Raw genomic sequence first — 118,429 nt, forward strand, 5'->3', positions numbered from 1 at the left:
GAGAAAATATACAAATTGTTTGTTCAGTCAACTGATGAGCCTACAAGAAGTGGAAGAAATTAGGTACTGTGAGTACTAGAAGAACCCATACATAAGCGAACCAGAGACCTTCCTCGCACACCCTTGGCTCTCCAAATTATATTAGGCGCCCGGTGCACACTGCTGGAGGGATCAGCACCCTCCTAAAATCCAAACAGCAACAAATGCAATGGCACTCAGAGCTGAAAACGGGACAAGCCCTTTGATTCAAACTTTATTGCGTAGATGCATCGTTTCGGGGCAAAGTGACCCCTTGATAAGATGCAACATTTGCCCCGAAACGATGCATCTCCGCAATAAAGTTTGAATCAAAGGGCTTGTCACGTTTTCAGCTCTGAGTGCCATTGCATTTGTTGCTACTAGAAGAACCCACACATACTGTAGATGCCAGACTGCAGAGTAGAACTCAGCTTTTTTCCTGGCTGTTCTCTCCACACAATCTCTCTGTTTGTCCCCCTCACAATCTATTTCAGTACTCCACCCAGTGCTAAGCTATTAATGCATATTAAATGGGATGTTCAGATTTAAAACACTTTAAAGATGTAAACAGATTTGCCCATTTGAATAATATTGGCAGTTTCTGTTAACAAAAAAACACCATTTCCAGAACTGTCAACTTTCTTAAAGTGGGCACTGGGGACTCCCAAAAATGTTTACCTGCGACCGGAAGTGACGCTTGCATATCCTTGATCACATTTGGTATGGATTTGTGGGCAGGCCACGAAGGCCAGGGCCCAGGGCAGCAAAGATCTAGGTGTGGCATGCTGCCTGCTGGCTACAACCTCCCTACAGATTTTTGACAGCCACTTGAATCTCTCGCCTGCCTCAGTAATGAAGATTTGCAAATGAAGGAGGCATGTGCAGTAGACATTGACACCTGCACTTCCCAGGTAGCTCTTGCAACATCATTCCTCTGTAGGCAGGATCCTTCACAGCTAAGGTGTCGGTGATCCCCTTAGCTTGGGCAGACAGCAGGTTGTCTATGATTTAATCAGTGCAACCTTTTCAAGTAAATATCTTGTTAATAGAAACTAATTGCCAATTTTATTTAAATGAAAAATTCTGTTTCAAAGGTGAGCATTCTCTTTAAAATATACATTTAACATTTTTCTAGGAATGGATGTAACAACATTTTATAGGTTAGGCTGAAAATGGTCACAAATCCATAAAGTTAAATCTTTCCACAACTCTTAATTTAATTCAGGGGGAATCCCCTGCCCCCATTGGGCAAACTGGTGTTTTACTAGTCAGGGGGCAAATCATACTGGTCCCAGAATTGGCACATTGATAACTCTCGTCATGGCAAATTTGTGTAACAGATTGTTGAGGACACTACCAAAAATCATGCTATACTGTCATTTCAAAAGCTTGGTCTACCGAAGTAATAAAAAAGCTAGGGCTGAAAACATGCCTGAAATGCACTCAATTTAGTGTGGAGCTGCAGAGCTGCTTTTGCAGATCTAAAACTAGCTATGCATCCATATGGTGGAATCTAGTTGGAAATCTGTCACCTTCTTAAAGTTCCTGGTGGAAACTGCTTGTTTCAACCATTTCTGCAGGATATTTGATGCATATTTGACAAAAATAAGGTTTTCTAAAGTTAACCCTCCAAGCAAAGGTGTCTTTCCAATCCAGACAACCTACAACCTTTCCATTAGAAGTTTGTTCTGAGCTTCCAATGTGTGCCATTTGATAAGTTGCAGATTCCAGGCCTTATTCATGCCAAACATGCCAAGCAAAGATGGCTTTTCAATCTAAATAGTCCTCCACAACCTTTCCATTGTAAGTTTGTCCAAGTTCCCATTACCTGTTTAGGAAAGTAGTATTTTTTCTGACTATTCTAGAACATGGCCTGTGTAACATCAATATTTGTATAAGGAAGCTGTCCTTTGCCCCAAGTTTCAACCTTTGATGCTTTTATTAAAACCCCAGAGATGACAGGGATTGAACCCAGGGCCTCATCTATGTGAAGCATGGAGGCTTCCACTGAGTCACATCTCCTTTAGTCAATTGTAGTGCTAAATTAGCATTTCAGTATTTCAAAACCTGGTCTACCAAATGGTAACAAAAACAGCAATGGTTAACAATATATAGTTAGTTAAAAATGTCTCTTTAATTAAATGGTATGTATTGACCCAAACATCTAAAAGTGTACATTTCAGCAACAAAACAGGGCAATATGTTTCAATACAGGTACATCAATAAAAAACAAAACATCCAGTGTTTCGACACATCAAAAAACTTTTTTAGTTATAAAAAAAATTATCTAAAATAGGCGTTGTGTAACATGAGCAAGTGAATCAAAAATCAAAAGGAGTACCTGGCCCTTGATTATTAACCAAGCCTTATTATTTCCAATATCTTTTGTTATTTATCAGCTCAGTAAGTGATATTTTAATTGAATTTTTCATTAGTCACAAACGCAAAGTGGTGGTCTTTAATTTAGCTAGAACAGACTGGCAGATAACCACCAAAATATAGTTTATTTAAAAAAGTATTAGGGGAATTTTAAGAACGGAGAATATTTGCTAATAATTGCCAGACAAGATGGGCTTGATTTGCCACACATGCTATTTTAGACATACTTTGTTTTCTTCATTATATAAATGAACTACAAAGGCATTGAATGATATAGACCAGTGCTGTTTTGAACACTCCCCTTTTTTTAAACCACAACCATGTTACCACAAGAGCTTTTATGCCTATACCCATATTAATGGTGGTAGCACAGCAAAAACCCAAATGGTTGGTGCTCACTGCATATGTGAAAGAAGTTATGTCATATTAAGACATATCCTTAAATCCATATGCCTCCCCTGTAGATTGTGCTGCAACCCCCATCACATAACACACCTTCCATAAGGGTCCATAATAATTCACATGTTGTTGAACTCCCAGAACAAACCCCTACCATGTTCACCTCTCACAGGCACAAAGGGCAGGCAGAGTATGGCACACACAGGAAGCATAGACTAGACAGAGTATGACACACACAGGCATCATAGAGTATGGCACACTCAGGCAGTACAGGCCAGGCAGAGTAAGGCACACACAGGCAGCATATGGCACACAAAGGTAACATAAGGCAGGCAGAGTATGGCACACACAGGCAGTACAGGCCAGGCAGAGTAAGGCACACACAGGCAGCATATGTCACACAAAGGTAACATAAGGCAGGCAGAGTATGGCACACACAGGCACCATAGGGCAGACAGAATATGGCACACACAGGCAGCATAGGGTAGGCATAGTATGGCACACACAGGTAGCATAGGGCAGGCAGATAATGGCACACACAGGGAGCATAGGGAAGGCAGAATATGGCACACGCAGGGAGCATAGGGCAGGCAATACATACAGTGACACAATGCTGGTACTGCTCCTAAAGTTCGTCTTAGGTGAACAATATGGGCGCTTACAGTCTGAGTCTGAGGTGTGAACCATTTCAGTACTCATTCATAGCCGGATTTTTTTCATCCAAATACTCCTTTACACCTTATTTTTGGTTGGAAGTTTAAGCAGTACTTTTTTTGATTATTTTAGAACATGGCCTGTGTAAGTAACATCAATATTTGTACTCCTTGCTGCAACCTCTGGTGTATAGGCTCTTATCTAAAACCCTGGAGATGCCGGGGGTTGAACCCGGGGCCTCATACATGCAAAGCATGCGCTCTACCGCTGAGCTACATCCCCATTATCTGACACAAGGAGTGAGAATGGCGAGTGAGAAGACATCTATTAGCATATCAAAACCTGGGCTACCAAGGTTTTTTTTAAGTCAGAGGGACAGTATACACCCCATTGTTAACATGGGCTAAATACATAGGGCATGTGCTCAACATACCTTTGCCCTTAATTAAGAAATATCTTTAGTTTTTGTTATTTCTGGCACTAAAGAAAATGAAACCAGTATCATTTATAAAAAAAAAAAAACTAATAGGTTAGGCCCCCATTTAGTGCACTGAGAAACTCTAGGAAGGAACCACTGCTCTTAAACCTTTACACTTTCAGTAAGGCAGCCTTTTTCAAAGCATATTTGATAGCACTATATTCACACATGTTTGCTTCTGAACCCTAGAGAATACTTTAATGAAGTTCTTTTATCCAAAATCATGGAGGAGCCTGGGATTGAACCTAGGCCTCATACATGCAAAGCACACACTTGACCCCCAAGCTGCTGAAGGATAGTCTGATCACTTACTATTGTTGCCTTCTATTGGGTCTGAGGTACCAGTTTAAGACTAAAACCAATATTTCTAAGGAGAGCACCACCACAGTGGAATGCAGTGCAAAACTCAGGCGCTAAATGCAGGTGGAACACAGCATGTTGCGTTCCACCAGTGTACAGTGCTTACATGTGCCTCTGTGAGTACAGAGGGATAGCTACCAGCTCTTGGCTCTTTGTCAAGTGTCCCTTGACAAAGAGCCAGAAGGCTCAAAACATGTTGTGTGGACCTAACACTTTTTTTAAACAGTTTATCAGTCTCATATCCCTGTTGCCCTATTTTGTTCTTTCATTGGAAGCTGCACCTGTGGCGGAGGTGCATACAAGGATATGGATGAGCTGTGCTACTTTTTTGTTGTACCAATTAAAAACATTTTGTGGTCCCTACATATCTCTTGTTATTAATAATATATATGTCAAAGACAGCAGTATTAAATGCTTCACTAATTGAAAGAAACTATGTAAACTGTCATTATTGCTTATGTTTAATAAAAAAGAAGTTACAAAAAACATTTTGTGGTGTGGTTTAAAGTGAATGGGCCCTCCAACACAAAGACCAGAAAATTCTGCCCCTTGGAACTACAGAAGTTGGACAGCACTGCACTACACAATCCCTATAACACTAATAGTTGCGCCCCTCCCCAGAACACCCACCCACACGTGCATGACATAAGAGCACCACGGCATCTTACACAAGCATGCATATAGGGTTTAGGGAGGCATGTCAGCTGGCTCAAATTTATAAACAAAAGATTTGTGTGACCTTTCAGTCTTAGTGCAGAAAGTGAAATTTAGGTGTCCTGGCATTGTCTAATTCCAGGCAGTGTCATTCTGTGGCTACTAAAGCAAATAAAGTGCTGTCTTGTATAAAAAAGGGCATTGACTCAAGGGATGAGAACATAATTTTGCCCCTTTATAGGTCCCTGGTAAGGCCTCACCTTGAGTATGCAGGGCAGTTTTGGGATCCAGTCCTTAAGAAGGATATTAATGAGCTGGAGAGATTGCAGAGACTGCAACTAAACTGTTAAAGGGGATGGAAGATTTAAGCTATGAAGTTAGACTGTCAAGGTTGGGGTTGTTTTCTCTGGAAATGAGGTGCTTGCGAGGGGACATGATTACTCTGTACAAGTACATTAGAGGGGATTATAGGCAGATAGGGGATGTTCTTTTTTCCCATAAAAATGATCAACGCACCAGAGGTCACCCCTTTAGATTAGAGGAACGGAGCTTCCATTTGAAGCAGCATAGGGGGGTTTTCACGGTGAGGGCAGTGAGGTTGGGGAATGCCCTTCCTAGTGATGTGGTAATGGAAGATTCTATTAATGCCTTTAAGAGGGGCCTGGATAAGTTTTTGAACAAGCAGAATATCCAAGGCTATTGTGATACTAATATCTACAGTTAGTATTAGTGGTTGTATATATTGTGTATGTATGTGAGTGTATAGATTGGTAAGTATAGCTTGTGTGTGCTGGGTTTACTTGGATGGGTTGAACTTAATGAACCCTATGTAACTATGTTATCTGATGCTCCAGCAGCCATCCTAAAGCAGGTGAATAGCAATTTACAACATTACAAGATACAGTTACCTTGTTGATACTCCAGCTCACATTATATGGGGGCATATTTATTATAGTGTTTAAGGCAACATCAGATCTCTGCTTTGCTTTTTATTAACACAATATAATAAATATGCCCCATATTATATCTTAAACAGTATCATAGCTGATGTTGAGCATTTGGCTCGTGGACGCACAGGGTTGGGATTAAGATGGTTGAACGTGACAGGGTGAGCTAAAACCAATATTGACCAAGTTGATAAAAAAAACAAAAACTTATTGCTCATATCTTCTACTTGCATTTTACCACAAAGTAATTCCGTTTTATATTGTCTGCCCTTTTAAAAAGGAAATTATTTCCGAGTTATCTGAGGACTAACAGACAGGAAGAGATGTGGCTTAAGAATAAACCAACATTTACTTATTGTAAGAATTGTGTAGCATGTGAAACCACTAAAAAATACAGCAGTAAAAGTGTTCAGTGCATTCTCTAAGGGGAGAACATATACAGTAAAACAGCCATTGAACTGTAATATGAAGAATATTGGCTACCTCCTACAATGCCCCTGTGGAAAACAATATGTGGGAAGAACCACAAGAAAGCTAAAGATTATGCACTTTGGTAGAAATACTATAAACACGAGTTTTACACTTAATAGTAGTGTGTTGGGGGGATCCTTAATTGAGAAGGCTCTAGGGATTTTTGTAGATAACAAGTTGCCTAATTCCAGGCAGTGTCATTCTGTGGCTACTAAAGCAAATAAAGTGCTGTCTTGTATAAAAAAGGGCATTGACTCAAGGAATGAAAACATAATTTTGCCTCTTTATAGGTCCCTGGTAAGGCCTCACCTTGAGTATGCAGAGCAGTTTTGGGATCCAGTCCTTAAGAAGGATATTAATGAGCTGGAGAGAGTGCAGAGACTGTAACTAAACTGGTAAAGGGGATGGAAGATTTAAGCTATGAGGTTAGAATGTCGAGGTTGGGGTTGTTTTCTCTGGAAAAGAGGCGCTTGCGAGGGGACATGATTACTCTGTACAAGTACATTAGAGGGGAATATAGGCAGATGGGGGATGTTCTTTTTCCCCATAAAAACAATCAGTGCACCAGAGGTGAGGTTGGGGAATGCCCTTCCTAGTGATAATAGTTGTAATGGCAGATTCTGTTAATGCCTTTAAGAGGGGCCTGGATGAGTTCTTGAACAAGCAGAATATCCAAGGCTATTGTGATACTAAAGTCTACAGTTAGTATTAGTGGTTGTATATATAGTTTATGTATGTGAGTGTATAGATAGGTCAGTATAGGTTTGTGTGTGCCACGGGCAACTAATCTCCCCGCAATGCCATCCCACTGGCAAGAATGTAAATTGCCGGTAGGATGGCATATGCGTCGCTGCGATTTGCTGAAGTCACCTAAAGTTTCCTCTTAAGGCAACTGTGGGCGACTTCTCTAAATTGTAGCGTCGTGTATGCCATCCCACCGGTATTTACATTCTTGCCAGTGGGATGCCCGCGGCAACAAAGATTTGTCTGCCACAGCCCTTAGGATTTCTGTATTTAATATGTTTTATCTATTTATGCATTTATTTATGTATAGATATAAATTGGGCAATATAACAAGCCCCTATGACCTTTAACCTATAAATACTAGGGGTGGGACACAAGAAACCTCTGAGGAAGTGTATTGTATACACGAAACATGTTAAGCTAGGTTCAGGAATCCTATATATAAGTCTGGATTTTTGTTTTTCTATTTAATTGATTAAAATTCTTCTCAGTACATTCTGATTTTTGTTCTATTTGGAAAGGGCTGTCTGGGAGTGCTGGGAGTGGGAACTAGCTGAGAGCATTAGGACCCTGCAGGCACCCGGAGGAGAATCACATGGCAGGAAGGGAAGCAAGCTCTGAATTGGAGCAGGAAGGAGACTTCTACTGCTGGTAACTTATACAACGTGGGATTTTTCCAAACTCAAAGCAAGTTGCTTAATAGCATGCAGGGCTGTTTAGATAGTCTGCTACACTATGAACTCTGTCTGATTTTGTTTTGGGAGGAATGCAAGTGGAGGAGGGTGATTTACTTATACAGCACTGCATTTATACTATGTGGTAAAACCAACACACTGTTTATTCCACTGACACCTTAATGACAAGAGACTTGTGGGAACTTTAAACATGGAATAAGCAACTTGTATTTATGTGTGAAGTACTGAAAGGGTTTGGAAGGAGCGCTGTTTAACTCTCTTTTTCTCTTATATTCACTGCAGATCTTCTTCCTGGATGGGAGGGGCTTACTTGCCTATACTTTACTTCCTCCACAAGGTAAGTGTATGTAATAATGGATCATCTGTAGTGTAATTAGTACTGGAAGCTAGAAACACTAAATGAGTGGATATATGATAAACTTTATTTATAACAATGTTAAGTTTTTGTAGTTTAAAGGAGAACTATTCCCCTTTGAAAAGCTCCCTTAGGAGTGTTCATATACAGTTTTAAAGGAAGGAGAACTATACCCCCCACCAGGTCAAAAATCCCCCTTAACTGGCCTGCCTCGACTCCCCCACCTGGTCCTTATCGCATAGTCTGTAACTTAAAAAACATACTTCGGGTCTCGCCGCTGACACGGGCCCTGCTTGAGCATGTGCAGTTGGGGCTAGCAGGAAATTAGTGTAAACTGCGCATGCTCAAGCAGGGTCTGTGTCAGCGGCGAGACCCGAAGTATGTTCGACTGACCGGAAGATGGAGCCCAGGTGTGCTGCTGCCAACGCTCTGCTCTTTTAGGTTGGGGTTTTCTATAGGGCCATTTTTTTTAAGTTACAGACTATGCGATAAGGACCAGGTGGGGGAATCGAGGCAGGCCAGTTAAGGGGCTTTTTGACCTGGTGGGGGATATAGTTCTCCTTCCTTTAAGGCTGTATATGAACACTTCCTATAGAAATGATGAACTGCTAACAATGGTTCCAAAGTCCATCCGTATAGCATTGATTTACTATATCCTCACGTCAGTTTGTCTATAAATAGCAGGGTTACCTGTGTGGTTATAAAGCCATATACTTCCTACTGCTATTTGATTGAGACAGGTATGGTGCTTGCTGTAGTTTGGGGAAAGGGGGGGGGGGGTGATGACAAGAATAAGTAATAGAATCCGTTTAGTGCCACAAAGGTTGGTTCAGAATTAGTTCTGTGCAGCTCTTTATAGAAAGAAATGTCTTCAGAGGCTTTATGGCTACCCACCCTAAACACCACGAATCTATCCAAAACCTAATTTTTTTTTTTCAAAATAAAAGAAAAATTGATTATAAGCAATTAACCATTATATTGTAAAAGCCTAGATAACCTGTCAGTTAACATTTGGTATAATGTAGACAGTGATATTCTGAAACAGTTTGTAATTGGTCTTTATTTGTTTTGGGTTTTTGATATTTAGCTATTTATTTAGCAACTATCTCTTGCTAGGGTGTAGTTTACCCTAACAACCAGACAGTGGTTTGAATAAGGTGAATAGTTTTTACCTCTTTTATCAGTCATTGGTTGTTTTTGTATGTTCATTGTTTACACCATTTATTGTTCAGAGCTGCAGAATATGTTGGCACTTTATAAACCTGTGTTGATAATAATTGGAAAGGGGTTTTCACATGAAAACTGTCTGTGCTGTGTCACCATAGCTTTACAACATGGATTAGAAAGCTCCATGGGTGCAGGGAAGCTCCAGCTTCCTCCATGTTGCTGTATGCTGGCACTGACTGGCAGCCACTACTCCTTTCTCTGCAGCTGCCCTGGCAATAATAGTGACTTTTAGTGTGGCGTAAGTTACAAACTTGGGGCAGGAATATGAATAGGGCCCTTATTTGGCAGGTGGAATGATATATTTACTCTTAAAGTTACCAGGAGGTCAGGGTAAGGTCTCTTCTGACCCACTCTTCACTGTTCCATCTATATGTTTGCTCACTACTCTGTTTAGAACAACCTAGTTCCCACAGTCAACTAGGAATTTCCTTTTTTTATTGTGATGTGGGTTTTTTTTAGATGAAGTGACTGCACTTGAAATTAATAGAGTAAAGTCTGTTTTACTGTTAGTTCCCCCGCAAGTGAAATAGATAAGCTTTTCCTTGAGCCGGTGCTCCTTTTTAGAAAAAAAATGCAGTGGCCCATGGAAATACTACCCAAGCACTGTGCTGGCTTTTCCTTACTATATATCTCAATTTCTCTGGCATTTGGCTTTCTGAGCATGCGCAGTACAGTAAAGTAGATTGCACTGGGTTTACTCTACTGCTCGTGCATCAACAGGGATTTTCACAATTGGCGGCAGAAATTAAGTAAAATTACTGCACAGAGCAGATACTTTTTTTCCCACAGACTGGTGCTGTTCTCTCCTAACAAGGTCACTGGCCTGGGTGAAAAAACTAGCAATCTATTTCACTGGGGGGTGCCTTATAAAAATGAAATAGACTTTACATGTACTTTTAAAGATTCTCTCAAAGGTTTATGCTCTTGATTATAGACTGCAAGGTTATTATTTCTATGTAAAATATGTGACATGTAAATTATATATCCCTGCACCCCAGGCATAATATGGCATAGCTACACCCTGTACCTGTATGTAATGGGTACCATGATATTGAAATGCAAACGTAATTGGTTGATAAACCAGTGTATTATATCCAGTAAGACAAAAATGCTTTGTTTAAGACAGGATGGAGTTTTGTGTTGTGGTTAACACACGTTTAAACTTACACAACCAATCCTGCTTGAGCAGAACATGTTCTCAAAGTAGGTCATCAGTTTGACATAATTTAATGTATCCCAGAATAAAGATGTAGCACATATAATTTTGGAATCAATGCATTTACAGATAGATTGTTATGAGACACCTTTGGCAGGTCCATGGTTTGTTTGCTAAAGTTTTTCTTTAGCACAGAAAGTAAATATTTTTTATTTTTTTTTTTATTTTTCTAATGTTTATGCTTGCCATACCATGATAAATCTGACCTACAGCAATTTCAAGTCAAGTAGGAATTTATTACCATTTGTACATAGGAATTATTATGCAGCATAGGTCAATAAGACACATTTGTATTTTACAATGTAATACACAATTACACTACAATTACAACTGATACATAATAACAAGTGCAATGGTAAAGTGCTGTCAGTGCTGAGTGTGCTAAAAAGTTTGTGGATTTCCATTTATACATTAATAATCCTAGACTCCAGTAGTACAGATATATATATTAGAATATATGAACAGTGCAGAGAGTTTATGAGTGAAATGAGTGCTAATGGCTGTGTATGCTGTGTATTTCCTTACACCTGGGTTAATTTGCAATTTGTCTGACTGCTCTTGGAAAGAAGCTGTTAAATAGTTTTAGCTCCTAGCTTTTATGCTTTTAGGCCTTCGGTGTCTAAAAGAATAGGCTTATTCCAGATGAACAGTTGATTCCTTGGGTGACTTGGGTCGCTAGTAATGGCTTTGATTTTGTTCTTGCATCTGGCAGTATCTAGGTCAGATAATGATGGAAGTGTGGTGGTTATGATCCATTCAGCAGTTTTAACCACTCTTAGGAGAGAGGCTTTTTCCTGTTGTGTGATGCTGCCATACTACACTAGAATATTACCAGTTAGAATGCTTTCTGTAGTGGCTCTGTAGAAAGTAATTTGTGCCAACTTGACACCACATTGCTCCAGTCTTCTAAGGAAATGTAGATGTTGGTGAGCTTTTTGGATTAAGGCTTTAGTGTTGTTGGTCCACTTTAAAGAATTTGCGATATGTAAACCTAGAAATTTGATGCTCTCAACTTTTAAATCTTCAATTTGTAGTCGCACATGTTGATACAGTCTGAAATCTATGATCATCTCTTTTGTTTTTATTGTGTTGAGAACCAGGTCATTTTTCCCACTGTACTTTCATCTATCTATATCTATCTATAACCTGTTTCATCATTGTTCTGAATGAGACCAAGGACTTTGCAATTATCTGCAGTTAATGAACAGTCTGAAGTGTATAAGGAGAAGAGCTTGGGACTAAGACAGTATTCTTGTGGTGTGCCTGTACTGATTAAGATTGTAGTAGACATGCGGTTCCCAACCGTGACAAACTGTGGTCTGTTAGTGAGAAAATCATGAATCCAGTTATAGAAGTGCTGGGGCAGAGCGAGTGTTGCAAGTTTGTTAATTAGTTTGTGTGGATTTACAGGTATAGTGTTGAAAGCAGAACTGTAGTCTAGGAACAGCACGCGTATGTATGTGTTGGGTTTCTCCAGATGTTGCTTAGGCAACGGCATCTTTTGTAGATCTAGCAGTACACAAATTGGAGTGGATCCAGAGAGCTTGGAATAATGGAGTTTATACTTTTGAGAACCAGTTTTTCAAGGCACTTCATAGCAACTGATGGTGCTGTGATAAGTCTGTAATCGTTGAGGCTCTCAATTTTAGGCTTTTTTGGTTTTTCTCTGAAACCTGACCCATTGCCCTTCATAAAATTAGTAGTGGCATCATTATAAATCCGATGTCATGCAGCGGGAAGGTGACCTTAATAAGAGGTAAGAAATCATCTGAAAAATCATTTGCATTCGTTTTCAAGCATATGGTATATGGTGCATTATTATGTCTTCAATTATAAATGTATTTTTGGTTATGCACATAATATATATTAAAGGGGAACTGTCATATATATATATATATATATACACATACCCTAGCTGCAGTGAATACTTAATAGTTCTTAAAAAATAATTAGTGCTTTTTTTTAACCTTGTTATTCTTACCTAGTATTTTTTCCTACTTCCAAACATCTAAATCATGCTGTTTGACAACAGTACATTGCAAAGATTGTTCCTCCTCATGGAGATTTCTGTGCACTGCAAAAACCTAGAATAGTTAAATACATAAATATTGATATTTACAAATATTCATCTACACTGTTTCAAGATTTCCGGGTTGTCCCATCTTACACATATTCATATAGATACAATTATGATTTGCAGGACCATGGAGAAGAAAAGCTGGGACCCCGCAGTGGTATTGCCTGTGTGTATAACATCCATTCTTGTCTCTTCAGTGGCACTGGAGGTGGTTTATTTAATTCTGACTATCCCAGGAAATGGACAAGTAATGCTTTTTGTGCTGACATCTTATCTTTTATTTAATGTCATTGGTAACATGTTAAGATTCATTCAGAGCAATCCAACTATTAAAGGAGTCTTTCTGGAGCATGGCAGCATGGGACAAGGTTGGGAGTGAGTATTTTTAAAGTCTTGAATACTTCTCTACTCTTATAACTTATTTATCACTTTGTAGGTAAAATATAAATAATAAGCTAAGTCAGCTTTATATGAACAGGTTGTTGATTTGAGAATTGTGTGACCAGTGCTTTTTAGCAATAACATTATATTAGGGCTATACGTACAAAAAATGCAGTGGCTTGATCCCCCCCCCCCATCATCTTGTATGCCAGGATGGGTGGACAGCAAGCATTTCAGAATAGGGGCACATAAATCAGTAAAGAATGTATCCAAGGTGAGCATAGTGCACTCTTTATAATAGTTACATAGTTACATAGTTACATAGGGTTGAAAAAAGACCAGTGTCCATCAAGTTCAACCCCAGAACTCATCCATGCCCCTCTTAAAGGCATTAACAGAATCTGCCATTACCACATCACTAGGAAGGGCATTCCATAACCTCACTGCCCTCACCGTGAAAAACCACCTACGCTGCTTCAAATGGAAGCTCCTTTCCTCTAATAATAATGTCTCTGACAAAATCTAAAGTCTTATTTTGTGCTCCTGTTAGTAGAAAACTGCCCCGGCCCGGGTTTATTCTCAGTGAGCACCACAGAGTTATCCTCTTCTTGCGGATGTGCATGCACAGTAAAGTGAAAAGCCAAACTTTACCAAAAAAGCCTGCTTTTTCACAATACTGCACATGTATCAGCCTTGGCGTAGTGAAGAAAAGGGTGGCTCCGTGGTGCTCACTGAGGGGTTGATTGGGGGTGATTTCACATTTCCCTATTCTTTAAGAAAAAATATTGAATGAGAGCTTGAGACAATTTCCATTTTATAGAAACTTTGAAGCTTTTTCCATGTGAATTTTCACATATTTTTTCTCTAAGAAATCATGACTATTTGAGGCTTCAGAAATTGCTCTTGCATATTGTTCACAAGAAAAATGCAAGCTGGATTGTGATAAATCCTCCCCTTAGGATTAGGATAGATTTAAATGTTCTTTTAATCTTTTAAAATACGCTTCTGAACCATCCAACAATAATAATTCAATGTAAGGTCTGTATTTAATATCCCACATGAGCAACCGAACTCCATACCTGGTCTAAATATTTTTAAGGTGCTGAATGTGCCCTCTGTATTTAATTATATTGCTTCTGTATTGCTATTAACTTGGGATGCACAAAATCCACTTTTTTTGGATTCAGCCGAACCCAGAATCCTTTGTGAGAGATTCGGGTAAATACCGAACTGAATCCGAATCCTAATTTTCATATTCACGCTATTAACTAGCATCTCCATACAGGTACTTCTATAGTATAGCACAGCAGAATATTTTTGGCACTTTCTAGATACTAATGATATCTAAATGCTAATGATATTAACTATGTATTGGCTAATGGCAGACTAGGTATTTAGTTTAGTTATCATTAGCCTTGCCTCATATACTGTATCCTCTTGCCTTTGTAGGTATTGCTACTCCTGCCAAACTCATGTTCCACCAAGATGCCATCATTGCTTTGATTGCAACGTGTGTGTCCTTCGGAGAGATCATCATTGTACGCTACTCGGAAAGTGTGTTGGGCACTCCAATTACCGCTACTTCTTTTGTACCTTAGTTCATGGTTGGTTGGCACTTCTCCTCGCTACATTTCTCAACGCTGAGATTTTCATGGAGGTGCTACATGAGGGTTTTGGATTTCACAGCTTCTTTCTTCTTTTGATGCCTTGGATGATGCTGGTCACAGGTAAACATGAGGTTTATGTATTTCATTTTTCTGCATTTACACTGCAGTATTTTCTTTAGCAATATCTAATATTAATTAGCATTTTGTAAAATCAGCATCTATAGGGGTCATTTACTAAGATCCAAGGCAGATAGGTCAGGTGTTAAGGGCCCCACAGCATCCTCCTTCTGTCATCGCTTCATAGAGAGTATAGTAGAGTTTAGTATATTTACTATTGGGGTGTATAGAGTTATAATTCGATTATACACAAACTAAACAATTAAAGGGGCAGTCCTGTTTGGAATATTATTTAAAGGAGAAGGAAAGGCTAGTAAAGAGTTTATCTCAAGCTGCAGGCATACCTTCAATTGTCTCAATAGTGCCCTTAAGTCTCCCCAAATTGCAATCGTTCAGATGATCAGAAGCCAAACAGGAAAAAAACGCTGAGCTGAATAAAGAGGATTCCCATAATGCATTGCTCCTGCAATGACTTGGTGACCAGGACTGTAGGCGGCGCATGCGCAAATGACCCTATGCAGCACAAGCAGGCGCCCCCCTTTAGCCCCCGCTCCTCGCTCCTGCATAGATACCAACCGGCACAGTAACACCAACCCCCCCCACCACTCTCTTCCCGTCCCCGCACCTGCTTGCTGCATCCCCGCTACTGCACAGACTGAAGAAACTCAGGTGGGGAGTGGTGTGTGTGTGGGGGGGGGGGGGGGTTGGTGTGACTGTGCCGGTTGGTATCTGTGCAGGAGCGAGGAGAGGGGGCCTGGGGGGAAGGGGGGCGGCGTGGGATCACAAAGACACAGCCTGCAAGTGCTTCTGGAGGGGGGGGGGGGGGATTGCTGACAGACACAGCCTGGCTGGGGATGCATGTGCAGTAAAGGAAGTGGGCATCCCTATTAAAGATGGCGCTGTTCACTGAAAAGAGTCTGTATTATGTAGTAAGTGTATCTCAGTAAATCTTTCTCTAGGCAAGCCAGAAATATAGAAATATAGTGTTTCTACATAGCGATATTAGTACTATTGAATAGTGTTCTTAATTGATTTTGACTTTCCTTGTCCTTTAAATACATTTTTGAAAAATTGAACTATGCCTTTAATGAAATTGTCTTGTTTTGCAATGGTCTTTGCAACACAGCTTTGAGATTTTCTTTGTATGTAAAAGTGATGTAAGGTTATTATCACTTCTTCCAAAACTCTCTCTAAAATTCAGAATAAACTGGCTTTACAAGTTATAGCAGCTGCGCGCTGGGTTGCTGGGTGATAGCTATGAACTGGCCCCACATTTTGCAACGTCTCATTTAAAAACCCGGCTTGACTATATTTATACAATGCATCATATCTCTGTTATACTATCAGACACAGCTGAACAGCATAAGGAAATTTGGAAACCCTAAACCTCATTTTGAACTCAAGAACTTTAATTCCAAAGTCCACTTGATACCAATTTAGTTTTGCCAAACCCAACCATATAAATTCTCTTATAGATCAACCATTTTTCCCAACTCTTTTTATGTTCTGCCGTGTAATATTACTTTGTATTTCTATTTTTCTTTCACCTGTTTTTGCCGTGCTGAACTGAATACCTATATTACTGATGATATTAAGAATTTATGTATAAAACTTGTTAAATAGAAAGATTTAAAAAAAAAAAAAAAAAGTCATTCTAAGCAAATAACTTGTGATAAGATAACCGACATCGGACATGTGGTCCTTTTAAAGTGATAAAAATAAAAAATTTTTTGCCTTTTTCCCTATTTCCATACAGGGCAAGTGACTCTCTCAGCCTTCGTTTTCGCTTTTGTTGCTGACACGTGTGTCATAGGATTTCTTTTCTGCTTTGCTTTCTTCACCTTGCATTCTATTCTTCTGTGTCGTGGCTCCACTACCAAGGAGTGGTTTCGTGGATCCCCAAAGGAGGATTATGACCTTGGTTGGAAAAGGAATTTCATGGAATACCTTGGAGAACGATGGTACCTTGTCTTGTTGTCTCCATGGGTAGAGTCCAGGATTCCAGGAAATGGAATTAATTTCCAGACAGCACCCAACAGTAGAAAGTTTTCAAAGTCTACAGACCTTTGACCTTTCCATTTATTACAGCATATTTTGTGCTTATGAAAAATAGACTTGTCCTTGTTTATAGAAATTAAAAATTAGCATTTCTCTCTTTGGTTATTGTTTGCTAATCTGCAAATAGAAAATATATTGATAATGTCCATTATCCCAGTGTACATAGCATACATATGTATGGTAGAAGTATATGGTTTTTTTTGTGTGCACATAATTAGTACATGTTTGAGCATATCCATATACCTGAAACAGGTGAGGAGTTGCTATCTATGCATGGTTTGCTAGTCCTACAGGAATTTGCAAACGCTTATTTCTGAGTTTACATAAATTTAAGGTTAAAAACTCCTTATCTCTTTTACAACTCCAGTCATGTTTTATTTTACAAAAGCACCATGTGGTTGTGGGTGATACATTCTTTAAAAAGTGACAAAAGTGACAAAAGTGACTGCTACTTGTATCGCTATATAGCTATCCACAACCCTACGTCGTCAAATTAATGTAAGGAAAATATCATATGGCTAGGCCGTTGAGTGGGTAACAACCAGTGTATAACGCTTATACTTCTGTAAAAACAAATTCACATATGGTTTAATTACCTTCAAATTACGAAAGTGATTGCAGGTTCCAATAATAATATCTATGAAACCACAATCTTCGAATCACACAGTAAGATATTGTTCTAATCATTGTGTAGGTTCTTTGTATCCTAATTTCTGTTAAATGCTTTGAAGCTCAAAAAATGTAAGCACTTTTTACTGAAGCTGTAGCTCTTAAAATGCAGATTTCACTTGTAGCTTTTCTTTTCCTAATGTGTTGCCTGATCTTCATATGTCACACAATAAGTAATTAAAAGATGACTATAAAGGAAGTCAAAGACAATGGCACCATAAAGTATAGAATAAATGAAGGATATAATGAATTGCATATAAATACACTTTAGCAAAGACATATCCCTCAATATGTTATTAGTGAGACAGTGGCAGGTACGCTGCTGCCATGAGGTGAGTTGAGACACGCAGAAAGTAAGCCGAAACTCCATTTTTTAAAATCAGAATTTCAGCTCTTCTAGTGCAGAGAGCGCTATTGTGGCCCCCCTCACCCCCTCTGACGCGATAAAGCTATGCGTGGGGGGAGCAGCATCAACTTTCCTGCCTCAGGCGGCGCTGGACAGCGGGAATAGGTATAACAGATAAGTATATGAACCATACGTTCTAGTAACCTTTCAAGAAATATGAATATAAAAGTCTTTCCAAATGAAGGATCCTTCTTATAATGGATTAAAAGTGTTTATTAAAGTAACAAAGAAGCAAACAGTTTAGTTGGATTTTTTAAGCCCGGGGACCTTGCTAAAATGTTAGATGTAGTAAGTGACAATCAAACTAAAAACCAAATAGTGCTTCAACTGTGTTTGGTATAAATATACAGAGAGAGACAATAACATTCATGTTATGAATATTAGTGAAGTCCAGTAACTATCAAATGTGTGTCAATTGTACTAAGTCAGCCTTTGGGTTCATGGCCATTAGTGTTTTACCAAGAGGTGTAAAGGTGGATCCTCTTTAATAGAAAGCAAGAGTTGTCATTGGGGAATCTCTTTTAATACTGTGAGCTCATTCAGACTCATTAAGCCAAAGTCACAGCATATCTTTTAAATGTGACTAGTAGGAGGACTTGCAATTAGTGCTAATATGGGGGGGGGGGGGTGAGAAGAAAGGGGGCTCCATATGCCTAGTGTACAAAGTTGCCTAAGTCTGAAACTCATGGCGGCACAACACAGCAGAGTCACTTTCAGAGGATGTGATAATTATGAAATAGTTGGTAATTTCTGGGAGTCAACAGGGGCATTATTGTACCATTACACCATCAGTATCATTTTAAATTGAAATAATGTTTTTCAGTGCAACATGGATAAGAAACTGTTCTTCTCTCAGTTATTAGACCTCCTTATTACTATTTTTTTAGTAGGTTACCACCAATAGTTTGAGAAATACAGAGGCATTTGAAAATGGCAAGGACATTCTGGGGCTCATACACTAAGATAATTAAGTTTGATCAGTCTACTACAAGTTAGAAAGTAAAAGCAAATATCTACACTTGCTATGAGTTACTGCGCTCTTGTATTTAGCACTCATGTTAATTACTCCATGTCCCAACTTCCCAACACACATGTAAGATATGGTATGACATGATTGCATCCGAGATTTCCTTTGTCATATGCATGTTTAGTCATAAATAGTTCTTTTCACCATATTCATAGAGATTACCTAGCAGAAGGCATTTATGGCTGATCCTACTAAAAATTAAACTATACTTTGAGATAAAAATTGAGCACGTACAGTATCAATATAAAAGCTTTTCTGTTTTTCATAAAGTCATAAGAAAATGTGACATTTCTTGTTGCTGTCTGTGATTATCCTGTGTAAAATGCACCAAACAGATCCTGCACTGATTTGATCTAAAAAAAAAAAGAATTGAATACATTTACAGAAAAGCTGAATTAACTGTGGTAGTTAAATATGATATAGATTGCGGTATTCTTAAACAATTTGCAAATGGTAGTGGTGGATCAATTATTTCAGTTTTTGCACAGCAGGCCCTTAGACTTGAATTAAGGCCCAGAGCACAAAGGAAGGGGTTTGATTGTCGTGGCTAAACAGACAACCATCATACAAGAGGATATACATGGTCATCTTCTGACACAAACCATCAGGACCCCAGAAAGTGAAGAGAAGCCACAGCTCCTCTTTATTTGCTTATCTGCCGGTGCACAATGCACTGACCTATTTGATGCATCGGTAGATGAAATGTTAAAACCTGAACAAATAGAGAATCATAGTACATGGTTATTGGTTGGGATCAGTGGACCATGATACAGAAAGAGATTAGCTGCAGAAACTTGTTTCATACTTTCTTTAATCTGTGCGTGTATGCTCAACTCTAGAGGACCACAAACGCATTTAAAATACTGTAGAACACCAATTTTACATCCCCGGATTTTATATTTTTTTTGTTGCAGTGCCAGGCAAGCTGCGTTTTTTCTTTTCCTGATTTAATGTTTTCTAGAATTTATGCCTTTTTGACACGTTTACCTGGGAAATGGCAAAATGGGGGGTTCTACTGCAACAGTCAATAAAAAAAACTCTACAGAATAAACCAGTGTTAGCTGGACCTCACCTTTGAACATACAAAATAGAAACCTATTGCTTTAATTAACATGTGAAACTCAAGAATTGGAACTGTTTTATCTACCGATCTCTTCTTGCTGAAATAATTCTGTATTTTTTTCTTCTTTGTTTTGGTTTGTATTTGAAATACTGTGAAAAATGATTTTAATAAAACAACATGTATGAAAACATTTGTTTTTATTAAGTTATAAAGAAATGAATTTGCTCAACATTTATATGATTTATTCTTTTCATTGAGCTAATTAGCTGACTTAATTAACTATGCCATTTTTTAGAAGAAATTTTGCAGACGATTCAGTGTTGATACAAATGCCCCTATATCTAGTTTACTGAAAATATAGCAGGCAATGCGTCCTTCACTCACTCACTTGCTTGGTACTATGCACCCTACCAACTAAAGTACATAATACCCAGATTGGAAAAACACACTTATATTGTGTAAAACAATGTTTTACAGGCTGCCACATGTCCTGCATATATAATAGAATACAACCTACCTTCATTTAATCACGTGCTTTTTTTAATATGCACATGATAGCAGAATGTCTACAGTTTATAGAGATTTATTAAGATCACAACACTGTCAGTCAATTGCTCTATGATAGTCCTATTTAAAAACCAGTCGAAAAACAAGACCAACTGAGAACTACAAAATGTCTCTGGCACTCATGCAACAGAAGCGATAGGTCACATATCCAGCCTGTCACTCTGTTTCCCTAGCATAACCAGGGAAGAAGAAAGAACAGAAAAAGTGGAATTTATAGTAGCATATAATTGCAAATGGCTCAAGATTAAAGGTAGTCAAGAGTAAATTATAATATTCTTACATTTTTGTATATATTTATGAAAACAACATTTTTTTATCAAATATTTTTCTTTGCCTGCAGTTATTATGTATGCCCATCAGAGGGCGTCAGATTGCCAGGTTCCTGTTCCCACTGAATATCTAAAGGGTACAATACATGCTGCTGTTATGAGTTTAAATCAGTCTAAGAATCATGTCCCTTGTTCACAGGACTACTCCATGTATGGGACCTGTTATCCAGAATGCTCGAGACCTGGGGTTTTCCAGGTAAGGGGTCTTCCTGTAATGTGAACCACCATACCTAAATTCTGATTAAATCAAATAGGATTGTTTTGTTACCAATATGAATTAATGTTGCTTAGTTACTATTAAGTGAAAGGTACTGTTTTTTTTTATTATAGAAAAAATCATTTTTAAAATGTTGAATCATCTATTGTGATACTAAAATCTACAATTAGTACTGATGTTAGTATATATAGTTTATGTATGTGAGTGTATAGATAGGTCAGTATATGTTTGTGTGTTGCTGTTACTTGGAAGGGTTGAACTTGATGAACTCTGGTCTTTTTTCAACACTATGTAACTATATATGTAACTATCTGATTAAAATTGAGTCTATGGGAGATGGTATTTCTTTAATTCAGAGCTTTCTGTATAATGGATTTCTGGATAATGGATCCCATACCTGTACTCTGTGGAAAGACAAACATCTCAAAAGAACACCTTTGTACTATTCTATTTACACTGTTTGCATTTTATGGCATGACATTTATAGCCATTAAAAGAGACAGGATGTATTAACTCATTTAAATCTTTACAGGTTAGAATAATTGTTCTATTGATTCTCAATTGTTATTGTGTCTCCAGGTGTCAGTTTAAAAAAAAAAAATCACAGTTATTGTCACAAGGTGTTTGTATTTCACTTATGGGTGACTGGAGAAGAGTTTTGTATCATCATTGTACAGGTTAGGTCAGTACTGGAGCGTGAATCGGAGACACACTTATGTCTAGCAATGTAGCATTCACAAGCCGTAGAGAACTCACCAAAGTGAAATGAATAATCCAGCTACCCCAAACCCTCAGCTCAAGCGAGCAGACAAGCCATTAGCACAGAAACAAAAAAGGGGGGGGGGGGTGGCACTCTGGAAATCCAAAAGACAGGCCATTTGAAGGGTTAAAAAGAAACAATCTTTATTATACACTCATCTCATAAAGCCTATGAGACTTGATAAGGCTTTATGAGATGACTGTATAATAAAGATTTCTTTCTTTTTAGCTTTTCAAATGGCCTGTCTTTTGGATTTCCAGAGTGCCCCCTTTTTTCCTTTTTTTTTGTGCTTGGCTGACACACAATGCCACAATTGAGTGATGGTACAACTATTCCTTCCATTTTCTTTCTTATCTTCTCCTTCTTTCCTATTTCTGTTTATTTACCCTCCGTCAGCCTGAAAAAAGAGAAATGCAACTGTTGTTTAAAGATGCAATCTACACTTATGATATGGAATCATTTACATGTAAATCTGTGGGGCTTAAAATAGTCTCCCTCGTGTGGAAAGAATTTGTTTTTCAATAACTATCCAGCAAGTTTGAAAGAGCAGAAAAAAATTGCCATGGGTAAAATTGCTTATATGGATGCATAATAAATCTTTAGGTGAAAAGAAAAATATTAGGTGTGTCCATAAAAAGTCTCCATGAGGAAAAAGAAAATCAAAAACCCTAATAGCAATATTAAAATATTCTCTTGCTCAAATCATGCCTTTTCTCCCAATTTCTCAATGAAAAGCTTGTATAACCACAATTATGATTAATTTTGGAGACCCTGGGCTCCATGAGGAGTAGTTTCTGGATTTCTGGGTGTCTTTTGGGGGTTTTTCTCTCTCCAGAGCTCCTGGGTTTAGGAGCCTATTTTTTATTTTTCAGGGGAAGCTTCCCAGAGTAAGGGATTTTTGCCTAAGGGCTTTTCCCCAGCAGCTAACCTCATTTAGTTCTACGATTCATCCTTATGGCTTGTGTGCTGCTCTTCCTGTACCTAGCCTTACCAGCCTGCCTCTCCAAGGGTGTCCAGCAGCTTTGGGGCTACATCCTCTCAAGCCCATCTGGAACCTGCAGTCTGGTTGAGGTATTTTATATTTAAAAAAAAAAAAAAAACCTCTATTCTAATATTTGTATTTTTGGCTGGTTTAGCCTAATGAGGCCATCCAGATCAAGAGAGAGAGATCCAGAGATGACTTTGAATAGAAAGAGGATATTGGAATGTCTTCAGCTGTTATTGGATAAAGGAGGCTGTAGCTAATAAAGCCAGCCTAGCAACAGCTTCTGCATCTAGAGACTCAGGAATGAAGCTCCAGCTACATTTGTGGCTGGGACCTATGGGGGCCTATGACAATCAGGCATCTTCATCTTCAGATATGAAGAGCTCCATTCTGTGGATGCCCTGACACAAGCCTGGATATTCTGTTTAGGCTATATCTTACCTCCTCTTCCTCTGATTCCAAGGCTGATTCAAAAGACCAAGGAGGAGTTGTATAGTCTCAGTGTGGCTCGAAGGCCATGGTTCAAGGATCTGAATTAGTTGTCTACAAGCTTAGAAGCAGATGCTGTCTCAGGGTCCATTCCTTCACCCACAATCACTGGCCCTCACAGCCTGAAGACTGAGAGGCAGAATCTTGAGGCCCAGGGACTTTTCCTGTGGGGTTACTCAAATGCTACTTCAGTCCAGAAATTTTCAACTAACAATAGGTATGCTAAGATTTGGGATGGATTTTTGTCTAAACGGAAACCTAAGTCTTTGAAATCCATATTAGTTTCAGATATCCTTGAGTTTCTACAGTCGGGCCCAGAGAAAATTCTGGACTCAAGTCTTGACGATTTCTGCCATTTCAGAGGTCAGATGGTCTCATCATCTGCTGGTTAGCCATTTCTTTAAGGCAGCAGTTAGAATCTTTCCAGTTAGAAGAATGTTGTGTCCAAGTTGGGATTTGCAACTGATCCTATGCATGCTGTCATTAGGTCCTTTATCAACCTCGGCCTCTATGTCTCTTTGGTGTCTAACTGTTAAGGTGGTGTTCTAAGTGGCAGTCACCTCAACTTAATGATTTGGCAAATTACAGGCTCTGCTGCAGACGAAGAACAATCTGTTATATTTTCTGGATAGGGTGGTATTGAAATTCTGCCCTTCCTTCAAAGCGAAAGTGGTATCCTCCTCCCATCTGAAAGATAAAATTGTGTTGACGTAATTTGCCCTGGATGTGGAGAAACATATGAAAAGTACTGTGAAGTGACAATGTCCAGTTCTAGTAAAGGTGAAGCAGCCTCTAGCCCTACAATTTCCAGATGGATCATAGGCCGTCAATGATTAAGTGTCTGTGAACATGAAACACATCAGGCGGTATTCCAATAAAGTTACTTTCTAATTAAAAATTCTGCCTGAAGATTTGCTGAGTACCTGCTCTTCAAACAAATGGTGATATCAACTCCCCTAGCTAAAGGCTTGGGGCGGAGCACCTGAGCATCTTTCTCCCTGTGGTGAGTTGGTGGATATTTTTTTATAATCTAGGATTTGGTTAGTTTTCAAGAAAGCATATTTTCTGGCGAATCTCAGAAAACCAGCCTTGGTCAGAGCACACAAAACCAGGGGTCAGGCAGCCTCATGGCCAGCAGAAACAGGCCTTTCATTGGAGGTGATTTGCAGAGCAGCCTCCTGGTCTTCTTAAATCTTATTGAGAAGATGGATGATAGATCTTCCTATTACTCATAAGTTGGTTCAATCATTCTAATCTACCAGTTCTGTTAATAAAACTTAATTTTTCAATTATTGCATTTGCAATTGCATGATTAACCAACCCAGAGACAGTCAGCTTGCTAAATCCCCTTAAGTGTTGACATGAAGAGGGTCAGGAAAAAGGGAAAATTCTATTTTTCTACTGACAGGTTTGCTTGTGTCATTGGAGGATAAAGAGAAGAAATGGTAAGATCTTGCTCACAGCAGAGCTACCAGCTTTAGCTCCTGAGAAGAAGCAAGGGGTGTCCTCCACCGAAGGGCAAAATACATTATACCTACTCATCAAAATATATTATTATCCATAAATCCATTATCCAGACCTCTAAATTATGGAAAAGCCATCTTCCATACAGTCTATTATAAGCAAATAATTCTAATTTTTTTTAATTATTTCCCTTTTCTCTGTAATAATAAATCAGTACATTGTATAGGTATCCAGAAACTGGTTGTACTTGATGGCAACTAAACTACATGAATTCATATAAGTGGCAAAACAATCCCATTGGGTTTATTTAATGTTTAAATGATTTTTAGTAAGATGAAAATCCAAGGTCTGCATAATAGATTCAATACCATAGTAACAAGGCACAAGACTTAACATTGAATAATTCCCTACTTTTAAATGGTTATCATTTAATCATAACTCTACTATAAAATGCTAAATATGAATTCATATTTTTTTCATATTCCAGAAAAACACATGCAATAACTTAGTAGCTCTAGACTTTAAGCCTTAGTATTGAAGTTCAGTTAATACCATGTCTGGCTTCATACACTTGCTTCTTTCATGTCAACGTTACAATTGTAGCTAGGACTATTTATAACTGTGAAGCAGTTCATTAGTAGCAGACCGTGATAAAAGTATAGAAGCACAATAACTTACTCATCTTTGGGAGTTTTGAGCTTAAAAATGCTTATACTGAAAGCAGAATAAAAGGAATACACAGAAAAAACACATCAGAAGCATTTGTTGCATGCATCAGCTTAGGTCAGTAGGTCCTAAAATGTGTTGCTGGCTCCCCAGGAGGTCTAAGGGCTTATACGGGTATGGGACCCTTTTTCCTGAATGCTTAGGACCTGGGCTTTTCTGGGTAAGGGGTCTTTCCATAATTTGGATCTCTATACCTTAAGTCTGCTGAAAAATCATGTAAACATCCATTAAACTCAATAGAATTGGTTTGCCTCCAATACAAATAAATTATAGATTAGTTGGGATCAAGAACAAGGTACTGTTTTATTATTACAGAGAATAGGACGTTTTTTTTAAAGATCTGAATTATTAGATTAAAATGATCTATGAGAAATGCCTTAGTGCCTAATGCCCATAGTTTGGAGCTTTCTGGATAGCAGGTTTCAGAATAATGGATCCCATGCTTGTATATCTATATATGTCTATATATTTAATTCTGTTACTGTTGCCTGAGCCCATATGTGCAACTCGGACAACCCATTTGGCCCTATCTGATGGTAAATTAAACACCACACAAAAATCTCCCCTTTGGACAAAAGAGATTTCCTTAACAACCTTGTTTTCCAACTACATGAAAAGGTTGCTAGAAGGTAGATCAAGGTAAATCAAGAGGTAAATCAAACTGATTGTTGGGTTTGTTCTTGTATTCCAACAAGGGGAAATGGTCCAGCTATTATTTGCTTACAGGTTAATTATACTGAGAGTGAGAAAATTGTTGTTGAACCAATTGTATTGTATTGAAAATTATTCATCCATTTTTAGTTTTGATAGGATCTCTAAGCTACCACAAAGCTACTACTCAGGGATGCTGCTACCATGAGGCAATGTAAGAATCTTGCCTTAGTTGGCAACTCCTCATGGGTTACCAGGTGCAGCAGTAAGGCAATTTTAGTTATAAATTAATGTAAAGCGCTGAATAACTTGCTGGCGCTATAGAAAAAAAAGATGTTAACAACATGTATGTTGATGTATTGGAGTTTTGAAGATAATGTAAAAGAGTGTGTATGTCTATATGACTATGTGTGTAAATGCATGTATACAGAACTAAAAGAGGTATAGTTCTAAAGAGCAGTGTTTTTTTATTTGCTTGATGGGGTCATTGGCATTGAAGAACTGAACTTAATGAATAGTTCTCTTTTTAACCCAAACTATGTAACTATATGACTATGTATCCTAGGACAGCAGATGAATCCAATACCAGACTGGACAATATTAGTTAGTATAACTGTGATGGATGGGAAAATCATAATGCATACCAATATTGTATTATAATTATTACAGATGTGGGATCCATTATCTGGAAACCCATTATCCAAAATGCTCCAAATTACAGGAAGGCCATCTCCCATAGACTCCATTATAAGCAAATAATAAACATTTTCAAAAATGGATTCTTTTTTTTTTTGGTAATAATTAAACAGTTTAGCCTATATAAATAGGCATGGTGTTTTTAAGGAAATAAATAAAGGCTGAAGTTTTAGATATTATGGCTGTCCGGCGTGCTGACTAAAAGCTGTATTTTGTTTGAATTGGATTGCTCCTCTAGGCTAGGGGTTCGGGGCTTGAAGCACCCGGACCATACATCGACTTTGGTGAGAATTAACCCTTTATCTTACGTCTTGACTGTGTGCTTACTGGTGGTGGGCCCGGGGTTTGTACACCCGGGCCAACAAATTATTTAGGTACTGTTACCTTATGTATCTAATTTTGTATATTCAAGTGCCGCTTTGTTACTTATTAATTAATTAATTTACTAGTTTGGTTTGAGAATTTGTTTTCTTATTAAATAATTAAACAGTACCTTGTACTTGATCCCGACTAAAATATAAATAATCTTTATTGGTAGCAAAACAATCCTATTGGGTTTAATTAACTTTAAAATAATTTTTTAGAAGACAAAAAAAATCTCTTAACCGAAAACTCCCAGGTCTTGAGCATTCTGGATAACAGATCCCTTACCTGTACTAATATCTGTATAATCAGCCTGAGTATAAAATGATGTTTAATATGGAATAATGTACTTTCCAATATTTTATATTCAGTACCTGCTATTAGAAAAGTATCAGCACAGACATCTAATGTTATCTGTAACTGCAGACAATTTACCACACCAGTTATTGTAATGTAATGTATATGGCTCTATAGTTTCTAGAAATATCATCTATTCACAAAAGTTGAAAAGTGTTTTGTGTGCAATGGTTCCATGAACTATTTTCTTGGCCACTGACGTTACATAGGAGTGGCCTTCAAAGAATTCATAAACACTTTTGCATTGTGTGTGTAATTCTTTTTTGTAAATCCCTTCCTGTTTTTTGGGGCAGTGGTTTCCTTTTTCCTTGTTGAGGTTTTATTTATAGAGGGGGGGTGGGATCCTTGCTTTAAAAACTATGTAAATAATGAAGGTAGATGCAAGCTCATAAGAATGCTTCGTTTAGTATTTAAAAACCATAATTTATGTATGAATGTGAAATAGGGGTAAAGATATTTAGAATACTGAAGATTCGGTTCAGCAGAAGGGCTAAGGCTAATGGACAGAGAGATTAGTTGCCTGCTATAAATCTCAGCTACCGCAGTTGACTAATTTCTCCCAAATGCCTTTTCACCGGCAACAAAGCGAATTGCCCGTGGAAAGCCATATGCGTTGCTTAGTTGTGTAGAAAAGGCTGCTCTCCCTAAAAGGAGCAAAGTAATGGAAAAGAACGTCTTCAGAGTATTCCGAAGGTGCAGCATAATTAGCTTAGCTGAGAATGAAAACATGATTAGGCTAAGGTGTTAAACATTTAATATTGTATTGCTAAAGGCCACAAAAATATACATACAAAATGAGCTGAAATGATACAGGGTCTTCAAAATCAATTGTACTTAATGCATATGGAAAAAATATGTTTACAATATTTTTCTATATTCTAGAAATATGTAATGTATTTTAGGTATTTAGAGTCATATTTCTTTTTACAGAACAGTGAAACTACATAAACATTTAAGGGCTCATTTATGTCAGCAAGTGCAGTGGGCAACTCGTACTTTTCCCCACAGTGAGTTGCGCATAACACCTCTTCCATTATAGCTACTTGCATGAAAATGCGCTCCTTTCACTTCCATATAGTTGCACTCGGCACCACTGGGTCTAGATAAGTGTGCCATAAAGAAGCTAACAATAAAACAACAGATGGTTTGCCATGAAACTAAAAATCACCCCCATCAGGAAATGCCCCCCAAATTAAAGAATACAAAAGTACAAAAGCACCTTCTGACACTGCTCTCTGCACTCAGTGCTGAATTTTTGATCCAGTGCTCAATCCAGACAGCAGAAACTCTGGGGTGCAAGGGCTCTTAAACAAGCGCCATGGGATGCACTCTCTTGCCCCTTAGAGATCTTGCACTTGTACCCCTGGGAATTGCAATCAACCCCTTATATGTTCTTCCTGTAATAAAAATATTATATTGGTTAAAGAATTTTAAAAAATACTTTTATATATTTGTCAAATTCTAACAAGGATATCAATCCACAAAAGTAAACATTTTTCATATGGGCAAACTCAGGTGTGGTGCATTTTGTACTTAAATGTACTTTAATGAAAATTACAGAAGAATAAAGACAACAGATGGTTATAGTTTACAGAGAAGGAAAAGAAAGAAAAAAACTGAACTGGTCAACTCTAATTGCAGGGATTTCAGTTGAATTAACTAGTAATTATTAACAAGACATGACAAAGGGTATTAATGATAAATTAAGAGCATTGTAAATATCTGGGTACAGGAACAGATGCTTGCTGTTATGTTTTAACATGACCATGCTGATATGAGCATTAAATTTGCTAACATATGTTACTTGTCCCTTACTGGTCCTATACATACAGTACATACATCTTAGCAGAAAATAAACAACCCCAAAGGGATGTAGCCTTCAAAATGGCCCATCAACTTTAGTTTTAACATCATCAGACATGGATTCTATAAGAATCAATTTGTGAAGTGTAAAATTGGGTATAGCATTAATTGCATGTTTATAAAGCTGTTGCATTTCAAATAATTTGGGAATTTTAATTTGGTTTAAATTCTCTATGTAAAAGCTCTGAATGTATTATTGATAAAGATTTTTAGACTGTAAATTAAATTCAATTGTGAAGTTCTAGAGTCAATTTTTATTTGCAAATATAAGGTATTCAAATTTGATATACAGCACCACTCCTCCAGAAAAGTCCCAACTATGCTGAAAGTCCCAGCTGATTGTCTTTGCCCTTGTTTGGAAGCAGTTGTATCAGGTGACCCACCTTGCCTGGGGCAAGGGTACTTTGGCTAGGCAAGTGTCCAAGAGCGTGCCTGGGTGATTATGGAATTTTCATTAGCAGGAAAATTCCACTCACTTTCTGGCACCTGCAGTTTCACATATTTTAAATTTCACTTCTTACTAATCATTACAGCGTTAGGTCACAATAAATTTGCATTAGAGATTCTCCTTATCATATTCTGGTAAACAAAATGTATTCTATACAGATTATTGCAGTTAATTAGGCTATTCATGAAATGTTTACTTGAATGAAATTAAGGTACTGTTGGTGTGTTGAGAAGGATCAGCAGTTTTAAGTGGTCCTGGTAGTCAGTATGGTAAAGAACAGTGTCTAGATTAGAAGAAGGTCCAGCAAAGTAGGGGTGGACCAGGAGAGGTCCACAGAACTAAAGAAGGACCTAACTTGAGGGGAGCCACATGAATGGAGGCGGTACAGGCAGAAGTCAGAAGTTTATTTACTGGGGTCATTCACCAAAGCTTCTGGGGGAATAGCTAGGTCCAAAAGGCACCATGGAAAAAGGAGGCTCTCAGATTCAAAGTCACATTGTGGGATGGGGTTTTGCCCTGCACATATTCTATCCAGTCCCTCACTAGGAAGGGGCAACATGTTACATGTGAGAGTATAAATCACTGCCCTGAATTTTAGAGCTCGTTTTTCTTTAGAAAGAAATTAGGCACTCTGCACCAAACAATGCATTCTTCATGCATTCCTAGCACTATGCCAAACAGCACCAATAACCTTCAGTCAGTAGGTCACTCTGCATGATATAGAAACTATAGAACAATATTAGCAAGCTTTTACACTGTTTGCTTAGGAAAAGGAAATTCATTGGAAGGACTTGACAGGAACGTTACTGGAAAACACCAATATTGCGCATCCAGCCCTACCTGCAAAAAACATACATTTTTTAATAAAATCTGATATTTCAAAAAGATTAAATGTTTGTAACTACATGTAATTATCATGAGAACCACTTGCTCTATGGAGTGAGTAAACAATGCCTAATATTTTTTAAAATGTAAATGCAAAAGAACATTTTATACAACATAAGGCAGAATTCCCAAATCTAAACAAAAGGGCAGTCTACATTTAGCCACAGTGACCTATCAAGAACTCATTACACCTGCTACAAACCTAAATCTCTCCATGGTGTAGTAGGGAACCTGATACAGAAGAATACCTCCATGTAATATTAATCCCTTACTAATTTATATATATAGCTGTTATAAATATGTTAAATACTGGGAAAATGGCATATTTGAAATCAACCCTTCTGCCACTCTTGTTTCTCCCACTGGATGAATATAGTACAATTTGCCCTTATAGACGTCATAAGTCCAGAATCACAACTGAAGAAGTCTGTTACAGAGGAATCCAGGTATGTGAGAACTAGCCAATGTGTTTACAGACAGCTAGGTTACTGCCTTGGCCAAGCCTCCCCAAGCAAAAAAAACCAAAACAAAGCACATGTTTTTAATTAGAATGAAATATATGTATATAGTTACTGTTAATTAAAGGAAGCAACATACAAGCACTTAAAGGGAAGCCAACCCCCACTCCTTTTTAAAATGTTAACCACCCCTCTTCACTGGGCCCCTTGCCATGCCACCTACTGCATAGCTCCCACCTTGTAAAACCCCATGGGCCCACCATTCTTGCAGAATGCAGAATTAAATGCAGAATTGTGTAGCAGCCATGTTTGGCTACATCACATGCTGTGTCTGGCATCCTGCTCAGAAATGGAGAATGCGCACACATAAGTTATGCACTGGAGGCGAGGACCAGGCTTATGTTCACTGACACCTAGCTTTTTACACTATGGAAGCTATGCAACTGGGAGGGGCAGAGGTGGTTATAAATGCTCCGGATAAGGGGTCTTTCTGTATTTTGGACCCCCATATTCTAAAAAATTTCTTAAAGGGGGCCTCAGGCATTGAGGTGGGGCAGGCATTTACTTTCATTTTTCATTCAGCACTTTGTTGTCAGTGCATTTATGTATCCTGTACATGGGCATTAGGTGCCAGACTGTTGAGCATAAACAAGATTTTGGGATGACAAAAAGCTTGTCTTAATTACAGTGTTTACAAAATGACAGCTGCCTGCTTGCTGTGATTGTGTACTTGCAAGACTGAGGCAAACAAGATTCATATAATTTATATAGTATAAGTTAAGTTTATTTAGCTTAACTTACATGATGAAAAAGGATTTGAAAATATTTTTTCAGGTGACAGGTCCATTTTAAATTCAACAGGCTTGTGTTGCCACCAACAAGTAATTACAGTGTATATCCTAGCTAGCATCAAGAACAAGGTACTGTTTAATTATTTCAAAGAACAAGAAAAATCATTTTCTAAAAATGTGAATTATTTGATTAAAATGGAGTCTATGGAAGATGGCGTTCCTGTAATTCGAAGCTCTCTGGATAACGGGTTTCTGGATAATAGATCCTATACCTTATAATTATTTTTTGTAGCGCTTACCTATTTTGCAGTGCTATACCTAATCTAATCTAATGCAAGGGGACCAGATATGTAAAATCTGGAGACACCAATAAAAGTCTGCTGCTCCTACTTCTTGCCACACCTACTTTTTGACCATTGCCCCTTTGGCAGTGCCCACTCAAAGTGATGGCCTTAAAGTTCCATTAAAGGAGAAGGGAAGTCACTGGGGGTGCCAAAATGTTAGGCACCCCCAGTGACTTTAATCGCTTACCTTTTACCCCGGGCTGGTGCCCCAGTTAGGAGAAAACAGCACCAGCCCGGGGTACCTGCGAGCGAGTGTCTCCTCTGCCTTCTTCTGTCTTCACACACTTGCGCATGTGTAGTAGAGCAAAAAGCTGAACTTTAACAAAAAAGCTGTCTTTTTCACTCTACTGCACATGTGCCAGCTCCAGGAATGAGAAGGCAGAAGGAAGAGTAAACACTCGCTGCAGGTACCCGGGGCTGGTGCGGTTTTCTCCTAATAGGGGCACCAGCCCGGGGTAAAAAGTAAGCGATTAAAGTGACTTGGGGGTGCCTAACATTTGGCACCCCCCAGTGATTTTTATCTTTCCATCTTCTTTAAAGGAAAACTATACCCCCAAACAATGTAGGTCTCTACATCATCTCGTTGATGCGGTCCCCGGACCGACTGCGCTGATTATGTTGTTATAATTCAATTGTTTGGCCCCAGGGTCAAATGACGTGTTTTCCCCAGAATGCAAGTATCATTTAAGATGCAAGCAGGCATTGCACCTAATACAGTTCCCCTACATCGGTAGGGTGCAGCAGCATCTGATTTGAAACAGAAGGCAGGAAAGACTGAGTGATGCCAAACCCAAATATATGAAAGTCCAAAGAGCGTGTTTTCACACGATTGCCTTTAATGAAAGTAGTTTAATGCGCAACTCATTGTGGGGAAAAGCACAGATTGGCTACTGCATCTGCAGACCTAAATGAGCCCTAAGTATTCAAGGATGTCCTAAAATGCACACTGTAGTGCAAAGGATCCTTGAATGTCCACTAGGTTGTGCTGCCTTATGTAACATACTTATATTAGTCATTGGGTTGATTGTGGAAAGTTCACTTTGAGAAATATTTACCAGTGAACAGTAGAATTATTGGGCCCAAACCACATTTTTGTAGGTATACAAAATCCAAAAAAAACTCTGAATGGATGGAGTTAAAGCAAAAGAATGCATTAAAAAAGAACTAAAGAAAGGAAGCCTCTGATATACTTTTTTTCTGTTTTACTTAACAAACAGAACACACTGGAGACATTATTCTTAGTTGCCAACATCTGTAAATAATTTCCAGGGACATGTATGCATTACATGAGACTTGTCCTTTTATACAAGTGAGCAAGCCACTTATACGATAATGACAAGTCAAAGTGTATAATAAATACATTATTGTTTTAAAGACCCTTAAATACACAGTATTAAACAAAGATTTGGGAAAGGGAATAGCTTTTCAGCCAAAGCAATCTTGAACAACACTTCTTTGCAGTTGGTTAGTTTAAAAAAACTGAAGTATTTCTAATAGGGTTACCACAATTTCCACTTACAACTACCCCGACTGGCTATAAGTCACTAGGTTCTCCCTAAGCTCGCAATACGCATACTTCATTTTGTACAATTATTGGCCAACGTATGGTGGCCTGCCAATAAGGGTATGAGTCAGTTCTGGAACTCGGCTGGGTTACAATTGTCATACTGAGGCACCATGTTGTCCAGAGCTTTAAATAATCATGGTCTATGGATGAATGAAAAGAAAGAAGGAAATAACATTTGTGGCTTTTTGTACTCTCAGTTAGAGTATACCAGCCCATGTATAACATAACAACAAAAATGTTTGCCCCCGCTTGCTCATAACGCGCTGGTTTGTGACATAGGATAGGGAGAGATTTATCTTATGTCACATGCAATATGCAAGCAATGAGGGAGCAGGGACACATTCTCATTATGAGCATCATCTGCTCCAACATGGTCTCCCACTCTAGGAGCTATCTCTGTGTGCGTGGGAGTCACGTGTAGGATGACCCAAAACCAATGGTCATGGGTTTGATCGGTTGTGTGTTCAGGCTGGGTGCAAGTCAGACTGGGGAAGTACTCTCTTCCTCTTTTCCTGTAGCATCCCTGTCTTGAAAACAGAGGCGGACACAACGCAGTGTCCAGAGCAGTAACTAGGGTTGCCACCTGTTAAATCAACACCAGGGACAGCATTTACAAATTACAGTCAGACAGTGTTGGACGTGTTAGTGGGCCCTTCTGCTCCTGACCATTTGGCCTGTTACATGGTCATTTCCTATTTCTGAATAGGAAGAAAGGGGGGAAATAGATGGAGGAATACATGCTAGCATCTAAATAAAAAAGACTTTGAGAATAAAGAGGTTGGGTGAGGAAAGGGGACAAATTGTTTGGAAAGCAGGCCTAAGGTTTTCTGGTTGGCCCCTGGGATCCCAGTCCGACACTGCAGTCAGGGGGTAAATATGAATCCCCAGGACCAACATTGATGGGAGGGAACATTTTTCATCGTAGGTACCCTACAAATCGACACTAGGGACAGCATTTACAAATTACAATCAGGCGCTATCTATGAATTCCCAGGACCAAAATTTCCCAAAAAAAGAGAGGGACAAATGTTTGTGTCACAAAATTTGCAAACATACTTCCCCACCACAACACAGACGTGGGTGTTTTAAAGGCTGCAGAACCAAAAGTTGTCTGGCCCTTTCAACAGAAACGATATGGTTGTTCTATAGAATGACCTGGTCCCTACACCTCAGTGCCTCTCTTTTCTCTGCATGTAAGCGTGACAATGTGTGAAGGCAAGACACACAGTAGAGAAGCAGGGAGGCAGGGGGAGGGGCGGGCAGCGCTTCAGTTTCCTGTCTCTGAAAATAGTTCGTGCAGAAAGCCCGATAGAGATATGAGAGAAGTGAGGAAACTGTGAGAGGTCCGGTCGGGAGTGAGCAGGAAAGCGAAGGTGTCACTTTTAGAAGGTAAATAAGACCTGTCCTATGAGGTGTGAGGCTTAATACCCTCACAGCGCCAGTGGATTTTTCCTCTCACTGTCTCTCAGCTTTCTCGTCATTTTCCAAAACGAACCCGCATCTCTTTTAATGTGTCAGTCCCTTCCTTAAACTTTGTATCTGCTCTGACTTCTCTAATCTTGTGTATTGCAGTTCCCTTCCGATGTACCCAGCCCCTTTATTCAGACCTTATACTTATTCTTTCTCATTTTCCAATGTTCTTCATTTATTTCCTTTTTTCTCCCAGCCCTTCCTCCCTTTCATCACTTTCACTCTGTCACTTTCTGTAGGTGAAGATTTTTCTCATTAGTCTTGCGTCATCAATTTTACATTCATTTTTCTTCATCAATTTTACATTCAGAGATGCTGTATCTAATTTCTGACTTTTTTTGACCCTGCTTGTGTACCTGATTATCTATGGGTGCATTATCTATGGGTATACTAAATATACTATCAGGTAGCATCTTGATATAATGCATTCTTAAGGCTTCATATAGCCAAAACCAATTTTGGATAATGAAAGAATGTAATGTTAGGCAACTTTTTAATATCCATTTATTATACATTTTTAATTGTTTGAAAGTTATTGGTAAATGTAACTTCTATTGGAAGGAATATGTGTCTGTCAATTGATGCTCTCTTCACTAGCGGTTCTGACTTTGGAAAATATGTAGCAGAAGCCAGCTGGTTAACAGACCTGTCTTGGGTGGAAGAAAGCTGACTTCTGTTACATAGATTTAGGAGTCAGAACCAGGAGTGCAGAAAGGGAAAGACAGATACTGCTTTCAGGTGCAGATACTATTGCAGATACAATTGCAAACCCATTACAAAACCATTGAGCCTTTGTACTGACTGACTTGGAGAGCTGCTTAAAATTACATTTTTTCCTCTCATGTCATTGATAATATATGTTTTACAGGCGTATACACTCACACACATGTACACTATATTATATTTCCCAGAATGCTATTTCTTTCATTTTCTCCTGCTTTTGTATCATCATGTCCTTATATACCTTTTCTTCCTGCCTGCAGTGTTTGTTTTCTTTCTTCTTTGGATTTTTTTTCTGAGGTTTCACTTTTCCTAGCTTGAAAAGCACAACTTGCAGTTGTGGGTTGTTTCGTAAACTAGTATTAAAAAGCAACAAGAGATGCCCCCTTCTCATTTTTAAAGCTCTATATTTAAGCTTAGGGTGTTTATTCATGTTACTGTAATGAGCATTAATATCCACTCTTGTGGATTCTGACCCACAAGACACAGTAAAGCTGACACATGGCTAATATTCACTATGCCAGTAACCCATAGCAACCAAATGCATTTTTGCTTTTATTTCTTTACTTGCACCTCGGTGAACAAAGCTAAACAAAGCAAAGTAAATCAAATATTCTTAAAACTACAAACCCATGATTTGGTTGCCATAGGTTACTGCCCAGTTGCAAATTCACCCAGTTTTAGTAAATTAGCCCAAGAGTTAAAGGAACATTAACACCAATAAATGAAAGTTTTTTCAATTACTTAATAATGTACTGTTGCCCTGTGCAGGAAACTTTGGACGAATGCCTTCTTACCAGCGATTTACTTCATTTGGGAAGGCATTTCAGGGAGATTTAACCACAGGCGACTAATCTCCCTGTGTGCCATTGCCCTAAAGGTACAGGCACACAGGGAGATTGGGATACATCTTCACTACCGCAGGGGACTGGTCTCCTTGAGATGCTTTTCCACTGGCAATAAAGGAAATTGTTGCCGGTGGGAAGGCAACTTCGAGTGTCTTCAGAAAAACAAAGCTTTGTGTATATTTTCCCAACAGAGATTTATATTATTGCAGATGAGAAAGCATTTCAGGGAGAGTAGTTGCTCATTTATCACGGGCGACTGATCTCACAGTGTGCCAGTACCCTAAACTGGTGTGTAAGCTGCCATGTAGCCATGGGGGTATCTATTCAAATTGATATAAGGCTAAATGGAACAAATTACATAGTAGATGACAGATAGGCTTAGTAGAACACCATTGTAATCTACAGAGCTTATCTGTTATCTGCTATGGAAACTTGGTCTTTTCTACTTTTTTCCAGCTTTTTAATATATTGCATATATTAATATAAACTGTAGTGGTCTTTCTGAAGCAAACAAAGAACATTTACCAGTGCAGAACAACAGTACATTTTATTTTGATCACTATAAAACACTTTCATTTTTTGGTGTTTCTGTTCCTTTAACACTTGTGTTTTCCTGCATTGTAATAGGAAAATCCATTGCAATCAGGCTCGGACTGACAATCTATATATTGCCAGAGGGGCTGCACTATGCAGCCACAGACCTGCACTATTAATTGAGCCTGTGGGGCTGCTTGGGCTGCAGAGTACAGAAAAGTCTGCTTGCCAAACCCATGTATATACATCACATATCTTTTACTGTATTCAAAATTATTTCCTTTTCCTCTGTAATAATAAAAGAGTGCCTTGTACGTGATCCAAACTAAGGTGGCCATCCACTTGTTTGGTGATCGGATCACATTCATGCAAGCCTTCGGGACAAGGACTATATCAACAAGCTGATGAGCTCCTCCCCCACGTCAGGATATTTAAACCTCCCTGATCAGCAGACTGTCTGAGGGCTCCATACATGAATCAATAAGCTGCTGATTTAGATGGTTTGCAGCCTTTGTCGGCCCTTGTATGGCCACCTTAAGCTGCATGAATCCATATTGGTGGCAAGCAGCCATAATAATGTTTATTTAATGTTAAAATGTTTCTCAGTAGCCTTAAGGTATGGTGATCCAATTACAGAACAATCCAGAAAACCCCATGCATTCTGGATATTAGGTCCCATACCTGTGCTGCTTTTAACTGCAATTACATTTAGAATGATATTTAAAACTGTTGAACTTAAGGAAATCCATGTATATTGGAAAATTACATATTCATATTATTATATGTTTTTATAAAGCTCCAACATATTTCTAACAATTTTTCAACAATAAAACACATTCTATACAAATACTAATTGATACAGAAGGTAAAGAGGGCCCTACCAAATACGGCTTATAATCTTGGAGGAGAAAGGGAATAAGACACATGGTTTGGAGATGGGCAATGGGTCAGACTGGGCCAGCGGGACTCTGAGATAAAACTTGGTGAGCCCCACCTAAACTGTGGGTGCCCCCCCTGACATCTCTCTGTTCGCGGCCACAAGGGAAAAGTACAAGGAATTACAAGAGCGGGAGGGAAGGGGTTGGGCCCCAGATCCCCAAGTCTGTCGCTGATGAGCATTATCAGTCAGCAAAGTAAAAAATACGGCACTAAACTTTGCACTTTGCAGGTGGCAGTAGCATATAGTATATACTGAAGCAATGCTAGGCTAAGGGTAAGGGTAAGCTTCTCTATACAAATGTGTTTTAAGAGAATGCTTAGAGGCAGAAAGAAAGTCTGATGGAACATGGCAGGAAATGCCAGAGTAGGGGGGCAGCACTATCAGTGTCCTTAATGTGTGTTGATGGAGTAAAGAGTGATAAGTAGATCATTAGAAGCACATAACAAAAAGGGTGGGGCAGAGTTGTGAACCACTTTAAATGTTAGGGTGGGTAGTAAAAGCCAGTATAGGAATTTGCAGCGTTGCATGGCAAATGAAGGTGAGCCTGACACTTGTATTTATTATGGAACGAAGAGGTTAAAATGTCTCCAGAGGAAGGACAAATAATAGAGAGTTGCTTAGAATTACATTTTCTTCCATTATGCTAAAAACAGGTTTTTGGGCCTCATTTTTTTTCTTTTGTGTTTAATGATTATTTTTTTCTTTTATTTGATAATATCTCTTAAATGGCTATAAATATTGATAAAAGTGTCACCGTTTTTTCCGAGATTCTCCTTTGTATGCCACCCAGCTACAGCTTGTACCAAAGTACAAAGAGGAGTAAAATTAAGGCTGTTATACAGAAGCAGTTATAATACTATACTTACAGGCTGTAAGTTACAGCTATAAATGATATTGTAAGATGTTGGGGATGATTGGAGGCTTGGACACCTGAAGAGAACAGGGGGAAGGGGGACTGGTTTTAGGATTTGTACATGAAAGTGATAGGGGTGCCAGGGAAGGCTTGTTGGATTTGTGGTGGGACCCTAGGGCACTGAAACTTGTAGGAAAGCAGGAGAGGGGAGTCTGGTAATGTCAAAAGTGAAGGTGCATTGTACATGACTTACCCAGCATTGCCTGGGAAACCAATCAGGTTTTGCAGGCAAATCGACTGTACAAACAAGTTTAAAACCTTTGAAAACGCATTGTTACATGTATCATCGCCACAATGCTGAATAGTTCTGTGATACTATGGAATGACACAGTGTCAGGAGTAGGTGGGGGACAGACGATTTTTTGATAAATCATTGAATCTTATCCTGGATGAGAAAGTGGTTTGTTGCATTCTATTTCCAAATTAATGATATATGGTACATTAAAATACAATTATGATGGACATAGCCATTGTTACATAGGGTCCCAGTGTTTTTAGCACAAAAAGTATTTGTTTTTGACCTTCTCCTGAATAAGAGGACTGTCTATGAGAATTATTGTAGCATACGGAGATACCAAATAAACAAAGAAGGAGAATTTGATGTGAATATATAATTGTATATAAAATGTAATTAGTAGTAAAAGGTGTAGGGATATTACATGCCACCATAGTTTGTGGTGTACTTGTACGTTACAGGTGCTGCAGTAATCACTATAAACTATTTTAATATCGGTTTTCTGTTGTAAGATTCTTAATGCTGAGCAAAATGGTTGGCCTGTTCATTAAAAGAATTGTCCAATAGTCGCATGGTGTTTGGGACCCTCTACTGGCTGGTTAGAGGAACTTTATGACATTCCATTTAATTGCATGTTCCAAAATGAAATTCCTTCCTGCCAATGTCAGCTTTGGCAAGTTTGGAAAGTCATCTGTCAACAGGACAGTTGTTTTAACTTGCACATCCACATCCAACACCTAAGTGATCTGATCTGGCCAGTCTGGCCATACAAATTTTAAATACAGGTATGGGATCCCTTATCCGGAAACCTGTTATCCAGAAAGCTCCGAATTACAGAAAGTCTGTCTCCCATAGACTCCATTTTAATCAAATAATTCAGAATTTTAAAACTGATTTCCTTTTTCTCTGTAATAATAAAACATTACCTTGTACTTGATCCCAACTTAAAGATAAATAATTCTTATTGGATGCAAAATAATCCTATTTGGTTTAATTAATGTTTTATTAATTTTTTAGTAGACTTTAGGTCTGGAGATCCAAATTACGGAAAGACCCCTTATCCGGAATACTTTTGGTCCCGAGTATTCTGGATAATGGGTCCTATACCTCTACTTGGAAGACAAATTCAACTGCCATGTTTCTGCATGTTTGAAAAAAAAAAACATTTTGTCACCCCTCCAGTGATTGGACCCTTCCTTCTCCTTTAAAGGGGCCTTAACCTTTTTACTGCCAATGACGTATGGGATACGTGTCCCATACGTCGTCGGCATTTTATGGATTCTCTCTGCAGCGGCGGCATGTGCATTTTTAGCGATGACAGCCCCCTGGGCAACGAGCCAGGGGGGCTGTCATGTGGGTCCTGCGACGCGATCGTCGCAGGACCATCCTAGAAGCAGCGCATCTGCTGCTTCCTGCTTCCCCCCAACGCGGCCCACTGAGATCCTGCAGCCTGGAGGACAGAGGCAAGCGATTGGTGCTTCAGGACATGTAAGGTGTTGTGGGTTTTTTTGCACTTACTTACACACTTACACACACACTTATATACATTTATACACACTTACATACATTTACACACACTTACAGCACACAATTTAGGATGTTTTTTTTTTTCATTTTTCACACTTATATACACTCATATACACACTTACACACTGTCACACAACTTTTACACATGTACACACATGTATACACAAACACTTTGGTTTTTTGTTTTTTTTTAATTTTACCACTTTGTTTTTAGTTTCTTTTACCTAAAAACTGTTTATTTTGACAGCGTGACTATTGGATCAGATATTCTGACCACTAATTACATGTGACTTATTTTGTTGTTTTACTGATTTGCACAATTTTTGTGGTTTTATCGCATTTTTATCCCTGTATAAGTGTGTGTTCCTAATCTGTTTTTAGCGTAGCTTTGCCAGGTGTAACTTTGTTGTACAAAAATAACTTTACCTATTTTGAATTCATCAGAATATGTACTTTCCAAAAATATATGGTTTTCTGGGGTTCTCTGTATAGTTAGGGGGGGGGTGTTACGGCACATAATACGCTGTCAGGGGGCTCTGTGTGCAAAAGCTGAGATGGCAGGCGAGAAATCCATATGCGCTATTTTCATTTTGGGTTCAGTACATACCACATACTTTGGTATATCTATGCATATTGGGCATCAAACTGTTCAGTTGACCTCTGGTGTTCCTATTTGGGGTGATTTGCCCCAATTTGAAATTGTGAGGGATAAATGCGGCAAATTGCAACATTTTTATGCGATTTTCTAAATGTCATAAAAATCTGCAAACTTAGGAAAGCTTTCCAGCTTGGTACTTTGGAGCAAAAAGAAATGTTTACCCATTATAGATTCGGGGGGATGTGTACTTTCCAAAAATATATGGCTTTCTGGGGTGAGTGTACTTTTTTTGTAGCATTATCCCACATAAAGGATGTAAATGTGTTGATTTTGCAGGAGCTGAAATGATAGATCATATGGGAGTATGTTCCCATTGTCGCCCCTACATGCCACATACTTAGGTAAACCTATACATATTGGGCATCAAACTGTTCAGTGGACCCCTGGCGTTCATATTTAGGGTGTTTTATCTTGGTACCTAATGCTATGTGGAATATAAGATGCTGCAAAGTGGAAGCTTTTAGGGGATTTTTGGAAATGTCATCAAAATTGCTAACTTTAGAAAAGCTGTGCGGCTTGGTACTTTGGAGTAGAAAGACATGGGTACCCATTTTAGATTCGGGGGAATGTGTACTTTCCAAAAATATATGACTTTCTGGGGTGAGCGTACTTTTTACTAGCTTTATCCCACATATAATGATGTAAATGTGTTGATTTTGCTGGAGCTGAAATAACAGAAATGATAGAAATTTGGTAGTGTACTGCTGGGAGTTTTTGACCTATACAAGTGAGAAATCTCCATAAAACTATATATATTTGGTATTGGCACGTTCAGGAGACATGGGACTTTCCAAACCAGTTGTATATTCGTGCATAAAATAATTTTTGTTTCTAGTATGTGTGTTTATATTATGGAAAATTAGATTTTTTTTTCATTTTTAAACATTTAGAAGCCTATATCTTGTTACAGAATTGGAATTACACAAAAATTCTACCATATTTTGAAAGCTTACGTTGTTCTGAAAAAAACAATATATTGTTTTCCTGGGTAAACTAAAAGTCCTCCCGAGGAAAGGCCCCTAAAGTGAAACAGTGCAAAACGTTCAAAAACTGTCTGGCAATACAAGTTCCGCTTTGACCAAAGCGGCTGGCAGTAAAAGGGTTAAACATCCTTAGTCTTCCAAAGATTTATTTGAGAAAAATAAACTAATTGAAATGCAAATGAATTCAGCAAATCCTGTGAGTGCCATGCTTCTGCATTGTTTAAATATATACATAGATAAAAAATTTGTTACAAAATACATTTACATATATCTGTATACATATTTATATATATATGCAAGATTTATGTATGGTCCATAATAGTTTATTAGATAATTCTTACATCAGTTATAATTGTTAATCAACAACATTCTGTTATGATTATTAGTCAAAGTAATGAAACTATTTAAGAGCTAAAATTGCTTTTCAAATACAACTCTTTTTTTTCCACTTTAATCTTCTTATGTTTATAAAAAATGATGCTGAAAAGTGCTGAAAACATTGCCAGTGAGAAAATAAATAATAAACATGCATTTTCATCTGAGTTTAAGCACTAGCTATTGAAAGAAACAAGTGAGAGGAGGGCTTAACCCCTGACTTTTTACAATCTTAGCCTACAAATAGTTTATATATGTCAGTATGCACATTGTAATATTCATAGAAATCTTTTATGTTTCACATCCTCGTAATATAAGTAACCCAGACATCTGGAAATATTTGACACCACGGAGGGAACAATCCTAGCAAAAGAAGATCCTTTAACCACCAAAGACTGATAGGTATTATCGCAAACTGGTTTAAAAAATTGAGGGTGAAGACACACAGAGCTACTAGTAGCAGCTACTTTTTCACAGCTACTAAATGCCAGAAAATACCCTGCCATAGAAAATACTGAGAATTTCTTCTGCTAAAACACATGTAGAGACAATTATCACTAAGTGATCAGCATTGTCTATTTCAGTAACCATGACAAATAGCTGCTACTAAGTAGCTCCGTGTATCTTCACCCTAAAGAGTATAGTTATTACCTCACTGAACAAATTTTGAGGAAAAAAAAAACCATGGTTTAGGATAAAGGCTTATGTCACACACACATAACAATTTTCCTTTAGCATGTTATAGAAGACAACACCTGTGTGGCTAAAAAAGAAAAAATAGAACTGAACATCAGGTATAAAAGCCAAAACAGCAGACGGAACTGCATATGTGGAAGACCGAAACATTTGTATCGAAGCCTGACCAGTGCATTGAATGGCATATATAAGGGCGAAGACACAGAAGACGATTAGTTGGTGCGACTTTTTAAAAAGTTGTGGCAACTAATCCACGTGTCGAAAACCGCGCATAATTAGTTGCCACGATTTATACAGTAACCTAAGCGGGAAAGTTGCCGCAACTGACTTTTTAAAATGTTGTGGCGGCTAATTCATGTGTCGCAAATCGTGTGTGATTAGTCACCGCGACTTACACAGTAACCTAAGTGGAAAAGTCACCGCAATTAGTTGCCGCAACATAATTTTTAAAAAATGGTTGTGGCAACTAATCGCCCTGTGTGTCTTCAAATTAAAAGGGGAACTGTTGTTGATAAGCACATGCACAAAAATAGCTTTTTAAAAAAAATTATAGTTTTTAAAATATAAATGGTTTTTGTGTGCTCCTTTAAACTAACTATTTTTCTATTGGAAACCAGTCACCTATGCTGCTAATTGCTAACTCATGCTGCAGTGCAAATATGTCTGTGACTCACAGCATGGGTGCATTGGTATCAGCTTAAGGAACTCACATAGTATTCTTTGGCATAAAAACAACCATAAATTTTGCAATTATAAAAAGTGATGGTTCCCCTTTAATGTAAATTATTTTTTTAAACTACTTTACCAAGCATTACATTTTCTTTCATGCTAATATATAAGCTTTATTTTTTTCTTTAATCACTTTTCTTTCTTTAATCACTTGTTACTAAACTGCGTTATGCGTTTGCGGTTTCACAGAAAATCTGACCCCTTTATATGTATGCAATCATGAATAACTTAGGGCCTGTCCGATCAACATCTGGCTGATCCAATCTATTAAAGGTACTTGCGCTAAAAGGTTCTTCTAGCACCATATAGTTACACTGTGTCTTTCCTGTCTCCTATTCCAAATTAAGGGCAGTGTGCCCACAGGGGAATCCAGGAGCTACCAGTGTTCCAACAGCAGGCTTTGGCAGGGCGCTTGCACCTAAATTGATGGTTAACACAGGAAGTACCGGCAACCGGACAGAGCAATTATGTCCAGTTTGCGTCAAAGTGTGAACCCAACTGGGCAAAGTGTGAACCCAACTGGGCATCAGGCCTAAAGAATCTGGCAACCAAAATTACACTGGCATTATGAGGAAAAAAACGCTATATTATTCATAAAATAACATAGCAGTGTCATTCAAAATTGAACTTTGCACATTGCACTAGTGGGTCCTCCTTTATAATTTAATGTTAAGCAAGTACTTTTCCTCCAATTAAATTAATTAACTGTAAGTTATCATTTATTTTATTTACAGATTGTAGACCAGAAGAACCACCCTCATCTAGAACATTGAACCTTGGAACATTGAAACTTTTCTTAAGGTTATCTGGAACAGCCAATTGAAGATACATATCTGCACAGAAGAACCATCTAACCATTACAGACAAAAAATACAATAAATACAATAATGGCTAAAACATTATTAGTTGGACAAAGACACTATAATGGATTTGTTATATTAGAAGGTATATTCAATTGAAGAACGTTTGTATTTGTTAAAACTCCCTTCTGATGATGTAGAAGAATCTATTTCCAAACCCTGACATCTTAAAAGAAAAAAAACATTTGGATAACAGTTTGAATGGATTGAACAATGAGCAGTAATTAATTTTACTGTTTAAAAAACTACATCTGAAATAGAACATTCTATTTGGACTATTTATGATTTGCCAATCTAGGTAATCAAAATTTTGGTTCTTTGTTATTTCTGTCTTTACTCAAAGACCATCTCACAATAAGACCTGACTTTTGTGCTTCAGTTCCCCTTTCAAAATAAAAAATCTTCAGCAAATTGCTCAAGAACTTTACCACTGGATCACTGACGTATTCATCTGTCCATATTCGTCTCAAGCTTTAACTGCATAATCTTTACAATGACTTTAGAGAAGGAAAACCAGGGCAAAAAGTCCATCAGGCTTCAGATAGGCCTGTCCCGTGAGTTCTACCAGATTCAACCATGTGATGCCAACTATAACACTGTGAAAAAGTTGGCTATGGACCTTGTAGAAAAGCAGGTGAGTTTTGTTTAATTTTCATTAATTCTGCAACACTAAATACTTAGAATCAAGATTCTAGCACTTGATTTGCACAAGATAAAAAAAAAGTTCTCAAGCAGTTATAGGGTGGGTGCTTGCTTTATTGCTAAAAACAAAATATCTGTTTGTCTACTGATCTACGCACAGCTGTCAACTCCTCCTATTTTATCGGGAGTTACCCAGTTTTGTCCCCCTCCCCCTGTTCTCTTGTCAACATGCCTAATTCCTTTGGGATTTTACAGGTTCTCCAGAGATTCATTGCGCTAGGGTTGCCACCTTTCTGGTTTTGACCTGGTCAGTTTTCAGGCAGTTTGATTAAACAACAAGCAGTAATTTATTTTACTGTTTATAAATCTACATCTGAAAAAGAATATTCCTTTTGGACCTTTTATGATGTGCCTTCTAATAAACCAAAATTAGCATTTTGGTTCTTTGTTATTTCTGTGTTTACTAAAAGACCATCTCACCCCTCATTTCTCCAGGTTGACAGCTTTTTCATAGACCATGTGTCTTTGAACATGGAGCAACATGGCATTTGTATGGAACAATATGTTGGTTTTAGTCCAGCAGTTCAGTCCATAAACTGTACAGAATATTTACATTTTAATACTCAAAGAATGCATAGGAAGAGTAGTTGTAGGGAATGGCTACATTATGGGGCTGATTTAACAACGTTCAAATTATCACCTCGATTCAAAAATTTTTTTTTTTTTGCTCTGAAACTTACAAAATTCAAATTAGAGTTTTAGATTGATATTTTTTAATAGCAAAAAAAAAAAAAATTAAAAACTTTGGCATCTAAAAGCTTGTGTTCATGTAGTAAATTAGAGTTTTTTTAAACTGAGTTTTTCAGGGTCTTTAAAGTTTGTAGATCCATTGAAAATGATGAATATGATTGATGCTGTTAACCTCTTTTATTATTTATTCAATTGAGTTTATATCAGTTCAGTTTTTTAATAAATAAGCAAACTTTTGAGTTTTGTAAAATTATGAGTTTATTCCAATTGAAAAAAAAATTCACAAATTAGAATTTTGATCAGTAAGCCTCTAAATGTCTGTTAGACTCCTACACTCCGGTTGGGGTTTTTAAAAAAAGTTAGCCCCCTACAATGTTAGGCTGCCCGCACTGGGATGGAGCTGCTGGTTAGGGCAGCCATGTTGTGGCACTTGCATGCGCATAGGAAGTGAGTGCCACAACTCTATTAGCCCGCACCTCTGGTGAGGAAAGCAAATTTACGATGATAGGTGCCCTTTAAGGTATTTTTCAGTACCTGCTGTTTTGAGTTAGCGAACCAAGTACCCAAAACTACCCATGCTGCTTGTCATTGGTTTTAAATAAAATCCCTTTTCAGATGCACATATTAGCCTTTACAGATGGTTCCTATTATAGCTTATGACAGATAGTAAAAGAAAGTTAAGAAAACATATCAAATTCCAGACTGTAACACTAATTCAGCAGTTTAAGAAACCTTACAGGAATCTATATTGCTGCCCTGTTATGAGTAAATAACTATTAAACCCACAAAGTCAATGGTCCTTTTTTGTGATATACCACTGACATTCCTAATTTAAGAACTGGATATTTCTATCCCAAGAACATTATTCACCAGTGGGCTAAGCCACGTCCTTGATCTTCCCAGTCTTCACACAACTGCATTTATTTGTGAATATTTGGACTGTCCCAAAATACAGGACAGCTAACCAAGGTTTACATATTCCTATAACTACTATAACAACCCATATACATTTGTTGAGCTTAACTGCAAGGTCTGCAAGGTACCATTTCACTTTTATATTTTCAGCCTTGTTTAACAAGGGACACAAGCAAGCTATCATTTTTACAAAATGTAAAAATAATGTTTTTGTAGGGTAAGGGGAATATTGCCTTAGAGAAAGGAAACTGTCTTAGTCTGAAATGCTGGGACTCAGGGAGTTCAAGCTGCCCAGACTAATGCCCCAGGTGCAAGTGCTCTGTGCAGGAACTCTAAGGGGCTGATTTACTAATCCACAAATCCGAATCCGAATGAGAAAAATTTGGATTGGAAAACTAACATTTTGTGACTTTTTCGTATTTTTTGCGATTTTTTCGTCGCCATTACAACTTTTTCGTAAATTATTGCGACTTTTTCGTAACCCTTACGACTTGCGCGAATTGTCGCGCCTTTTTCATAGCCAATACAAATTTCGTTAATTTGTCGCGACTTTTTCATAGCCATTATGACTTTCGTGAATTGTCGCGTCTTTTTCATAGCCATTTTGACTTTCGTGAATTGTCGCAACTTTTTCATAGCCATTATGACTTTCGTGAATTGTCGCGACTTTTTCATAGCCATTATGACTTTTGTGAATTGTCGCGACTTTTTCATAGCCATTACGACTTTCGCGAATTGTCGCGACTTTTTCGTATTGCGCTCGAAAAATTCACGAAAAAGTCACAAAATACCGATCATTACGAAAAAAAACGCATTCGGACGCTTTTCGGACGTTCGTGGATTAGTAAATGTGCCCCTAAGTGGTGTGATTTTGTGTCCCTTGTTAAACAAGGCTGCAAATGTACAAGTGAAATGGAAACTTGCAATTAAGCTCAATAAATGTATATGGGTTGCTATAGTAGTTATAGCAATATGCATACCTTGGTTAGGGCTTTGGTTCTCTTTAGTGTTTTAGTACTTGCAATGTTGTTAGTAGTATAACTTGTATATGGTAATGCAGAAACCATTTAGACACAGTCTGAAATTATTGTGGATCATTTGACTTTCAGCATCTGTCAACAGTGGAACATGCACATTTTGTTAATGCCAAATGGAATGGAAAGCTATGCTTGTATATCTCTTGCACATATGGCCAAAAGTGTCATCATAAAACATCAGTCTCATTTGACATAATATTTAAATATGGGATGTAAGCTACTGAATATTTTTATACGTATTTATTGTTGATTTTCCATTCAATGCTGTTGTTGTTTTCCACTTCAGTTAAGGATTTTTTATGCACATATAGTAAAAAAAAATAGATTTGCATTAGCACATGTAGAGTTTTAAAGGAGACATATTGGATAAATGGGAAAAACCCTAGTTTTGTAGGCAATTATGAATAATATACGGTTCTGGTTTCACTTTGGGCTAAACATTAATTCTATTTGTAACAATGGCCCCTTTAGTGGAGCTCCCTATAGATCCTATCACTTCTCTGTCAGAGTTTCAAATGAGGGGTGGGCGTGTCCTAACGGTCCCTGCCAGAAGCACAGTAGGAGGGGGAGAGCCAATCACAGCCCTGCACTCACACAAGCAAAGACAGGCTTCAGTTCCCTATCAGGTCAGCCTAGCTGCTGATTGGTTCCTATCCTACAGTCCAGTGTACTGAGGGCCGCCGGCCCCCCAGCTCATCCAAAGAATTCAGCCAGCAGGAAGTGAAACGGATGGGCGGGGCTAGTGGGGTTTTGGGCGAATTTCTCAATAAATCAGTCCGAAACACAACTTTTTAAGAACAATCCTTCTATATCTAGTGGAGTACAATTCCCTGGTACATTGTTAATTTTTATAGGATATGTCTCCTTTAAGTTCACATAATGTGACTTCTGAATAAACCCAACTTTAAAGTTATTACTAATATAATTACACCTATAATTAGTTGTTGTAAATGAATAAAAGTGAGCTTCCACAATTTTGACTAAAGTGATCTAAACATACGGGTAATGTGTTCTGTTTTTAAATGTGTTCTTATTGTAAGGTAGTACAGGAAGTATGAAGAACTCCGTGGTTTAGGATGAAGCAAAAAGTATCATTGCAATTAAAGAGAAAAATAGAGAAAAAGCAAAGGAAATTATGTGCATATACAGTATATATACACACGGATACTTATGATGATGCAGACTGTTTAAATAGAGAACTAAAAAACTAACTGTAGAAGTAGGCTAGAAATGTTGTAGATTATAATTTTGGGCTTCTGGAATACATCTTTTTAGCAGTGAAGATCTGTGCCTCCAAAGATGCCTTTATTAGCTCCCCATTTTTTTCCCCCCCTGATTCACTACACATGTTCTGTGCTGTTGTCAGTAACCTGAGCTCAAGGACTGATTCAAAATATATAGTATACATCAGTGATTCCCAACAAGTGGCTGGCAAGCAAAAATTTGCTTACCAACCCCTGTAAAGGCACTGGACACAGGGATATTAGTCACCTGCGGTAAATCTTTGCTATCGCGGGCAACAAATCCCCCCGGAATGGCTTCCCACAGGCAAAAATGGAATCGGCGATGGGATGGCATACTTGTTGCTTTCAAAAGTTGCCCAAAGTTTCCTTGTAAGGCAACTTTGGAAAACCGAAACAATGCGTATGCCACCCCACTGGCAATTCGCATTCTTGCTGGTGAGAAGGAATTTTCAGGAGATTAAGCACCTGCGGTAGTGAAGAGCGACTAATCTCCCCGTGTGCCAGTGCACTGATGTTCCCAGTGGCCTCAAAGCAGGTGTTCATTTTTGAATTTTTGACTTGGAGGCAAGTTTTGGAGGCATAAAGCATGTGTGCTGCCAAAGAGAGCATCCTGTAGCCAGCCAGTCACATTTGACTCCCAAGTAACCAGCCACAGCCTTTATTATTTACCCCCTTTGAACTCTTTTTATGCTTGTGTTGCTCCCCAAAATTATTTTTATATTTAAACTTCACTCACAGGTAAAAAAGGTTGGGGGCCCCTGGTGTACAAAGAATATAAAAGTCATGATATAAGGCTGATTAATAATTTAGATTCTCATTATATGGCAGCTCGGAAACCACAGCAATTAGCATCAGAATTTAATAATTGGCCCCAAAGCATCAGCTTATATGACAGACCAGTCGGATTTTCTGCTTGATAATTTGCAACAGCCCCTAAGCTTAGATTCTCAAAAGGTGCCCAGAGCACACTGAGCGTTTGCGTACATAAGTAGCACTTTATAAATAAAGTTATACATACATACATACATACAGTGTTACTGACACTTCTAACAAAATCCAAGATGGGGGGCTCCTGTGACAACTATAAAGACTTGGATTATTACTATTAGAGAGATGCTGGACTTTTAGGCTGGTTGAGTATATACAGTATGGTATTTATATTAATTTTTAGGGTTTAGTTCTGCTTCTGGGTTTTGTACAGGTGTTCAAGAAATTTTATTTATACATGGATCAACATTTCAGTGGTTATTTATAACCTTTTTCTAGTTCTACATGTACATCATATTCTTCATGAAAAGAGTTTTTGTGGATAGACTGATGAGAGATAGGTGGCAGACATATAAATAGAAAGAAAGAAATCTTGCAGAGGTGGCTTCAGCATGTGAGCATGGCATTATACAGGTATCGGACCCCTTATCCGGAAACCCGTTATCCAGATAGCTCCGAATTACGGAAAGCCTGTCTCCCATAGACTCCATTTTAATCAAATAATTCAGAATTTTTAAACTGATTCCCTTTTTCTCTGTAATAATAAAACAGAACCTTGTAATTGATCCCAACTAAAGTATAAATAATCCTTATTGGATGCAAAACAATCCTATTGGGTTTAATTAATGTTTTATTGATTTTTTAGTAGACTTAAGGTATGGAGATCCAAATTACAGAAAGACCCCTTATCCGGAATACCCTTGGTCCCAAGCATTCTGGATAATGGGTCCTATACCTGTACTCTCATTTGTGTCAGTGGAGGTATACAAGATAAAAACATTTTAATTATGAATTTTTAAAGGGTGCATTTTGTGAGTGTATATTCATGGAGGAAATAGGCAGTCTCAGGTGCTTGTAGATGTTACAGACCAGAACAGCCTGAACAGACATCACAGAGCAGGGTTTGCAGTTTGTGAGGTTAACCAGAACCAAGCCAGTTTACTATCATAGAACAAAAGTAGCGTTCTTGCACAAGCTTCTAAAAGATGTGTGAACAAAAAAGAACAAATGCTGTCCATCAGGCTGTGTATTGCAGTGTTTTTTGTCTACATTATTTTTCTATTTGTGATTTCATGCGCTCTGAAACAGAGCATAGAGACCTGCATTTGCCCCATGAATACAGTACAGGCCAGGGTGTACCTTGAAATTAAGAAATGATTTCAGTGTTTGTTTTGCAGTTTTTTTGTGTTTTTTCTCTGCCTGCAAAGTTGCAGGACAGCTCAAAGCTTTAGGCTGCACACCCAAGTATTGCAATAATATCATTACAAAATAAGAAGTTCAGAGGAGAAAGACTATAATGAGTTAAAAGTATATTTATAGTTGCATAGCTGGTTTGGACTGAAAAAAATAACTGTCTATCAAGTTCACTTCTTCCACGTGACCCACAATGTATACATTCACACACATACACACATACTAATATATATAGTATATAGTATAGGTATAGTATATTGACATAAAAACTAAAACTTGAACACATTAATTCATGGAAAAAGTCTTGTGTGCAACAAAAATCACATTGTTACATTCATTTTTACAAATTAAAAAAAAAAAAACTTTGTAAACAAAATAGCTTGAATGTTGAAATTACACCTTACATTAACTTATATAGAAGCTCTTAAGGTTTTAGCTGCCAAATTTTTTCATTACAACTTTTTTTGATTTTTTAAAATGTTTCCGCCATGATTGTCCCGAATTAGGGGAAAAAGTGATCTAGAATTTTAGTAATAGTGCCCCCTAGGATCTAGTAGGCATATATTGATAGTAACTGGACTTCATCTGGAATTATTCATCCAAGTAACTACAACTGAAGAATCTACTTGGATGAGTGATTAAACTTCTTAAGATTACACAGTAAGTCCCAGTTACTTATTAGTACATTATACACAGGGCTGGAACTAGTGGTAGGTAGAAGAGGCAGCTGCCTAGGGCACAATTGTGTGGGGCGCCAAGCAGGTGCTCCTTCTTTCACCTACCCCTAGTTCTGGGCCCTTTCCCCACTCCGCATCACCCTCATCCAGTGGCCCCGGCAAAGCCAACCCTGCAGGGTGGGTGGGGGTCGCGGGCCAAGCCTCCCAGGTTTCCTAGAGCCTAGAATTGTTTATACTGCACTCTTTGTAATGTATTTTCTGCCAGTTCTCTGTCTAAATACAAATATAGGTTCAAGGCCAATATTTATTTAATCAGTAACATTTCCTCAGGTACTTTTCTCTATCAAAATCTATATCACATTCACTGTCATCACAAGGTCTTTCCATAGAAAGCAAATTTGTCTGCCAAGATTAATTATGCATAAAACCTAACCTATCATTATTAGTCTGAGAATGGGATTTTCTTTTGAATAATGGCACTGCATTAGCAATTCTTTAGGAAGGCTACGTGCAGTGTTTTGGAAACCAGAGAGCTGATGTCTCATGTCTTTATTTCCTTGTGGTTAATGCTTTCAGGTCCTGGTCCTTTGTTGCAAATATAGTGTGCAGTGCATTTACACTTACAAACCCTTTGCATGTCTTCCGATGGTAGGTTTGCAATTGTTTTAACCTATTTTTACATAAAGATTTACACCATCTTCAAGCAGGTGTTAAACATCCGCAATGTAATAAATGTTTAGTGAACAGTATTACATTGAAAGCAGAACTAAACATTTGCAAAAACATCATTTTACACAGTACTTGCATTTTTTATTTACTGTTTGTATCATTTGTGTGTTTTTGTAACATGTTTATCATTTTTAACATAGTTACATAGTTACATAGGGTTGAAAAAAACCATCCAAGTAAGTCCATCAAGTTTAACCCATCCAAGTAAACCCAGCACACACAACCCACACCTACCAATCTATACACTCACATACAACCACTAATACTAACTGTAGATATTAGTATCACAATAGCCTTGGATATTCTGCTTGTTCAAAAACTTATACAGGCCCCTCTTAAAGGCATTAACAGAATTTGCCATTACCACATCACTAGGAAGGGCATTCCACAACCTCACTGCCCTCACCGTGAAAAACCACCTACGCTGCTTCAAATGGAAGCTCCGGTCCTCTAATCTAAATGGGTGGCCTTTGGTGCATTGATTGTTTTTATAGGAAAAAAGAACATCCCCTATCTGCCTATAATCCCCTCTAATGTACTTGTACAGAGTAATCATGTCCCCTCGCAAGTGCCTCTTTTCCATAGAAAACAACCCCAACCTCGACAGTCTAACCTCATAGTTTAAATCTTCAATCCCCTTTACCAGTTTAAGTTGCACGTCTCTGCACTCTCTCCAGCTCATTAATATCCTTCTTAAGGACTGGAGCCCAAAACTGCACACATACTCAAGGTGAGGCCTTACCAGGGACCTATAAAGAGGTAAAATGATGTTTTCATCCCTTGAGTCAATGCCCTTTTTTATACAAGACAGCACTTTATTTGCTTTAGTAGCCACAGAATGACACTGGCTGGAATTAGGCAACTTGTTATCTACAAAAACCCCTAGATCCTTCTCCATTAAGGATACCCCCAACACACTACCATTCAGTAGATAGTTTGCGTTTATATTATTTCTACCAAAATGCATAACTTTGGACTTGTCAACATTGAGCCTCATTTTCCAGTTTGCTGCCCAGTTTTGCAAAGCGGCAGCATCCTGCATGGAACTTATAGTTTTGCACAATTTAGTGTCATCAGCAAAAATAGATACAGTACTGTCTATGCCCACCTCCAGGTCATTAATAAACAAGTTAAAAAGCAGAGGACCAAGGACTGACCCCTGCGGTACTTCACTAACCACACTGGTCCAATTAGAAAATGTTTAACAGCCTTGTTTAAGCTACAGTTCTTAGTGAGTTATTTTTAGACATGTTTCTTATATACTGTATAGGTGCTTTCAAGAAAGTTTTTTTTTACAATATATGAATTCTTCCTGCATAGAATTCAGAGTATTACAAATAAGGTCTCCACCTTTGTATCTGAAAGATTACCAGTGGCTAGGGTTGCCACCTTGCCGGTATTTTAAGAAATGAAAGAATGATAGGAAAATAACAGAAATAAATGAAGGCAGGTATTTTTTTTCAAGTGCCAGGCTGGTGCTATCAGGGGCAAGCAGTTTGGTAGAAACTAACAACAAAGGGGGTGAAGGTTGGCTTTTTTTGGTGTCGTGTATTTCAATCTATGTTATTTTTATTTAATAACTGTATGCACCCCACAGTTGCTCTTTTACAAACGTCTGTAGCTTGGTGGAGTTTACATAATCAACATAACTACAACTCAGCTTTAAAGGAACAGTAGCACCAAAAAATTAAAGTGTTTTAAAGTAATTAAAATATAATGTACTGTTGCCCTGCGCTGGTAAAACTGGTAAGTTTGCAACAGAAACGCTACTATAGTTTATATAAATGAGCTGCTATGTCAACACGGGGGCAGCCATTGAAGCTGGGAAAAAGGAGAAAAGACACAGGCACATAGCAGATAACAGATAAGCTTTGTAGAATATAATGGGGTTTTATCTGTTATCTGCTAAGTAACCTGTGCCTTTTCTCCAGTAAATGGCTGCCCCCGTGGCTACACAGCAGCTTTATTATATAAACTATAATAGGAAAACACACCAGTTGTACCAGTACAGGGCAGCATTACATTATATAGTAATTACTTTTATACACTTTCATTTTTTGGTGTTACTGTCCCTTTAAGGCAAGGCAACGTGGTCTGTTTTGTCAATGAAGGAAACATTTTCGAATAATTACAGGATTGGACTGGTTCAGAGCAGGCGATTACCCTGTTCAAAATGATCTGTGTGCTGTTGATTTTAGCATTATCTAAACCACCATTGTCTCACTTTCAATCTCTTTGTTGTGTATACTGGTCCCATTATAGGTGCCTGTTGTGTGGCATAACTGTCCAGGGGCTGTTTCACATCACTGGGGTGGTTCCCAACCAAATGAAGTTTGGTCTTTAAATACAACTTTTTGCACAACACCATAGGTGTTCTAAGAGATGGCATTAATCTGTGTCAGCTTAGGTATTCCCCTGCCTTAAGCAAATTCTGCTGAAAAATATTTGCCTATAATGGTCATTTATATCTGTATAAAATATCATAGGAATATATAGGAATGACATGCTAGCATTATCCCTAAAAAGCATAGTTTTCTAAACCGGGGGCATGATTCATTGTGAAAATAAGAAAAAACACCTATTTTGTTCCTGAAATAGTCTCTCAGCTATATAAAGAATACTGATATAACAGTAGCCTTGCTACAAGGTATGGGCAACCCCGACTATTGCATTAAACTAAAAGCTGATTAAAAGATAAACTGCCCTTTTGTCATCAGAACATAATTTGTAATAACTGGAGCATCGCAAATTAGCATTTGCCCACAAATACACTGAGATTCTGAGGAAAACACTGCATTGTGAGTAAACACGTAGCACTATGCATTCAAACATTGCAGTATAAACACTGTGCTGCATTCATAAACAAGTTCTTTTGGTGTTGTATTTGTTCCTAGTAGCAGTACAGACCAATCTCCTCAATATGGCAACGCAAATTTGTGAATTAGAAAGAGTTGTGTTTTTATTGAATATCTACAGTAAGAAACTGACACTCACTCTTTCCACTCCAGTGCTAGAAAGTGCCCTTTATGGTTGTTGACTGACAACTCCAATCACAGAGAAGGGCAATAGGGATGCTTTCAAAACCATTTTCCCAAAACAAAATGCTTAAAGGGATACTGTCGTGATTTTAATGGTGTACTTTTTATTTCTAAATTACACTGTTTACATAGCAAATAATTCACTCTACAATTTAACATTTTATTCTTGAACCAACAATATAGTTGTAATATTGGTGTGTAGGCGCCATCTCAGTGCATTGTGCCTGAGTCTGAGCTTTCAGAAGGAGCCAGCGCTACACATTAGAACTGCTTTCACTTAACCCAGTGCTGTCCAACTGGTGGCCCGCGACCCCCCTCTGTGTGTCCCCCAACCTGTCTGGCTGCTTTGATGGTTTACCTTTGAGTAAGCATTAAATGGTATCAGTACTGATCTTAACTGACCCCCCTGCATGGTTCTCACCTCAGATTCAGGCTGTAATCCCTCTGTATTGCTAAGTGCTATTCTGATATCTACTGGTTGCTACTATTTGCTCCCTTCCCATTGTTCTGCTGATCGGCTGCTGGGAGGGGGGGGGGTGATATCCCTCCAATTTGCAGTGCAGCAGTAAAGTATGACTGAAGTTTATCAGAGCACAGGTCACATGGCTGTGGCACGCTGGGAAATGAAGAATATGTCTAGCCCCATGTGAAATTTCCAAATTAAATATAAAAAAATCTGTTTGTGCTTTTGAAAAACAGATTTCAATGTAGGATTCTGCTAGAGAAGCTCTATTAACTAGTGCATTTTAAAATAAACATTTTATGTCATGACAGTATTCCTTTTGACTCCTGACTGAAGTCCCCTGATCTAGTTTTGTGCCATCAGCAAAAGAAGGAGGGATTTTTTTATGCTCTTTGAACATAGTAAAAAGTTAAAGGTGTGTACATGTGTGGCTTTGTTATACTACAAAGAAAACCACATGGTAATGGATCATGTAGAAACATTCAAGAAGAATATAAGAACATTCAAGGAAAATACAACTAGCCCAAGAACCTTTGTAAGTAACACAATGGGTCTAAAATTACACAAAGAAATGGAAAAAAGAGAAGTAAAATATGAACAACAACTAAAACATTTTAACCCAGTCAGAATTTTAGTTTCCACAATGAAAACATTTGTTGTTGAGAAATACAGAAAATAAGCTTAGTATGTATGTTATCAGACTGTAAGAAGAAGTTCCATAGTAGTCATTTAAGCAAAGCAATAGGCGTTTTTTTGTGTGGGAAGCGGAAATGGAAAGGATTTTTGCAAATGTAACTCTATATGTAGTTTAATAGCGATTATACAAACGGTGCTTTGGTTTGTGTAAATCAGAAGAAAAAACATGTTACATTTGCAAATGCAAAAGTTTATAAATACCGTGTTTCCCCGAAAATAAGACACTGTCTTATATTTTTTTAAGCTCCAAAATATGCACTAGGTCTTATTTTCAGGGGATGTCTTATTTTTCCATGAAGAAGAATACAGTACACATTTATTCCATCACTTGGGTGAGATTTATCGCCCAGCCCTAGGTGGGTGTCTTATTTTCAGGGGGTGCCTTAGTTTCCGAGGGGGGTGAAAAATCGGGGGGGTGTCTTACTTTCGGAGGATGTCCTATTTTCGGGGAAACGGTATGATTTTTTGTTTTTATGGCTAACTATATAGTAACATTACTAATCAGGAAACTGCGTCCCTTCTTCAGGATAATTTCTAACAAGTTAAAGGTGAAAGTACTCACTCTATATGGGTACTAGAGTATATATACAGTTCAGTGCAAAAGTTTGGACATATTACATATTTGGTAAATTTTGTAAGTGAAAACAATTACAGGTATTGCATCTATTATGCGGAAACCCGTTATCCAGAAAGCTTTACGGGAAGGCCATCTCCCATATGTAATAATATTTTATTATAATATTATAATTTAAAGTAATAATTATATTATTTTTACTAGTATTATTATTTGTATTATTTATACATTTTTACAAATGATTCCCTTTTTCTCTGTAATAATAAAATAGTACCTTGTACTTGATCCCAACTAAGATATAATTAATCCTTATTGGAGGAAAACATTTCTATTGGGTTTATTTAATTTTTAAATGAATTTTTTTAGTAGGCTTAAGGCTAATGCCAAACTTAGGGGGAGATTTATTAAGACACAAATGCTCGGAGCATTCATTTGTACGCTCCGAGCGTATTTTCACCGTTTTTTTCGCGCTTGCGCGACTTTTTCGTACGCTTGCGTGAAAAATTCTGAAAGGTTCTGCTGCTGTTTACAATAGTTCGGTATGAAAATTTCATGACTTTCGGATCACCAATACGATATTATCGTGACTGATATGATTTTTTCGTAAGCATTTTCGTAATATTTGCGATCTTCAGAAATTATCGTATCCAATCCGAATTTTTCTCATTCGGGATTCGAAATCGTGTTTTAATGAATCGGCTACATGTGTCTGCACCCGAGCGTATTCCATTCATTCGGGTGCAGGCACAGGTAGGTTCGTATGGCGCATATTTTTGGCAAGCATTTTTCAGCTTGCTGAAAATATACACCATGCCCTAAGTGTGGCATTAGCCTAAGGCATTGTGATCCAATTTACAGAAACCCAGGTCCCGAGCATTCTGGATAATAGGTCCCATACCTGTACTGCAGGAATCAACAAGATGTTTGCAAACTGTTAACACACAGTTACATTTCATTCAACCAACTTTAGATAATTTTGGAGACCCTTGAGAATGATAAACACTTTTTGTAAGGTCTCTGGTTAATTGGGTCTTAAGGCCGATGGCACACGTGGCGTTTTTACGCTGCGTATTTTCTAATTCTCTCTGCGGCTGAAAAACGTACAATATCATCATCCATAGAAATAACTTGAAAAGACTTGAAGGAAACCACACAATGTGTAAATACGCTAGAAAACGCCTTACCACGGATTTTACAAGCATTTGGCGAAATACGCCGTTATTTGCACATCAACCTATTCCTATGTATACACAAAGACAGATGCCAGACCTAGCGGAAATACGTAGCGTTTCTTACTATTTCGCACTATTAGCACCATGGGAAACGGGATAAAAAATACGCAGCGTAAAAACGCCACGTGTGGCATCAGCCTAATAGGCCTATTTAGGAGTTGTCACCTGTTGACAATTGCAGAATTGAATGCAATTTGTGACACCCCAAACTTTTGGCTGTCACTCAACAACCACGGACTGCACTGAGTGATCTGGAATTAAAGCTAATCAATACCTACAAAGCAGGGAAAGGCAATAAAGATTGCAAAACACATCCAATTCACAATTCAGGGATTATTTTCCTTATGATATATTAAGCAGTATTTGGGTGACAGTCTCCCTAAGTGGTGGTGATTCTGACTTAAGCCAACCATTCATTCTGTGTGGGTATGGATTTTACCACCAAACACACATTAGCAGTGCCAATGTTGAGAAGTCCTGTGATTTATACATCTTTATATTGGATAAAATGTTAACATTTTTTCTCTATCATGATAATTTGTCTACATCATGAGCATTGGGAAAAAAACAGTGCTGTGGGAACCCTGGAGCTACCATTACCTCTAAACCAGGTGGTAGTTCCAGGATTCCCTCAGCACACTGCGTCAATAGACGGAACATGCTTGTGGCTAAAGAATCAGGCACAGACATCATCAGAAATTAAGCCAGACAGACTGTGAAAATACATTTTGACGACTTGGGTGCAGTTGCTCCAGACACATTACAGTAGAGTCAGATGCAGCGTCCTATTCATTGTCTGCAATGAATGCTAGGAAAAAAAACATTGCATTGTAAGAAAAACACATGGCAATTGTGTCTGAAATTGCACTTTGCTTACTGCATGTGGGTAAGTAAATGCTCCCTTATATGTTATGATTTTTAGTGAGATGGGAGTTATAGTCCAGCAACATTTGGGGACGCAAGGTAAAAGTGATCTAAACCCAAAAAGAGAAAATTGGATCTTTGCTCTTTTGTGACATCTCATTTGAGAACTCATATATATAATATATAATCCCCTGTTCTAAACTAGTTTAGAGACATAGAATAATTATTTTGTTCTTGCAGAATGTTTGTTTTGCTATTGGGATAAGGTTAGTACTGAATGTAATGAAATCTAGGTTAAATAGCTGAGATATATAAATGATTAGTCAGGTGGTGTCCCCTCCCTTCTATGCATGTGCACCGGAGCTTGGAGGCTTGACTGCACCTGTAGAACCAGTCCCTCTGCATGCTGGAACACATTAATGATAAAAAGCCTGTATAAATGTAGTATAAGGTTGTATACAAACAAAATATAAGCTTTTATTGAGGGAATGTCCTAAAATTTGTTTGTCCTATAATACTCTGTTAATTTGCTTCTTATAATTACATACCATATACTTTAATGCAAGGATATTCTGGGTGAGGTGTCATATATATACATAGGCCAATGAATTATCTCTTATAATCAGTAGGGACTCCATCTGTATTGTAAACATAAGTACAGAGTTTCACATATACAGTCATTGTCATTATAATGAAACAAAATTGTAATTATTATTGAAGCTTAATTATAAGTAATTTAAAGGAAGACGGACACAATGTATAAACCAATTTTACACTGTAGAAAAAAAATTGCCAGTAGGCAAACTGTAGATTAGAGGAATAACTGTAACATGCTTCCTGTAACTCTTACAATTGATTGGTAATTTAAATTTCAATTGGTTTACTAAACACTGTACGTAACTGTATGTAGTCCCTATTTCAAATCCTAGCCTAAAGTTTAAAGGGATTCTGTCATGATTTTTATGGTGTACTTTTTATTTCTAAATTACACTGTTTACATAGCAAATAATTCACTGTACCATTTAAAATTTTATTCTTGAACCAACAAATGAATTTTTTAGCTGTAATGTTGGTGTGTAGGCGCCATCTCAGTGCATTGTGCCTGAGTCTGAGCTTTCAGAAGGAGCCAGCACTACACATTACAACTGCTTTCAGGTAACCTATTGTTTCTCCTACTCCCATGTAACTAGAGGTGTCCCAAGCCAGACTTGGATTTCTTACTATTGAGTGCTATTCAGATATCTACTGGGAGCGGCTATCTTGCTTCCTTCCCATTTTTCTGCTGATTGGCTTCTGGGTGGGGGTGATATCACTCCAACCTGCAGCTCAGCAGTAAAGTGTGACTGAAGTTTATCAGAGCAGAGGTCACATGGTGTGGCACCCTGGAAAATAAAGAATATGGCTAGCCCCATAGGAGATCTTAAAAAATCTGTTTGTTTTTGAAAAACAGATTTCAATACAGGATTCTGCTGGAGAAGTTCTATTAACTGATGGGTTTTGAAAAATTATGTTTTTCCATGACAGTATGCCTTTAAGACATTACAAGTAACTCTTTTTTTTGTTACTTTTCAGCACCCAGAATTTGGCTTCCTTGGTGTTTCTGAGAAAATTCAACTTTTTCGGCACAATTTGAGCTCACAAAATGTTCTTGAACGGCTTTTTCCCAACAATTTTATCCAGGAAGGGGACTTGATTGAAGTGGTGTTGCCTGGTGAGATCAAATAACAACATAGCAAGAATATTGACATTAAACAGGACAGGCTGATACTGATGGCTATTCTTTTTATAGTTATTGTACAACATTGCATATAGGTATTATATACAGGTATGGGGTTCATTATCCAGAAACCTGTTATCCAGAAATTTCAAAATTACAGGAAGTGTAAAATTACCTGTAGTGTAAAAATAAAAGAGTACCTTGTACATGATCCCAGCTATGATATAATTAATCCTTATTGGAGGCAAAACAATCCTACTGGTTTTTTATTACATTACATTAACATTTATTTATAAAGCGCCAACATATTCTGCAGCGCTGTACAATAAGTGGGTTACATACATTGGACATACAGAGTAACATATAAAGCAATCAGTTACCGATACAAGAGGTGAAGAGGGCCCTGCCCAAAAGAGCTTACAATCTACAAGATTTATTTAATGTTTATATGATTTTTTTTAGTAGACTCAAGGTATAGCAATCCAAATTACGGAAAGACCCATTATCCAAAAACCCTCAGGTTCTGAGCATTCTGGATAACAGGTCCCATACCTGTATAACAAATATTATATAAATATTTTTTTAGAGCTAAACATGGCCCCACTTAATAATTGCATGTATGTTTTTTATACTATGTACTAATAATATACAAACTCTTTAATGGGAATCTATAGTAAATTATTTTATGCTGTATAATATACAGAATGTAGCAGGAGTAATTTCTCCTCCAGGACTGGTAAACAGCTTTCTTTTGCTAGACTGTGTTAGGAGTCTAGTATAATATTATAATAGCAATTATAATTTTAAATCATTGAAGAATTCACTGGCAGAACTGTCGGGGGGTTGGGGGTGTGACTGAACCCCCTGTGGAGCCTAGTGGATTAGTATGATGTATACTGGAAGGTTCAGAATTGCTTTTTTATTGTGCAAGCAGATTTAGGGTGGACATTCTCTTTAAATATTCTCTCTAGTGAATGTGTGGTATGTGGGGAATGTTTTGCATTGCAGTGATATTAAGGTATGGTAGCATTCCTGAAATTACAATGGGGAACCTCAAGATTAGGATTAGAAAAAAAATAACTTTGTAGAAGGATGTCCCTTTAAAACATGAATCTCTAACTGTCTAACTTAAATTTCCACAGCATCTGTGTCCCTGGATTTCTCAATACGTCCTCACATTCTTTTAGTTCATTCCTACAAGTCTCCAGCCTTTTGTGACTACTGTGGAGAAATGTTGTGGGGACTGGTAAGACAGGGGTTAAAATGTCAAGGTAAGCAAACGTTCTCTGTTTGATCCTGATTTAATACATACTAAATGTCCTGTCAGTATTACAGGAATATGGCTTACTGCAAAGAAGGTACCAACAGCCCAAAATTAGGTTTTATACACACTAATGCTGGTCTCTGATATGCCCACCCAAGTGTGATATTGGGTTGATCTGATGTTTGGCCACAACAATGCGGATACGGACAACACCGAGCCAATGCGGTCCTCTGTCCGACAGGAAAAACATACCTGCCCAACTGAAATAATATTAGTCGGGTAGGCCCCTCAAGGCTCCATACACGGGTAGATAAGCTGCCAAACCAGTCTGAAGGGGCCAAATTGGCAGCTTAAATTTGCCCTGATACGGCCACCTTAACATAATTAATGGGTAAAGGCGGCCATATTTTAGCTGCCATTTCGGGTCCATTTGGCAGCTTATCTGCTCATGTATGGGCACCCCCGAAGGCCTACCCAACTGAGATCTCGCCTAAAATTGCCCAGGTCTCTATTGGCAGGTTTGATTTTCTATTGGATCGGGAACTGCATTGGCTTGTTGATGTCGCCTGTGCCCGCTGGTTTAAGTCAAATGTTTGGCCCTAGGGCATAAAGCTGCTCCTGGTAACTTGAAAAGCCAACATTCACATTTTTTAAATCAAAATTTCGGCTGCATAGAGCACTATGTAAATGTAAATTTTAGTAAGACATGTGATTAAGACACTTTAGTACACTGACAAAGATGATGGTAAACAATTTTGATAATATTTTTTCAATTTCCTTTTCCAGGATGTGGTCTGAATTATCATAAGAGATGTGCCTTTAAGATACCCAACAATTGCAGGGGTGTTAAAAGAGGTCAACTTTCCAGTCGCTCTTTCACTGGAAACCAAACAAACAAACCTAAAGCATCACCCATACCATCAGGCGTCAGTCTGGAGGACCTGGGGGCACATTACTCAGATTCCAGGGATATTTACCAGGTGATCACATAAGAAAACTAAACAGAAATGACACTGTGCTTCCATTGGTTAATCACCAGAAGAACAAGTCTGTTACCATGTGTTAACATAGGTAAAACCTCAGAAGAGAACCAGTACTATCACAATAGCATACTCTGCAATTCACTTCATTAACATTCTTAAACTTACATAAAACAAGAAAAGTATTGAAATGTGACAGCAAGTATAAGGGAAAGACACACTGGGTGATTAGTCACCACGACTTGTAAAAAAAAGTCAGTCAGTGTCCATAGGTTAAAATATAAATTGTTGCCCCATCTGCCTGTCAAATAAATAGCATGTGCTGGAAAGGAAATGCAATAGTAAAAAAGAAGCATGTGGTTATTAGTAAGTTGACACTTAACAGACACCACTATGTACAGACCTTCATTGAAGAAAACCTAGGGAGTTATTTCCAAGACATGGGAGAATTGCAAGAGCTTGCCCTTTAGTGCTTATGCAGACATTACTTTGGCCTGGGTTTAAATTGTTTTCCCACCAGAGGTTTGGGCTTATAGGGCCTGCATTCTGTTTTGGGAAACAGTACTATTTTGTGCAAAAACACTAGTAGCATGCCCTATATAGCCCTCACCAGGAGGAAGCTCCCGATGCATGCAGCCATATTTGATCACACTCATGCACTTAAATTATCTTTCAGTATGATGTAGACATTGATATTATGAGACAATTATTTGTATTTGTAAGTATGATTGGTATTTGCTATACTAACATAAAGGTAAAATTAAATCTTTGCTAAAGACCTTTATAAAACAGGCCCACGGCTACCAAAGTATGATAGAAAATTTTTTGTATTAACATTTTGTTTTTGCTCTTTATAACTGCTTGTTCAGTGAAAAGAATCAGCTGACTCTATTCTACATTAGCCTCTAGAAAGGCAAATAGTCTGAATAATAGTGACTTTGCATTTACTACAGTATATCACAATGCACACCACAGCCCTTACAATAAACAGTAACTAGTAAAGAGAAGCAATTTAGATCACTTCCTCTCCTAAAAGCACTCAACTTCTGTTAAGTTGGCAAGTATCCATCTCTGACTGAACTTCCTCACATGTGTTCACAAGCTGAGGGTTGATATTCTTATTAGGTGGCCTTTATACACAGTACAATATGTGTTATTTGCTGTTTTATTTAAAGATATTTGCATTTTAGGGTTAATGTTTCATTAAACTTTGGATCAAGCAAGTTTTGTAAGCACACCAGGTTGCTTACTATCTTTAAAGGGTTCCTCTAGCCAAAAGCTGTTTTTTGCATGACAGAGAAAGTAATTCTAAGCAACTAAATTACATAAATTAAAAAAATTTCAGTGGTTTTAACTTTATATTTAAATATAATTGCAGTTGACAGCAGTGTTTGTTTATCCTTTTCTCTTCTCTGGGTCTGACTTTAGAGCAAAATAAATAGAATGGGTGCTCAAAATATAATTCGACTATTATTTTAATTTACAAAAAGGCATATTTCATATTTATTTATTTTATTTTTAGTTAGCTGAGTTAGTTTAACTGGAGATACCGAGCTGTGTATACACCACCCCTCCCTTCACCCTTTGTTGTTACTGTTTTGGCTTACAGATAAGCATAAATCACAATAGTTTCTGTTGTTGCAGCTTATTCAAAAGAAGCCCCGGGTACCTTCCATCATCGGACGCCCTATATGGAAGGACTGCGAGGAAATAAACAAAGTTAAAGTCCCTCATACTTTCCAGGTCCATTCCTATACCCGGCCTACAATCTGTCAGCACTGCAGGCGCTTATTAAAGGGCCTCTTCAGACAGGGCATGCAGTGTAAAGGTAAAGCAAATAATTTAACCAAGCAACTTTTAAATTCATGGAGTATCAATGCATTTAATTTCTAATTCATTTTTCCATATTACACTTCAATGTATATATAACTCATGTAAAAATGTTTCCCTTTAAGATAAATACACCACTCTTTTCCAGACAATCTATTTTCATTGTCTGTTCCCCCTTCTCCTTTCTTTAACATTATAATTATCTAGAGACCAATCCTTCCTGGAAAACTTCTCTGGCATAGAAAGAGAAATTATCTAGGGCTCCATAATACCATGACCACAACAGAAATAATAACAAACACACAGCAATAAATACAGGATTGAAATGAGCACAGAACACTAGCGGCATTATTTTATAAAAGGTGCAGAGTTGCCACAGATCTAATGACCTAAAGAAGCCCATCAGCAAGTAGCACTTACTGGTCCCCTTTTAAGTTAAGTTAAGAAAACATCTGATTGGTTGCTATAGATTGGTGTACCTAGGTAGACTTGTACATTTGGGGGTAGAAATATTAGTATTTTAACTATGGAAGTTAGCTTCTTGACCTCTATTTGATTTGCATGTGCCCCTAGAGGATATATTAAAAAGCAGAGTGTGGGGGTAAAGCTGAAATGAACAGTGGTTCCTAGAACCCCAACTTGTACATGTAAAAGTTAAATTAAAAGGGTCCACTGGACAGCCCATTCCTCATACCCTGTGTACAGCTGTATATACACAGGTGCCTATTTTAGAATATATAAAATCAATCATAAAAGTAAATCCTACTCTCTGGGCGCTACCATCACACATTAGATGAGTTCCCTCATGAAACTAGGCCCCTTGTGGACCACCAGTTAGAAAACACAAATGGTTGACGTCACTCCTGTACTCACAGTACACAGGACAGCCTTCCTGTGGAAAGTGAGCTCCAATGTGTTAGCTGGTTTAGTGGAATGGATCACCTGATCTGCCTATTCGTTTCACACTATAGGTTCCCAGACCAGACTACAAAGTCCTTTAAACAGAGAAGGCATTCTATGTTTAGTAACATCTCCCACTATGGAGAACTTTAAGGGAAAACTCACATTTTTAGTTACTTCTTTGGCCACTCTACTACAGTACCTATATGTAAAGGAGGAACATAATTGTTTGTCTTGGTGGACCCCCAATAACTGCATTTTTGACAGTGTGTTTGGGTTTACTTTCTAAGGGTATATTCATACCAACTAAATAACTTTCTTGTGAAAGCTGAAATTAAAGTTATGGTCTATGAAAAATTAACATTTGATAATTCAATCTATAGATTGTCGTTTTAACTGTCACCGACGATGTGTGGAATATGTCCCTGATGAGTGCCTAGGTGAAATATCCCATCCTGATGAAGAAGGTAAATGTGAAATTACATATAGTTCTACATAGTTACATAGGGTTGAAAAAAGACTAGAGTCCATCAAGTTCAACCCATCCAAGTAAACCCAGCACACACAAACCTATACTTACCAATCTATACACTCACATACATAAACTATATATACAACCACTAATACTAACTGTAGATATTAGTATCACAATAGCCTTGGATATTCTGCTTGTTCAAAAACTTATCCAGGCCCCTCTTAAAGGCATTAACAGAATCTGCCATTACCACATCACTAGGAAGGGCATTCCCCAACCTCACTGCCCTCACTGTGAAAAACCACCTACGCTGCTTCAAATGGGAACTCTGTTCCTCTAATCTAAAGGGGTGGCCTCTGGTGCGTTGATCGTTTTTATGGGAAAAAAGTAAAAGCCTATAATCCCCTCTAATGTACTTGTACAGAGTAATCATGTCCTCTCGCAAGCGCCTCTTTTCCAGAGAAAACAACCCCAACCTCGACAGTCTCACCTCATAGCTTAAATCTTCCATCCCCTTTACCAGTTTAGTTGCACGTCTCTGCACTCTCTCCAGCTCATTAATATCCTTCTTAAGGACTGGAGCCCAAAACTGCACTGCATACTCAAGGTGAGGCCTTACCAGGGACCTATAAAGAGTCAATGCCCTTTTTTATACAAGACAGCACTTTATTTGCTTTAGTAGCCACAGAAAGACACTGCCTGGAATTAGACAACTTGTTATGTACAAAAACCCCTAGATAAGTTAAATTCAACTACAGAAGAGAAAAGATTTCCAAAATTGTTTAACTTAAGCATACTGCTCCTGCCCTTTCTTTCAGATAGCCAGTGAGCATACTTCTTGTGTGTTCCTTTAGAAATTATTTTATGCACTAAACAGGGTACGTTTAGAATCTGAAATAATTATAATAATAATAGAAAAAAGTAGCTTTTTATACAGAGGACTTCTCAGTGAAGTGCTGACTTGCTGTGATTGTGCTTGTACGTACAGGAAGTAGAATGCAGGCCTAGACTGGCAATCTGTGGATTCTGGTAAATGCCAGAGGTACTGCTGTAAGATGCCACAGACACTAATTATTGGGCTGGAGGGCGCTGTTTGGGCCTCTGTGTACTTGATATGCCAGGGCCTGTTTTGAGTAGAATGTGCCATTAGTTTCAGTTTCCGATATTCCCCTATTTCATTAAAGAAATGTCAACAACAAATGTAGATTTCAGCTTAAATCAATTAGCCAAAAGTATGTTCAGCACAAGCGCTATTTATTGAAACTGTGCTAAAAAATTGTTCTGTTTATATCCCTTATGTTCATCATTCTGTTTATGTTCCCAAAATGTTATGCTTCCTTCACTCCTATTATCCATTATTTTTTAAGTTCACACCTTTCCTGTTATATAATTTATTCTCCCCCTTTGTTTTCATCATTTTGTGTGGTACCCCCTATTGTCCCTATATGCCTTTCCTTGTCCATTAAGTATGTTTCCCACCCTCTGGTAACTACTCTTCTGTATGATCTCTTTCCAAGTGTGTTCACTGTTTTTCTAATTTCCCCTCCCACTTGTGTCATCATTTTATATGCTTCTCTCCCTACTAGTGCCCATCATGTTATTTGTTTCTTCAGTTTGTCATTCTTTTTATTGTTTGAATTTATTTTCTTTCTCTGCAGTACACTTAGGCAAAATTATATTTGCGTCTCATGAATCAAATCCCCATTTAATACATGCAAGCATTTTATTAGCATTTGGAGCCAAGTTTGTCACTGCAATTAATCTTAAATCCTCCTCTATCACTGATTTACCATAAGAGATTCACTTTAGATTATAATTAATGTACTTGTTTATACAGCCTAAGTGACATACATTTATTCACATTCATCCCCACTGTGCTACAGAGTGTAAGTAAAAAGTGTCATCTGTAAATATTGACACCTTACTTTTATACCATTTTAACATAAATACTGATTTTTTAAGCAAGAAGTGTGAGATCATAGTATTGTTAAAATATTCAGAAACAACAGGACTATCAAGTTGTGCAAACTGAGAGGCAATAAAGATTTGGCAATGAACCCACTTATAATTATATAGCATATAATAGGCATGCCACTCACACAATTAATGGCAGGTTTTTTCTCTGATGCCTAATGTGATTACTAGTTTGTGTTGCAACACAATTTACACTAATACAAAAATGTAAATTGGTGGCCAAAGTCTTTTTGTAGTATTTTTTGGGCCACCATCCCTCAGAAACATTTTAATTTAATCTTCAATAATTTTATTTTAGATGCAGAGGAAGATATTGATAGTGTGAGACAAACAAACCTTGGTACAAATCATCAGGATGAAGATGAAATGTCATTCAAGGGGTCTGAATCATCAGATCTTTCATGCAATATTGAAAACTCAATGTTTGACAGGTAACTTCTAATTTCTGAATATGGACAAATGACCACTTTTACTGAAGCAGGTAGGGACTAGGGGAGGTTGATGCTTTAAGGCTAATGCCATATGAGGCTTTTCCTCCATCTGTGTATAAACCCAGGTGGAGAAAAAGCCAAACCATTCCGTTCCACTTCGTGGTGTAAATGCACTGACAGGCACATCGTTGGCCTTTGTGCGCACACAAAGAGCAGAATTAGGCACAAAAATACATCATTTCATGTTTCTGTGCTGAAATGCACTCCATGTGCAAGCATGCATATATATTGAGGTGGAAAAACAGCCTGGTGTGGCATTAAGGGGGCACAAAGGCACAGTTATGGGGCCCCATTATTTTTGAAACTGGACAAGGAAAGTATAGCTCACTGTGGGATGTCAGTTAGTTTAGCATCCCCAAGTGATTACTGTCACTTAATTTTCACTGTTTTTTTGCAGTCTAAGACTGCTTACATGGCAATATAAAAAAAATGTCCCTATACTGCATAATTGCAGTTTCCTGGACAGGAGCAGTGCCTTATTAATTGTCACCCAACAGTGAAGTTCACTTTCCTTTATAAATCAAGAATGGTCACTAAATATTTGAGAGTCCCAATAGCCTTAGTTGCACTGAGCTCCAGAGAGGTGAATGGATTTCTGATGGCAGTCGTATGGGCCCTGATTAATGTTTTATGTACAAAGTTAAAAGTAAAACATTTTTAAAATACATTTCTGTATCCATTTTATTATATTTAAGTGCGATCTGCAAATTGCTAGCTGATAATTGATGCAACTAACATAATAATAATAATATAGTATGATTTATAAAGGTTTTGAGTTTAATGAAAGCAATTTCCTACAGTTAGAGAAATCTCGCTTCGAAACTTATTGTTCCTGTATTTTTGCTCCAATTAGTAACTTCATTCCACTCATGAGAGTTGTGCAGTCTGTGCGACATAATAAAAAGAAGAATAGTTATGTGTTAATGGAAGGCTGGCTGGTCCATTTTACCAGTAAGGACAGCATGGTGAGTTAGAACCTTAAATTAGACTCTTTTCTAGTAAGCATTATTGCCGAATTTTCTTTTGAATTATTTCCCCAGACTAAAAGGGGTGCTAGTATCAATCTCCTTATATGTATGGATTTATCCTATAGGCTACAGCTCACCCACTGGGTTTGAAGCTAAAGCCAGGACAATAGCTGATCAGATTCCCAACTACAGACCGGTTTCACCCTTCTTGGGGGCTCATCAGTGTAGTGTAGGGTTTTCTGATCAGCTTAGGTAGAGTCACCATGTGGTTCTACAAACAAATAAATTAGGTTGAGGAGACTGCCTCATACAGACAAAAGCAAACAAAAGGAATTCTGGGAGTGAATTCCAAACTCTTAAAAAAATCCCATTTACATGGGTTTATCCTATAGGCTACAGCTCACCCACTGGGTTTGAAGCTGAAGCCAGGACAATAGCTGATCAGATTCCCTTCAAACCCAGTGGGTGAGCTGTAGCCTATAGGATAAACCCATGTAAATGGGATTTTTTTAAGAGTTTGGAATTCACTCCCAGAATTCCTTTTGTTTGCTTATATGTATGTTTAGTGTTGGAAATACTAAAATATGTATCCTATTTTTTTAATTCTGAAGGTGGCCATACACATGCAGATTTAAACTGACGATTTGGCATCTTATCTGGCTGTGTATGGGGCCCCCCTGATGGGCCCCAGAAAATCAGGCAGGTGTTGATAGGGCAGGTTTTCCTGTGGGATTGGGGACTGCATTGGCTAATTTATGCAGTCTTTGGCTCCTATACCCATCACTGTAATTTAGTCGTTTGGCCCTAGGGCCAGATGACCGAATTAGCCTGATATCATCCACCTTAGGTGGCCATATCAGGAGAAGATGCTTGTTTGCCAACCTCACCAAATGAGTGGATCTTAATGTGTTTTGCCACCTTTACACCTTGTTTGGTGCTAAATGTAACTTTGCTTCATTTTGAGACAAAAAAATGTTTTTATTGACATTTTGATTCTTTAACGGTATTGGGTCCTTTAACCCTTTAGCCTTATATATGCCACATGCTATAGAATCTATGGTGCTGTGGGTCTGAGTTACCGTTGATCTGTGCAAGAATATAGGACCCATATATACATCATTCACATCACTACACTAATGAGCCCTGAAACCAGCCTGTGGTTTGATTCTGATAAGAACTTACTTTAGCTGTTTTAAAGCAAAAAATGACTTCTGTACTGTCCTCACTAGAAACGTGTGTATCTGGTATATATACCTGTGCAGTGTGTTTACTGTACCAGTAAAAGGCATTGTAAGCTATGTCAAAGAATTATAATGTTTGCTGTTCATGTAATATGTGTGATAACTGTTGTTTTTCTTTAAATTATACAGAGGAAAAAACATTACTGGCAGCTTGATAGCAAATGTATCACCTTATTCCATAACGAGAGTGGCGGCAAGTATTATAAGGTTAGCAAAATTTAATTTTTAATCACCTCCAAGGTTCTCCTTAGGATAACCTGCATTCACTTCCAGTAACCCAATGACCCATAGGGAAATGTAGGGAAGCCGGGGCATGACGTAGCCGTAGGGCAGACATAGCCACTCCCATTTATTATGTGATTGGTTGCTTTGTATTAGGGGTATAAATAATTGGAACCGGCAGCATAGTAAAACGCCCACCCTCCCTCCCTATAGAGGTGGAGGCAACGAGTGGTGTTGGCGGGGTGATTGAGTTGGGGGAAAACAATGGGTGGGTTAGGAAGGGAGTTTGATAATTGTTTGGGGCTGGCATGCCTGGAACCTCAGGGGTAAGTAAGTGGATCAGGAGGTGAGTTTTGTTGGGTAGGGGGTTCCGGGCTGGAAGGGCAGCTGGCAGCGCCAGTTATTTGGCTTGTTATGGTGTATGTTTATTCAAAGTTGGTTGTTTGTTATTACAAACATTTGTTTTGTGTTCATGAGATATTTTGTATCTTATTTGTTATTTATGATATGTTTTAAATTAAAACTTTGATTGTTGTTAATAAATGTTCTGCGGCCATTTTATCCCAAGAATTGGTGTCCTTGTGTTAATTGGGGTTGGTAAGTAAAAGAGGCAAAAGGGTTAAGGTTGGGAGAAAGGCGGGTCAAGATCCGGCGGTGCTCGCGTCAAGTCACATAGCCATTTACATCTTGCCACACAAAAATTTTCATCACAAGACAAAACCACCTAGCCAACAAAAGTCAGGAGTTTGGAAAACGCTGCTTTCAATAGCAAATACATTTACACATAACTTTTAAAGCACTAAAAATTTGTAATAAATCCACATTGAAGTTGCTTAGTATTATGTTTTCTTTTATTAGGCAAAAAAATTATATTTTTGGGGGTCGTACAAAGCTACATTTGGTTGGGCAGTTTGGCAAATTTCAACCATGCTGCCCAACCTGGTCATGTATAGCACGTCAGGGGGCCAGATGATAATCCTGCAATCCTGGTGGGTCACATATTATCAGTCCTGCTGGAAGATTTCCATCAGTCACCTTCTGTTCTGATCATTCAGGCAGTCATCCCAAACAAGGAGTTCATACGTATGTATGGCCCCTATTACTGTACTCATCAAAATGGCCCATAAATCAGTTGTAAAGAGTACAGTATGGACAGTAAAGGTGCCATAAAAGATCCTTGCATTGGACTAGATAGCCCCAAGCTGCCCTGATATACTTACATTTATGACAATATTTTACTATAGTTCAAACTTTTGACCTGGGACAACATTTGAATTATGAAACACACTTCTGTCTATGCCAGCAAACAGCATAATAGAGCTGTTTTATATATATATATATATATATATATATATATATATATATATATATATATATATATATATATTATATCTAATATACCATGGACATAGACCTGCAAATTTATGACAATGTGTCTTTTTATAAAAGGTTACTGATACATTACACATCTACTAAGACCGCTATGTATATTGAATATTTATTTTGTTTTTGTTTAGGAATTGCCATTGTCTGACATTCTTCACATTGAGGCTTATGATAAGAATACCAGTGGGCGACCATTAGGAGGAGAAACCCCTCATTGCTTTGAATTGCTTACTGACACTTTAGTTTATTATGTTGGAGAGAGAAGTTCCACTCATATAGACTCAGGAGAGAAATGGTATAGAATGATTCGGCAAGCCCTGTTCGCTGGCATGAATGACAACACATCCTCTAGGGCTTCTACAAAGGCAAACGTTCAAGGTAAATTATGCATCAGCTTTGAAATGGTCACATTTTAACACTTGAATCACTCTAATATAAGGTTACAATTTATGGTAGCAGACATGAGGGCTGATTCACTAAAGTGCGTTAAAACGAGCGCTATTTATAGCATGCGTTAAAAACTTTATTGCGTCTTATTTTTCGCGTCTTAACGCACGATTCACTAAAAGGATACTTGTGTTAATTTAGACGAAATGCTGTTTGTGTTATTTAAGTCGCAAAAACTATTTCCGTGCGGCATTTGACGCAATGCACGCTAATTAACGCAGCACCCACAAATTGTCACCGTGTGGGAAAAAACGCACGCCATATTAGCCATACACGCCATTACTTTCAGAAAACTACTGTTCTGAAAATGACCATTTATCTTTCATTTCAGGGGGACACAGGCACTGGAGGGTTAACTTCACCTTCCGGGAGGACAGGACACTAAAAGTACAAGAGTCTTGACAGCCCTCCCAGGGGGCCAGCCCATCTCTCTTCTGCAGGCTACACCCCCTCCGGGAGGCTGTCACCACCCAAACTCATATCCTTAGTTTTCTCCAACAGGGCCTTGAGAAGGGCCTCCGCCTGGCTTCTCTTAAATCCCGGATTTCTGCTCTCTCGGTTCTTTTCCAATGCCGGATTGCGCAGGATCCTAATATCAGGACCTTCCTCCAAGGGGTCACCCATGTGGCCCCTCCGCTGTGACAACCGGCCCCGGGCTGGGACCTCAACCTGGTACTCTCTGTTCTTTGAGCCCCTTACGCAGGCCTCTGACACCCTCCTCACGTGGAAAACAGTGTTTCTCCTGGCTATATCTTCAGCCAGGCGGGTGTTGGAACTTGCGGCCCTTTCCTATCATGCCCCTTTCCTTGTTTTCCATCAAGACAAGGCCGTGCTACGTAACCTGCCTACCTTTCTTCCCAAGGTCATCTCCGCCTTCCATCTAAACCAGGACATTGTGGTGCTTTCCTTTTGTCCTAACCCTAAGAATCTGAAGGAGAAATTGCTCCATTCCCTCGACGTTGTATGTGCATTAAGATACTATGTTCATCGGTCTGAGGCGTTTAGGAGGTCTGATGTTCTACTCATTCTTCCCGTGGGCCCATGGAAGGGCCTGCGAGCTTCCAAGGCCACACTTGCCAGGTGGATCAGAGGTACGATTTCCAGAGCCTATGAGATCGCTGGCAAGCCTTCCGCCCTCAGGGTTACGGCACACTCCACCAGATCTGTGGCTGCCTCTTGGGCAGCAAAGAATCTGGCCTCCGTGGAGCAAATTTGCAAGGCAGCCACATGGTCCTCCATTCACACCTTTACTCGTTTCTACCAAATGCATGTGGCTTCCTCGGCAGGAAGGTGCTCCAGCCTGCAGTGCAGACTCAAATGTAGTCCATCTTCCCACCCTATTCCTTAGGGACTGCTTTAGAATGACCCACCAGTGCATGTGTCCCCCTGAAATGAAAGAGAAAGAGGGATTTTTGTTACTTACCAGTAAAATCCCTTTCTCTCTTCCTTGAAAGGGGGACACAGGCACACCCTCCCTGTTCATAACCTTAGTGGGGAATGCTCCTTGGAGTGTTCTCTGCGTTGGAGCCCCTTCGTGGACACTCCCCGGTGGGAGCCCCTTCCAGCTCCTGCTGGACAATGGGTCATGCATTTTTCCTGGACACAACTGAATATTGAGGTAGCCCAATAGCTCAGTTTCCAGTTAACCGTTCATTATTTTTTTCTGGTTTCCTGGTTGATTTATCTATTTTATACGTTCTGGGTGGTGACAGCCTCCCGGAGGGGGTGTAGCCTGCGGAGGAGAGATGGGCTGGCCCCCTGGGAGGGCTGTCAAGACTCTTGTACTTTTAGTGGCCTGTCCTCCCGAAAGGTGAAGTTACTCCTCCAGTGCCTGTGTCCCCCTTTCAATGATGAGAGAAAAGGATTTTACTGGTAAGTAACAAAAATCCCTCTTTCCCTGCAACCTGGAGGCTACTTCACTCTAGGGCCAACACATACTTGAATAAATCACACTGCAAAGTCCATATTGTGTTGCCAAAAGCTCATGAACTGTACGTTTCTATAATTACCGTCTGCACCAAGTAGGTGTTAATTTTCGCACAGACAAATGCGATATTTAGCGCATGCGATATGCGACTTAACGTACGCGATAATACTTTTTTGCGTCAATTTTAGCTCAAAAAAGCATGCGATACCGCTTATCGCACTTTAGTGAATCAACCCTATGGTACTCAATATAATGAGTGTAATCCTCTGTGAAAACAACACCTTCCACACTTTCCCAAAGTTCAATAGAGCTTTCTTAGGCTCTTTTGAGAGGTTGTTTTATTTCTTGAAAAAAAAGAATCTCAGTGTTATAAACAACTACCAGCTAATTAAAACTGGGTCCTGTCATTTTAGGGTGAAGACACACGGGCTACTAGTAGCAGCTACTTGTCACTGCTACTAAAATAGACAATGCTGATCATTTATTGATAACTGTCTCTTTGTGTACTATGAGTATTTTCTAGGGTTTAGTAATTGTGACAGGTAGCTGCCGCTAATATGCTCTGTATGTCTTCGCCCTAAGAGGTATGCTTTAAGAGTTATTGCTTTTCTCCCTTGTAATATGCAGTAAATTAGAGCACAACTTTTCAAGAGTTTTGGCCAAGACATTTTATTTTAATAAGGAATTCTCCATAGTATATTGCCAGAAAAGGGCATAATTCGACTAAACTGTTGTTTGAGATGTAGAAGGCATCTCAAAGAAATGGCAGTTTCCTTTAAATCTCTATAATATATATATATTGTTAAATAAAGAGTGAAGCAACAAGGAAGATTTAGTGAGGTAATAGTGAGGGATTCTGATTCCAAGAAGTTGCACTATAAAAATTATAGTACCCCTTTTTAACTTTTTTTTCCCCTGATGAAGACCCTCTTGTAGGGTTGAAACGCGTTGGGCTGTAATTTTTATGTTTTGTATTCAATAAAAAAATTTTCCTTTTTGTATTTTCTTTTGAATTTTTTGAGTGTGCAGACGCTTTTTTTGTTTTTGTGAACTATAAAAATTGCACTGAGCTGAGCATATTTTCTTATCATAATTGGCAATGATTGCTTATTACAGAAATATACCAAAGGTTCCACCCTTGAGAGTATATGATAAATATTTAGCTTCCTTGTGACTTTGTGGAAAATATTGTGCTACACAAGCTATTTGTTGAATGTTTATTTTTTTAATGGATCAAGTCTGCATTAAGCCTATTTAATATAATTGTCTTTATTTAGGTGAAAATGGTGAATACCAGCAAAATTTGGTAAGTATGAAATAACTACCATTCAAAATCAGTTGTTATGTGTAAAGGAGAAATGCACAGTAGTGGTAGTGCAGGTATGGGATCGGAAAACCCATTATCCAGAAAGCTCCAAATTACGGAAAGGCCATCTACTACAGATGCCATATTAATAAAATAATTAAAAATATCCTTTTTCTTTGTAATAATAAAAAAGAGAGTATTGTACTTGATCCCAACTAAGCCAACTAAGGTATAACAAATTCTTATTGGAGACAAGACAATCCTATTGAACTTATTTAATGTGTTCATGATTTTTAGTAGACAAGGTATGGAGATCCAAATTATATAAAGGCCCCTTATTCAGAAAACTCCAGATCCCAAGCACTCTGCATAACAGATCCCATACCTGTAGATGTTTAGCATTATGAGTCAGTGCTTACATTTTGCCTAGAACATACAGGGCCAGATACAGTTTCACAAGAAAATGTTGTTTTATATCTTCTTATGTGTGTGTTTTAGCAAAGGCAATTCTCAGTATTGTCTATGGCAGGGTATTTTCTGATGTTTATTAGCCATGACAAGTAGCTGCTACCCTTATGGTTAATCACGTGAAAAAACTTTTTCTCCTTATTTACTTCCAATTTTTCCCATAGAGTTTAATAGAGTTTTCATGTGATAAACAGTGAGATAAGTGTTTCTCAGCTAATTGCATCTGCATATGGAAAAATCTGGAATTTAATTTGGAGATAATCTTGTCTCATCAAATTGAATCTGATCTCTTGGGGAGATTTAATGCAATTTATGAAACTAAATATAGTCACAAAAATGGAAAACAAATATAAAAACCTGTATACAGTGAGTAGGACAGTCAGCAAACACTTTGTTAATTGTCTGTGGTAAATGAAATATCCAAAATTGTTGTGTTATTTTTTAGAGGCAGATGAAGCAATTTCAACAGAACTTACATGCTTAAAATTACATTCTTGTTTTCCAGGACATCAGTCACATGTATCAAATTTTTCCAGATGAAGTCTTGGGATCTGGACAGTTTGGAATTGTTTATGGAGGTAAGGTTTATACTCATAGATATATTCAGGGTGAGAACCTTGCCTCAGGTAGTAGTGTACGGCAGGTTACCAGGAAACTAGTTCTTTAAGAGCCAAATTTCCTTTTTTTAAAATGGAAATTTGTCTCTTCTATTGCAGAAAATGAACTAGGGACCTGGGGCAATTCTGAAATAGTGAAAGGCACTGTGCTAAGTGCAAAAAACACACATTGCACGTTATACACTGCATCAGAGGTCACAAATTACCCCATTGGGGTGTTTAGTGGTGTTTTGGCATACAAAGAGTTAATAAAATATCCAAAGCGTGAATAATAAATAAGGCAAAGAAGGATATATATATATGGACAGCACTCATTATTTTCTGTATTGTCCTAATGTACAAAATAAGTATTTTTTGTGTTTATTATTTGTCTGTTACTATAGGAAAGCACCGAAAAACTGGGAGAGACGTTGCAATCAAGGTTATTGATAAACTTAGATTTCCCAGCAGGCAAGAAAGTCAGCTTAGAAATGAAGTGGCCATTCTGCAGGTAACAAATGAACATAGTAAAAACTGTACATTAACCCTACAAGATAACTGGTTTCATTCTGACATGGTGATTTAGACTGGGTTGATTTCACACTTTCATTTAATGTATAATGGCAATTACCTCTAACCCAACTGCTTATCTTTTAAGCAAAAATTGGAAATATATATATATATAAATTATGAGCTATTGTCTTTTATATGTATGCTTTTACGAAAACCAAGATAAGAAGAGTCTTTATATGATACATTAATGTGTCAGCTTTTTATACAGAACAGCCTATAACTATTATGGCCCCTTTTTCCATAGAATCTACGCTTTCATGGCGTGGTTGACCTTGAGGCTATGTGTGAGACCCCAGAGCGCATTTTTGTAGTAATGGAGAAGCTACATGGAGACATGTTGGAGATGATTCTTTCCAGTGATAAGGGGAAACTTCCAGAGCGAATAACACGATTCCTTGTTACCCAGGTACGAGTCTAATTATAAGACATTAAGTTTTGGTTGGAGTTAAGGGGGTTCATGTCAACCAAGTTGCCCACAGTTTTGGGGTCTCATTATTTTCTGAGCAGATTTAATAAATAGCATCCTAACTATCAAGCTCTGAAGGCACACTCTTTGCCCCATTTTATTCTCTCCCCCAACCATAATGAGGTGAGGAGTGGGGGGGGGGGCAGATGCAGCATGGGGAGGGTTTGATGAGGGGAGTGGTAATGTGATGTGCGATAGTGACAAGCAGGGACCATATTGCATTCTGATCTTTCAGCTGGCCGGAACTAGTGGTAGGAAGGTGGCTGAGGCAAATGGCTACTGCCCCCCTCTGTTGCACCCTAGGCATCTGCCTATTCTATGATTTTAGAAGCAATTAATTCCTGGGTCGAATAGACCTGAAAAATGTTCATTATTTGTTGGAGTGTTGGTCAAGATTCTTTTAGGTCCACTAAAAAAATGTGACAGTGATCTGCAAAAAGTTAAATTTTTTAGGCATTGGTCAGACTTCTCTGATTTAAGGAAAGTTGGATATTTGATGGTCAGCAGCTGTATTGCATTGTGGGTAAAAAACTTGGTGACTTGCGTCCAAAATTGCACTTGGCACACTGCCCTTGCATCTGGTAAGGAGCCCTAATATCTTTGATCACATCTTTGAGGTGTGAATGTTCCAAAGAAACTGCGGCTTTGAAGATTCTTATTTAACAAGGATGCAGTGTTTTATCTGTTTTCAAGTATTTTACCAGCACATTTTTATTCCTATAGATTCTAACAGCCCTGCAGCATCTTCATTCCAAAAATATTGTTCACTGCGACCTCAAACCAGAAAATGTCCTCCTTGCTACAGAAGATCCGTTCCCACAAGTAAGCATCACTTTTCTTGTTCTTACACTTTTATTTCCTTCTAATTTCTGTATTGATTATGCAAATCTTGCCTAAAAGCAGATACATGGTCAGTAATCCTGTTATTTTATCATTCTTTGTATAGATTCCACACATTGACACATTGCATTACATCTTCATGATATCAGTCTCTACCTCAGTGTGGTTACAGTCTAAGTTCACAAACGCAGTTGATCTCAAGGAGTAACATAAATATAGATTTTTCATAATTAAAACAATGAACAAAAAATACAGGTATGGGATCCCTTATCTGGAAACCCGTAATTCTGAATTTTAAAACTGATTTCCTTTTTCTCTGTAATAATAAAACAATACCTTGTAATTGATCCCAACTAAGATATAAATAATCCTCATTTGATGCAAAACATTCCTATTGGGTTTAATTAATCTTTTATTGATTTTTTAGTAGACTTAAGGTATGGAGATCCAAATTACGGAAATACCCCTTATCTGGAATACCCTTGGTCCCGAGCATTCTGGCTAACGGGTCCTATACCTGTAATGATAAAAAAAATGTGTTGAACAAGGGGGGTATACTGCCTCTTTTAAGAGTAAATTTACCTTTAATTGAACTATTTGTATGTTTGTAGATGGATGTATTTTTGTTTCAGTTGATGTTTATTTTATTTTGTCTTGCTTTCTTTTTTATTTTTTTAACGTTCCTCAGACTTCCAATATTGGTTCATTTCAGCTTGCTATTAAAATTGCTCGCAGGTGGTCAAGGTCACTGACTCTGGCAACCAAGAATTCAAATCAGTTTTTATTTGCTTATCTTTTAAGTGCCAGCTTGTATTATTTTTTTTCATTCATCTTTCAAGCTGCCGCCTGGTTGCCATGGTTATTATACCCAAGCTACTAGATAGCAAGCACCATACTGAAAGTTAATTTTAAGGTCAACAGCCCCTTCAATTTTTTCAAATATACTTTCAGATAAAGCTCTGTGACTTTGGCTTTGCTCGTATAATTGGTGAGAAGTCCTTCCGTCGATCTGTTGTTGGAACTCCAGCATACCTGGCCCCCGAGGTTCTGCGAAACAGTGGTTACAATCGCTCCTTAGACATGTGGTCTGTAGGTGTTATCATTTACGTCAGCCTTAGTGGCACATTCCCGTTTAATGAAGATGAGGATATAAATGACCAAATCCAGAATGCAGCATTTATGTATCCAAAGAACCCCTGGAACGAAATTTCAAATGACGGTAAGACATCTTTGCATGGTTTCTGTGTACAACAAGGGTTTTCACAATAACACACAAACTGACCATATTGGCTTGCTGCTATGCCTAATGTCATACTGTATCAACCACAGATGGACATAAAAGCATTTAGTAGTCATGGGTTCTTCAGTATTGGAATTGTTGTCATCTTTAGTATATACTGGATGTACAGCAGTCTTGTTTTAGAGATAAAAATGTACCTTCTGCAGCTTTCATCTTTTTGTTTTAACTCCTACAGCTATCGATCTTATCAACAGTTTGCTCCAAGTCAAAATTAGGAAACGGTTCAGTGTTCACAAAGCTTTGAGTCATCCTTGGATGCAGGTACTTTCCTTTATTATTCTCTCACCATTAATCCAAAAGCAATGGATAGCCTTAAGTTCATTGAATAGTTAGGCTAGGGGTGGCTGATCTGCAAAAAGAGTGGATTTGTTCCCTTCTGATCCCTTTCGGGCAAAAAATTCTGTGTAGTTGCATATAGTCTTTTGGAGGAGCTACCAGGTTGGCTGTGGATCCTCTTTTCTCCGCCTACAAAAGCGGATCATTCACCCCATATGCTCCTAGCATTACATCTGAAACCAGCATGTAATGTAAATGAGGGCAGTAATGCAGGGTTATTTTGGAAGACTTTGACCCCAACATTTATTAATAGCCATTGTGGGCAAAAGTGTCTTATTTGCGTATGTTTGCATCTTCTGCTTGTTGCTTGCTGCTTCCAGTGAAGGTGGAACTATAAAACTTAATGATATGATTTCTGTGCTTGATTATTTTCCTATAAACATAAACGATATAGGTTATTAACTCGTATTACTATTAATGTAACTTAAATAATTGCAATAGATGATAACTAGTTGTCGTGATTTGTACAATTTTCATACTGTTCTATACAAGTATTATTGGCATATACTCCCTCCCTTCCCCCTGCTTTCTGTACCCACTTCATTTTTTTGTTTATAATCTTAAGGTAAAGAATACATAATATACATGATATACTAGTAAATAAGGGCTTCATAGATGCCAAAGAAGTTAAGATTTTCTCTTAAAGGAGAAGGAAAGTCATTTTGGCATTTTACTGCCAATAGATTTGCCACGTTAGTGCCACCTAGAACACTATATTTATTCTGCAGAAAGCTTTACCATACCTGTGAAAAGAGCCATTGCAGCTGTCATTTTTAGCTTGGTCTTCATAGCTTCCTGCTCTAGACTGATAGCCCAGATTACACATTCCTATGGGTGGGGGGAGTGAGTTTTATGAATTCTTTTGGGAGTGGGGAGCAGGAGAAGGGAGAGAGGAGAGAGCTGCGCACTGGAATGAAGAATTTTTCTGAGAGAGGAAGTCAACTACCATAAGAACATGTTTACAGAAAAGGAGACAAGACATTCTGTGTTTCTTTTGATAGAGGACTCAGTGAGTGCTTATGGCTGTATTTACATAGACCTTTCTGATAAAGCTTGCTTAGTTTTTACATTTCCTTCTCCTTTAAAATGTTTAATCATTTATCTGCATGCATATTTTGTAAAGTCTGCCTCCAGTGATCCATTTTAAGCTTGGAATTTGGAATTTAGCTGTTTGACTACAGCTCATGAATGATAAATATTGCAAGTATACATACATATTTTAATACTGATTTAATTAAATCTCATACTAATCTTTTAAAGGACTTTAACACGTGGCTGGATCTTCGGGAACTAGAAACCAGAGTTGGGCAGAGGTACATTACCCACGAGAGTGATGATGCCCGTTGGCAGAAATACGCTAAGGAATGTGATATTTTGTACCCGCAACACTTTGTCATGGGGCCACAATATGATGAAACTGAAGAGGACGACATTCAGGAATAAAGAGACCAGATTTACAACATTTTATATTTATTAGGTCCAAGTCTAAATTGAATGAAAATGTTTTTATGTGCTTGGGAAATTTTAAGCTGATTAGAATGAAACGAGTATGGCCCCCGAGTGTTTGCATTAGTGAAAGTGGTGAGATTTGAATCCTTTCAAGCTTGTATGTGGCTAATAATGCAGGACCTTTTTATAAAGATACCTACTGTTTTTCTGGAAACAAAATATTCCTCTGATTAATCTTGTTGATCTAAATTAAGGTTCTGTCAGTTTTGAAAGGAGTTTTATTCAAATATTTCAGTTTTTTTTTATATGTCAGGGGCTATGGAAATGATTTTCCTTCCCCTAAAAATGGCAAGAAGAGGCACTGCATGTGACAATGCTATCAGTACATATGACAAAGCTACAATACAGTCTGCCAAGCCTTTTAAATGTTGTACCTCTAAAGAATAGCAGCTCCATTGTTTTCTCAGCAGGACGAGTAATACTATCCCTGCAGTGGAGAATAATCAGATTTGCTGTTACATGAAAATTGTTTATGTCATGCTATAAAATGTATGTTTTTTTATTGTATATTTCAAAGAGGCTGTTCTTTCTGGATTTGATTATCTGATAGTAAGTTGGAACTACTTTAGGGTAGGAGTAGTAGTTATTTATCTGTGTATTCATGTATATAATTGAAATATTTCAATATTTTTCAGAAAATGTTTTGAGATTTTTATGTTTATATCTTGAAATTAAAATTATTTATCTCACATAGTTTTTATTGGCTCAAGTGACGTTATTCTGGTTTTCTGCTGGTGAAGAATATATATATATACAGGTATGGGACCTGTTATCCAGAATGATCAGGACTTGGGGATTTCCAGATAATCCATCTATCTGTCATTTGGATCTCGATACTTTAAGTCTATTGAAAAATCATTTAAACATTAAATAAACCCAATAGGATTGTTTTGCCTCAAGTACAGAGTAATTATATCTTAGGTAGGATCAGGTACAAGGTACTGTTTTGTTATTTGTTAAAAAGGGAATTTATTTTTAAAAAATAAAATTATTTGCTTATAATGTAAATATATTATAATTTATATATATGTCTGAAAACCACCTATTTTTAATAGCCTATGAATATGTTATACCAGTCTACTCAGTAGGTCTCAGCCATATACATTCCGGAATTTTCTGGATAATGGGTTTTCAGATAAGGGGTCTGATACCTATTTTCTTTCAGTCCTGAACATTTCCTTGAACCACAGCAACCATGGCCTAAGGCCTCTGGGATTTCGCCAAGCTTTAGAGTGACTCTATTTACACTTCTCATTGGTAAACTAAAGTTAGGGGTGCACACTTTTGTATACTTTCTTGCACAAGGACAACCTTGGAGCAGTTATAGTTATTAAATAAAAAGATTAGTGCACAGCATTTATAAGTCATAATGTAGGACATTTTATAGTGGATGTACATTGTTAAATTGTGGTCACAATCAAGTCACAGATCACTTCTAGTAGCCATATGTAAAACTGCTACTTAGGGGTAAAATAGGGACATAGTTACCCATTTTGGATTTGGCAGAATGTGTACTTTTCAAAAATATAGGGTTTCCTGGGGTAAATGTCCCAGGATTTTTGGCTTTGGAATCTAAAGTATGCCGTATTCTGCTTTAATGCTTTGAAAATTCGGTAATTTACTGCTGGAGGTTTTTTTTTATCTATAAAAGTCAGAAAACTCCATAAAACTATACATATCAGGTATTGGCACATTAGAGAGACATGAGGCTTTTTAAATTAGTTCATTTAGGAAATCCCCCTACAATGAGAGAGATCAAAATGTTTGAAAAAGTCTGTCATTTTGTGTAACTGAAAGGTGACATTCTGCTGGGACTTAAAGGGTTATGGCTACAGGGAGGTTTTTCTGTGTTTTGCCTATATAGTAATCATACAAAAGCCTAATATATAAGGAGACTAAACAGAAGCAACATTCTTTTCAGACATTATACAACCTTTTAGTAGGCTCTTACTATCCATTCAGGATTTGAACATCATGGAACCTACCATTACAATACATATATATTCAGCACCGGATTCGTGTTCCGGGCGCCCCTAGGCCACCCCCGCTGGTCGCCCCCCCAGTCGCCTAGTGCGCATGCGTGAACTGCCCCCGTGGCAGAGAGCGCGAGCCCGCATACCATACATTTAAATTCCCATAGGGACCAGTGGGGAGAGGACCCCATTGCTCCGTATGGGAGCAAAATACAAAAATGTTGTTGCGGCATGCCGCCCTTAAATTTCTGCCGCCCTAGGCCCGGCCCTTTGTGGCCTCTCCACAAATCCGGGCCTGTAGAGCAGGGCACCGCATTACAGAAAGGCCCCTTATCTCATGCCCCAAGCATTCCAGACCAAACCTGTACTTAAATTTTTTCCGATTTTTTCGGTGTCTTTACGATTTTTGCGTAAAAACGCGAGTTTTTCGTAGCCATTACGAAAGTTGCGCAAAGTCGCGATTTTTTCGTAGCGTTAAAACGTGTGCAAAACGTTGCGCCTTTTAAGTTTTAATGCTATGAAAAAGGCGCGACTTTGCGCGCAAGTGTTAACGCTACGAAAAAATCGCGACTTTCGTAATGGCTACGAAAAACTCGCGTTTTTACGCAAAAATCGTAAAGACGCCGAAAAAATTGCAAAAAATACGAAAAAGTCGCAAAATGTTCGTTTCCAATCGGAATTTTTCCAATTCGGATTCGAAATCGTGTCTTAGTAAATCAGCCCCTTAGTATGATGCATATAAGGGGGTAAAGTGAAGAATTTATTTTGTGTAATAACTAGCTAGCTATGTGCAGGGCCACTTCCTTCTTCAGCCTGATAAGATCTTCAGACAGATGCTACTGATTTAAACCAGGTGGGCAACCCAGCACAGGGCAGACAGACTATGGCACATACAGGCAGCATGGGGCAGGCAGAGTATGGCACACACAGGCAGCATAGGGCAGGCATAGTATGGCACACACAGGCAGCATAGGGCAGGCAGAGTATGGCACACAGGCAGCATAGGGCAGGCAGACTATGGCACATACAGGGAGCATAGGGTAGGCAGAGTATGGCACACAGGCAGCATAGGGCAGGCAGACTATGGCACATACAGGGAGCATAGGGTAGGCAGAGTATGGCACACACAGCCAGCATAGGGCAGACAGAGTATGGCGCACACAGCCAGCATAGGGCAGGCAGAGTATGGCACACACAGGCAGAGTATGGAAGGAGACAGGGAACCTTTCGTGACTATGGAAGTAACTGATCATGACCACTCCATGATGACCAGTTTGTTCTGTTCTGTACAATGGCACAATGCCAGTGCTGCTTTTAAAGTCTGAGGTGTGAACAGGTGAATAAAGCGTGTGTCTATAGTGTGAGTCTAAGGTATGAGCAATACAAGGGTTTACATGCAGGGGCCATTTAATTTCAGTACTGATACCATTTAAAGCTTCACAGCAGCCAGACATATGGAGGGCCACACAAGGGTAGGAAGGGGCGTGGGCCGCCAGTTGGACAGCACTGCTGTAGATTATATCATTATAAAGAGTGATGTTGCAAGTATGGGATGTTACACTGTGGTAAGCATCACTTGTCTATAGGCCTCCCAGTCAGTCGTTCTGCTGCCTTATCTTGCCATCTAGTGGAATGTTTTAGGTAACACAGTGCATGGTAACAATTTTAAATCACCACAAGTGGGAATAGAAGGGGGCTCCTTACCTATGCCTAAGCTTAGGCCTGTCATCAATAAGTCGGCCCTGTAAGGCCTGATGGAAAATCTCTTTGTAATCCATCCCTCACTTGGAAGTTCCCTATGATGCAGAGAATCCAGACTATGTCTGGAGGATGTTTTCACAGGGACACTGACCTTTGCTATGGTTAGTAAATAGGCCCCATAATGTTGGTAAGAGCAAATAATGAAAGAGTGCCAGTGCTGCTACTATAAGTTACTGTATCACACAAAATGTTCCATGTGTGTCAGTAAGGACTCTCACAAGGCCCTCTGTCCTTTTAGGTCAGGAGTCAGAGCTAGTAGTGCAGCTAGACAGATACTGATTTCATTACAAATAACTTTTAAGCCAGTTATTAAGAATTCAATTTTTCGTTCATTATGCACACAAACAGCATGAATGAGGTAATAGAAGGTGATGAGTAGCAACTAAATTAGAACACTCTAGTAATGTATAATAGATATAGCTAACAAGAGCAGTACTGAGCTCCGGCTAAGGACTGAGTAGAGTGGAGGCCACTCTCCCTAGGCAATACTGGCGTTATAATGGAAGGACACCAGTTTGGAGAGGGAATCAGGTGAGAATCATTTCCTAAGACAGTGATTCCCAACCAGTGGCTCGGGGACAACATGTTGCTCACCAACCCCTTGGATGTTGCTCTCAGTGCCCCCAAACCAGGGAGTTATTTTTGAATTCTTGACTTGGTGGCAAATTTTGGTTGAATAAAAACAAGGTTTACTACCAAATAAATCCACTTTAAGCTGATAGTGTTCATAGAGGTTGCCTAATAGCCAATCTTAGCCCTTATTTGGCACCTCCATGAACTTTTATGATGCTTTTTACATTTGACTGTGGCTCAAGAGTAAGAAAGGTTGGGGACCCCTGCCCTTAAGGTTTCTGCTGGAGGGGATCCAGACAACTAGCAGGTATTCCAATAGGTAAATTAAATCTACTAACTCTCCACTATGGTGCCAGTATACATCTGCTCTGCTTATGATAATCACTACTTAAAGCTACTAAAACTAATACACTGTGCTATTCCATGTATGTCAAACATCTGTTACTTGCTTAAAGGACATGTCAACCTGAAAATATTTTTTTTTGCCTAATAAAAGAAAACATAATATCAAGCAACTTTCCAAAGTGAATTTATTGAATATTTTTGTGCTTTAAAAGTTATTTGTAAATGTAATTGCTATTGAAAGCAGCATTTGCTGAACTCCTGGTTGTTACTTTTTAAACAATGTTGCAAAGGTCAGTCTCCTCCAGCAACACAGGTCTGTCAGTCTGCTGCCTTGTGTTGAATTGTTTCAAATGCCAGAGCCCCCAGGGCAGAGAACAAAAAAAGGACTGGCAAACACTACTATTACTAGCATTTATATATACAAATAAGTCAGAAACCATTGCAAATTTGTAGTGAATGTATATTGCAAAGTTGCTTACAATTATGTTTCTTTTATTAGTCAAAAAGTTATATTTTAGGTTGACTTGTGCTTTAAGAACCTCTGGTGTCCTAATATCCTGATTTCACAGTGTGAGAGGTAGGGTTGCCACCTTTGGAAGAAGGGAAACCCAGGCAGGGCATTGACATCACAGAGGTGTGACGGATAATGTCAGGGGTGTGGTCTATTATGTCCAGGCGGGGTTATAACGCGACAATCTGAGAGTCCTGCCCAGTTTTCCTAATTTAGAGAACAGGTGGCAATCCTAGTGAGAGATATAGTTTAACCACATTGGTCCCTTCCTCCACACAGCATTGCGAGGGCCGAGACAGGCTCACAGTGTAACCATGCTCTACCTTAGGAGGAGCCAAAGCATCAGTTAAGGCCAAAAAAGGGTTACACACTTTATTAGAGTCTGTTCATCATTTTTTTAATTGCGGATGCCCTTTTAAATGAATTCACACTGTACTTACATATTTTTCAGATTGTTATTTGTATGGGAATCCTATAAATGTCCCTGGTAACAGCTGCGTGGAACAGTGTCATTTTGATACTACTGCTTGTGCTATTTCTGTATGGCAGCTATCATTTAAGTGCTCTGGATTTAGTAACCTAGAAGCCTATTCTGGTTGTAGGCCAAAGACTCCTCTCACTTTGTGTTTGCAAGGCTGCATTAGCCAGTCCGACCATGAGTTCAACAGGGCTTTGGTCTGTGGATTACGAGATTTATGGGGATGTTCAAGGTAAGAATGGGCTTTATTTCATACACAACAGTTGTGGGAATATAGTGTTTTCAGGCTTAATATGAAAATCCATAAAGGTCATTTAATTTTGAGGTTGAAAATATGAACAGTAAACCCTATAAACTACTGACATTATAAATGATTCAATATGGGGTAGGTTATACTGTAAAACTCTACAGTATCCAGAATGGAAACATGAGAATAAATCTGTTATAAAGAAATATTTGAACAAAGATAATGATAAATGTTATGTACATCTGATGTAATGTTTCTTCATTATTATTATTAGTGGGACATGATTTGCAGTGATGTCCCTGCAACCAGACCTCAGACCTTTTATACTTGTGTTTATAGGGAAAGAAAGGAATTTAATCTCAGTATACAATGATATAAACACATAAAAATAGAATATTTTCCCTTCTACTTACTACCATGGCTGTAGAGTGTTCATGTTAGACAGCAGAGTTTGGAAACATAAGCCCCTCCAGATGTTCTAAACTACAACTTCCAGAATCCCTCTCACTGCGAAAGGCTTATGTAGGGTACTGGAAGTTGCAGTTCTGTGACATCCCTAGATCGGCAGGCTGCCGGCCATCATATAGAGTAGAGTACTGGAGGGTCATTAATCAACACTGGGCAAATTTGCACCTAGGTAATAACCCTAAGCAACCAGTCAGTGATTTGCCTTTTTCAACCAGCTGGGGGAAGAACTAAAATGAGATTTATTGTTATGGGTTTGCCCAGTGTTGATAAATGAGCCCCAGTTATCTTTTAACTCTTGTAGTGCTTTATATTATATATGAATAATTATGTAACTATATGAAAGAAGTCTTGAGAATATTTGAATATACAATATTGGACACAGAATAACATGTCAATGATAGGGAGGGGTTATCAGTGGGAAGGACAATGTCTACCAATGCAAGGGCTGGATTGAAAACATTAAACCTACACTATTCAGACTGACACTTACCTTTATTACTAACTTTGCATCAGTGTTGGACTGGGACACCAGGATACCAGCATATTCCCTGTGGGCCCAGGTGTTAGTGGGCCTTCCTGCTGCTAACCATTTGGCCTTTTGTATTCAGTCCCTATTTCTGTGTGGAAACAAAAAGGCTGACTAGATGTAAGAATATCAGGAGTATAGTTTGTAAAGAAAAGAGGCTATGAGATAAAGAGGTTGAGTGAGAAGAGGATGAAAAATAAAGTTTTAAAGTGGCCCATGGTCTAAGGTTTTCTGGTGGGCTCCCAGTATCTGCATCCAACACGGGTTTTTATATTGGGTATTTAATGGTATATTACCTAAAGCCCCTGGTAATCAGGTCAAGGACTCCAATTTCTTCCCACAATTTAAAAATTTGCAGTCATTTTATTGAGTCCTGATAAATTAACCATAATGTTTGGGACCTTAGTTTGCAACCCTAGGCCTGAAAATTACCCAAAATCCCACCCTGCTGCCCCCTTTACAGGCTGTCAGCCATTCCCTCTTTAGGTCAGTGGGCAGCTACAGGGATGGATCTGTGGTGCATTGCAGATGAAGGAAGAACAGGCTAGAAGGTGCCTCATGTTGGAACTTAGCACTGAGACTTGATTGGTGAGGCAATAGAGGATGACGAACTGCAGTACTGAGCATGTGCAGGTAAAGTCTTTGCTGGGGTACCGTCTAGTTGCTATAGGCAGCTCCTGTATCCCTGGTGGCTTAATTAGTTCTCCCCTGCCCCTAGGCTAGTACAGGTATCAGACCCCTTATCCGGAAACCCATTATCCGGAAATTTCCAAATTACGGAAAGGCCGTCTCCCATAGACTCCATTGTAATTAAATAATTCACATTTTTAAAAATGATTTCCTTTTTCTCTGTAATAATAAAACAACTAAGATATAATGAACCCTTATTGGAGGCAAAACAAACCTATTGGGTTTAATCACTGTTTAAATATTTTTTTAGTAGACTTAAGGTAGGAGATCCAAATTACGGAAAGACCCCTTATCTGGAAAACCCCAGGTCCCGAAAATTCTGGATAACGGCTCCCATACCTGTACCTTATCATCTATCATCACTATGTGGAAGAGGAAGATTATGAGAATTTTAATCAACAGATACGTTTAAAGAAATGGACAAGTATTTTTGGTTTATTAATCTACAATGTGAACAATATAAAGCTGTTCTTTAAGGGGTTGTTCACCTTTGAGTTAACTTTTGGTATGATGTAGAGAGTAATGGTCTGAGACAATTTGTTACTGGTCTTCATTTTTTATTATTTATGGGGTTTTTTATTTTACTTTTTGTTCAGAAGCTCTTCAGTTTTGGAATATTTTTAAAACTATAGAAAATAAATAATGAAGACCAGTTGAAAAGTTGCTTAGAACTCTATGACATATTGAAAGCTAATTTAAAGGTGAAGCACTCCTTTAAGACACGTTGATCAGATCACTTGAAAATTCAGGTACAAGTCTAATACATGTTGCAGGGCTACATTAATTGCATTTACATTTAATTGCAATCAGTGCAGCCCTTCTAGCTGGGTTTTCTAGATGTCTCCCTGAATTTTCAAGCGATCGGGTCACCCTGTCTTAAGATATAATAAAATAGCCACGTGTATAATGTGTTAACCTTGGAATTTATTCTCTCTTGCAGGAGTCTTCTTCAGAAAGGTACAATTTTATTGCAAAATTGCATGACTGCCATGGATGTTTAGCTTATGATTCTCACACCTTGCAAGGGCAAGTGTTGCGCAGAGAATCTGCCCTTAGATTATATGAGTCAGATACATGTATGTATGTATGTATGTATGAATATCTTTATTTATAAATACATAAAACAGGCAGCAGAGTGAATACAGAATCTCCTATTTCACCCCCTGGAAAATACCTAACAATCATCTAAAGCAGAAAGATATACAAAGTTTTTTTTTGTTTTTTTTCAAAACAAGAACAAACATAGAAGTAAAAATAAATATTATAAATAAAAGAATAAATAAGCAGGTAAGCAAAACAAAGTGCTACATTGTAGATACATTCTTGAATCAAGGTACATATAAAATTATAGCTATAACATATAATAGTGATAATTATAATCTCATTTATGTCTGCAAGCGCAGTGAGTTAAGCATAAAACCAGCTTCATTAAAGGTACATGCTTCAAAATGTGCTTCTTGCAGTTCCACATAGTTCTTCTCAGCATCTTGCCTTCTCTTATGGATCAGACGCTGCAGCACCTACTGATGCAGAGAAACCCTGGAGCTACTGACACCTTCGGACCAAGTGGTAGCACCAGGGTTTCCTTCGTGCCCTGCATTAGTCACTGTAGTGTAGTTGCACCACAAGCTCACACATCAATCACACACCACACCAGAAATAATGCCAGGCAGACTTAGAAAATATCCAGCACAATTGCGCCCAATTTGCGACAAAACACATGTGCAGTTGTGTCTATTTTTGCCCATTTTTGTCCCCAATAATATTGGAAATCAGGGAGAAAATGGTGCATTGAGGGAAAAAACATGGAGATTTCTCTCAAAATGAACCTTTGCTCACTGCACTTGAGAACATAAATGATCCCTAGTGATATCCCCAGATTCATTCAAAAAATCTGAACAATATTAAGAAACACAACTAAATCTTTCTGGAATACCCCTTCGAATATAGACCAATTGGGCAGCTCCACATAAGGTGTAAAATATCTGCACCAGCCGATTGGCACTGGTATTAGAACATAATCTAACTCTAAAGATTATAACATGGGTAATGTATGCTTGAAGCCTACAAGGGCTTCTAATATTAAAGGATACCAATCAAGGGGCTTCTAGACCCATTCCACACCAGATGTGGAATACATTGCTCCCATTTACTTCTAAAATTACTTGCAGTTTGTTTTTTTTATTTTTAAGTAGTGTGAAATAGGTCTATGAAGAAAAATGGACCTAAATATTTGTGTTTTTCTCCACAAAGCACTGTTTTTTTCTAGAACTCACTACAGACACAACGGATGAGTGTCTTGACGCAATTGCACTGCGCTGACTGCAGTTTTGTCTGATTCGTCAAAATGGATGCATCACAGTTGCACCAATTATTTTCTGTCTGCCTGGCATCATTTCCAGTGTTTAGTGCGCAAATGACATCTGCACTGGATTTTTTAGGTGCGAGTGTGCTGTGCCTATTGACGCAGGGTACTAAGCACAGGAGGTGGCAGTAGAACAATATATGCCCTATGGTTGTGTAATCATATAGTTGCTGTAAGGAGAGGCGCAGCAAGGAGTCAATTTTTGCATTACACAGAAAAGTTTTGCAATTGGCTACTGTTAAGTCATGATATGTTTATGTGCTATTTGTATTTTGGGGTCTTTGCATACAGTTTCGTAATTCCAATTATATGTGATATCAATGTTATCAGAAGACCCTTAATATTTTTATTTATTACATTTTCTCTTTGTACCCAGTAATTCAAGGTAAAAAACATTTATCCTAATTCAATTCTCAATTTCCCCAGAGACTTCTATTGAGTTTCATCACCAACAAGTTAAGTTTCTCGTTAAATTGAATCTGGCCCAATATTTGTAAACGGAAATGATGTAAAATGCAACTTTTGAGTCAATTTTCAGAGAATTTTTGTATAGATTTGTGACAATTTAGTGACAGATTTAGAATCTGTATTTTTTAGAGATTTCAATATACGGCATTATTACTGTTCTGCTGTTGTGAGTGACAGAATGCAGCTGTATAATAAAGAATGTAGATGCCAGCAACAAAAGACTACACTATTATTATTTTGGGATCCACATATAAGCCACAGATTTTCAGTCCCCTGTGAATATGTGATATTACTATAATTCTTTCTTTGCTTTTATATTCTGGAATTTTATCTCTTTGTACTCAAGGGGCATTTGGAGCATATTTTACAAATTTATAATATGTTTTTTGGCCCAAAGCCCTAATGTACTTGACAAACTATGTCTGTCCATTTGGAAAATTGGCTGGAAACAAAAGGGTTAACAGTAGACACAGTGTTGGACCGGGGTGTCAGGGGCCTACCAGGGCTGCCACCTCAGGGGCCTCCCACCTCACCCACAAATTCCTACACCTTCAACACCTCCCTCCATGTGCCACATTCTTTTTACTTTCAGCTGCTGTAGACTTAAGTCTTGAAATTGATCCCTATTCAAAGTGAAAAGGAAATGCTTGTATATGTGGGGTCCCACTTAGTGACGGGTGCATTTTCAAGCAAGATTTTTTCTTATCCATTGCCCTTAAAGTGCCACATATCATAGAATCTATGACCTGTGAATAAAGGGAACAATTCTCCACACATCACAGATCTCATGATCTATGGGGTCTGTCTATGCCACATATGTTGGTAGTACTATACCTACTGGGCATATAACTGTTCATGTGACCACTGGAATTCATGTTATGATGCTTTATCCTAGAACCTAAGAATATGTGGTAGATGAGATACAGTAAACATTTTTCTGCCAAAGTTTGCAGAATTTTTATAAAGCATTTCAAAAGTTTTACTGACCCATTCCTGTAAAAATCTGGAACAGGTGACACGTGTACTTATTGCAAAACCTGGTCTATTGTAGGGTTACCAGATCACTTGAAAATTCAGGGGCATGTCTAAAAAATCCAGCCGGTAGGGCTAAACTGATTGCAGTTCAATTGCAACATGTATTTATTACGTATCTCTGAATTATCAAGTGATCTTGGTCACCCTACTCTGTTGTTTGCTAATGATTTGTATATGTACTCTGTATCCGACTTCTCTTTTCCATCTAGTATACAGAAGATCAAGCAAAACGTGTTAGTGCTGTTGGATGGGTTAAAAATGCCCCCCATGGAACAGTAATAGGTCAAGTCCAGGGGTCAAAGAGCATAGTGGAAATAATGTAAGTACCTAATATACACACACATATATATACACGTGTTATGATACATTAAACTGACCTACCTGAAAGACCTGCCAACTTTGTGTCAAAAAGGTCCAGTCAAAAGTTCTGTCCTAGAAGGACAACCCTTCTAGAGAAAGTCAGGGAACAAGGACCCTGTGAATGAGGTTTAGTTAGATGGCAGGACTTGTTTTGTCAGAGTATGTTATAGGATGCAAGATAGTAAGGCAAGCTAGAAAGAGCAGCTTTGTTCTCCACCTATAGCTTGATTGCTGTAGGTAGCTCCCCCTTAGGTGGACAACAAAGCTGCTCTTTCTAGCTTGCCTTACTATCTTACATCCTATAACGTACACTGACAAAAATAGTCCTCCAGTCTGTCAAAGTTTCCTTCACAGGGTCCTTGTTCCTCTAGAAGGGCTGTCCTTCTAGGGCAGAACTTTTGACTGGGCCTTGTTGGCAACAGCCTCATACATGGAGTTTTTTTGCACGACTTCGGAAAAACGAAGCAATGTGTATGCCTTTCCACCAGCAATTTACTTTGTTGCCAGTGGAAAGGCATCTGCAAATCTAGAGCTAAATATTGTTATTTCTGTAGCTTGAAATTTGAAGGGTTAACCCCTACCCTAATTACACTTTATTTGTGTCTTTACTCTATGGCTACTCCCATCCTTAGTTCCTGTGGTTTTTACCCTCAGGGGCAGGCCGAGCCGACCGGGCGCCCTAAGCAACCCGGTCGGCCACCTCGCCCCTGCACCTGCGCTATCACATCGCACCACCCCCCCCCCCGAATTAGCGCGCATGCGCAGCTCGGCGCAGGGTGGGGGGGGGGAGATGCGAACCGATAATTCATTACCCCCTGCCTAGGGGTAGGCAGGAGAGGCTCCTGCCTGGCGCCCCCCAATCGTTGCGCCCTAGGCAGCTGCCTCTTCTGCCTACCCCTAGGGGCTGATTTACTTACCCACGAACGGGTCGAATGGAGTCCGATTGCGTTTTTTTCGTAATGATCGGTACTTTGCGATTTTTTCGTTTGTTTTGCGATTTTTTCGGATTCTTTACGAATTTTTCGGATCCAATACGATTTTTGCGTAAAAACGCGAGTTTTCCTATCCATTACGAAAGTTGCGTAAAAAGTTGCGCATTTTGCGTATCGTTAAAACTTACGCGAAAAGTTGCACATTTATCTAAATGCGCAACTTTTCGCGTAAGTTTTAACGCTACGAAAAATGCGCAACTTTTTACGCAACTTTCGTAATGGATACGAAAAACTCGCGTTTTTACGCAAAAATCGTATTGGTAACGAAAAATTCGTACAGAATCCGAAAAAATCGCAAAACATACGAAAAAGTCGCAAAATGTTCGTTTTCAAGTCGGAACTTTTCCAATTCGGGTCGGATTCGTGGGTTAGTAAATCAGCCCCCTAGTTACGGCCCTGTTTACCCTATAACCATAAAGTATTATACCTTCCAATATCTGAAAACCAAACGTAGGGCCAAAATAGAAATTCTTCTAAAACCATTGTACATCTCTGCAATTTGAGAGATTCTATAGGGGATGTTATGCTTATGCAGGAGCCAGTGTCTTTGTTTATCCTATAATCCACCCTCCGCTGGGGGCCTTAGTTGCCATTTAAGTGCCATTTTTTCAGTTTTTTTCAATAGTATACATTTAAGTCACATTAAGGCCAGGGCTTTACGTTACACTTTCAATGATACGGGACTGAAAAAGGGATTTTCATTTTTTAAAAAGAGAAGCATCACTGATCTTACTGGGTAGATAACCAGTTCTGAGTATTTTGAAATTATACGAAAATAAAATGAAGTCTTATTTTATATTTCTCTTAGGAAAAACTGGCTACAGAATGTCGGAAGCCCAATGTCTCGCATCGACAAGGCAGTTTTCTCCAACGAACATGAAATTCAGGCATTAGAATATACCAGTTTTAAAACAAAATATTAATAGTCTGTCCACATGCAATTAAACTGAAAACCAACTTTGTTTCTCCATGCTTTCATTTTCCTCACCTTTTTTCTGCATTTATAATTCTAGCAATTAAAATAACTACTCTCAGATCTCATTTGTAATTTCATTCCTGTGAAGCTGACTGCCCTACAGAGGCCTCAGTATCCCATCACCTCAATGTACTATTACTACCCCAGGGGCTACTGTCATTCGTACTTATAAAAGACCCTAAAGCTTGCACAAGGTAAAGTCTGGTGTACTTGATCCACTTGCCCACTGTGGAAAAATATATCCCTCACTTTTCTTCTGTCCCTGAGATCAGTAAAGTGGCCACTGGGAGAATTAAAACACTGCAAAACATTGTTACAAATGGAGAACTCAAGCAATTTTTAACCTCAAAAAACAATGTCACCTCCCCTCAGACTTGCTTTTCAAACCTTATTTCCACCAAGGCCAATAAAACTAGTTGTGGCCAGTGGAGTAACAATAAAGAAAGCAAACCCGCTTCCTCTATAGTTATAGAGCCCCTCTACTACCTGAGATTGGGGGAAGAACAGGTAGCAGGGGGAGTGCAGGAAGGGGTTGCTGGGTGGGGGGGGGGGCATGTAGTTAAGCCACTGGTTTAGACCACTCTAGAGGTATATTTACATATATAAAACCTTGATAAGATACTCTCTTATGGCCATACACGTACCAGAGATCAAAAGGTAACCTTGCACTTTAGAATAATTGGTATTGGCACGGTGGTATTTAATGGCACATGACCCATTAGGGATGTAAAGAGTGGGGAAACTATAAATATCTGATACAGGAAAATACAATTACACATTTGAGTACAATAAAAGAAAAAAAAGGCTTCTCACATCAATGTACATGTACCCACAGGATGTTTAACAATATAATAAAAATCTTATTTAGATAATGTAGCGTGGTCTTGTGCCAGTGAATATATGCCAGAGGCCTCTGGATACATGTTATGAGCATGTGGGTATTATTGGTTTTCCGGAATGTGCAGAAATTGTTCTGTTGGTAAGAACACATTGTATTCTATTGTAGGTGTAAATAAAAGGAGCTCTGTATCAGAATCTGAAACTATAGGGTGCTCTACTGCTCTAATAGTAATCCGACACAGCTAAATAGAATTTACAAAATAATCAGAGAACTCTTTCACCTGTTGTGACTTTGGACTTTGGAGCCAAAAACCAGGGGTGGGGCCGGCAGGTTATAAAGGGACCCCCGCTGCAGTGCCAGCCAGTAGGGTTGCCAGGTTTGTGGTTTTTCTGCCAAATTGGGCTACTAATTTAAAGCTCAGGCGGGTTTTCAAAGTACAAACCTGCCAAGGTATAGATTTGGGCTAGTTTTTGAGCCTTGGCGGGTTTGTAGTTTGGAAACTAGCCACAGTTTTTTCCCTAGTGTACCTGACATGCCTGTCCCAGTGCATGCTATGTAATGTAGTTTGTATCTAACAATTAGCCTACAGCTAAGATTGATATAAAACTACAATACCCAGCATGAAATTTTTAGAATTTTTTTTTACATTGCACATATTGGGCTATTTTTGGGCTACTTTTGAAGTGGTTTTTGGCTAGTTTAAGGCTGGTTTTAGAACTGACTTTGGCTGGTTTGAAAAAATAAATCTGCAACCCTGCCAGCCAGAATGAGAGAGACCATACGGAGAGCAGTGAGACTGTAAATGGCCGAGGGGTGCTTTGCTTAACATTTCGAGCTCCAGTCTATAAAGAGAAATATGCATAGCTGCTGTTGGATGCCTTTACCTCCATGTGAGTCTCCAGTGTGTCCCTCCTGTGTGAGGACAGGTAGTGCTACCTGGGGGAACTAATGAGCTCTTGGGGAAGGGACTGAACAGAGAACGGGTCTTTCCTCATGGAATCCCCCTGAGGTGTTCTTTTTGAGTTGTCCTCATTGCCCACTAGGTGGAGGCATTGCACTGTAAATCCCAGTTCCCAGTATCTTTATATGCATAGACCAGTGCTGTCCAACTTCTACGGTGCCGAGGGCCGGAATTTCTCTAGCATACATGGTGGAGTGCCGCTAATGGAAGCCAGTTTTGACCACTCCCCCTTTTTAAACTACACCCACTTCAAACCACACCCATATTATCACAATGGTGGTAGCACAGCAAAATCCCAAATGCTTGGTCCTTACTGTGGGGATATCAACCATCATTCATATGTGAAAGAATTATGTCGTATTAAGATATACCCTTAAATTCCATATGCCTCCTCCTCCCCTGTGGATAACAGAGCAACCCCCAGTACATAATTACACACCGTTGGGACCATTTAATGGCTATTTCCAACTGCTAACAAACTCCCACAACAAACCCCTGCCAGGTTCACCTCCCACAAGCAGCATAGGGCAAGCAGAGTATGGCACACACAGGCAGCACTCTGCCTGTCCTATGTGTGTGCCATACTCTGCCTGTCCTATGCTGTCTGTGTGTGCCATACTCTGCCTGTCCTACCCTGCCTGTGTGTGCCATACTCTGCCTGCCCTATGCTGACTGTGTGTGCCATACTCTGCCTGCCCTACCCTGACTGTGTGTGCCATACTCTGCCTGACCTATGCTGCCTGTGTGTGCCATACTCTGCCTGCCCTATGCTGACTGTGTGTGCCATACTCTGCCTGCCCTACCCTGACTGTGTGTGCCATACTCTGCCTGCCCTATCCTGACTGTGTGTGCCATACTCTGCCTGCCCTACCCTGACTGTGTGTGCCATACTCTGCCTGCCCTACCCTGACTGTGTGTGCCATACTCTGCCCTACCCTTCCTGTGTGTGCCATACCCTCCCTGACCTACACAGGGGATTACATATTTAAACAATACAGGGGGGGTTACAGCCTGAATCTGAGGTGAGAACCATGCAGGGGGGCAGTTAATCTCAGTACTGATACCATTTAATGCTTACTCAAAGGTAAGCCATCAAAGCAGCCAGACAGGTGGGGGGCCACACAGAGGGGGGTCGGGGGCAGCACTGGCATAGACTATTTGGGGTATGCTGATTGCAAGAAAAGAGTGAGTGTAATCCAAATTCTGCCGACTGTGTCAAGAAAGGGTTACAAAAAAAAAAAGGAACAAACTTAAATGTAGAGAAAAGATAAGGGGCATGGGAAGGGAGAGAAAAGTGCCTCTTTATATACAGTTATTGGATCCTTTAGGCAGGAAGCTGAATTTAAAGCTATTTAAGTAAGCAATTCTTATTTTTTTACTTACTTTTCGAATACTTATCAAATGGTCGCTTATTTATTAATCAGGAAAACCCTGTCCCCAATTTAAATAGACATAACACACTACTACCAGGCATCCACCTAAAGAGAGTTACAGACAGTCCGGTTATGCAGCGTCGGACTGGCCCACTGAGATACCAGGAAAACTCCCGGTGGACCCTCCTGCCTCTAACCATTTAGCCTATTTCATGGCTATTCCCTTTTTTTTTTATTTTCTGGAAACAAAGAGACTGAAGAATAGATTATAGTGTGTAAAGAAAATAGACTAGTAGAACAAAGAGGTTAAATGAGAAGAGGAAGAAAAATAGTTTGGAGAGTGGCCTCATGGTTTGAGGTTTTCTGGTGGGCCCCTGGCATCCCGGTCCGACACTGGGTTAGTTTTGGTTTGACCCAGCTCAGTCATGCAAGGGAGCTAAGGAGTTAGATGAAGACAGGTGGCACTGTGGATCAAATCCCACCTCTTGGTGTGACACTCACATGGGAAGGTAACCAAGTCCCACCATCCATTCTCATTGACACAAGTTATAAGCAGGAAATAAAATAATTTTTAGTCAATAACTCTAGGGGGCTGATTTACTAACCCACGAATCCGACCCGAATTGGAAAAGTTCCGACTTGAAAACGAACATTTTGCGACTTTTTCGTATGTTTTGCGATTTTTTCGGATTCTTTACGAATTTTTCGTTACCAATACGATTTTTGCGTAAAAACGCGAGTTTTTCGTATCCATTACGAAAGTTGCGTAAAAAGTTGCGCATTTTTCGTAGCGTTAAAACTTACGCGAAAAATGCGCAACTTTTCGCGTAAGTTTTAACGCTACGAAAAATGCGCAACTTTTTACGCAACTTTCGTAATGGATACGAAAACTCGCGTTTTTACGCAAAAATCGTATTGGTAACGAAAAATTCGTAAAGAATCCGAAAAAATCGCAAAACATACGAAAAAATCGCAAAATACCGATCATTACGAAAAAAACGCAATCGGACTCCATTCGACCCGTTCGTGGGTAAGTAAATCAGCCCCTAGGTGTTTCCCATGCCATGTTACACTGGTGTGTTTTATTGCCTGCTCTCTGCACTTACAATATGAAGTGATAACCTTCATATTTATATATTTATATATCTGCAAAATATGTTAAGTTAATGTTAGTTTAACTATTACTAAGTGTAAACTCTAGGTTTACAAACACACGTCTCTGAGAAACATATGAAATATATTATTCCTTAACTTTAAATTATTAGCAGTTATATATGGCATATATACAAATACAGGTATGGGATCTATTATCTGGAATGCCTGGGACCTGGGGCTTTCTGGATAAGGGGGTCTTTCTGTAATATGTACCACCATACCTAATGTCTGTTTATTTCACCAGATATAAAAAGCTGAATAATAAAAGTTGTTTTCAAAATAAACATGAAACTTATTGTTTTTATTAAAACATTCATATCTGTTACAAACTCTATTAAAAATCTCAGTTGTCAATCATATTTTGCTTTTCCACCTCTATGCCTGATATTAAAAATCATTTTTAAAAATTAGAATTATTCATCCCTTATAAATCCCTAAAACCTGACAATGTGTGCTTGGAAACGTACATTTATTTTAAACAAAGCCAACATTTTATGTTTTCGCTCCATGATGGATATTGGAAAAAAAAGTAAAAAAGCAGTATCATATTCTTAGCTGTTTAATTGCTGCTATGTGTAATAAGAAAAGAGAATATTCAGGTCATTAATAAAAAGCAAAATCTAATTAAATTAAAAACAGCAATGTGGGATTTGCCAGCCACAAACACAGACTAAAACATATTTTACAACCCCCCTTCCCCTCTTTGGTTCCAAAAAATATAGGAACTATTTTGCAAGCAGTGTGCAAAAATAACAATATGCAATATTTAAAATTAAAAAATTTGGTTTGGAAGTACCATCTGGAAGTACCATCTGGTTTCCACTAATGCATTGTTCTATTACAGGAAAACTATACCCCCCATGTTTTTTACATGAGCTCATTTAGTTAGGCGTATGTTAAACCGTTACATACAGTATATGCTATATGAACTTTCATGAATATATATATATATATATTTACACAGACATACCTGAATTATCCAGTGCCAGGCCAAGTTCTACTGGCACCAATGCCCAATGTGCAACCACAGCCCACCCCTCCTGCTGCCAGTTGCTCACCCCCTCACCCCTGCGCCACTTGTTACCCACAAGCCCCCCTGCCACTCAACTTGCTCATGTGTCCTGCATTGTTGAGTAAATTACTGGCCTCCAAGAGGGGCTGAGATGAGATAGACTATCATGGTATCCTTTCAATGTCTAAGTTAAAAAAAACACATTTATGTTTATTTGTGGTTTATTCATCTATTTTTTTTTTCTTATTATTATTTAGCTATTTAGAAAGCTAAAACGCTATTCCCAGGAGCTGTATAATTACACTGCATCCATGTTGCTCCAGTAGGGTTTCGCACAAATCTAAAATCAGGTAACATTTTGGGTGTCCCTTGTTACCTTGTTACTGCTCAATATGCTTCTATATTTGGGATGATAAACATTAATAACAACAGGATTTGAATTTATTGTCTTCTTTGGAAATATTTAGAACTATTTTTTACTATTAAACACTGGAGATCATTTGTTTGGATTCGCTTCCTGGTCTCACACTCTGCGGATCTCAATATTTAGGGAGATTCAACATAAGTGGATTAAATGGATCTGCAGAAGCGGTAAAATCCTCACTGTAAAATGACTATCTGGCAGAAAGGCAAATACAAGGATAAATATCAGTATAGACATTTCACAGTTTAGTGCTTCTGTTTAAAGAGCAGGCCAAGGCTGCATGCCTTTCATATCCTGTGTTGTTTTATACTGGTTTACTGGTTTTGTTATAATGCTTGCTACAAGTCCCCACCACATATTAACTATGGGCTACCTGTCATTGCGGATGGTGGTGCAATTAGTTGTCTGGAAGAGTGGATGGAAGATGGTTCTACTCTGCCCCTCCCTTTGATTCAAAGGTTGACCAATAGAGTCATTCCTTCAATAGCCTCTCATATATCCCTTTCTCTATGTCTTGTACCTCTGGTCCAGGCGCTTCAATTCATCAAAACTATACCCCTAACAATGTAATTCTTTATAAAAATATATTGCATGAAACAGCTTATATGTAAAATGCTGCCTTAATAAACCATTTTCATACATTTTCATGGTGGCAACAAGCAGGGTCGGACTGGGCCGGAGCTCCCCTGGGTCACTTATCTCCCCCCCCACCCCATGGGCTGCAGGTAAGTTTAATTAGTGTGGGGAGGGGGGGAGGGCCAACAAGTTAAGGGCACACGTACATGTTAAGTCACAACAGCCAATTAATGGACAAAGTTCTATTTTTTAGTCCCATACTTCTTCCTGTTTGATAAGATTTTTTAATAGGCCACTTAAAGGAGAAGGAAAGGCTAGTAAAGAGTTAATCTCAAGTTGCAGGCATACCTTCAGTTCTCTCAAGAGTGCCCTTAAGTCTCCCCATATTTCACCTGTTGAGATGATCAGAAGCCTTATAGGAAAAAACCGCTGAGCTCTGTAAAGAAATTTCCCAAAATGCCTCGCTCCTGCACCAAGACCATTGTACATGCTCAGTTAGTAAGACTATTAGTCAGCTTCCTGCTGATTGGCTCAGATTCACATTCCTAAGGGGAGGGAGTTCTTAGCATTCTTGAGGGAGGGGGGAGCAGGAGAGAGCTGAGTGTCTCTGGCAACTTCCTTCTAATTTAATATGATATAAAAACTATCTGTTGGTTACGTATTCATTCTGAGGCTTTTTCTTGAAGGAAAAAAAACACAAGACCTATACTGCTCTACAAAACATCACCAGAAAGTATGATTAAGTTTGACTAATAATTTATGTTGCATCTTTTTTTGCTTCAAGGAGAGCTGTCACTAAAAAAAATACACTGAAGTGTAGGGATGCATACTAAATCTTTTTGACATATACTGTTTATTTTTCTTACAGTTGCTATATATTATATTATTTTTGTGTGAGTTGGGCAGCCTGACATTTTTTTGCAGCTGCAACCAACTATCAGGACACCTACTTGTCTGCTTGATCTTTGGCTAATGTGCCTCTGCAGAGGCTTGTCATTGTGCACAGAGAGGCACGCATTTGTTTACATTGCCTTGTGCGCCTTGTCACTCATATTGGCGTTTTCGGCATGCATGTACCTTAAAGGAGAAGGAAAGGCTAAGTCACTTGGGGGTGCCAAAATGTTAGGCACCCCCAAGTGACTTTAATCGCTTACCTTGTACCCCGGGCTGGTGCCACGTTAGGAGAAAACTGCACCAGCCTGGGGTAGCTGGAGCGAGCGTTTCCTTCTTCCGCGTTTCTTCCGCCGGCAAAATCCCTGGGCCAGTGCATGCGCAGTAGAGTGAAACGCCGACTTTGTAGTTAAAGTTCGCCTTGTCACTCTACTGCACATGCGCAGCGCGCCAACACGGAAGAAGGAGACGTTCACAGCTACCCCGGGCTGGTGCTGTTCTCTCCTAACAGGGGTACCAGCCCAGGGTACAAGGTAAGCGATTAAAGTCACTTGGGGGTGCCTAACATTTTTGCACCCCCAAGTGACTTAGCCTTTCCTTCTCCTTTAATGCCAAGTATTTTGGAATTCAGTGCTAGGTGTTCTTCAGCCTTTGGTGAATCTAGCTCTGCTGTTGTGTTTCTGTGTTCCTGATCCACCACTCCTGTAGATTTCCCTGTCCCAACTTGTTCTTAGACCTCTATCATTGACCTGTCCCATCTTCAACATTCTAACCGTTCTTTATTTTTTGTACTCTGATGCAGTGACCTAACTAGCTATTGCTCGGCCCCACAGCAAACTAAACTTAGGACCCCAAAATATTGGTAAGTTGACCTAATCTACCAATGTATTGAAATTTCTCATTAATTAGGACCTTACAGGGCCTCCTACACTCCTGGGCCCCCCTGCAATAACAGGGTCTGCTTCCTCTGTAGTTATGTCCCTGCCCTGAACTTGTATCCTCAGCACTTAGTCTGCTTAGTCACACTATGCAAACCCCTGTCTCTGGCCCCAGGTGTTTTGGAATTCAAATGTGCAGCCATTAACAACTGCTCAGAACTCTGCTTCACTTCCTAAAGCCAACACTGGAAAACAGCGAGTCACTGACAGATTTCAACTGGTCTGTTTCCAGCTTAATCAGCAACTTGCAATGCTCTACTGACATGCAGCATGGTCGGTTTATTTGCTGTAAAAAATTGTGTGAGGTTGAACACACCAATTCATTGTTTGTATCTCGAAAACTCAAAAGACTTGAAAATATTATGTTTTAACCCCACTACAGTTTATTGCTTTTGCTTTAATAGTAACAGTTCCCCTTTAACCCTTAGACTTTTACACAACCCTTGGAGTGTCAGTCTTACTTTGCAAAGCAACTGACACGTGGCTTAGTGCATATAGCCATAAATGTGAGTTTATTTAAAGATCATGTCTGGCAAAGATAGCACAAACACAGGGGCATCTCAGCATGGTATTCTGCTTATAGAAGTCCCCTTTAAAGGACAATGAAAGGTTAATAGAAATTAAAAGTAAGTCTAAAGGCATTCTTTTTAAGTACTTACTGCATATCTAAATTCCCAGATCCCTGCTTGCTTCTCTGAGATATGGTGCTGGCAGCCTACAGCAGTGTGAAGACTACAGTGACATCACTGAAATCTCTCTGCCCTTCCTATTCTCTGAGCATGTGTGTAACTTGATCCTGTCTGCTGTTCTGAGCTACACATACCCATCAGCCAATCAGAAGCAGATCTGCCAGAGGGGAGGGGGGGGGAGGGAATGAAACACATGTGCAGTATGAAGCAAGGAGGGAAAGGAAGGGAGAATACCTTTTTAGAGATGGCTGCCTGTTCTAGAAAATGTGAAGTAAGTGTGACTGAGTAAATATTTGATTAGGTGAGCCAAAAGTGTGGTGTTTTTACTAAACAATAGGAGGACTATTGGGCAGTATGCTTTTTAAATTTTTACTTGCATTCTCCTTTAAACCTTCTGAGAAATAGGGATAAGGTTTAGCCTTATTTACTCTTTGGGGGATGAGCTGTTGTTGCAAAAACATGAGCAAATTTAGATTTAGCATTACAATGCCATAACCACCAGCACTTTGTTTATGCCGTCTATGCAATCAGTTACATTCAGTTTGCAGATTTGTAAGGCACAAGACAACCCTATGTTTTACTCTTTCCATTGAGTCTCTGGACTTTCCTTTGTGTGATGCACTAACATTTTCTTTCTCTGTGTACAAAACTGGGCACAATTAGAGGGTAACTAATAGAATGGCCATGCCCACAAAGATGCAGACACAACTTATGACATATTTGCAAACGTGTGTAAAGTTTTGCCACTTTATAATGTGGTGTCCCTTGCCTTCCTGGGATATTTAACCAAGTAACACACTCCATAGTCACAGTTTAGGGAACTTGCAATATCCACTTAGGAATGAATAAACTGGAGATTCACACACACACCACTACTGAACTCATGAACAGTTTAATTCACCGGCACAGTTCCATATTACCCTTTCCACACACCTGACTGTTAAGGTTCCCTAGGCCACTGGGCCCCAGCCTGATGCCTACTTCCCTGCTTCTTCCCTCTCGTCAGGGATACTGTACCTTCTTACAGACTTTCAGCATATGTGTCAGCCTTGCGTTCAAGGCACACTAAGCCCTATCTTACCTAGTTCCTATTCCACTGGGTCCCTAACTAGGCGAGGTACCGCCGGATCACTGGTCCCTCTCTCTCTCTCTCCTTGTTGGAGCCTCAACTGCTCATCTACCTAACCTACCACCTATAATGGGCTCTGGCAAATATACCCTATGACTATCTAACCTAACTATACTTACCTCTCGGAGGTGGCCTACTTCAGACTCCCTGGCATCATACACAATCACCTTCTCATTGGCCAAAGAGATAGAGGTTCCCTTCCTTCCCCCTTATATAGCTTCTCCAGCTAAACAGCACCACCTAGTGGCACAACTAACAAACAACATTTGTTTATACAGTATAATTTACCCTACTCCTTACAATCTGCATAGGGTTGCCACCTTTGTCTGAAGCAAAATCTGAAAAAAACTGGTCCCAAGTCCCAAGACCAAGTCATTAGGTGGGTTGGTGATGCTGGAAGAATGGGCCACTGATGTTTGTGGGTGGGCTGGTGGTGTTGGGATAGGGCTATGATGCCTTGCAACTCAAGGTTTGGGGGAATTCACTTATTTTTTTAACCAGCTGAAACCCGGGCAGGAGGCTTTTCAATGGGGAACCCTTAGGTGGCAACCCTACAATGATTCACAGTGATGCCAGAATCCTAAGGAGGAAAAAACATGTTGGTTTGTGCAAATTTTTGCACTTTACACATGATACACATAGTAAATACACATAGTAAATGAACCCACAAAATATTAGTTGAGCACCACAAAACATTTCAAGGTGTTCAAGGTATACTCAGTGCAGCACAAACATGTGAAAAACAACTTGTGTGTGTAGCCAACTGACAGCCCATGTGGGGGAGATTCTGTCATGATTTTAATGGTGTACTTTCTATTTCTAAATTACATTGTTTACATAGCAAATAATTCATTCTACCATTTACAATGTTTTTCTTGAACCAACAAATGTATGTTTTTAGCCATAATATTGGTGTGTAGGCAGCCATCTCAGTGCATTGTGCCTGAGTCTGAGCTTTCAGAAGGAGCCAGTGCTACACATAAGAACTGCTTTCAGGTAACCTATTGTTTCTCTTACTCCCATGTAACTGGAGGAGTCCCAAGCTGGACTTTCTTACTATTGGTTGAAATCAGAATAAATGTTCTTGACTGACATCCCTGGATTCTAAATTACTTGATAAGACTATTGGGTCATCTGAGCCACCACACACCAAACTTGCACTACTAGGGACACTGTTTCTGCTTTTTGACACCAAATTCTGTTTGCAAACTCAGCTATTCATTTTCAGTTGTTAATGAACTATGGAGCATTTTTACTAAGATTGGAAATAAATATCTCCTGTGGTGTTGCCCATAGCAACCAATCAGCAATAAGATTTGAACAGTCACCTACAAGTTAGAAATCAATGTAAAAACCTAATTGGTTGCTACAGGCAACGTCACCGGTGATATTATCTCCATTCTTAGTAAACATACCCCTATGTCCCATACATTCCTGCCTGGGGAATTTTTAAACATTATGTATGAATGACAGCTTGTGGACCTAAGGCAATCTCTAATTTTTGCACCTGCCCCTACACAGGCAAACAGTCACTTGAAAAAGTTCCCAAATATGCACTTAAATATACCTAAAGTTAATTCCCATGACCCTTTTAAAGATGAACATAGATAAGTTACAGGCCACTGTATTCTGCTTCCCCACCAGCATGCATGTTAATGATGTAACAGAATATATATTTTGGAATATGCATTCCTACATCTAGCAGCCTGAAAAGATGATTCCACTGGCTGGGTACAGGGAGTTGCTGTACCAACCAAAAGTGGTTACTCATCTGTATTAGTCACTGCTATCGGTAAAGTTGGTGACTTTACTTTCCACACAGCAGTTTGAAAAGTGCCATTTTGGACATAATTACCTATTCTTTCTTGATAATTCCAGTGTCGTTGTATTTGCCAGGGGGTGTTGCAACTGCTGAGATGCATCAAAATTGTCACAGCGGTGCTTGCACTTTTAGCTGAATGCAATTGCTGAAAATGTTCTACAGCCTGGTTTGGAGGAGACAGTGACTCCAGGGCTTCCCAGCATCATCAGGTGCATCTGCACTTACTTCGGAACATGAGGGAGGCGGCAGTGCCAAGCACAACTATATGGAGGTGCAAGGAGTGCGATATGGGTTAAAAAACATGTTTTTTGTCTGAAAATTACCATTTCACACCTTACCATTGGGTGGTTTAATTCTTAATAAAAAAAACTTACAACACATTAATGAATGAATGAATGAATGAAGCTTTTCATTTATATAAAAATAAATATTTAATGTTAAGAAACAAAAATTTGGTACACTTAAAAAAATGTCAAAAAAATCTTTTTTTCAGTAGGATAATTTTTTTCCCGTTAAACAATTTTCAAGTAAACAAAGTGCAAAAAAAGGATTTAGTTAACACCAAAACTGAAATATCAACAGCATTTAACTGCAAGCTAACATCATCCAGCCACATAAAATTAGCCCCCCTTCCTGATTGCCTCCATGTACCTGTGCCAGCAGCCATCATATTGCCCCATGTACTAGTTCCAGCAGCCATCATATTGCCCCATTTACTTGTCAGCAGCCATCATACTGCCCCATGTACCAGTGTCATCAGCCATCATATTGCCCCATGTACCAGTGTCATCAGCCATCATATTGCCCCATGTACCAGTGTCATCAGCCATCATATTGCCCCATGTACCAGTGTCATCAGCCATCATATTGCCCCATGTACCAGTGTCATCAGCCATCATATTGCCCGATGTACTAGTGTCATCAGCCATCATATTGCCCCATGTACCAGTGTCATCAGCCATCATATTGCCCGATGTACTAGTGTCATCAGCCATCATATTGCCCCCTGTACTAGTGCCAGCAGCCATCATATTGCCCCCTGTACTAGTGCCAGCAGCCATCATATTGCCCCATGGACTTGTCAGCAGCCATCATACTGCCCCATGTACCAGTGTCATCAGCCATCATATTGCCCCATGTACCAGTGTCATCAGCCATCATATTGCCCCATGTACTAGTGCCAGCAGCCATCATATTGCTCTATGTACTTGTCAGCAGCCATCAGATTGCCTCATGTACCAGTGCCAGCAGCCATCATTTTGCTCCTATGTACCAGTGCCAGCAGCCATCATATTGCCTCATATACCAGTGCCAGCAGCCATCATGCTGCCCCATGTACCAGTGTCATCAGCTATCATATTGGCCCATGTACTTGTGAGTAGCCATCTTATTGACCCATGTACCTGTGCCAGCAACCATCATGCTTGAGCTATACAGATGCATAGACATGAACCAGCTGCATTTATTATCTGTCATGTATCACTGTTCTTTTTAATGGAAGACCATCTTAAAATTCCTGGACAATGAGTCTTGTTGCACAGGTAAAACAGAGTTAGCCTCTTCTGTTGCTCAGAATTCCTTTTAGCTATCCCCTTTGAGTTGTGAATATAAAACTCATATTTCTCTTACATCCTTCACTATAACTTCTTATATTGACCTTTAAAACAAACCGTATAATTTTTACAATGTAAACCCCATATTGTTACAGGTGCCTGGAACTTGTCACTTGTTTCAATTCTGCGTGAGAACTTGTAAACATTTCTGAGATTTTTCTTACTGGAGTTTATCCCAAAGGGACTTATAACAAGTGTGTTTTATGTTATAAAAACGCAGAGTCCCTACAGTATATATGCATCAACACTAAATTATTTTAACCATATATTGTAAAGACTATGGTGCACTATATAAATATGCAAAGAATTCAAACACTTAGGACAAATGTTTTTTATTGGTGAGTATTATGGGCATTCCTATTACATCTCTGAAGGAATAATACAATGACTACTGTCAGAAAAACCATGTGAGGGAGAAAGAAGCTGAACTCTCTAAATTGCGCTTCTAAATATTCTAGCACTACAGGGCATGAAAGGTACTAGACCTGGCACTGCACAAACCTCTATCTGACTAAGATTATGCATATTACACTAAAGGTGGCCATACACGGGCTGACTCTAGCTGCTGATTTCGGTCCCTTAGACTCGATCGAGCAAGTTTGAAAATTAGTCGGATCTGGGACCGCATCAGCTTGTTGACGCGATCCCCAAACTGACGGACGCCTATAACCGTTGTTCTAATTCGATTGTTGCTGGGGATATCGGGAGAAGATCCGCTCGCTTGGTGACCTCCCAAGTGAGTGGATCTTAGCGTGTACGGCGACCTTTAGGAACATGTAGAAGACCATCCGTATGGTATTTACTTTTACCAATATCATTGTGTAGTTGTCTGTGTTACCAACATGTTTGTTTCAGGTGAAGGTTGTGATATATGGTTCATATTTTTTTTAAAAAAAAACCTGGGGTAGCAAAAAAAGACTGGCAGCAGAAATGCCACCTAGTTGTGCCACCTAGGTGAGAAAATAAGAGTAAGTGAGTATGAGTAGCTATCTGAGCAATGAGAGACATAGGGAAGGGAACTCATTAGACAGAGAAGCACTTAGTGCTGAGTGGGAAACACATGTTAGGTCTTCTGATTGGTCCAACCCAGAGAGATAAGAGAGAGCAATTGGTGGATTATACCAAAGATTAAATGGGGTATCAGGGAGAAAACAATTACATTCTCATAGAAGCTGACTAGATGTTATATTGAATAATATTGCATCAAATAAGCAAGAAAAAGATGAATGACACATATATTTTTTGTACAGTATATACCGAATGTTATTTTGAACCCCCATCAATCACACGTATAACTAGAATGAATTAGACCCCATTTAAGCTATACAGGGATATGAGCACTGGATGTGCTGCAGGCAGTATGTTATGTTTGTGTTATTTTTATAATTTTTTTTCTACTTTATGATCATTTTGGTATCTGGCAGATGGTCTTGTACCCTATGTCCACATAATGGTGTTTAAAGGAACGGTGACACCAAAATATGAAAGTGTGTTAAAGAAATTAAAATATATAAATGTAGTGTTGCCCTGCACTGGTAAACCGGTGTGTTTTCTTCGGGAACTCTACTACAGTTTATATAAATAAGCTGCTGTGTAACCAAGCTGGAAAAAAGGAGAAAAGGCACAGGTTACAAAGCAGATAAACTCTATTGAACACAATGGTGTTTTATCTGTTACCTGCTATGTAACCTGTGCCTTTTCTCCTATTTTAAACTATAGTAGTTTTTTCTAAAGCAAACACAAAACTTTTACCAGGGCAGTGCAGCAGTACATTTTAGTTTAATTTGTTTTGAAGCATTTTCATTTTTTGGTGTTACTGTTCCTTTAAGAGCTGAGTAACAGCTGATTCTGTGTATCTCTCCTTATAACAGTGCAGGGTCTTTCTGCCAGCTGCTGCCTTATACCATTTATTCATTTTCAGCGACAGAGCCTCAGGTAAAGGTGATAATATATTTTATGCTAGTTTGCTGTATTACAGGTTCCAGCCACTAGATGACAACGTGGAACATGGAATTCCCTTTAAAAGGTATTGCTAGGAGGTGGTCTCTCAATGGCAATCAGGAGGGAGTGGATTACCCTGGAAAGTCCTTATAAGGGAGTGTGTAGACAGTGTGTGTGGCTAATGAGAAAGAAGGCATGCTAATGACACAAAGGGAGTAGAGTAGAGGGGTGACCAAATTGAGACTGTTTTTTAGCACGCCATTAAATAGGCCAGGTCCTATGGCGCTCTCCTCAGCTGTTGAGAAATAGAAGTTGAGCAGCTGGGGCTCCATGGAGGAGGAAAGAAGGGGTCAAAACCCCAGTGGTTCAGGGACACAGCGACAGGGGCAAAGGGCTAGGGATGTGGCATGACCAACATAGAGTGTTACACCCTGATGTGTACTTCATTCTTGGCCAGACACTTGTGTGGCAAGAGGGCCCCTGACAATAAGAGAGTATCAGGAAGGAAGAGCTTAACACCTTATGGACCCCTGTACTCTTCACATAGAGTGACTTTGTATTTAAAAATAGTTCTGCTTGTATCTGTATGTGATTGTGCTGTTGTATGTAGAGTGTCTGATCATGTGTGTGTGTCAGGGATGCTATAATTAACTATTGGACCCTTTCTGCCATGACCATGAGTTATGTTGATTCTTTCTTGTGAAGTTTTTAATAAAAAAAACCCTGTTCCACCCAACCCGGCCCTCTTACTGAGCTACTGACAGGACTTATGTATGAGTGTGTGACTGTGTGACAGTGTACTACTAAGCAGGTAAAGGGAGAATGATGATCATAGGTGTGGGGACGGCTGTATGATAGTAACGCTGCTGCTTAGCATGTTACTGCTGCTGTTACTGTGCATATAACAATCTATAAGTAAAAGTAATAAATGCAATACGCTAATTACAACAACCAAAATAAAGAATAGGCACAATACTTACCATATAAATAAATGACCACATCCCATTTATTGGGCTTCACATTTATTATATTCTGGTTTCATATGGGAAAATAAATACACACTTATTTTATGGTAGGTGTGTCAGAAACATATAAAAAAAAACCCAGTGCTATCTGAATGGCATTGCTCCACTTAGCTTATATAAATTATTTTGGCAGTTGGACTGAAGCAGGTGCAGTTTATTGGCTTTACACAAGGATCCTTTGGAGATCATACAAAGCCAGGTGCTCAGTGTGCTGTACGACTTTGCACCATTATTTAAAATTAGACAGTCTGGCAGTATATGGGATTAATGTCCTACTTTTACTCATATTTCCCATTTATAATCAAGATATACAGAAATGATATCTCTTTCCGGAAACCCATTATCCAGAAAGCTCTGAGTTACAGGAAGGCCATCTCCCATAGACTCCATCTACCATAGACCCCATTTTAATGAAATAATTTCCTTTCTCTGTAATAATAAATCACTAGTACTTGATCCTAAGCTGTACAGATACATTTTGGTGGGAAAACAATCCTATAGCGGTTCATTAATGTTTATATAATTTTTAGCAGACTTATGGGATGAAGATACAAATTATGGGAAGATTTATCCCGAAAACCCCAGCATTTCGGATAACATATGCTATACATTTATAGAGGATGGCATTTCTCTTATCAAGTTACTTTTTAAAATGATAGGTTAAAATAATTAGGTTGACTTCACCCTCTCTGGCAGGCCTCTAGCTGTCTGTCCAGTCTGCCCGGTTCCTGTTTGCTGCTCCTTTTAACTGTTGACATCATCAGACAGTAACAGGTAGAAGCAACCCAATTAGTCAGTGGGTGTTTGCCTTGCAGAGAATGTACAGGACATGGCTGAAACTAGGAGTTTGGCAGGGTAGCCACATGCCTTGGGTGCAGTTGGGGTGCCTGAATGAAGTAGGAGGCAGTCAGACCAGAGGAAGTGAGGAAGCATGTGAGTGACAGCCAAGAATGGAGGGTAGTAGCGACAATGGTAGCAATGACAATGGTAGTAGGGGGTTGTGAGTGCTACTGGCTAGGAGGGGCACAAGGACAAGTAGTATTGCCTTGGGTGGAAATACTACATGGTCCAGCACTGGTCTAAAACAGCAGGTAGGAAGTTGTCAGCACAAAAATGTGGCAGAATAACTGGTTTCTGAGACTTGGGTGAGGTGTTATGCTGCTGCCATATCTGGATTGAGATTCAAGATAGCTCTGACATTCAAGTACAAAAAGTACCAAGTAGCCCACACACGCCCACAATAACAACACCCAAGAACAATGACTTGCAGAAGGGTGCTACCTGGGATTTATGTGCTAACAATTGAGATCTGACATTAAATATTTCATTCTGAGCCATTTATGGGGACTATGTTAGTATTAGTTTGTCAGATAGTCTCTTTGCTAGTTAGCCAGATATACCCCATGTTTCACCCATGTGCAGGCATTGATTTGTGTATTAAAAGCCTATTACATAATAACAAATATTAATGCATATATAAAGACACTCATCAACCTATTTGTTGCAATATCTGTTTGCAAGTATTTTGTTCCATCAAAGACTTCCTGAGGTGTATTTCTTGGTTTATGCTATTTATTTCATGCTGGTTAAGAAGGCTGTGCCATAAAAATGTAACAACTTAAACAATAAAGTAATATTATTCTAAAATTACGCCAAAAAAAAATCTGAAATACTCTGGTTACTCACTGTATGAAGACAATACAGCTAGTTGCCTGTCATGTTCTTCCCCAGTGTCCTTCTTCTCTAAATGAAAGAAACACATGCAAAAACAAATGCAGTGTCCAGAGGTTAGTGTGCTAAGCTTGCATATTGTAATGGAATATGCTGGAAGTCACTGACCCATGAGAACTAGCACTGAGTACTTATTATATTTTACTATTTTTATTATGGTAAATGGGTCATCAGACTATTGCTCTTCCTTTGAATCAATACTGATTCAGGCCTTAGGGTAAATGCATATTTCCTTTGTGTTTAAAGTACAGTTACATAGTTCTAATTGTACTAGGCTATATAAACTGAAAAGAGTGAACAGTGGAAGTTTAACAGCAGTATTACAATTTGATTGTAGCAGACTGAGCAGAGAAAGGTGGATGGGGCCGGTTAAATGGGAGTGGAAATGGGCAGACTTGGTGGGATTATAGGCAAGCAGAGGTGGGCCCATAGGTATTAAGGTGATCATCAGCAGACAGGGTCAGGGAAGGGCCATTAAAAATTTATTGGCAAGAATATTGCCCTGTGGTTGCTGATCTCTGCACTTCGCTCTGAATCAAAAATTTGGTGGAGAAATGCATCAGGAGGCGGAACTCACTCTGAAACCTCATTTACAATGCAATCGACCATTTTTGCTTTTCACAGTGCATTGCACACTGCATTACATATGTGAAGACAGGCCACACACCTCTCTTCAATCCTGCCGCATGTATTAGTCAGCACTCACTCTAGGAATGGCAGGCAGTGGGAGGCACGTAGGCATCTCCCCATCTGCCCCTAATCTAGACCTTGCCCCTCATTTACACGCGCAAGTTGGAAAGCGTCAGAAGGGGCCTGTCCTTACCACCTGCCCTGATATTTTAATCAGTTTAGAATGTCTGGTCTGCAATGCTGTTGACATCAGTAGATAAGGACTAAGGAAGAAGTGGGGTCCCGGGAGTTAAAGGCTGTAGTCAAATAGTGGGCTGCCAGAAGAAACATAGTCAAAGTCAGGTGCAGGTCAGGGAAAGTAGCAAAACATTGTATAAATAGGCAAGAGTCAGTGAACAAGAAAGTCAGTGAGAGCATGAACGCACCCATGCTCAAGTATTAAGACCAACAAGTGGGCAAAGGCAATGGCAGAATTGAATATAGTGGTGTCATGTTACACTGCCATCACCAGTCCCTGCACATATTGCTGTGACCTTACATATACATGTTTTTCCATTGATGGACAAAGTTAAACAGTCTTTTACATCAGCATTGACAAACAGTCAATCTAACAGAGGATTTTTTCTTTGAATTCCTACATTATTTGGCTAAAATCAAATATATGTTATTGCACATAGTATAAGTCACCTACTAAAATGTCCTTTTATAGGGCTACATACTTTTCTATTACCAGGAACTGAATGGTGGTTGATTTACACATTCCAAGAATACTTACGTCTGTTCAAGTCTTGGAAAGAAAAAAAAATGGGAGGAAGATTTAGGTTGAAATGCATTCTGTTCGAGCCTGTGTGTCTTTTAAGCTGAGTAAATGTGTAAACCCCACACAGTACTATATAATACCACTTTCTAAATTGCAGCACTGTACATATATATGAAAAACAAGAGTTGAACAAGTTATTATGTCGCCATGCATCTGCTTGCAGCCTCTAGAGAATATCCTTATAATGCATATCAGCTGCACCATTATATCACAGTGTTATACGGCTCTTAAATCAGCTGTGCACATCGATTGATACTATATCTTTGCTGAAAGACAGCTGTTCATAGAATGCAGCAGAATATGCCTGTTCCATACATCATTTGACACCAAATGGAATAGAAAGCTGAAATACAACTTGCTTTTTTGTGAAAACGGCACATAATAGCAAATTAGTGTCTGCATGTAGCCACTTGGTCAAAGGCAACCTTGTGTTTACTTTATCATTGTCAGCTATGGATGAGCAAAACTGCTGTGAAATTCTTCGAATTCTGGCATTTCAAAACTGTGATTTATTTGTGATTGTCGAGTCACCGCACTTCCTGCCCAGCAAAGCCGTTATTTCACTAGCAGCATTTTTTATTCACAAATCCTGTTTTACCAAAAGCCAAAATATTGCCAGCTAAAACTAGTTTCCTAAAACAAATTATCATTTGCCCTCTCATTTGCCTTCTCTTCCCCCCCTCATTTGCACCCCTTTTCCCTAAAGCTTTATACCCAAGGGTCCGCCAGCTTCCATAATGACTACTAATCATTTCACAGCTAACAATTTCAGTCTTGCAAAAGCCTCCAATTTCAGTGTCAGACTGGTCTACCTTGGTACCAGCAGAACCCCTGGTGGGCCCCAGTGTTAGTGGTCCCTTCTCATTCACGCATTTGAGCTTTTATAAGTATGCCATGACTTTTTCAAAATTCTGCATGTGAATGAAGATAAGAAGCTGAGAAGAGGATAGATGATAGTATGTAAAGACAAGATATTAGGAGAAAAAAAGAGTGAAGAAAGGAGGACCGTAAGTGGGTCCTTTGTTTAAGGGTTTCAAGCACTGCAGTCCCACACTGGCCGCAATTTTGCTTTCAGTCTACCTTGCCTAAACTTTCCTTATCTCTTCCTAGCTCCTTCCTCCAAATGTGACAATAAGCTGATAAGCATGTAACCCTGTAGCCCAGCAGACGTGGTGGCATATACCCATCTCTGGAAAGGACAGCGAATTTTAAGGACGTAGATCATTGTGTATACAAAACATTCTTGCTCTGCATACCTGCTTTTATACTACACAAACCAGATCAAATACCTGAACTGCCAACACCACAAATTATTAGCAGCTCATGTCACAACTAATAATGTAGCCAGAAAAAGTTTTCTTTAAATCCTATCACCTCAAAAA

General features: G+C 38.7%; 3 protein-coding genes and 1 non-coding gene across 9 annotated transcripts; 3 read left to right on the forward strand and 1 right to left on the reverse strand.

Annotated features, from left to right (window-relative positions):
- Positions 1-3,660: 3,660 nt before the first annotated feature.
- trnaa-cgc lies at positions 3,661-3,732 on the reverse strand. The gene has a single exon. It is a non-coding gene; the product is annotated as a tRNA-Ala (tRNA).
- A 1,450-nt stretch (positions 3,733-5,182) lies between these two features.
- On the forward strand, positions 5,183-20,190 carry zdhhc24 (zinc finger, DHHC-type containing 24). 5 transcript variants are annotated; one of them, NM_001130363.1, is given in 6 exon segments: positions 5,183-5,190; positions 7,626-7,755; positions 8,082-8,136; positions 12,798-13,049; positions 14,505-14,782; positions 16,536-16,953. In NM_001130363.1, coding segments are annotated over 3 exon segments (840 nt in total). In that variant the 5' UTR covers positions 5,183-5,190; positions 7,626-7,755; positions 8,082-8,136; positions 12,798-12,801; the 3' UTR covers positions 16,850-16,953.
- Positions 20,191-35,227: 15,037 nt separating this feature from the next.
- Positions 35,228-84,406, forward strand: prkd3 (protein kinase D3). Its single transcript, XM_002940506.4, has 19 exons — positions 35,228-35,351; positions 45,325-46,084; positions 62,065-62,203; positions 63,352-63,480; positions 64,260-64,453; positions 66,098-66,281; positions 67,567-67,650; positions 69,931-70,063; positions 70,977-71,088; positions 72,462-72,539; positions 74,072-74,318; positions 77,592-77,620; positions 78,594-78,666; positions 79,089-79,195; positions 79,502-79,663; positions 80,447-80,545; positions 81,515-81,782; positions 82,039-82,124; positions 83,460-84,406. The coding sequence occupies exons 2-19, from the start codon at positions 45,944-45,946 to the stop codon at positions 83,640-83,642; spliced, it is 2,448 nt and encodes an 815-aa protein (XP_002940552.3). The 5' UTR covers positions 35,228-35,351; positions 45,325-45,943; the 3' UTR covers positions 83,643-84,406.
- Positions 84,407-89,479: 5,073 nt separating this feature from the next.
- LOC101733443 (acylphosphatase-1-like) lies at positions 89,480-97,534 on the forward strand. 2 transcript variants are annotated; one of them, XM_004913696.4, is made up of 4 exons: positions 89,480-89,581; positions 92,221-92,237; positions 95,358-95,467; positions 97,309-97,534. In XM_004913696.4, the coding sequence occupies exons 1-4, from the start codon at positions 89,527-89,529 to the stop codon at positions 97,421-97,423; spliced, it is 297 nt and encodes a 98-aa protein (XP_004913753.1). In that variant the 5' UTR covers positions 89,480-89,526; the 3' UTR covers positions 97,424-97,534. The 2 variants fall into 2 exon arrangements, with proteins under 2 accessions (XP_004913753.1, XP_031756557.1); XM_031900697.1 differs by lacking the exon at positions 92,221-92,237 and having other exon boundaries at positions 89,498-89,581.
- The last annotated feature ends 20,895 nt before the right edge of the window (positions 97,535-118,429 follow it).

This window comes from Xenopus tropicalis, chromosome 4 (assembly GCF_000004195.4).
Source record: "Xenopus tropicalis strain Nigerian chromosome 4, UCB_Xtro_10.0, whole genome shotgun sequence".
NCBI lineage: Eukaryota > Metazoa > Chordata > Amphibia > Anura > Pipidae > Xenopus > Xenopus tropicalis.

What these genes read in the sequence shown, in the direction of transcription:
- LOC101733443 (XM_004913696.4), top strand. Translation starts at nt 89,527, where the DNA reads ATGAGTTCAACAGGGCTTTGGTCTGTGGATTACGAGATTTATGGGGAT. An exon ending in AAGAGCATAGTGGAAATAAT is followed by an intron (nt 95,468 to 97,308) that starts GTAAGTACCTAA and finishes TATTTCTCTTAG; the next exon opens with GAAAAACTGGCTACAGAATG.
- prkd3 (XM_002940506.4), top strand. Translation starts at nt 45,944, where the DNA reads ATGACTTTAGAGAAGGAAAACCAGGGCAAAAAGTCCATCAGGCTTCAG. An exon ending in TACAAAGGCAAACGTTCAAG is followed by an intron (nt 74,319 to 77,591) that starts GTAAATTATGCA and finishes GTCTTTATTTAG; the next exon opens with GTGAAAATGGTGAATACCAG. An exon ending in TGAGTCATCCTTGGATGCAG is followed by an intron (nt 82,125 to 83,459) that starts GTACTTTCCTTT and finishes AATCTTTTAAAG; the next exon opens with GACTTTAACACGTGGCTGGA.
- zdhhc24 (XM_018092942.2), top strand. Translation starts at nt 7,809, where the DNA reads ATGCAGGGCTGTTTAGATAGTCTGCTACACTATGAACTCTGTCTGATT. An exon ending in CACTGCATTTATACTATGTG is followed by an intron (nt 7,924 to 8,081) that starts GTAAAACCAACA and finishes TATTCACTGCAG; the next exon opens with ATCTTCTTCCTGGATGGGAG. An exon ending in TTGGATGATGCTGGTCACAG is followed by an intron (nt 14,783 to 16,535) that starts GTAAACATGAGG and finishes ATTTCCATACAG; the next exon opens with GGCAAGTGACTCTCTCAGCC.